The sequence below is a fragment of the Schistocerca cancellata genome, chromosome 2 (genome assembly GCF_023864275.1).
Source record: "Schistocerca cancellata isolate TAMUIC-IGC-003103 chromosome 2, iqSchCanc2.1, whole genome shotgun sequence".
Lineage (NCBI taxonomy): Eukaryota > Metazoa > Arthropoda > Insecta > Orthoptera > Acrididae > Schistocerca > Schistocerca cancellata.
In genome coordinates this window covers 786,227,989-786,372,167 of record NC_064627.1, presented here as the reverse complement: position 1 = coordinate 786,372,167, position 144,179 = coordinate 786,227,989, and the positions used below count along the sequence as shown (strand labels likewise).

At 41.1% G+C, this 144,179-nt stretch overlaps 2 protein-coding genes and 2 non-coding genes across 4 annotated transcripts; 2 read left to right on the top strand and 2 right to left on the bottom strand.

Annotated features, from left to right (window-relative positions):
• Positions 1 to 3,441: 3,441 nt before the first annotated feature.
• Trnap-cgg (transfer RNA proline (anticodon CGG)) lies at positions 3,442 to 3,513 on the bottom strand. Its single transcript has one exon. It is a non-coding gene; the product is annotated as a tRNA-Pro (tRNA).
• Positions 3,514 to 3,747: 234 nt separating this feature from the next.
• Positions 3,748 to 3,820, top strand: Trnav-uac (transfer RNA valine (anticodon UAC)). The gene has a single exon. It is a non-coding gene; the product is annotated as a tRNA-Val (tRNA).
• A 24,033-nt stretch (positions 3,821 to 27,853) lies between these two features.
• LOC126162644 (dihydrolipoyllysine-residue acetyltransferase component of pyruvate dehydrogenase complex, mitochondrial) lies at positions 27,854 to 101,628 on the top strand. The gene is made up of 9 exons (XM_049919281.1): positions 27,854 to 28,144; positions 28,778 to 28,944; positions 36,703 to 36,839; positions 48,962 to 49,219; positions 57,945 to 58,118; positions 74,817 to 75,010; positions 88,530 to 88,692; positions 100,544 to 100,683; positions 101,017 to 101,628. The coding sequence occupies exons 1-9, from the start codon at positions 28,026 to 28,028 to the stop codon at positions 101,144 to 101,146; spliced, it is 1,482 nt and encodes a 493-aa protein (XP_049775238.1). The 5' UTR covers positions 27,854 to 28,025; the 3' UTR covers positions 101,147 to 101,628.
• A 23,953-nt stretch (positions 101,629 to 125,581) lies between these two features.
• LOC126148402 (uncharacterized) lies at positions 125,582 to 130,410 on the bottom strand. Its single transcript, XM_049915756.1, has 2 exons — positions 130,334 to 130,410; positions 125,582 to 127,707 (listed from the first exon to the last, which is right to left on the bottom strand). Exon 2 carries the CDS (start codon positions 127,248 to 127,250, stop codon positions 126,453 to 126,455), a length of 798 nt encoding a protein of 265 aa, XP_049771713.1. The 5' UTR covers positions 127,251 to 127,707; positions 130,334 to 130,410; the 3' UTR covers positions 125,582 to 126,452.
• Positions 130,411 to 144,179: the final 13,769 nt, after the last annotated feature.

Sequence of the window (144,179 nt, the reverse complement as noted above, 5' to 3'; positions counted from 1 at the left end):
AGCAATGCCAGATAACAAAAACATGTATTGACAGTCACTTTAAAGGCAGAGTTAAAAATATTCTCCGTTTCAAAAGGGATCAGCCGTGCGTTCTTTTTGCGCGGTAGGTTCTGTCGAGGCGTTATCTTTCTCATTAACATCGTCGTCTTTGGAGACTGAAGTTATGGCTGTCACCGTTTCTGACGTATCCATACTGTCTACTGCGGCATTGGGTTCTGTATCGTCTGCCCAAATAGTTGGCGGTGGCTGGGTCGAGGTCGTTACCGACTCTTCAACAGGATAGAGTTTGACCATGCGGACATCACAGTCGGCTCGGAGTTTAGCTGACTGTTCGGGGTTCAGAGGTAGAGCATCTGAGACATTGTCAAGGACTGATGGTAAACTGGCTGATGGATGATCATGGTTTGTGCTATCAGATGCTTGTTCACTGAGTTGTTCACCTATCTGTTTAGCCTTTTTCGCGCAGAACCGGTGCAATCTGTTCTGCACCCTGGCGGGCAACTCTCCGTTTTTTAGTTTTTCTGGGAGACGTACGATTTTGTGGGCTTTGATCGTAACCTGCTGGAAATGCCCTCCGTGGAGTAGCAGCGGCCGATGGGGACGTAGCCGTTTGCATGTCGGATGCCTGTTCTTCTGTGACTACGACGGACGGCGATATTTCTACGGGTTTAGGTGGGGTCTCTTCCGGCGTTGCAACAATCTCCATTCGCGTCATTGTCGCAGGCACTACAGTATTCTCACTGACTTCGGTGACCGTGGATGTAGCCGAAAGCCCACGCGCTACGGCGACGTACGTCACAGGCAGTGTTGTCATCGCGGGGGGCCTGGCAGCCTCGCCGGCAGGCAGCTGCGCCACTCGCCTCTGCATGCATTCGGCACGCACGTGACCTGTCGAGTTGCATGCGGCACACGTTCGAGGCTGATCATCGTACATTACTATCGCACGATACTCGCATACATTAACATAAGACGGGATGTGCTACTGCAGCTCGATTTTCAATTGCCGCACCCCATTAAGAACCGGGAATTTATGTGCACTAGACCAACGTTCCGCAATATTGCTTATGATTTTACCGTACGGACAGAGCACTGCGTTGATCTGTTCACTGGTTATTTCAAATGGAAGTTCAAAACTTCGAACAGTCCGTATTCCTAGGCCGGCATGCGAAACAGCAACTTCTCCCACATTTCCATCGCTATGTTTAAACTTTAGGATACCACCACAAGATTCAACTATTTTCTCACACATGTCTGATCTATCTAATTTAACGAAAACGGTGCTACTGACAATCCATAGATGTATCCCGATGATATCCTCAAGTCCTATCTTCACTTCATCTTCTAACCATTGCTCAACTTCAAAAGATTTAGGTCGGACAAAGTTCCTGTCAAAAGAAAACTTCAGTGTATCTTTCCTACTCGGTTGAGACATCAGGAAACCGAGTTCATTTTCAGATCACGCCAAAACACTGGTAGACACTGAAGCAAGCGCAGCGACTCACCACACGTAAACAGCGACGGCGCGGCGCGCAGCACAGCACGTCCGACCTCGACCGCGTCCGCCGGCTGACTGTGCCATCCATTAGGTCACCTCCCCTAGACCAACGAGCCACCTGCCAGTGGCAATGAAGCTAATCCCAAGCAGACCAGCTCCGAGGAACACAAACTTCCATGTAAATCAGAAACAAAAGCCCTTTCTGAAGGCAGCGCTCACCATTGATGGGAAGAATATGAAAGGTAATGAATATAGAGTGAATCATTTCATCGCGCTCTGTAGATGAACAGACGGTGGTGTTTCACTTTCGTCATGTGCTTTCTCAGTGTCAAGGGAAGGCAAATGCACTAAGCAAAAGAACATCGGGAATCCGAAACACCAACTCATAACGAAAAGATTGCGGAATATACTGCAAGCAAAACTTCCAGAAGACCACTCCTGAAGGCGTCGGTGCCTTAAGAATTATTCCGTGCAGCTATGATCATCTAGGAAGAGCCAACTGTACGTGTCGCTCCACCACACAACTTTTTTTGACATTGTTTTACCTACATTTCCATTACCTCTTCGTTACATGAATACTGTATGGTTTTCACCTAATCTGCTTCGTCCAGCAGCGATAGTAGTAAGTAAATCGACGACAGTTTCATTAAAAGTAGGTCAGACACAGAAATCGGAGTTACGTGTAGCTCATGTTATTCTGCTTTCAAATGCAGTTCTCCGGCTCGGAGTAGTGGCGTACTCCTGTAATCCAAGCGTCCGGGAGGCCGTTGTTGTGGGAGAGATCTGGGAACAACTACAGATTCGGCCGTTTCATCAGCTCAAGAACGACCGCGATGCCCTCATCGAGCTCTGCAGATTGACCAGATAGCAGTGCGGAATTTTCGGCTAGTGGTGGCTCGGGGTTAAGAGAAGTCGAGAGCAGTGAGCAAAACTGCATCGGGAAACCGAAACAGACGACTCATAACGAAAAGATTGCGGAATGTACTGCAAAAGCAAAACTTCGAGAAGACGAACTCTGAAGCCGTCGGTGCCTTAACAATCATTCCGTGCAGCACCGATAATCTGGGAAGAGCGAGGCGTGGGTGTCGCTCGTCCACACAATACATTTTATATAATGTTCTACTTATTCTAAACTTGCGTTCCCAGATCATCAGTAAAATACTGTGTGATTTACACCTGGTTTCCTTCTTCCAAAAGCGATATTAAGAAGTACATCGACTGCAGCGTCATTGAGGGTCGTGGGTCCGGGCGCCGGCGCGCCAGCGGTGGCCCGTCGGAGCTGCTGGTGCCTCCATGTAGAGCTACCGCTGAGCCCAGCCTCCTCGCCGCTAGCGAAGTGATTGCTTTTGGTGACATCATTTGCAATAACCGCTAACGAAGTGATTGCTTTTGGTGGCACCATTTGCAATAGCGACTGCGCGAATTGACGGTAACTCGTACGGAAAGAAAGAGTACCGTACCTGATGCTACTGAGGACTCGGCCGCGAGCATTTCCGACGACTTCTTGGGCTCTCATTCGTAATGGCATTCAGACAGGCAAGGTTGCTGTCGATTGTTGCATACGAATGCGAAATACTTGCATTGCGCGTTTCCGCAAAGTGATTTTTACGCCAAAGTTGCGATCGTCCTACAAGTTGTGTCAGATGTGGAGCACAGAGCGTAGCAGTTTCCGTGGTGAAGCGGTTGTCACGTCTGCCTAACTCGCAGAAGGTCTCCGGTTCGGTTCCGGGCGGAAACACTTTTTCGTCGCACTCAACAAGACACTTGCTACAATCTCTACTGTGACCATTTAAATCAATTTCAAACGGCCCACCACCAGGGCTCAAATGATACATGAAACTCTTTCACAACCGGCTACTTGGTTTTTGTGCTTACCTGGAGGGCTGGAAATGCGCGGAACAGCCGCCGGCTTGACGGTAGTTGCCACACGTGTGCACAAAACGCAAGGGCTCGTCCGGGATTTGAACCCTGGACCTCCTGCACCCGAAGCAGGAATCATACCCCTAGACCAACGAGCCTGTTCGTAGCGTCTAAGCGCTGCACATGACTGACGTCTCCTTTCTTGGTATCACCATGCAGAGCTGCTGCTCACCCAGCGTTCTCCCTGGCTGTTGCGGTTTGATTGTTTTCATCGATGTCTTTTACAATAGCAACTTCTAGAATCGGAGGGAGCTCGTAGCCGATGCCCTTGCTTACGCAGGAAAAATCTGTTGCCACTACGGGTTTCCAGGTAGAACATCCGCAGAGCCGTCGTTTCCGTGGTGTAGCGGTTATCACGTCTGCTTTACACGCAGAAGGTCCCCGGTTCGATCCCGGGCGGAAACATGACTTCTTTTTAAACCCCTTTTCGGATTCCATTTCCGAGATAACGTCACGTCTGCGTATGCAGGGATAATAAATGTCGTGTGCTACACGGATATCGCGTCATTTTACTGTCAAATGCTCTTGCTCCCATAGTGCACCGTATTCAGTAACTCAGAACGCTCGTAGCTCCATTCTGGCCGGCAAAATTTATAATCCATTTCTTCAGGACTACTTCAAGTGCGCTTCATTCTGGCTTTCCTGAGCTCACTGCACTCGCCTTGTCACAGCTCTGTTGAAGTGTGAACGTAACTAATAGTGAGAAACTCTTAACTACGCGCCTTTGTCGTCGTCGCTAATCAGATGACGGTAGACTGCTCCACGATTGAGGTTCATCTCCACTCACGGTGCACATGTTCTGCAAAGACAACCTTTGTCTTCCGTTGCATGCAAGATTACTGTCGGCTCTTCTACAGCAATCGACCCATGTAATTTACTGGTGTCAGATTCTTGCCATATCAAACGGTCCCTTCATCACCGTAGTGCTACACAAAGCGTGCTGCGGCAGGCATCTATTCTTCATTGCAGAGCTGCAAACGTGGGTGAGCTCCACCTACTCTTCAGCACGGTCAAAATGGTAGGGCTCGTCCGGGATTTGAACCCGGGACCTTCTGCACCCAAAGCAGGAATCATACCGCTTTTTTTTTTTTTTTTAGTGCGGTTCCAGACTGAAACGCCTTTAACCGCTTTTTTTTTTTTTTTTAATTGAACAAACGGAGGTTACATATATATATATACACAAAGCAAAAGTTCTTCAAGGTACCAGTTAAACATATACAAATGAGTGTTAGGTAAACAAATTATTAGAATAACATGAAAGACAACAAAATAGAACATATCCTGTTTTCCTTTTTTTTTTTTGTTTGTTTAAAAATTTGTATTGAACAAAAGAAAAGTACATACATATTCACTATGCAAGAGTTCTTCAAGGTACCATTTAAAAACATACAAATGACTGTTAGTTAAACAAAAAAAATATTAAAAAAGAAAAACATTAAATACAACAAAATATAACATATTCTGTCTTCTTCCTTTTTTTTATTGTGTTTGTTTTTGGTCGATGCATGAGAACGTGGATAAGGGTGTTGCATCATGTGACAGGTAGGCATGGTACACCCCAACTTTGAGGCGGGTCAAGGAAGACGCTGCGGAGATAACCGGCAAAAGTGTGTCGGTAAGATGGTTTTCGGGTGAGGGTGCTATGCGCGGTCACAACTTTGTACCGGAAGTCAAGGACTGTATGCGGACCACTCTGAAAGAGATATTCTAAAGCCTGTCCTCGAAACCAGATTAGGGTATGGTGCTTAGCAAGAGGGTAGTGAAATGTCTGGGGCAACAACAGGAAATCCGGGGTTACCGTCGTTGGCGGGGCACGGAGGTAAAAGCCCACGATTCTTTGGATGAGGAGCCATACGTTTTGTTTCAGGGGGCACGTAAGACGGTGCTCGTCGGTGTCTTCGAGCTGACAGTCAGGGCAGAGTGGGGAGGTGGCCAGTCCTATGCGATAAAGTCGACTATTAGTCGGGAATTTTCCATAGACTAAAACATACCAGAGTGCAGACACAGACGACGGTAAAAAGGGTGCATGCACACACCCCCAAACCGTGCGCCAGTTAATGTCAGGATGCTGTAGCACCATGGGGTCGCAAGGGTTGGACAGCATAAACAAACGATAGTAATCTTTTGTACGGGGAGGACGGGTGACTGGAAGATCGGCCCGAACGTAGCTGAGATCTATGAAACAATTGGCGACGTAGTACAATAATGGAGAAATAGGTGCCACATTGATCTGCGTGTTAAGGACGGGACCGACCCCTGCCAATGCCGCAACAGAGTGTGGACAAAGAGTGCAGAAGATCGTGCCCGCACGTTGACGAGTCCGAGGCCACCTTTTGCAGGAGGCAGTGTTAGAGTGTTGTAGCGGACTTTGAAAAGTGCCCCTGCTGACACGAAATATCCAAAGGCTGATTGGATGCGGCGGCCAAGGAGTAACGGCATTGGGAGGATCTGGGCGACGTGTACCAGTTTAGGGGCGACATAGATGTTGAGATAGGACACACGTTGGAGTTGGTTTAAGTTACGGTGCACTTGACCGCGGACATGGTGCCGAATCGACTGCAAAAGCCGCTGGTAAGCCAGGGCCACTGTGCGGCGTGTGGAGCTCGTAAATTCGATACCCAAGTAACGAAGGGTGGCACTGACTGGGAGTGGGGTCGGCACCATAGCCGGGAGGCCGCGCCCAATGTGCATCATAGTCGATTTACGGACATTAAGAATGCTACCAGAAAGACGTCCATACTGGTGGATCCATTGGATGGCGTCATTGAGTTCCGTGGAGGAGCAGGTGAGAAAGAGGAGATCGTCCGCATAAGCCCTACAGTAAAGGTGTGGTCACGCAAAGTGAGGCCCTGCAGTCTAGAGGTAAGTCCAGTGATGAGGGGCTCAAGTGCAATGGCATATAGTAAAGTAGATATAGGGCATCCTTGACGCACAGAGCGGCGTATGGGAATCGGTCCTACAAGCCTCCCATTGACTTGTACCATCGAGACCGCGGGAAGTAGTAACCGGCGAATGGCATCGACAAAAAGCAATGGGAACCCCATACGTGTCGCCACCATGAGGAGGAATGGGTGTCGAACGCGATCAAAGGCACTCGCGAAATCGACGGATACCAGTGCTGCACGAAGGCGACAAACCGACGCCAGTGCAATGAGATCACGGCATTCCCCTAGGGCTGTTTGTAAGGTGGCCCCACAACCACGTGCAGTCTGCTCAGGTGAAAGGACCGTAGGTAAGACGGTGCGTATGCGCGCTGCTAAGAGGCGTGCATAGATTTTATAGTCTGCATTCAGTAGTGTAAGGGGGCGATATGCAGAGACATGAGACCCTCCCTTCGGTTTAGGCACAGGTAGAAGAATGCCAGTGACGAATTCAGGCGGAATTGGGAAGGACGGAGTAAAGAGTTCCTGAATCATTTCCGTCCAGCGAGGAAGCATTAACGTGGTGAACGCCCGGTAAAACTCCACTGGGAGACCATCTGGTCCGGGTGATTTGTTCTTGGCCCCTTTGTTGATCGCATCTACCACCTCTTCTGCGGTGATTGCACACATCATGGACGTTGACTCCGCTATGGTGAGGGTCCGAGCAGGGGAAGGACGGAGATCATCAGGAATGGGCGTCGCCATCGGTTCATCGTCATAAAATTGGCGATAATGTTCAGCAAAGGCGGACACGACTGCCGCCTGTGTTGTGTGGTGAACACCATCGGAGGTCGTGATGTTGGGGACGAAAAGCCGACGTCGACGACTATGGTCGAATGCGGCATGGATTGTGGATGGGGTTTCGTCGTGGAGGAGGTCTTGTCGTCGGGAACGTACCACGACACCATGCAGTCGTGCACGCTGAAGAGAGAGGAGACGAGCTTTAGTACGTTGTCGTTCCCTGTGGGTGTCAAGTGATGGAGGGAGCGCATCGAGCTCACGGAGGACGGCGTAGTGAAAATTTGTGGTATCTCGATGCCATGCTGCTGCTTCCTTGCCACATTGTATGAAGGCCTTTCTGATCGCAGGTTTGGCACATTTGAGCCACCAATGGAACGTGGATGTGTACTGCGGAAGGCGTCTTTCGCAAAACGCCCATGTAGTGGCAATACATTGTCGGCATTGTGGATCATTAAGGAGGGAGGTATTAAGCTTCCAGTAACCTCTGCTGCGCCACACTGACTGAGGTGGCAGAGCCAGGGAGCAAATGACGGCGCAATGGTCCGAAAATGCAAGGGGCCATCGTTCAGCTTGGGCGACTTCATTGCCGAGGTGAGCAGAGACATAAAACCGGTCCAGTCTGCTCGCAGAATGTGCTGTGTAATGGGTAAAACAGGGGGTAATGCCATGAATTTTCTCCCAAACGTCCACTAGATGAAATTCTTCGATTAAGGTGAGCAGCGCCGGGCATGGCGAATAACCAGGCACTTGGTCCTGCGGATGGAGGACACAGTTGAAATCGCCTCCCATGATAAGGCGATCATAGCGTCCAGAAAACAGGGGCGCCACGTCATGTCCGAAGAAAGTGGACCGCTGCCGACGGTTCGTGGAGCCAGACGGAGCGTAGATATTGATGACGCGCGTGTCGAAGATGGTAACAGCCATGCCTCTTCCACAGGGAAGGATTGTCGTGTCCGTGAGTGGGATTCCTTCGCGTATGTAGAAAGCCACTCCACGCCCTGATTGATCACATGTAGACGTGTATGAGTCGTAGCCGTAGACTGGTGGTAGTGTGGCAACGCGTACTTCCTGAAGAAGGGCGACGTCGACGTCGGAGGCCCGAAGCATGTCACATAGGAGTTGCAGCTTGGGTGCAGTGCCGATCATGTTGATGTTCAGTGTGGCAAACCGGTATGTTTGTTTCAGTGGTGGTGGACGCGCATCTACCATCACCAAGGGAAGTAAGAGGAGGGCACCGACCGGAAGTCCCGTCCCATCAGCTGCAATGCCTCGCTTTTGATGTTAACAGGCAGCCTCGTCCGGCGGAGGTAACTCATCCGGAGGAGGGGGCGTACCTTCCTCAATGTCGTCGGCCCATGCTCCTGTGCCGTGGGTCTGTCCAATGTCCATGGGAATTGCGTCGTGGTGAGAGAGATCTGGAGTTGTCGGCGGGGAGACAGGCGTCTCAACCGGCGCACCGACCGTTACATTGTGCGTGGCGACCTCCATGGTGGTCCCGTCCTGCGAAACGTCTTGTTCATCGTGAAAGTTGTCCGCCGACCTCTGCGTGGAAATGTCGGCTGCTTGGGTGTCGTCTTCGTCGTCGCGGGTGGCAACGCTCTGAGAGCCCGTGGGTGAACGGCGACGGCGTTTGCGCCTACGTGGCGAGCGTTGTTTACGCACGTGTTCCTCAGTGTCGGACGACGGCAAGGAGGAGCGTCGACCTGGTTCGAAGGCGTCGGTGGGTACAATGAAATTGTCAAACAGGTGTTGTGAAGATGTACTGGTCTCCTCAGCGTCCGGTGCGGGAGCCTGTTCGGCGGCAAGGGTGTCAGGTGGGACGTCTGCATCGTCCGTTGGTGACTGGGACGGTGGGACGTGCCGATCGGAAGGACCGGGCGACGGACTGGACGAAACTGTAGACGTGGCGAGAGCCGCTGCGTAAGTGACCGGTAGGGCGGTCATCGTGGGTGTGACGGACGCTTCCGACAACGGGAGCTGCGCGACACGTCGTTGAATGCATTCGGACCGTAGGTGACCTTCTTTCCCGCAACCGGAACAGGTCCGAGGTTGGCCGTCGTACATTATAATGGCACGGCAGCCTCCGATACGTAGATAGGAAGGCACGTGTTTCTGCAACTCGATGCGGACCTGTCTAACACCGTTTAAAACTGGATAGGTCTGAAATTGGACCCATCGTTCGGCAACATGTTCCAGAACGTTGCCATAGGGACGGAGCGCCTCGATGACGACGTCTGCAGGTAGTTCGAACGGCAGTTCGAAGATCCTTATCGTCCGTGTGCCGAGACCTGCGTGATCGACGGTAACGGGTCCGACGTTGCCGTCGGAATGACAGAAGCGCAGTCCACGTTTTGCCTCTCGAAGCACCTTGTCGCACGCCGCATCGTTGATCAGTTTGACATAGACGGTACTGCTAACTATGGACAAGTGGATACCAATTAGATCCGTTGGTGGTATTTTAACTTCATCGCGTATAAATCGTTCTACCTCCAGGGCCTTGGGTCGGGCGAAGTCGGAACAAAAGTTGAAACGTAATGTCTTCTTCCGATAGTTGTGCGCCATGGTGGTCTAGAAGGAAAACGGCACTTACAGCGGCCGAAGTAAACACAAACACACCGTGCGCGCCTCGCCCGCAGCGCTCTGGCGCGTGACCGCCTCGCAGCACTGCCGGCGGCAGACTGCACCGCTAGACCAACGAGTCATCTACCAGTAGCAATGAAGCTAATCCCAAGCAGAACAGCTCCGAGGAACACAAACTTCCATGTAAATCAGAAACAAAAGTGCTTTCTGAAGGCAGCGCTCGCCACTGATGGGAAGAATATTAATGGCAATGAATATAGAGTGAATAATTTCATCGCGCTCTGCAGATGAACAGACGGTGGTGTTTCACTTTCGTCATGTGCTTTCTCAGTGTCAAGGGAAGGCAAATGCACTAAACAAAAGAACATCGGGAATCCGAAGCACCAACTCATAACGAAAAGATTGCGGAATATACTGCAAGCAAAACTTCCTGAAGGTGTCGGTGCCTTAAGAATTATTCCGTGCAGCAACTATCATCTAGGAAGAGCCAACTGTACGTGTCGCTCCACCTCACAACTTTTTTTGATATTGTTTTACCTACATTTCCATTACCTCTTCGTTACATGAATACTGTGTGGTTTTCACCTGATCTGCTTCGTCCAGCAGTGATAGTAGTAAGTAAATCGACGACAGTTTCATTAAAAGTAGGTCAGACACAGAAATCGGATTACGTGTAGCTCATGTTATTCTGCTTTCAAATGCAGTTCTCCGGCTCGGAGTAGTGGCGTACTCCTGTAATCCAAGCGTCCGGGAGGCCGTTGTTGTGGGAGAGATCTGAGAACAACTATAGATTCGGCCGTTTCATCAGCTCAGGAACGACCGCGATGTCCTCATCGATTACTCCTACTACATTTCTTGAATATTAGTGTGACCTGTGCAGCTTTCCAGTCTTTGGGTACGGATCTTTCGTCGAGCGAACGGTTGTATATGATTGTTCAGTATGGAGCTAAGGCATCACAATTCTCGGAAAGGAACGTAATCGGCACACAGTCTGGGACAGAAGACTTGCTTTTGTAAAGTGATTTGAGTTGCTTCGCTACTCCGAGGATATTTACTTCTACATTACTCATGTTAGCAGCTGTTCTCGATTCGAATTCTGAAATATTTACTTCGTCTTCTTTTGTGAAGGCATTTCCGAAAGGCTGTGTTTAGTAACTTTGCTTTGGCAGCAATGTCTTCAATAGTACCTCCATTGCTATCGTGCAGAGAAGGCATTGATTGTTTCTTGCCGCTAACATACTTCACATACGACCAGAATCTCTTTGGATTTTCTTCCACGTTTCGAGACAACGTTTCGTTGTGGAAACTGTTATAAGCATCTCGCATTGAACTCCGCGCTAAATTTCGAGCTTCTGTAAAGAATCGCCAATCTTGGGGATTTTGCTTCTGTTTAAATTTAGCATGTTTGTTTCGTTGTTTCTGCAACTGTGTTCTAACCCGTTTTGTGTACCAAGTAGGATCAGCTCTGTCGTTTGTTAATTTATTTGGTATTACTCTTTCGATTGCTGCCGATACTATTTCTTTGAATTTAAGCCACATCTGGTCTACACTTATATTATTAATTTGGAATGAGTGGAGATTGTCTCTCAGGAAGGCGTCAAGTGAATTTTTATCCGCTTTTTTGAATAGGTATACTTTTCGCTTATTTGGGGATTACAATATTCAATCTCGCTACGACAACCCTGTGTTCACTAATCCCTATATCGGTTTTGATGCTCATTATTAACTCAGGATTATTTGTTGCTAACAGGTCAAGTGTGTTTTCATAACCGTTTACTATTCGCGTTGGCTCATGAACAAACTGCTCGAAATAATTTTCAGAGAATGCGTTTAGCACAATTTCGGATGATATTTTATGCGTACTTCCGGAATGAAATATGTATTTTTGCCAATATATCGAGGGTAATTTAAAGTCACCACCAACTACACTCCTGGAAATTGAAATAAGAACACCGTGAATTCATTGTCCCAGGAAGGGGAAACTTTATTGACACATTCCTGGGGTCGGATACATCACATGATCACACTGACAGAACCACAGGCACATAGACACAGGCAACAGAGCATGCACAATGTCGGCATTAGTACAGTGTATATCCACCTTTCGCAGCAATGCAGGCTGCTATTCTCCCACGGAGACGATCGTAGAGATGCTGGATGTAGTCCTGTGGAACGGCGTGCCATGCCATTTCCACCTGGCGCCTCAGTTGGACCAGCGTTCGTGCTGGACGTGCAGACCGCGTGAGACGACGCTTCATCCAGTCCCAAACATGCTCAATGGGGGACACATCCGGAGATCTTGCTGGCCAGGGTAGTTGACTAACACCTTCTAGAGCACGTTGGGTGGCACGGGATACATGCGGACGTGCATTGTCCTGTTGGAACAGCAAGTTCCCTTGCCGGTCTAGGAATGGTAGAACGATGGGTTTGATGACGGTTTGGATGTACCGTGCACTATTCAGTGTCCCCTCGACGATCACCAGTGGTGTACGGCCAGTGTAGGAGATCGCTCCCCACACCATGATGCCGGGTGTTGGCCCTGTGTGCCTCGGTCGTATGCAGTCCTGATTGTGGCGCTCACCTGCACGGCGCCAAACACGCATACGACCATCATTGGCACCAAGGCAGAAGCGACTCTCATCGCTGAAGACGACACGTCTCCATTCGTCCCTCCATTCACGCCTGTCGCGACACCACTGGAGGCGGGCTGCACGATGTTGGGGCGTGAGCGGAAGACGGACTAACGGTGTGCGGGACCGTAGCCCAGCTTCATGGAGACGGTTGCGAATGGTCCTCGCCGATACCCCAGGAGCAACAGTGTCCCTAATTTGCTGGGAAGTGGCGGTGCGGTCCCCTACGGCACTGCGTAGGATCCTACGGTCTTGGCGTGCATCCGTGCGTCGCTGCGGTCGGGTCCCAGGTCGACGGGCACGTGCACCTTCCGCCGACCACTGGCGACAACATCGATGTACTGTGGAGACCTCACGCCCCACGTGTTGAGCAATTCGGCGGTACGTCCACCCAGTCTCCCGCATGCCCACTATACGCCCTCGCTCAAACTCCGTCAACTGCACATACGGTTCACGTCCACGCTGTCGCGGCATGCTACCAGTGTTAAAGACTGCGATGGAGCTCCGTATGCCACGGCAAACTGGCTGACACTGACGGCGGCGGTGCACAAATGCTGCGCAGCTAGCGCCATTCGATGGCCAACACCGCGGTTCCTGGTGTGTCCGCTGTGCCGTGCGTGTGATCATTGCTTGTACAGCCCTCTCGCAGTGTCCGGAGCAAGTATGGTGGGTCTGACACACCGGTGTCAATGTGTTCTTTTTTCCATTTCCAGGAGTGTATTATCGTATGAGTCGGGTACGAGTTTGAAATCAAACTCAAGTTTTCTTTGAACCTTTCAGCAGCTGTATCATCTGAACTGGGAGGTCGGTAAAAGTATCAAATTATTATTTTATTCCTGTTGCCAACAATGACCTCTGCCCATACTAACTCACAGGAAGTATCTACTTCAATTTCGCGACAAGTTAAACTACTTATGACAGCAACAAAGACGCCACCGCCAACCATGTTTAGCCTATCTTTTCGGAACACGGTTAGGCTCTTCGCAAAAATTTCGGCTGAGCTTGTATCCGGCTTTAGCCAGCTTTCAGTGCCTATGACGATTTGAGCATCAGTGTTTTCTATTAGCGCTTTGAGCTCTGGTACTTTCCCAACACAGCTACGACAATTTACAACTGTTATACCAATTGTTCCTGTATCTACGTTCTTCCTGTGTTCAGCCTGTACCCTTTGTGACTGAAGCTCTTATTGTGTTTTCCCGAGACTCTCTAACCTAAAAAACCGCCCAGTCCACGCCACACAGACTCTGCTACCCGTGTAGCCGCCTCCTGCGTATAGTGGCCACCTGACCTATTCAGCGGAACCCGAAACCCAACCACCCTTTGGTGCAAGTCGAGGAATCTGCAGCCTACACGGTCGCAGAACCGTCTGAGCCTCTGATTCAGACCCTCCACTCGGCTCTGTACCAGAGGTCCGCAATCGTTCCTGTCGACTATGCTGCAAATGGTCAGCTCTGCTTTCATCTTGCAAACAAGACTGGCAGCCTTTACCACTTCTCTTAGCCGCCCGAAACCAGTGAGAATCCCTTCTGATCCAAAGTGGCACACATCATTGGTACCGACGTGGGCAACCACCTGCTGTTGGCTGCACCCTGTGCTCTTCATGGCATCCGGGAGGACCCTTTCCACATCTGAAATGACTCCACCCGGTATGCACACAGAGTGCACATTAGTTTTCTTACCCTCCTTGTCAGCCAAGTCCCTAAGGGGCCCCATAACGCGCCTAACGTTGGAGCTCCCAACTACCAATAATCCCACCCTCTGCGATTGCCCAGATGTTGCAGGCTGAGTGCTTTCCTCTGAAACAGGACAGGAGACAGCATCTGGCTCAGCGACAGGGTCAACCACAGACAGCACCTGGAACTTGTTTGTCAGACAAAGCGGGGAGGCCTTATGTGCGGCCGCCTGGGAAGTCTCTCGCCACCTCCTTCGCCCCGGGGCTACCTCCCACTCGACCACAGGTGAGGGGTCGGCCTCAGTTCGAGTAGTAACTGGGTTTGCCACCGGTGAGGACCGATCGGAGGACTCTGACGTGCTGGACGTCCGTTGGATCCCCACGGCCGGCCCACAACAGTTTCGCCCATCCACTGCAGCCTCAAGTTGTGTAACTGAAGCCATCACAGCCCAAAGCTGAGAGAGGCTCCCATCTGCACACAGCAATCGCAGTCCTTGTCCATACTAAAGACAGTGGAAAACTAAGCTATTCAGATCAACGGACTATCGGCACGTACTGCGCAGCTCTACTGTAGACCATGGCGAAAATGCACAAACTGTGTCCAGTAATACGCAGATATTCAAAAACCTAACTACCGAAGCGATCATGTGAAAATAATTTTCCCCTGATTAGGAACTTTTAATATGTCACAAAATCAGTTTAGTTTCTGACGCAAACGAAAACGCAAGAACTGTCGCTATTAGATGTTAAATTTACACGCAGAAACACAAGAAACTAAACTATTAAAGCACATCTTGAAGATTTATATCATTGATGCATTATTAACTGGCATTTAACGATAAAGGTGACATATTTGTGATACATTTTCAATGGGCTGTTGCCTTGAAGCGACATACTGCAAGTTATAATACCGCTAAATATGACAAAACCGCTAAATATGACAAAAATGGATGCTGTCAGATAGTGAGTTGGGACCCTTGCTGTTCTTGTTGCCTTGACCTTGTGAACAATGTTAATGGCAACCTCAGAATTTCTGGCAGATGATGCATTTATCTGTAATAAAGTATGGCTCAAAAGAAACTGTATTGATATTCAATCAGCTCTTGGTAAGATTTCAAAGTGGTGTGTAGACTAACAAATTGCTTTAAATGCTCAGAAATGTAAAACTGTGCACTTCACAAAACGAAAAAACATTGTATCCTACGACTATAATATCAACAAGTCACAATTGGAATTGGCCTCCTCGTGCAAATACCTGGGTGTATTGATTTGTAGGGATATAAAATTAGAATGATCACATAGGCTCAGTCATGGATAAATCAGAAGGTATACTTGGTTTGTTGGTAGAATACTAGGAAAATGCAGTCAGTCTACAAAGGATATTGCTAACAAATTACACATGTGACCCATTCTAGAATATGTTTCAAGTATATTGGGGCCTGTATCAAATAAGACTAACAGGGATATTAAACGTATTCAGAAAAGGCAGACGAGTGGTCACAAGATTGTGTGACTCATGGGAGAGAGTGGCATAGATGCTGAGTAACTGAACTTCCAGACTCTTAAAGATAGATGTAAATTATCACAAGAAAGCCTATTTACAAAGTTTCAATAAGCAGCTTTAAATTATGACTCCAAGAATATACCACAACCACCTGGGCATCGTTCAAAAGGGATCACAAGGAGAACATTAGATTAATTACAACATGTAAAGAGGCATTTAAACTATCATTCTCCTCACTCTCTATACGTGAATGAGGTGGGAAGAAATCCTAGTAACTGGTGCAATGGAACAAACCCTCTGCCAAGCATTTCACTTTGGTTTGCTGAGTGTAGTTGTAGATGTGAGGCGCCTGTCACGTCGAATGGCGTCACGTTTGCAGGAAGTCTTATAAAATGAGTGTTATTAAAAAATAATAAAAAAGTCTGATGGTTAACTCATGAGCGAGCAGCCCTCTTGGTAGAGGAAGTAGCTCTTCCCAGAGGTACCCTAATCTGCTCTGCAGGAACACTGTAAATCAGTTGTCCCTTTCCACCTAACATTATAAGCAGCATGCGATGATTTGAGTTGGTTTTGTTCACGTAATTTTTAATTACCAGTGACAGTCAATATACTTAATTATTCAGAAGTGATAGATAAGCATAATACATTGCAAGAAAACGAGCACAATACAAAGAAGCGTTATTTTTTGAGTAAATAGCGTTCTGTCGTTTATAACGGACTTTTACAACTTGTCTTAAAAATGAAGAATAAAATAATAGAACAGTTGGTTAACATTGGCAGTTGGAATTCATTCAAAACTCAGTCCTGCCAAAATAGGATGCATTAGGAGGAAAGGCGGAAATAAACCACATGGCTCACAGAAATCTCCAAGAAGTAGCACTAAAATTTTTTGCAACGAAATGCATCATAGAAAACTTTAAAGAATCAGTAATTTGAGGAACGATGGAGGAATTCTACGTAAATCGAAAAACAGTGCCGATGTTATAGGCATTATTCATTGCTATAAATGCAAAAATCGATTTTGCTTAACAGAAAGGCGGTTTGCACAAGATACTGCATGAAAAGCTATTTACCTGTGAGAGATCACTAAGTAAAAGAAAGATCTGGTAGCGAAAACTGATGTAATTGACTGACGATACAAATATTTGATACAAGTAAGGAAATTAAGGGAGTTGGCTGACTGCCCCATCACATGACATTGGAACACGACATCATCAAGGTTTCTCTGCAGGAAAGTTTTGACAGCTGACAACTTCACTTCATATATTGACGAAACTTCGGTGGACAACAACGTTACTTTTAGAAAATGTTGTCTAGGCCCTGACACCGCCAGCATCATGTACAATGTTAGTGGAAGTAACACTATAATTGTGGTGAATATTGTATCTAATTCTGAGTTTATTCATTATTAGTCTAAATCAATGTTATTCTCTTCAAAATAGTCCCCATTACACATTTCCAGCCTTTTTTCCAATTTCCAAAATACTTCTGGAACTGTATCTTTGGAATAACTTTTAGCTCTCTCAGTGATGCGTTTTTAATCTCACAAAAGCTTGTGAAAGGAAACCCTTTAAAATTTTCTTTGTTGTTGGGAACATAAAAAGCTACATGAAAGCTATGGCATAACTGCAGTATTGTTTAAGGCCAAAAATTCACTAACACACAACAAAGTGTGAGCAGATACATTATCGTAGTTCAAAAGCCATAAACTGTTCTGAAACAAATCCAAACTTTTCTTTGTTGAGGTTTTTTAATTATTTTGTGTTCACAATAAGACACACAACATAGATTAGAAACTATGTATGTTATTACATTGTAATAACAATCAACTACACAATATTTTTTTCAAGGCCAATTCACATTGGTCGTCATGTCCTGTTATATCACTCATGGCATGTCCCATCAAAAGATTCTGACTGTTCCATCACAGCACTTTGGATCATGACACCATCAAGGTTCCCCTACAGGAAAGTTTGGACAGCTGACATCTTCACTTCATTCATTCCATTTCTTGTTTTGTGTTGTTTCAAAACGAGTATTTTTATCTTTATCGATTTGAACAGAATATTTAGTAAAGATAATTGTATAATCATTTTCAGTAACAGCGTTCACAAACATAAGATTTCTATTCAGTTGAAGAACTTATGTAGCATCTTTGAGAACACAGTTATCACTTACAAAGTCTATTTTCATTTACCCACCTTGTTTGGTGACTCACAACACTATCACAGTCTTTCACATTTGTCAATTTGTCCATTTCATTAGACATATGTCCTGTACATGTATTGTCAACAACCATGAGCATACCTCCTTTCTCATTGGCTTCTTGTGAAACCCTTTTCTTTGTTATATTCATGTGCAATAAATACACTGCCTTTATTGATGTCCTGTTTGTTGTTTTCTTGAGTGACTAGACTTTCCTTAATGCCTTCCAAAGTGAACAATGATATTTTTGTGTTGTCTTTGTTCTTAAAATAGCGATATTCATCTTTGCGGTTTGTCCTTTTACTGTGGGGACAGAGCTTGAAGGATCTTGGTTTTGGTTCTTGAATTTTATTTTTATTTTTAAAATAGCACTCTTATTCTTTGTGATCATTTTTCTTGCAAATAAAACAGTGTCTTTATTCTTATGTTTCTTATATTCTCTAGAAAAAGTTCATTTCCACCACAATTGTTACAAGTTATATATTTTCTTTTATATTTGTTAAAATGAACATCAAAGACAATACTCTCTTCTTGATTATTATTTTGCTGTCATTCTTCTCTTATGGTCATAGCAATTAGATTTTCCATATTATTCTCACCACTGGACGATGAGTCCCATGCTGGAGAAAAGTGTTTTAATTCACCTGGTAAAATAGTGTCTTAGTTATGATCACAGTATCTGTCATATTTTCTGACTGGAGATTATTCAGTGCAAATGCTATATTCTACAATACACTTATATTACTAGCTATGTCTCTAGTTTCATTATACTTCCAACTATAAAATTCTTGAAGCCACTGCTGAGTTCTTTGAGCTTTAGAAGCTACTCAAAACAGTATATGTAGCTTTACCTTTTTATCAATTGTTTTCATTATATAATGTTTTGTCTTGCCGTCCAATTGCTACCATTTCTTCTTCTTTTCTACAGTTTCACAGTTTTCTTGTGTTTCAGTTCCATCCACAATAGCACAGGAATCTTGAGTATCAAATAAGATTCCAGTTTCAACATCCCACAGGCTGAATGTACTGCTGTCTTTAAGCGGTTCTACATCATGAAGTGCTTTGTTTTCTTGAAACATCTTTTAAGAGGATTTTATTTTGTTTTTGTGGTATTTGATTTTATTTATTTATTTTGAGAGCACTGGGCCCAGAACCTGTTGAATTTTTTATTATTTTTTGTTAACTTTATTGGAAATATAATAAGACACACAACACAGATTAGAAACTACACAAGTTACTACATTGCTATAACAACCAACCATATAGACATGAGAACATACACAGCCTCTTAGATAATTAACATTGTACTTTTTATCACTGCTAACTCTTAAAAACACACACTGCAAATATTATTTTTGCCTTTTCTTCAATACTTTCAACATCCACCCTTAAAGTACAATATTTGTTTTCAATAAATCTAAATCATAAGTTTCACAATTTCAGTTAATCACACAGTAAACAGTTGTCACTTAATATTTTTCTAAAGTAATACACCTCATTGATCATTTCATTGTGGCAAGAACTCATAGTGCTCTGTAATGTTGAAATCTAAGACGTTTGTAAGCATAACCATCGCATTTGACTACATCACTCTAGATTTTTTCGACGTTGGCGATCAAAAACGCTTCCTTCAGGACGACTGAGTCTTAGTGGGCCTACATCAGGCCCGGCAAAGTGTGGTTCTAAAAACATTCCCACCCAGCAAGTGCTTCCTCCTCCAATTCAACTCAAATGGTGACATCATGGTCCCAATGTAGCCATGTCAGATGACTGTCAGTCGCTATGTGTCGTAAGCTCTATAATACCAACTCCATATAAGCAAATGCCAAAAGGCATACACTACTAAAGTGTTGATTTTCATTTAGTTATATGTCTTAGACACTTATTTTAATGAGATATATAAATATTTAGGTTGCATTTATTTAATTTGGTCTTGACAAGTTCGGCAATTCGATTTCAATTTGTGTTGTGAAACAAAGTTGAAATTCCAATGACACATTCAACAAGCCATTATGTTGAGCAGATTTAATGTACATTATTGAACAAAACGAACTTCCACAAATGTATGTTCACCCAAAAAATATTTTATTTTAAGAGCAAATTCTGTGATGTTTGGGTACCGATCCTGTGGTATATTTCAAAATTTCGGCATATAATTTTATACTGAACAGCATGAATGGAACTTCTCCTTGAAGATATTTCCTACATTTCCATGACTTATTTTCATTGCGTTATTAAACAAAATTATATCTAGCTGTGTACATTTAAAAATCTTTAAAACAACTATGAAACTCACTGGAGCCTTCACCAGTAATGGAAGCTAATCCTAAATTTTACTTTTGTGTATTCTTGTTTCCCCAACGGCCTTGTCACAGTGGTAACACTAGTTCTCATCAGATCACCGAAGTAAAGTGCTGACAGGTTTGGCTAGCACTTGAATGGTCACTATATGGGTCTGCCAAGTCCTGTTGGCAAGCAGGGTGCACTCAGCTCTTGTGAGGCCAATTGAGGAGCTACTTGACTGAGAAGTAGCGACACAAGTTGCGAAAACTGACAATGGCTGGGAGAGCGATGTGCTGACAACATGCTCCTCCATATCGACATCCAGTGATGCTTACAGGCTGAGGATGACACGGCGGTTGATCGATACCATTGGTCCTCCAATGCCTGTTCCAACAGTGTTTGTTCGTTTGTTTTTGTATTCTTGTTTCAATTCATAGCAGCTGGGGTAATAACGAAAGTTTCGCTTATTTAGTTGCAATTCAAAAAACCTAACTTTACGCATTCGTAAATGCGTCACAAATACAGCGTTCCTTTCCCTGTAAATGTAAATTCAAATTATTTATATGATTTGTAAAATCTGTTAGAAATCTAATTCCGATTTTTTAAAAAGTGAATCTTTCAGCTTCTCTTCAGATTCTGTATTATCTGATTTTATTTCTCTGTTCAAAAACTTGAAAAGTTATGTTCTAAGTGCCAAATAACAAGTTAAAAATTTTCCTTCACTTAACCAACGAATTTCGCAATGAAAATGTGATTGATTCCTCAGCATATTATATTCGTAATTTTCGTAACATCTTTCGTCATGGACAATAGTCTGACTTTTGCCCACAAGATACTTCCTGACAAATAATGCAATAAAAAATTAAACTATTCCGTCTTCTGTTAATTGACCAACGGAACCATTTTCGCTACCGACCACAGCTTTTGCACCATCTGTACAAACAGCAGAGCGTTTTTGAAACCACTCGTTTTGTCAGCACACGGTCAAATGCCATGCAAAATATCCGAATTAATACTTCTTAGGATCGGAAGTCAAGTGAGTAGCGCTTCATGTACTGAAAAGTCCTACTTTATTACGCAAAAACAAAAACTAAGATCTATTCGAACAGTACTCTCGTCCACACACAGAAAATGTTACCATCAGTTTTCAATTCTGGAAGTCTTTTCCCATAACAGCATTCTCAGTGTTATATGGCAAAGCAGCTGTTTTAAAATGTGCAGCGGTATCATCAAAACCAAATTCTTTTGTCACTTCCATTGCACATTACTCCATGAGTAAACCTTCTCTGAAGCATTTTTGAGAGCTTTTGCTAATTTTAAACGTACAACATATGAAGCAGTTAAACTCTTTTGTTGAACATTTGATGCTTCAGGTGACTCTTATGCCTCCTTTTTAAGTTATCGACAAAAGGGCACAGTTCTTCATGTAAGTAACGCCTTTGTATTGCTTCATGGAGCGAAGACAAATGCCAAGCAACATTACTATCTTTGTTTTGATTTAAGCACTCTTTACATATTAAGCATAGAGGTTCTTCCTCAGAACTGTGCACAAAAAAGTACTTAATCTGCCACTCCTCATAAAAAACACGCTTCTCAGCATGCTTTCTTTTCCACATTCCTAAGAACTGTAATAGAAAAAAGCCACAGAAATAACCAGAATCAAAACTAGAATAATAGGCAAAAAATAAAGACAATGACAACTTGAACGATAGCGAAATATTAAGGAGAGTAAATTTGAACAAAACGCCTAGAGTAGGCGCACTCTTTGAAGAGACGCTGCCCCACTCGATTGTTGGTAAACAAACGGACCGAAGACTGCAGCCAGGCCTTGATGACACCTCCCGAGTAGAGTTGGAGAGGAAAGGACTCACAGGAGGGGAATACCTCGCTAGTCGCCCTTTGCCAGCCCTGGCCTACATCATTAGCGACTGATTCGATTGTGATTTCGCGATTGTTCGTTAACGTTTATTTCACTTTTTCCACGATTTCATCGGCTGATGTGCTGGAGCATCCAGGAACCTCGTCATCTTCAACGTCTTCACGACATTCTTCGACAAGCTTAAACCGATCGAAAACCACTGGTTTACTCCTAGCAGATTCACCAGAACAATAACTAACATTTTTAACACTTTAATGCAATTTATTCTGTTCTTATAGCTTAACTCTACACAAATTCTGTGTTGCATATTTACACAAAATAAATAATCGTCGATACTACCAAAACATCTGTAACCTTCTTTGACAGCTGACAATAGACTAAATATCCGATAAACCTAACACTGTATACATACCTTGCAGACATGTTTACCAACATGATGGCGAAAAAGTTGTGTGAATCAGACTAATACAACACAAGAAATTACGAGTTCACCGTTGCTTTTTGTACAATCCTGGCATAGCAAGAATTATTGCATTTCAGAGGAGCCCATCAAAGAAAACTTCTACTTCTTAGCTGAATGATAACGTAAGAAAAGGCTTAATTTCCACAGAATAATTGCACTGTTTCGTGTTCAAAATCCTATGGGGATACATTCATCGATTTAGGATGACAGAAGACGAACATGCATTCAGATGAACAGGGATCTGGTTCTGTATTTGTAATAGATATGTGAATCAGGGCTTATGACTTCCATTCCTTCGTTAATGTAAATTATTTAGTCTATAATGTTGAGTTTCGGAAGAAGGCAGTCGTCCTGTGTATTTCGTATAGTGTTAACACATTGTTCTAAAAAATAAACGCTGCCAGACCTACCTGCACACTACGTCGCCACTGAATAACGCGCTCAGTGGCAGCGCCGCCACAACTTTGTGAAACAGCCTATAGAAGCACTTTGTGACAAAGCAGGGTAGGCAGAGTAAGGACTCGCTCGCTCATATATAGGGCCCGGATTTTAATTACCTAAAAAACAGTGAAATATACAGGCATTTAGCCGGCCGGTGTGGCCGTACGGTTCTTGGCGCTTCAGTCTGGAACCGCGTGACCGCTCCGGTCGCAGACTCGAATCCTGCCTCGGGCATGGATGTGTGTGATGTCCTTAGGTTAGTTAGGTTTAAGTAGTTCTGAGTTCTAGGTGACTGATGACCACAGATGTTAAGTCCCATAGTGCTCAGAGTCATTTTGCATTCATTTATGACCTAAAACTTACATAAATATGACCTTAAAAAATAAAATATGACTTAACAGAAGTTTATTTAAAGCATTCTTGTTTGTTTATTTAATTTTTTATTCACCATAAAGGAATACAAAATTCACTTCTCAGAATACTGTAAGTATAGTTCTACCTTTCTGTAGGGTTTGTGGATAATTTGCACCTATTTTTTAAATGTCGTAGATTAAAACTGAAGAAACTGCAAAAAGGTGGGAATTTAAGGAGATGGGACCTGGATAAACTGAAAGAACCAGAGGTTGTACAGAGTTTCAGGGAGAGCATAAGGGAACAATTGACAGGAATGGGGGAAAGAAATACAGTAGAAGAAGAATGGGTAGCTTTGAGGGATGAAGTAGTGAAGGCAGCAGAGGATCAAGTAGGTAAAAAGACGAGGGCTAGTAGAAATCCTTGGGTAACAGAAGAAATATTGAATTTAATTGATGAAAGGAGAAAATATAAAAATGCAGTAAATGAAGCAGGCAAAAAGGAATACAAACGTCTCAAAAATGAGATCGACAGGAAGTGCAAAACGGCTAAGCAGGGATGGCTAGAGGACAAATGTAAGGATGTAGAGGCGTATCTCACTAGGGGTAAGATAGATACTGCCTACAGGAAAATTAAAGAGACTTTTGGAGATAAGAGAACCACTTGTATGAACATCAAGAGCTCAGATGGAAACCCAGTTCTAAGCAAAGAAGGGAAATCAGAAAGGTGGAAGGAGTATATAGAGGGTCTATACAAGGGCGATGCACTTGAGGACAATATTATGGAAATGGAAGAGGATGTAGATGAAGATGAAATGGGAGATACGATACTGCGTGAAGAGTTTGACAGAGCACTGAAAGACCTGAGTCGAAACAAGGCCCCCGGAGTAGACAACATTCCATTGGAACTACTGACGGCCTTGGGAGAGCCAGTCCTGACAAAACTCTATCATCTGGTGAGCAAGATGTATGAAACAGGCGAAATACCCTCAGACTTCAAGAAGAATATAATAATTCCAATCCCAAAGAAAGCAGGTGTTGACGGATGTGAAATTACCAAACTATCAGTTTAATAAGCCACAGCTGCAAAATACTAACACGAATTCTTTACAGACGAATGGAAAAACTAGTAGAAGCCGACCTCGGGGAAGATCAGTTTGGATTCCGTAGAAATACTGGAACACGTGAGGCAATACTGACCTTACGACTTATCTTAGAAGAAAGATTAAGGAAAGGCAAACGTACGTTTCTAGCATTTGTAGACTTAGAGAAAGCTTTTGACAATGTTGACTGGAATATTCTCTTTCAAATTCTAAAGGTGGCAGGGGTAAAATACAGGGAGCGAAAGGCTATTTACAATTTGTACAGAAAGCAGATGGCAGTTATAAGAGTCGAGGGACATGAAAGGGAAGCAGTGGTTGGGAAGGGAGTGAGACAGGGTTGTAGCCTCTCCCCGATGTTATTCAATCTGTATATTGAGCAAGCAGTAAAGAAAACAAAAGAAAAATTCTGGGTAGGTATTAAAATCCATGGAGAAGAAATAAAAACTTTGAGGTTCGCCGATGACATTGTAATTCTTTCAGAGACAGCAAAGGACTTGGAAGAGCAGTTGAATGGAATGGATGGTGTCTTGAAGGGGCGATATAAGATGAACATCAACAAAAACAAAACGAGAATAATGGAATGTAGTCGAATTAAGTCGGGTGATGTTGAGGGTATTAGATTAGGAAATGAGACACTTAAAGTAGTAAAGGAGTTTTGCTATTTGGGGAGCAAAATAACTGATCATGGTCGAAGTAGAGAGGATATAAAATGTAGACTGGCAATGGCAAGGAAAGCGTTTCTGAAGAAGAGAAATTTGTTAACATCGAGTATAGATTTAAGTGTCAGAAAGTCATTTCTGAAAGTATTTGTATGGAGTGTAGCCATGTATGGAAGTAAAGCATGGACGATAAATAGTTTGGACAAGAAGAGAATAGAAGCTTTCGAAATGTGGTGCTACAGAAGAATGCTGAAGATTAGATGGGTAGATCACATAATTAATGAGGAAGTATTGAATAAGATTGGGGAGAAGAGAAGTTTGTGGCACAACTTGACCAGAAGAAGGGATTGGTTGGTAGGACATGTTCTGAGGCATCAAGGGATCACCAATTTAGTATTGGAGGGCAGCGTGGAGGGTAAAAATCGTAGGGGGAGACCAAGAGATGAATACACTAAGCAGATTCAGAAGGATGTAGGTTGTAGTAGGTACTGGGAGATGAAGAAGCTTGCACAGGATAGAGTAGCATGGAGAGCTGCATCAAACCAGTCTCAGGACTGAAGACCACAACAACAACAACAACTTTAAATGTCTGAATATTTTACACAAAGTACAGTGAAAAGATCATCTATCGAAACAGTAAAACAATGTTTTTATTTCTACATAGTATTTAAAGCGTTTCACATTATTTAAGACCGTATGTCAATCTTCAGTATCTGCAAAGTTGCACTGGATCACAAGGTGCATTTTCAGGTTTTCCATTGTCAGAGATCTACGGTTGTCGCTTAGGATAGTTTTGTACCTGTAAAAGCTCCTCTCCACTTCACAAGACGTCACTGGAGCGTATTTGAAGGCAGCCAGGTCACTAGAGTTCAGCTTCGTTTCAGTATCTTCAAATGTTTCCCTGAAATACTGTCACTAATTTTGCGCAGTGTAGAATCTCCACGATTCCGTTGGAGAACACTTTGCAATTTGGTTTTCACTTTGTCAGCTACGTGACCACGAGCTCGACCCCACTCACTCTGCACATGTTGCACAATACTCAGTGCCTCACATAGATGAGTGCCAACAGCTTCCAGTCGTTCGATGGCTTTCGATATCACTGAAAAATTGGCATTGATGTACGCCAAGTTTCTAGACAATGTATCTGTAAAAACTTCTTTCACAGTTTTGATAGCGCTTGATTCATCATTATCAAGCTCACAGAATATTGTCTTTATTTGGGTGTAGTTGGCGCTGTAATACTCAGCAACATTAAGCCAAGAATCCTATCATGTAACAACAGGTTTAGGTGGGAGGGGCGTTGAAGGTGCTTGTTCCTTGAATTTCTGCACCCGTAGTGGGGCCTTGACATAGATTTTCTTGCCACAGGAAATTAATTTGTCCATGTCAGGGTAATTTTATCGCACCTTTTCGGCAACTCTGTGCAACGCATGTGCAAGGCAAGTGGCGTACACCATACTGGGGTAGAGAATATATAGCCCTTTGGCTGCTGTAGCCATATATGAAGCACCAAAACGTTGTCTCTTTTCACACCATCCAGCCACAGTAGCTTCAGAGAGTTGTCAAATAAAATAGCAATCGTCGAATTGTTTACTTTATCAAGAGCTTCACAAGTTAGTAGGAGCATATCTCCAGAGTCATCAACTTTTAGAACACTAACAACAACATTTGCAATATATCGCCCACTAATATCCCTAGTTTCATCTATCAACAGCCAGATCTTTTGCTCAGCAATAGTAATTCGTATTTTGTTGAGCATACGGATAAATAGTTCTTTCTCAGTGTAGATTCATCTGGAACTGGATGTGTTGTGTAATTCTTCAAGAACCGTCTGAAGTGTGGATTCTTCAGCTTTTCCAATGGGATGTTGCAGGACACCATCATCTCATACAAATCCTTGCAGAATAATTGCACGGTTGAAGATTGACCTGTCTGTTCAAAAAACAGCGTTTGCCTGCTGTTATTTTCAGCACTTCGTTTCACACAGCTGCTGTGTTTAGCGGTATTACAGTGTTGTTGCACATTAAAGTGCTTTTCTGCACTAACTTTAACTTCACACAGTTTACAAAATAATATTTTCCCATCAGTACTAAAGAATTTCTCTCCAAATTCTCGAACATATCCTCGCATCTTCATACTGTCAGAGCACTTTGCTTTAGGCATGTTGAACAAGGCAAAGGCTGTATTCAAACTGGTTATTGGGAACACCTGTGCGACTGCAATGATTATTACGGCAGAAGCCGCCTTTGTTGGCTCTGAGAGCGTATTGTCGACTCTGCGCAACAATGTTTTATGTTCGCGAAACGACTGTTGTGGTACACCGATTTTCTGCTACAGTCGTGAGAAATAAAGCTGTGTACTAATTTATCTGTTTATCTTTCATAATAGCACGTTAAATATTGTCTCATGAGCAACATATTCATTTTCTTATTCGTGTGTCCCGTATTTTTGGCAAAAGTTGACGGAAATATGGCCTATTACATTAAAAGAGAGCTGCAATATGATCTATTACTAAAATTTGTTGAAATATGACTTATATGCACAATCAAAATACATTTTTCGACACTAAAATGCCTAGATTTGTGTATAAGTTGTTCTAAAATTCACTCTATAGTTCAGAAAAAAATATGACTTGTCATTAAAATCCGGGCCCTACTCATATATTTACCGACAGAGCCAGCGAATTAACATGATATCGAGTATGAATGCACCCTAACGCGGCGGGATTGTCCGTTGACGGGTAGTGAGAATCGATATTGTAGTTCACTCTTCGCTTAAGGGTATAAAATGCCGCAAAAACAGTTCCGCATCTCCACACTGCCACTGACGTAAATTGTTGAAGATTATACTCATATAAAAAACACACCCAACGTTGGGAGCAAGTGTTAATATTTATGAAATCAAAAAATCATGCCTAATTCTTGAATTTATAGAATTCACCTTTTGTTAATTGAATCCCAATTAAGGTCATTGGCGACAGGAGCTGTAGCATAGCCAGCTCAAGTAGGCTATGGCAGTACGCTCACGATAGATTTTCATGTTCTATGTTTTGTAAAATACTCGTAGGAACATCTGTCTTGTATTTCATCCAATCTTTGGTAGTAGCTCTCTGTTCGGTGTTCAGCTGGAAGATCTCCGATAAATAATAGTAGTGCAGAAGTAGAAACAGGAATACGATTATGTTTCGAACGACAGTGGTTCGTGTTGAGTTACTGAGAAATTCCTTTAAGCGAGTTGCCAGAAGCAATGTGATAAGGTGCCTTAGCGTGCAGTGCTCCAAAAACAAGCATATATTGAGGTATGTTTCGTAAGAGAAATAAAGTGTACGGCGCTGTTTCGTAATTTTTGACAGAACATATATTATTCATGGTATCCATGGTTGCAGTTTTAGTTTATGAACCCCAAGTGCGTCTATAAACGGCACAGTCGTGTTGAAGGGAACGTGGTTTTTCAATTATCAGCAAGTACATTTGAAGGACATAGTCCCTAGGTCATGAGACGTTCACGCCGCCACCGAATGAACAACGAGATTTAGTTTTAGAATGTATCCTTTCCTCTCATATTTTCTTGTTTACCATCTAGCCTTCGTGTGACATTGTTTGGGACTAATTTTTTGTTAATTATTTGTTCCCATGGATCAAAACATTGTATCCTGCCAGCCTGTTGTGATAATTTCCGGTGCTATGTGTCACAAATTTAGTTTGAACTTTTCATTTGCCATATGTTCAGAGTTTAATTTATTTCCATCTAACAAGTGTCATGTCCAATTTTTAGTGTGTACCGAACTACACAAACATGCATTGAGATGCTGTATCAGTATAATTTTTTGTGACTCAAAACTGTGTGACGTCAAATAATTGTTGCGAAGGTGGTTTTTCTGTTATAATTAGCCAAGTGAAAACGTTAAAAGTAAAGCAGTTTCTTGTTACAGGTTTGGAAATACTTCCTTTACAAGACACGCTATACTAGTATGGGACAAACCACAAGGATGCTTGCGTTACTTCAGCTCAGATCTTCCACCTCACAACAAAGTTCTTCTGCCTGCACTGTCTCCCACAATGGAGATGGGAACAATAATCAGTTGGGAAAAAAAGGAAGGTTTGTGTCTGCCAGTATTCTGTGTTTTGTGCATATTACAGTGATTGAATATGGATCTTATGCTGAAATTGTTACTCTACAAAGTGCTTGTCCTAAATGGCAGATTCATTTAAGAAAAGTCAGATACATATTCAAACATTAGAGTGTTCAGGGTTATGTCTTCCTGGTGCCCAGGAGACAATACGAGCAATGCATCATTTTAGATAAAATTCTTGTACATGTGAATGCACCAGGTTATGAAATGCACGAATGTTTCCTCATGACAGGGTGTATACTACTAGTCTTCTGCCTGTAAAGTATGTTATAGAACATGACTTCTATCCCTGTCTCAGGATGGGGAAGGGGGGTCGACAGAAGCGTCCGATCCCACGCGTCTGCTTTGACCCTTGATGTAAGGGTGTTGTGTGTGACGTCATGACGGCACGGAGTTTGGTTTGAGTGTAGTTGTCTCCAGTTCTGTTTTATCTTATTTTATTTACTTTTCTGATCTGTTTGTTCTATCCCGTGAGATTTTTTTAAAAAAAAGACAAAAAACACTAATCGGCTACTGAAGCATCTTTATCTTCTATGGGTTGCAGGGTTTACGACCCCTGGGGAGGTGGGTGGGTATTCATGCATGGCTGTCTTCACTTACATGTTGTAGCTACGCAAGGCGTCTAAATTTATTTATATTTAGTTTTTCCCCCCACCCAAAACACCCCATTTCCCGCGCTTGTCCCGTTAGTGTCATTAGGCTTCTTGTGGAAAGTGTGTGTTTTTGTTTCCGCCATATTTGTGACGTCATACGTCAAAGCAGACGGGCGGGATCGGACGCTTCCGTATTTCCGGGAAGGGGAACGGCTTTTTTTTTAAAGCCAAATAAAAAATTGGTCATTAAAACAGCTCTAGGCATGTTTTACGGTGCGCATGTCACATGTCTACAGAGAGGGTAGATTTGCTGTACTGTACATGCATTCATGTCAAAATGGCCCACTGTTCTTTTTTACTGAAAACCCTTCCCTAGTTTTCTCAAGACTGCCATTGGGATGGAATGTCCACAAACAATATAAATTTGTCTTGATGTTATAGTTTACATTATAGAGCTTTAGTCTTTCTGCCAGCTGAATAATCACATGGCAAAACACCTAAAGTCTTCATACAGGTTAAAAGTCATTAGAGAACAACACTGATTATTAGTTGATTGGTTCATTTGGGGAAGGGGACCAAACAGCTAGGGAAATACAGAAGTGTCCGATTCCACCCGTCTGCTTTGACCCATGACATCACAAATATTGTGGAAACGACCATACACTAAGACTCCAATATGGCGCCTATGATGTCATTGTTTAAACTTGACCACAAACACGAAAATACATTGAAAAACCAACACACACACTTTCCACAAAAACCCCAATGAAACTAACGGGACAAGTGTGGGAAGTTGGGGGTTTTTGGCTGGGGACAAAGTAAATATAAACAAATTTAGACACATACCACCATACCAAACAACACACACACAAAGAACAAGAAAGACAACACAAAAACCCCCCAAATTCCACTGAACGCAATATTCTCTGAAATCGGACACTCCTCTTGACCTACATAGCTCAACAGCAGCTCCTGATCCCACAAATTGGAAATGAACACTTCCCTTGACCTATATAGGTCAAACGAAACTACCGATACCAAATCATAAAACCCAAAACTACAACCACGTTCACAATCATCACTACCTCAAAAAAACACAACAAACCAACAAAATTGGAATTGAACACTTCCCTTGACCTGTTATCCTTACGACATCTCCACATCAGCCGTCCCTGGTCTGAGACACCGGAACTTTAGGAAGCCTCCTTTCTTCACGACATACTGATCATTTTACAACTTCGTCCAAAAATATGAATAGTTGAAGAAATTTTATTATAAACAACGTACTGTCCCCCATCATTGCCGACAACCGAAATCTGTTGACCTTGTCAGTCACATCCGTACCTACCAAAGACACAAAAAAAAAGCAATTTACCAAAATTCACACACGACAAACAGAAAAAAACTACAATAATGTTCAGTAATTTGCAGGTACTTTTGTATTCTGGCAGCAGATTTCTTCAGGATTTTCTTAGTGCAAGATAAAAATTCATTCACATAAGAGTATTCCTCTTTTGATAACTCTGAATGTCAATAAATAGTGTGCACAATTCAGTTTGTGTGTTCTAAATTACAGAACGTAGGTGTGTGATTGGAAAATTAAAGTAATGAGTAAAAAGCTTGATCTGTAAATACTGGCTGTACTTGATCATATTTGACTCCATGAGGCCAGAACACAAAACATGAGATATTAAAACTTAGCATGACAGTGGCATTGTCTATTTTCTCAAGAGATGAAATTAAAAAAAGCGTGGGTTTCATTTGTTCCCCATTCAGGAGGTCCACTAGAATATTCAATAGAAATGTTTTGTCTGCCAGTGCTATCATCTAGAACAAAACACACTTGATCAGCTACTACTCATCTTATTTTTTACACATTTTCTTCATACAGAGGTGTTCTTAAATTGCTTTGTTTGGGAACAGACTTTCCATTATACTTCTCCAGCTAAGGTTTCATGATGGGATTGTTGATCACGGAGAGGGTAATATCTACAGGTGGCACTATTGTAAATGTGTAAAAAGAATTCGCTTCAACTTGAACTAGAAAGATGCCAGTATTTTACATGAATGTAGGTTCTCCGAAGTATACTGTTGGTGGAAGGCTCTTGGGTTTCTAGCTGGGTGGCTCTGTTAAAATACCGCAACATAATTTTACACTGTCACCCAGCTGGAAACCTGAGAGCTTTTCGCTAACAGTGTATTAAGGGAGCCCACATTCACATAAACGGCACCTGTATGGGTAGGAGATGCCATGCTGCTTCAAAGAACTGCAGAAGGAATGCACCAGGAAAGCGAAATTGCTAAGCACACTCACTTTCCTTCAGTGACATTAAGATGACATCCTGTCACAGTTTGCATAACTATGACACCCAGTGAAATTGCAGAAGACTAACTGCATTTTATGATGCACAGGCATGGCCACAGTGAGGGAGTGCATTTGCTTTACTCGGAAAGAGCTGGACAAGAATGCATGTACTCTGTTCGCAAGCCACCTGCATATGGCAACGACGCTTCTGGCACATACCTGGGAGTGGGTGGACTGAAGCTCTTAACACAGACAGCAAAGTACAGAAACTACATGCTGCCACAAAACAGCTTAGCAACTTTGACAGACTGTCTGGTGCTTAGACAACCAACAAGGAGGCAAATAACATCAAAGCTATTGTAATAATGAAAACAATCAGTTATTGACAAAATTATTTAATTGGATAGATAGAAAATCTTCCTTCTCATTCTGTACGGTATGTCTCTTCTGGCCCACAATTCTTGGTGACTTTCCTGAAGTCTACCCTTTTTCCTAGACGTCTCCTGTACTTTTCCTTCATCTCTCTTTATTCCCCTTCAACCTTCTGCCTGAAGAAGGAGCCACTGGCCATGAAAGCTTGCCAATTACAACAGTCTTTTATGTGTGTGTTCCGCTGCCCCTTGGTGAGTACAGAGTTATTGTAAATTTGACAAATGAAGTACTGGACTCAGCTAAAATTTCGGCTTCTTGCAAAAGGGCTGAATTTTGCACCCATCCCAAGGACCATACCAAAACAGGACATTATTAGCGGTATGTAGGAAATCTCAGGAAGAAGCAGAGGAGAACTGGCAGGAAACCTGCAGGGTCATCAACAAGTTCAGACTTCAAAAAGTGAACAGAGCGGCAGCAGAATGGGAGGCTAACTAATCACTGACAGATGATGCTGGCTCTGTCCTCCTTCCAGCAAACAAAGGAATTGTAACAGTGCTTATACACACCAACAATTACTGTCATAAAATTGGCTTACTGCTACAGGACTCGGCTAACAGGAGTGATGACCAGGAAAACAGAGGCTCTGCTGAAGAATTCAGATCGACCAGAGGCAGTGAAGAACTGACTGTACCCCAGGCTGCCATTGACAGCACATATGTATGGACTGTCGAAAATCCACAGGGAAGAGGTGCCTCTGCAGCCGATACTAGACACCATCAGTTCACACAATTACAGACTGACCAAACATTTGATGATGTTTCTAAAACCCCTTGTGGCACACTGTTCTCATCACGTTAAGAACTTGGCCAATTTTGTGAAAATACTTCAGGCTATGCGATTACTAAGAGATGACCTCCTTTGAGTTTCAACATTACATCACTGTTCACAAAAGTACCTCTATAAGACTCATTGGTACTGCTATCTCAACATTTCGAGCTGCAAATAGTTTCTCTTTGAACGTGTACTGATGACCACCTACTAGAAGTGCAGTGGAGAGTTTTATGAATAGATGAATGGAATGGCTGAGAGATCCTTGCTGGCTCCAGGGATTGCAAACCTCTGCATGAAATGCTGTGAGGAGATGGCTCTTCAACCTGCTAGCTAGAAACCCAAGCACTTCTTCTGCTATGTCGATATTACTTTTGTGGTATGGGAATGTGGCAGACAGGCAGTGGACAAGTTTCTGGACCCCCTTAAAAGCACCTGTTGTGACATTGCTTCCACTGTGGAAATAGAGGAGAATTGTTTCTTTCTTTCTTTCCTCGACATACTAATAAGGAAGAAGCAGGTGGTACACTAGACCATTCAGTATATGGAAAGAAGACACACACCCCTGTACCTGCACGCAATAAGCTGCCACCATGCATCGTAACAGCAGTCAGTTTCGACTGCATGTCATCAGGTGAACTAAAATACCTGAAGGAAGTATTCTGCAAAAATGGCACAATGAAGCACAAATTAGTTTGGCATTCAAGAAGAGACAAGACAACAGGAAGAGGAAGACGAAAAAGGAAAGCAGTTGCTTTGCTCCCATACCTGGGACTGACCTCAGCCAAAATTGCAAGGCTGCCCATGAAATTGAACATAAATACCACCTTCTGACCACCACTTGAGATGAAAGAATGACCTGGCTCTGCATAAGGCCCAGTGAATATGGACAAACCGGGAATATACGGCATCGTCTGCAAATGTGGCCAGTAGTACATTGGGCAAACTGTATTTTGAAATGCCGCCTGGAGCACATCAGATATGTGGAACTGGGACAGACAGAAAAATCAGCAATAGCAGAAATAGCCTCAAGGAAGATCACAGCTTTGACTTGCAGAACATCAAGGTGCTTTACTAGCAACCGGCTGTTGGGATTGTGTTGTAGGGGAAACCATCGAAATACAGGTTTGCGACAATCTTGTCATCAGAAAGAAAGAATACCAGCTAAGTGCAGTAGGGAATCTGGTATTAGCAGCAATAGGACAAGAGCATGACCAGCACCATCCTGCTCATGAGATGCAGCCAGAATGCCCATACAAAGACGTGAACAGAGCACCCACTACCCCCACCAACGTTGCCTCAGCTCCCTCCCTACCTGCCAGCTGGACAATGCACTTCACCAGTGGATGATGAGTATGGTGCAACAATGAAATTACAAATGGTGCACCATAACTACAAAGCTGTTTTACAGTGTCATGCATTCTTGGAACACTTGTTTCAAATGTTGGTGTCTTGGATGCAGGTTAAAAGCAAAAATTAACTAAGCAAAAGAGAACCAAATGTTGTACAGTGACACTTAACACTGTGTGAATGATGTACTGAATCTGACTTTCATGCTTGTGGAGTGCCCGCATGACAGGTGCTCTGCGGTCATTCAGCATGACAGCTGTTGTTAGCACTGACTTACCAAATGTTGCTGCCTTCCAGAAATTTTCATAATTGTCAAAATTAATAGAGATAAATAATAATTATGGGTGTACTGTATTTCATTTTATTTTTGTTTTGTGATTGGTTTATTTGTAGTTTTTTAGCATTTCATCGATTTTCTTTCACATATCATATTTTAACGACTATAAGACACACTTTAATTTTTAAACAGTTTTTTTTAAGAGATAACATTTTTACCATTTTTATTTTCTCCTCCTCCTCCTCCTCCTCTTTATTGTCATTGTTATCCTCTTCACATATAAGATGCTCTTCACAGCCATCGAGAGTGTTAAGTATGCTACACTTCTTGGAAGATTAACAATTATGTCTTCTCTCACTGTAGACCACGACTACTTCATTCACTGACACCTTTGTTTGATTGTAGGTCGTTGCATATCTCCCTTTGGTGTGGATTCGTGGTGGGTTTCATCCATTTGTTCCATTCCTCTCCCATATACACTTGAAACCGTTTATTTATTGCTACATCAAGAGGTTGCAGTTGTGAATTAAGTCCTCCCAGAATAACAGCAAGCTCTGTATTTCCATGTCGCAATTTATCTTTCACAGAATTTTCCAAATGATTACCAAAGTGATCTAGCACAAGAAGGTATCTCTTATCCAATATAGTATCTCTCCCACACCCATAATCTGTAATTTCATACCAGCCTTGTACATTCAACCCTTGACATGTAAGTGAACACCACCACATGGTGTTATTTCAGAAAGTTTTGGCGTTGTTGTGCCCTTGAAAATGATCATTGGTTAAAGTTTAGTACTGTCAGCACAACATGAAAAAACAACAATGTAGTGCATTTTTTCATGTCCTCCTTGTTTTTATAGTTACAGTTTTAGTGCCTGTCATGGCAACAGTTCTGTTACATGGTGCATTGTCAGAGTAGTTTTCTCCATATTCACTATTTTGCTTAGTGCATCACTGGTTTTCTTTAGATGTTGAATAATAAAACAATGGAAAGATATTTTCTCTTCATACTCTTGTGGCATTTTCTGAAATATTTTGGTTTTGGTTCGCTTACTAAGTCCACGATGCTTCATAAACCTGTAGCAGCTACCAACTCCACCATTAGTCTTATTAAGTTCCACTGTAGCTTACTTGGGAGTATGTAATTGGATCATTTTTGTATTAATTCCATTGTCATTTTGATGGTATCCTTGAATCCATTTCAATATATCATTTTCTAGTTTTGGTCATTTTGCATTCAGTCGTCTGTTTGCTAATTTAGTCTTCTTTTTTGTCAGTTCTGTACTATCCCACCAATTGCAAATGGTTTTTTTTTTCTTTTGTTGGAGGGCTGAAATGCTGCTGTTTCCATGTTCTTCTGCATATGCAGTTTCTATCAGTTTATAGCCCGCATCATATGAATACTTTTTTTTTCTTTTTTGCATTATGAAACTAGCTACTAACAAAAATATTATATTGTTACCAATAACACAAATCACTTCCAGTTCAAGTTCACTGGCACCATGGACTGCAATGACAGGACATTGTCTAGACAGAGTTCTGGGTTTGTGATGATGGAGTGGGAGAGAGACATTGTTAGCAAACTTATGAATCCCTCCAACTCACGTTCATCGCATGGGTTCACTGCTGCTGCCAGTTGAATCCAGTGTTGCCAGATAGAGAGAGGTTTTCCGCAGTGTTGAATAAATGGCCATTTTTAAGACTGGCGGGAATTTTAAATCAAACACTGCACATTTTTATATTAATTTGGAGTATAATATGCACCTGAATTTTGGAGGCAAATTTTTTAAGAAAAAAGGGCATCTTATATTTTGTAAAATATAATATCAGCTTGAATAATAGCATATTACCGAATGATTGGTTGTATAATGGGTGTTAGTGGGAGAGTAGTAATCATAGGAACTGAACTTGCAATAATTAACTGCGGGACATTATTTTCATAACTTTGCTCTGTAGGTTTACTTTGCTTCATTTGTTCTTTGGCTTCATTATATTCCAGGTGACAAGCTGAATGAAGGAGATTTGCTGGCAGAAATAGAAACCGATAAGGCTACAATGGGATTTGAAACACCAGAGGAAGGCTATCTTGCGAAGATACTTGTACCAGCAGGGACAAAAGATGTTCCTATTGGAAAGGTGATACAGCTGTTTCATATAATTTTGGCTCTGAATCAGTACTAATAGGTGTCATCACTCTCCGTAGGATACACAGACTCAGTCATAACGTTTCATTTTACTGTCGTCAATGGGGAAGAATGGAGTGGAAGTGTGTCTAGCAGTTAAGTTTTGTGCCACAACTAGGTTATTTTAAATTGTGGGCCCTCATATGCCTGAGATTATTGATGTTTACAATATGAAGTTTAGAAAAAGTGTCTGTAATTTCATTGACTTTTGGCATAAAAGGGAGGAGGATAGCAGATCTGTTCTCTAATTTAAATATTATGCCTTCATTGGGTAACTGGCAGAGGATGTACTAATAAAACTGGGAAACTTTCAGCAAAGGGTGCTAGGAACGTATAAGTGTGGTTACACCATGCATAAACAGTGAGATAGGCAATTGATGTTTCGAAACTCATAAAGTGTAACAGTTAACAAGCCAAAACAGAGAACTTACGAAATTTTCCACATTTTTTACACAGAAAGGTTCTGTGCAGCTTCTTGATACTAAAATGTATAGTCAGTCTTATTTGAAACCCTCATACCTGTTATTAATAACTTTGCTTATATCTTGACCACACTTTTATTTTTTAATAACGTTACACGTTTCAATATGCCGTCATTTTCAAAGGCGGCATTAGATACATTGTATCACATCAGCATTCTCAATCATGAGACAAGTGCAAAGTAAAGTTATTAAAAGGGCATCCAAATGGCCACATCATCTCACAGCATATCGTGCAAATTGCACCTCATGTTTCTGTAGGTGCATGGTTGGTTTCTTAGTATACAGCAGCTTGGATGATTTTCAGGAAGATATCAAAATTAGAAAAACGAAGACCTTAGACTTCCTTACTCCATTATGTTACAAACAACTAAATTTGCTACATCTGTTGATGCTAACATTGTAATTTTGAGAACTAAAGGAACATGCGAGACATTGTTTAGTTGTACACAAACTGAGAACTCAATACACATTTTGTCATGGTGGTCTCAAGAAATAGCTGAGACCAACAGAAACATTTGAGGAGCTTTATGGAACAGAAGGGGGTTTCTTGGGAACAGTGCATTGCTTCAATGAATGCACATGCAACAGACAACTTTTGACACAATGGACATTCTTTTCTAGCTGGAATACTTGGAGTTTCAGACCGAGGAGGACTTCAAATCAATCCTTTTACACAAGTAGAATTACTCATGGCATACCATGCCAAAGTATCAGCTTCAAAAAAATAATTACTTCAAATCGAAATTTAACAGAAAGTACATTCTGTTTTTTTAACACCTGACAGAGACCAATAAAAGACCTTTCACAGACGGATTGAAACAGTGCCCTAACACAGTATAAAGATATCTCCCAAACCCAGGTACCATACACAACAAATGCTTCACCACCTCGGTGGTTAAAGCAAACAAAGTATCCTGATGACGTTTAACAAAATTTGATTAGACAGAATATGATCAGCATAATATAATCAAGTGACAATTGAGAAGACATGGACACGCTCCCAGGATCATGGATATAGTTTTTCACCTACGAAATTCTGGGGCATGCCCACCCATACTCTGAATTCAATCTGTCAGAACTGGTAGAATAATTTAGCTTTTTAGGCCTGCTGCTTCACCATGTGCAGCAGTTCAAAACTAAGTGCTCTGCACCTCCTTGAAAACACTGCTTGGGGAGCAAATTGGCAAACTATATTAAAATTTTACCAGCCATTGATTTCCTTATGTGTCAGTAACTCCGTCTGTTTTAGGCCTACTAGACCTTGTGCATCCCATTGGAGAATCCTTGCAACCGGAGCTTTCTGCACAAGACATGGTCGTTGTAATTTAATCCAACCCAAAAAAAAGTCTGTTAAAAAAACTATTCTTAATTATGAACATTACCATACAAAATGTTTCATAGTTAGCTTTACAAAAATTACAGAGTCACCATATTTATTGAAGGCAACTACTTACCACCACAAGAATTTATTTTGTCAGTATTGTGTTTTAACTTTTCGCACAATATAAGAAACACTGTTAAATAACATGTTTGCTTCCAGAAAAAAAACTTTAACTTGATATGGAATCATAATTTCTGTAAAGTGCAATTTAGTTAAGTGCAGAAATTTATCAATCTTCACTATTTTCTCAGATCGTTTCTCTCCTAAATTAATCCTTAATTTGGGCCACATATCTGTGTAGGTGCAAATGATTTTGTCAGTGGATGCAGTGCTGGCAGTGTAAGAGATGAGGCGCAGATATAGTAGTTGTAAGAAGGGGTTATTGTTTTCAATAAATAATTCATATGAATTTAAATTGAACTATTTAATCATCAGCACAGAAAGAAACCCAAAAATCTCACTGAAACCCATAAAAATTTGCTGGGGTGGGATTTTAAAAAATACTGTTTTTTTTTTTTCTCAGCCATGGCACAAGTGTCTCCCTGTTGAAGTATGTATTCTATCTTTAAAGATATGCTGTTAACATTTACTATAGATCAAAACATCTGTGTTAAGCAATGTGTTTCCAGATCCCCAATGTCCGCCTTCGTATGTATGTTTTAACCATAGAGAACAACAGTGGTTAGGCTAAAAGACATTCACCAAGAAAAGTTTCTTTTTCTCCCCCTGTAACTTATCTGCCTGTTCCACAGATGATCTCCCCCCCCCCCCCAAACTGCCTCCCTTGCTGCCCCCCCCCCCTCTCTCTCTCTCTCTCTCTCTCTCTCTCTCTCTCTCTCTCTCTCTCTCTCTCTCTCTCTGTGTGTGTGTGTGTGTGTGTGTGTGTGTGTGTGTGTGAGAGAGAGAGAGAGAGAGAGAGAGAGAGAGAGAGAGAAGTGGTATTCACTTGACCTACCCACTTGACCTACCTACAGCATAGATTACTTCATGACATACCATTGCCATAGTTTCTAGATGATGACACACTGAAAGCACTTCACGTTTTCTGTTGTAATAGTTGACTAATGAGGTGGAATTGGAAGGGAGGGAACACCCGCCATTTGTTTTGCCCCATAGAAATGGGAGTCCAAGCTAGGCTCCATTCCAGTCGAGACATCAATCCACAAATCTTACCTCCTTGCACTTGAAATAAATGTAAATAGCCCTTATCACCCACAATACATTGAATGACTTTTCAGTTTTTTCAATGTCAATGCAGAGGGAGGAAAAAAGGAAATTGGAGGATACATCTTTCACACTAGCACTTATTGTGGAAGATATTTTGGGTGCACACTTCTTCTGCTGCTATCTCTTCATCGGCACATTTTCTCCATCTTATTTTATCAATACTCTCAGTTCACTGATCTCTGTAAGTCAGGTCTTGTGACATAACACCTCCTCTTGATCAGACTGTCTACATTACATGCAAAACTGTGGCTCATTAAGAAGACAGAGAGATAAAAAACCACACTGTTGTGTTTTTCCGAAACCTCATTTGTTGTCATTTAGGCACATTATTTTTGTTCATTCAGGCATGTAGTTCATGGTAACAAGAAGTCTTTGCCCCCCCCCCCCCCTTTGCAAGGGTCAGAAATTTAGCAGCTGCTGGAATATAAAATTGTGCAATCAATAATTGATGAATATTCTGATACAGGTATAGGGCAGTGATGGGATAGTAGAAACTTGCTCTGATAAAAGTACCTGCAAACTTTGGCACACTTATTTTCGTGATTCGTCTTTTTGGTATATGTGAAGTTGTAGGCAAATAAAACGGCAGCTATAAAGACTCAGTACTGTTTGGGAAAATTTGTATCTTCTGTTAGCTTTTCCACGTGATCTCGTCAGTACCAATTAAGTTGTTCTTTGGTTTCCTGACAGCTGTGAAGGTTCGTTTAACTATGGCATATTTTTTGCCTCCATTTTTGTTCAACTGAGCAAGTGCTTTCTCACTCTGACATTCAGAAGATAGTCAATAGAGGTGATATTCATACCTCAGTAAGGACAGCACTTAAAACAGTGGTTTCTTCCCAGCCTATGGAACAAACTTGATAGGCTGCCACAAACTATTCTTTGACAATATATCTTGAAGACATGTTTAAAAATCCTTCGTATTGGTCACATGCATGTTACATCATTACTTGTTCATCTTCAGAGTAACTGTTCTACCACTGTCCATTAACAACAAAGCTATTATGCATTAGAGTTCAGTACTACCTTAGATGCATATAATGTCACGCAGTTGTTTCCTGTTTCTTAATACACTGTAAACTGCCACATCTCCAACCAGTCTACAGCAGTTGTTGCATTCAGCTATTTGTGAATGTTAGAATTTCTGAACTTAATGGTCATTTTTGTGTAATTTGTGAACACAAAACTCACGTGGTTATACTGATGGTTCCCCATTTCTCCTGAATTGGTAGATAATTCTTCATCGTCGTCATGGTCTTCAGTGCTGAGACTGGTTTGATGCAGCTCTCCGTGCTACTCTATCCTGTGCAAGCTTCATCTCCCAGTACCTACTGCAGCCTACATCCTTCTGAATCTGCTTAGTGTATTCATCTCTTGATCTCCCTCTACAATTTTTACCCTCCACGCTGCCCTCCAGTGCTAAATTGGTGATCCCTTGATGCCTCAGAACATGTCCTACCAACCGATCCCTTCTTCTAGTCAAGTTGTGCCAAAAACTCCTCTTCTCCCCAATTCTATTCAATACCTCCCCATTAGTTATGTGATCTACCCATCTAATCTTCAGCATTCTTCTGTAGCACCACATTTCGAAAGCTTCTATTCTCTTCTTGTCCAAACTATTTATCGTCCATGCTTTACTTCCATACATGGATACACTCCATACAAATACTTTCAGAAATGACTTCCTGACACTTAAATCAATACTTGATGATAACAAATTTCTATTCTTCAGAAAAGCTTTCCTTGCCATTGCCAATCTACATTTTATATCCTCTCTACTTCGACCATCATCAGTTATTTTGCTCCCCAAATAGCAAAACTCCTTTACTACTTTAAGTGTCTCATTTCCTAATATAATTTCCTCAGCATCACCCAACTTAATTCGACTACATTCCATTATCCTCGTTTTGCTTTTGTTGATGTTCATCTTATACCCTCCTTTCAAGACACTGTCCATTCCGTTCAACTGCTCTTCCAAGTCCTTTGCTGTCTCTGACAGAATTACAATGTCGTCGGCGAACCTCAAAGTTTTTATTTCTTCTCCATGGATTTTAATACCTACTCCTAATTTTTCTTTTGTTTCCTTTACTGCTTGCTCAATATACAGATTGAATAGCATCGGGGAGAGGCTACAACCCTGTCTCACTCCCTTCCCAACCACTGCTTCCCTTTCATGCCCCTCAACTCTTATAACTGCCATCTGCTTTCTGTACAAATTGTAAATAGCCTTTCGCTCTTTGTATTTTACGCCTGCCACCTTCAGAATTTGAAAGAGAGTATTCCAGTCAACATTGTCAAAAGCTTTCTCTAAGTCTACAAATGCTAGAAACATAGGTTTGCCTTTCCTTAATCTCTCTTCTAAGATAAGTCGTAGTGTCAGTATTGCCTCAAGAGTTCCAACTTTTCTACGGAATCCAAACTGATCTTCCCCAAGGTCGGCTTCTACCAGTTTTTCCATTCATCTGTAAAGAATTTGCGTTAGTATTTTGCAGCTGTGACTTATTAAACTGATAGTTTTAAATAGCAAACATTGGCAATAATGGTAATCTGTGTGAATATTTCTAACTTTTACCATGGTATAATAATCAGAACTACACTGAAAAAGATTCTTTATTGCAATTGTCCAGATATTACACAGAATTCCCTTTTATTTCCATAAATTGATTTCATTATATATCTCTAAATCTCTAGTTTCACTGTTGCAACTTAATTAGTCATAAGATAACAGAGCAGCACATCTGATGGATTGGTTGGTTATTAGAATGAGACACTTGAGCGGTTTAGGTATAGTATAGTATGGGTGGTATTGTTAAGTACAGGAAGGACCAATAAGAGAGTAGCATTGTGTGGTGGGAGTTTCAGATTGAAAATATTCCATTTATCACAACTTTGCAGAAGATAAATTAATCAATTAATTTTTACCGGTCATGTGATAGGTGCTCAGTTCTTGTCACATTGATACTTGCTTTGAGCTGCATGCAGCTTGTGGGTCACAGGTTGGACACCCCTGCTCTAAACCATGATTAGAAACATGAGGGCCTCCTTACAACACATTGGCGATTTGAAATTTCTGCGAGACAAGTGATGGAGCCAGACACTAGCAAATCATTATTATTTAAAAAGTGTTATGCTTGCTGCGATGCATAGGTACATGCAGGGCCTTGCCAGATGTAGGTGGCTGTATACTGGAAACATTGCTTCCTCCCACTGCAATAAAATTATTATATTAGAGCTGTAGTTAACCCAAATTCCAGAGATGGGAATTATTCTCCTACATACAGTATCTTTTCATCCTGTCCTGGACTTAGCCTGCATTAGCATAGCCCTTCCTCCGTAGATGTTGTATGTAAGAACTGTGCATGTCAGGATGGTATCAGGTGGGCATCCAGGGTGTTTTTCCTACATATAAAATGAGAAATGTCAGGATTCAGGGAAAAAATGGGTTTTATTCCCAAGACCCACCGCTAAGGGATACAAACTGGCTACGGCCACAGAGTGAACCACATGTGGTATGGAAAGAGAATTTCACCCTCAATAGGAAGGATTTGTGGATACATCCAGAGGGTAAGAAAGCTGGCAGGCAAGAGAGACACACACTGTTCTGGCCGTTACCTCGCCAACCCTCTTGCGAACCTCACGTGACGGCACCCAGTTGTCCCCATTGGTGGGTTTGTGGCAGAAAGCTGGCGAGTCTCTCAGCAGTACCATGACAGCGTCCCTGGCACAACGTAATAGCGTGGGAGCCAGTCAGAAGTACTGCAGAGTAGTTTACATAACTGCTCACAGCACTGCCTAAGGCCAAGTTAAAATGATGGGAGTAGAATACAATAAAAAAAATTTACCATTATTACCCATTACCATGTAAAATTCCTTCCCCTTTCCAAGAGAGCTGGTTATGGGTCTGTGGTCATTATAATTTCTGATACTGATCACTCTTAATGACCACTTCAAAAAACAGTGTTTTTCTTTTGATATACCTGGAAGGCGACAAACATTTAGTGTTTTTTACTTAAAAAGGGTCTTAAAACTAATGGAGGCTTAACTTCTCATTTTAAAAAATTGATCATGAAATATGCAATAGGGGCAGGGGGTACAAAGTTTGTGTTTCTACTTTACAGTTTCATTATCCATTGGTGTCACTTGAGTCCTTCATAATTGGACATATCTGGTAATATAATGTCTTTTTCTGCACACTTTGCGAAGTCATCAGAGTCAGTGCAACAGCCGGTAGTCGACCGTGTACATGGAGCCAAGGTGGTGGTGGGTGCAGTGGCAGCGACCACCTGGGCTGTAGCTGAGCTGAAGTTCATTGTCACCTGGGCACCATAATACGGACCTGGAGTCGAGATGATTAGAGGACTGGCTGGCCGTATGGGAGTGTATCGAGCTCCAGCGACTGCAACACTCGCAGGCGGGAATAGCATCAATGGAGGCTCAAGTGACTCACAATAAACAGGGGTAAACTAACAGTAAGTGATAGGAACGAATACAGAATGACCCTGTTAGAGACATAATTGGCAGTTGATCAAACCAGGTATCAAGCATTTTAATTACAAATAGATAGTTTGTTTTTACTCCTGGTATCGGAAAACTACTTTTCCATAAAGTGTTTTTAACAGATTTGCATAAAATTTGAGTAGACAGTTACATGAAACACTATATCTTAACTTATTGGTAGGGCCGTTTCTGTGAAGTAGTGTGACTCATCTGACATTATCCACGGTATTCACTGTCTGAATGGGAATGTAGTACAACCTGTATTGGTGGCTCGCGGGGTTTACAGTAGCCATATGTATACCAAATCCATGCAAAGAAGCCATTGACTAGTAGAACTACACATACAGATGTAACATTGGAAATGACCACTCGTTTGGAATAATTCTGAGTGTGCCATTCAGCAATTTGTACGGTAGTAAACTTAGTGACGAAGGAACACAATTTCGTGACAACCAACAAGCAGTGAAGTTGTATTCCTATCCCTTGAGGTTAGGCATGCATTACTGAAATGCGAAGCACTCGACATCTTTGTAAGGCATTTCTTTTATTAGGACACTGTTGGTGCCTTATGGCAAGACCTGAGTAAGCGAGATGGATTACTGCAAAAAGAGAGGAGTGATACCTCGGTATAATGTGGCTGGAAAAGAATGCATTAGTCTTGGTACTGTTGGAGAAATTAGCCCCAATCACTCCAGCTAGATCCTCATTTACAGAAGAAAGCAATTGAGAATAAGCTTGACAGCATGGCAATAGGGTAAGCAATGAAAGTGAGAGGGTCAAAAAAATTAACTGCAGCAGCATGCAATTGTGGGTGCCGACTGGCAATTCCAGGAGAACAGATGCATATGCACTGTGCCCCATCAGTAGCATAAATAAACATGTCATCAGAATCAATCAAAGCTTACTCGATCTACCGCAGAAATCAATAGGTGTATAATTTTCACGTCAATCGATAGACTATGTGTTTCGGCATTTCTGTTTGCCTAAAGTCACAGTAGTATGGCCACTAAGCAAGTTCTTCGCAAGTCGGTGTGCCATATTTTGACATATGTGACAGAGCTTGTGGCATCACCAAGACAATGATTCTGAATGTATTTTTGTGCAGGTAACTGCTAGTGGTTCTCATGGGCTAATCTTTTGCTATCTCCCATTTTACTGGGGATTACTACTGTACCTTAATTATTGAAGTAACATGCATTATGGCACCCACACTGTGCTTGGATTCAGCATCAAAAGTATATTTTGTGTAAAGTGCACTGCATGCATGTCTCAGTGAAAGCAAATAAATTTACAGTATTTAGATAAGGAGGCGCGCGCGCACACACACACACATATCCATCCGCACATACACAGACACAAGCAGACATTTGTAAAGGCCTGTACTCTTTATTACTGCAGGTCATCATTGATGGCCTTTGCAGTGATGTATTCAACCTACCTGCGATATCTTATGAATTGTTGTGCTGCACTGGATATTCTTGCAGGTGGTGGCAGTTGTTTTTCCAGAGACGAACTTACCTTGAAGTCTGAAAACTGCAAGTTGACATTGTAAATCATAAAAAGTAGCTTGAAGTGTTGTTTTTTGTGTATTTTTTGAGGACACGTATAACTGTGTTTGGTAAAATCAATAAGCTGTTTTGATGTGCAAAGGGGAGATTGTGGCTGTATTCCAAAGTTTTCTAACTGTGTTATGTAAAGGTGCTGGATGTTGCAGCTAAGTGAGGCTCGGCATGGTTTCTGTGGCACAATACCAGTGGTATGTGCCGTAATCAGCAGGATCCAGTGTCGTGGTGGTGGCAAGCATACTTCTGGAGTGTGAGCTGCTTGTCCAGTGTCTTCATGATGAAACAATACTCACACAGCTGAAACACGTTCGAAAATGTACCTGGCTCGTTGGCACAGTGGTAGAATCAATATCAGATTGTAATACTCAGTAGTTTTATGTTATAGTTACATAAACAAAGCACATAATTCACTTCAATTAAGTTTTGTGATGTAAGGAGGCTACTGGAAGTACTGCAGATTGATAATCTGGTTACGCATAGTCACTTTCAGATGCTGAAGTCCTCATACATTATTTGCAGCTACAAAATAAATGGCAATTCTTGCCCTAATTTGAGTGAAGCATTATTGAACACGATCGGTAATTGGTATTACTTGCATGGTATCCTAAGTAGAACTTCATGATATTTGTATCTTAATATGCAATTTTTGCTTTGTTTGAAATCTCTATTAGGAGTACATTTACTCGGGTAGGATTTGACTATATTGGCTATATTGGTGTGTTATAATCAATCAGTCAATCTCTCTCTCTCTCTCTCTCTCTCTCTCTCTCTCCCACTCTCACACACACACACACACACACACACACACACACACACACACACACACCTTAGCGGGCGCCCTTGCTATAAAATGTAGACTTCCGTTAATAACTCCTGCTACAGTGACAGAAAAGAGAGCCAAATCTGTCAGGAAGTGTTAACTGAAATTTGTAATGGGGCTGGTAGGCTTGTGTTTACTCAGAACTATGTCCATTATGGTTCTGCTTCTTCAATCACACAACAGTGTCAGGTCGTGTGAGAAACTAGAAATATTTTGCTTTATCCAAAGAAAGCTATTAGGTTTAGCTTACATGGTAGGATTGGTATGGTGGATTGTGCAGAATGGTTTCTTGTGAGCTCTGAGCAGTCTAATATTGGACTTTGTTTAACCATTAGGAAAGTGCATAACTGTTTATTTGATAACAGATTTTATGTTTTAACTTTACATTTCAATAATTGTTTGCCAAGTGGGGATATAGTGAGTGTTTTATGAAGGAAACTAATCTTCTGGTGTACTCTAGTTAGTACAAAATGCATGTGTGTAGGTCATAAACGTTGCCGGACAGCTGCCCACCATATTACGTCAGAGCGATGGCCGCCGCTTGTTGCTATAAGTGGTGGGGAGCTGGTGCATACTCGTACCTCAGCCCACGGGCAACAGTGTGGTGTCACTCGCTGTAGTGGCTAAGCTTTTCCAATTGTAACTTGTGAATATTTCCTATCAGGAGGAAGCAAAAATGTTTACCAGGCAATCGGTGAATGATCATATGGTGTAGAAATCTTTAGTGGCATGCCTGTGGCCCTGTTGCATCTAAGGTGTCGAGAGTAAGCTTATCTATTAGTTTCTTGTTTTATAATAAATTTTCTTTACTATTAGATAGTAATTAACAATCTTGAACCTGAGTCAGATTGAATTGCTGTCTCAGTGTGTAAAATTTGAGTGTAAAATAACAGTCATGGCTTTGTTTTAAAAGTGGACTTCTATTTCAACTCGTATAAGAGTCAAGTACTGCATATAAGTTAGCTGTGTTAGTGAACCATTTCGTCGTTGTGTAAGTAACATTGTGTGACACCAAAAGTAATGGCAGTGGGTAACGTATTACATTTGTATTACACTCTTTGTAGACATACATAGCATTTTGCTCATGACAATATAAATAATTGACTGAGAAAACATCTCATAATACTTGTTAAGAAATAGAATTTCACTATACATGAGGAAGAAATGAAACAGTCGTGTACCAGTAACAGCTGTTTCTTGCAAGTGCAGAATTTTATCTACTCTTCTATTTTTACTTTAACTGCCCTCTTCCCCCACCCCATTTTATTTTTGTTCCTAGCACTCTTTCTTTGTAGTCTTTAGCTGCATTATACTTTATAATTTTTATTTTCCTTTCTTCTGTCATTTTTGATCTGATGTACTTATACCTCTTCCTTTTTCTGATGTCTTTTCATTTACTTTTGTCTCCCTTTCTTTGCACAGCAACTTGGGTTCTTTCAACATCCTGTTGAGTGACTTTCACCTTTTTTCTGTCTTGACAAATCAATCATCCTTTCCTCTCGAATGAAGGGAAATATAGTTCCAAAAGTTAGGAGTATTTTCTGTTTTAAGTATTTTCATCGGTAGTACTGGGAGTTAACTTCTAAAGGGATGTTCTGGGTAGACTTTGACTCTTTACAGTTGTGTTAAAGACTTGGGGCAAGAAACAGGGGAACACGGAGGTAGGAGGGTGGGGGAGGAAGTTCTCCTCCTCCTCCTCCTCCTCCTCCTCCTCCTCCCTTGTCCTACCCAGAGTATTTTATGTCAATAACATATAGTGAAATTTTTGATAGATCTCCCAGGGCTACATGCAAGATTGCCTGCAGAAATCTATGGAATGCCTTTGTAAACCCTGACATCGATATTTGAAGTACTTCTGTTCAGTTATTCATTGAAGTTGTACAGAAATATTAGTGTTGGAAAACTTTGGTAATTGCTATATTGTTCACAACGTAGGTGTAAAATTGTTTCTATCACATACATAATGCTATGTCATTAGAGATGTTTATTCCGTTGTGCTCTTTGTTTTCTGTTAAAGAATATTTAGACTTTTACTTTTATAGGAAAAAGCAGTTTTTTTTTAATTTATGTACTACATGATGTGAATTTGTTTCTATGCCTTAGCTTGTCTGCATAATAGTGGCGAATGAGGCAGATGTGGCAGCTTTTAAAGATTTTGTGGATACTGGTGCACCAGCACCAAAACCAGCTGCTCCATCCCCAGAAGCAGCTGCTCCACCACCACCATCAGCAGCAGCAGCGCCACCACCACCGCCACCACAACCTGTGGCACCACCTGCCCAAGCACCACCAGCAGGAGAGAGGGTCTATGCTAGCCCCTTGGCGAGGAGAATTGCAACAGAAAAAGGTGTTCAACTGACTGTGAGTTGATTGTTAGTTTCTTTTTAATTTCTGCTTCATCATGACACTTCATGTTTTTATTACTCATAGACCATATGTAGTGCACTACTGATGGAAATGGAAAATACACAATGAATACCTTGATCGAACACCACTAAGGTGATACTCCAGTATTTCCATTCCTAAGGGATATGTCAATTAAAATTTCATCCTCATGTGAGCATATTTTCAGTACAGAAAAGAGCCATTCCTGCAACTGAATGTTGAGAGAACATTGTGGCTTTTGGGTGTGTTTAATGTTACTGTAACTTTTTGCATGGAGATTGCAACACAGCATGTCCAGAGAATGTTTACATGCAAATTATTGCAATCTGTTGGACTTAGAGAATGGTTAAATCATTGGCACGAGGGACATGAGAACATCGTACCAACAGTTTGCACAGACAATTGACTGCAGAATGACGGCTGACAAGATCGACTGAGGAAAAGTGTGGCAAGAAAAGTGTGCACAGATCCTTACAGCAGGGCTACAACATGAGAAGATACGAGTGTTCAAGGGCCCTGACAGATAGCCAGATAACAGCTGAAATTCTGACTGAGGTTACAGGCAGAATCACCACAACCTGTCAGGAACAATTATTGGAAGCTGGATTGAGATCTAGTTGCCACATGTTTTGTAACTGCTGACACAACGCCAAACAAAATAGACCTATGTGGTGCAGAGTTAGTCAGTTGGGATATAGACTAGCATTCTGTGGTAAAAATGAAATAAGCATTTGGCATCATTGGCCGGGTCCGGCAGTGAGTCTCATTTCTGCTTGTGGCAGTCAGAGTGACCCCATTACGTCTGACAGGTCAGGTCCTCTACAAAGCAAGCAGCAATTATCAAGACCCATATATCCCAACTCCTGGAAACGTGGGATGAGTTATTGGATATGACAACCTAAATGTTGAAGGGTGGCTGAGTGTTTGCCAGTATGCGGCAACATGGATAAACCCTGTTGTCATACCCTTTATGACCAGAATACTGCACAGTTGCTGGTGGGCTGGGATGTAGTCAGAATTGGAAAGTGGTGCGAGCTTCAAATTAACATAAGATAATCATGTTTAGAAAAAAGAAATGTATTGGTTTATTTCAACATATGTATTACATGGTGAGGATTGCCAAAGGGACAAGAGATGATAACTTAAGTAGCCTCAGGCCCATCTTGGAGGAGAAGGAAAGTGCAGAGGTAAAGAGAACTAAGTCATTTAACATCTGCTCTGGCAATGACCCAGAACAGAAGAGAGTAATTTTGCATCTGAAGGTCCGAGAGCCCTCAGTCTTGTGAGATGATCCTCTGGTGTGATTTGTCAGGATGGTTTTGCAGGCAATGATTCGGACTATTCCAGCATGGTGGTAGGCTGTTGTCTCTTCAGCAGAAACGAGACAGACCTCCGAAAAAGACAGCCTCTTTTTAAAATTTAAATAATTAAAAAAAGTTCACATTTGGGGCCCAGAGCACATTTCACATCTCCTGTCTTGCCCCTCACAGTGAAGGACATCAATTTTTAATGGAATTAAAGTTTAATCACTCAATACCTGTTACATGATGGACATATTCACAAATTTTGGTAAATATTGAACTGGTGCTTCATGGTGTAAAATTTTCCATTGCCATCATTGTACACTCCTGGAAATGGAAAAATGAACACATTGACACCGGTGTGTCAGACCCACCATACTTGCTCCGGACACTGCGAGAGAGCTGTACAAGCAATGATCACACGCACGGCACAGCGGACACACCAGGAACCGCGGTGTTGGCCGTCGAATGGCACTAGCTGCGCAGCATTTGTGCACCGCCGCCGTCAGTGTCAGCCAGTTTCCCGTGGCATACGGAGCTCCATCGCAGTCTTTAACACTGGTAGCATGCCGCGACAGCGTGGACGTGAACCGTATGTGCAGTTGACGGACTTTGAGCGAGGGCGTATAGTGGGCATGCGGGAGGCCGGGTGGACGTACCGCCGAATTGCTCAACACGTGGGGCGTGAGGTCTCCACAGTACATCGATGTTGTCGCCAGTGGTCGGCGGAAGGTGCACGTGCCCGTCGACCTGGGACCGGACCGCAGCGACGCATGGATACACGCCAAGACCGTAGGATCCTACGCAGTGCCGTAGGGGACCGCACCGCCACTTCCCAGCAAATTAGGGACACTGTTGCTCCTGGGGTATCGGCGAGGACCATTCGCAACCGTCTCCATAAAGCTGGGCTACGGTCCCGCACACCGTTAGACCGTCTTCCGCTCACGCCCCAGCATCGTGCAGCCCGCCTCCAGTGGTGTCGCGACAGGCGTGAATGGAGGGACAAATGGAGACGTGTCGTCTTCAGCGATGAGAGTCGCTTCTGCCTTGGTGCCAATGATGGTCGTATGCGTGTTTGGCGCCGTGCAGGTGAGCGCCACAATCAGGACTGCATACGACAGAGGCACACAGGGCCAACACCCAGCATCATGGTGTGGGGAGCGATCTCCTACACTGGCCGTACACCACTGGTGATTGTCGAGGGGACACTGAATAGTGCACGGTACATCCAAACCGTCATCAAACCCATCGTTCTACCATTCCTAGACCGGCAAGGGAACTTGCTGTTCCAACAGGACAATGCACGTCCGCATGTATCCCGTGCCACCCAACGTGCTCTAGAAGGTGTAAGTCAACTACCCTGGCCAGCAAGATCTCCGGATCTGTCCCCCATTGAGCATGTTTGGGACTGGATGAAGCGTCGTCTCACGCGGTCTGCACGTCCAGCACGAACGCTGGTCCAACTGAGGCGCCAGGTGGAAATGGCATGGCAAGCCGTTCCACAGGACTACATCCAGCATCTCTACGATCGTCTCCATGGGAGAATAGCAGCCTGCATTGCTGCGAAAGGTGGATATACACTGTACTAGTGCCGACATTGTGCATGCTCTGTTGCCTGTGTCTATGTGCCTGTGGTTCTGTCAGTGTGATCATGTGATGTATCTGACCCCAGGAATGTGTCAATAAAGTTTCCCCTTCCTGGGACAATGAATTCACGGTGTTCTTATTTCAATTTCCGGGAGTGTAGTTTATTGGCTTTATGCGCTCACCTATGGTACAATTAAAATTTGCAGTATTGACAATTAGCATCCTGTTCTATCAGAAGCATTGGTCACTATTGCCAGAATATTTCAGTGCTATATGTATACTAGGGTGCAGTTTTTTTTCAGGCTGGCACAAAATTTGCTGGAATATTGGCTATTGCCAGAGGTCTCACTGCACCACACAAACACCATTCCATGCTCAGATTTATGAAGGGTAGTATACAAATTCCTTCACTGCAGTACTGTAGTGTGAAACTAGAGTAGGAAAGCAAACAGATCTCAAATTCATTAGTGGGCTGCATCATTTTATTTAGGCTCCTGCAGTGGCTTGCTTTGGTGCAGTGATGTAGCAGTTTGTGTGCTCCAGGACTGTAGACATGTATCTGCAAACAAACCAAAAAAAGTTAATTACATGGCTTTATTTTGTTGAGGTGATGGTTAAATTTTGATGTTTATCCCTCATAAAACATGCTTGAGTTGGTAGCTATAGGGAAGAATGTAAAGATGAATCAATGGAGAATCCAGAATGGAATGTGACAATATTATGAGAAGGGAAGTTGCTAGTCACCATATAGCGGAGATGCTGAGTCGCAGATAGGCACAACAAAAACCTGTGAAACCAGTCAGGTGGTCTACAAGCTAAGCTGCAACCACTGTGCTGCATTGTATGTAGGCATGACAACCAACAAGCTGTCTGTCTGCATGAATGGCCAAGAAACAAGTGGACCACCCTGTTGCTGAACATTCTGCCAAATATTTCAATCACTGCTTCACAGCCTGTGCCAATAGGAATCTTCCCACCAACACCAGCTTTTCTGAACTGCGCACCTGGGAACTTTGCCTGCAATACACCCTATGTTCCTGTAACCGTCCTGGCCTCAACCTTCGGTAGTCACTTTCCTCACCCATCCAGTCCCTTCCCTGTTCCCATTCCAGTACTACACAGCCGTCATTCCACCACCACACCCAGTCCTTTTCCGCTACCTCCCCCAACCCCCTGCCTTCCACCATCCTCCATCTAACCTGCAGCACTTCACTGTCCGCCACTCCCACCATACATCCCTCCCCCTCCCCACCCTAGCCTCCTTACCCCCACCCAGTCGCCACTCCCATTATGCACTGGTGCTGCATCTTGCAGTGTGGTTTCAGTTGCCTGAGATCGCAGTCGTGTGTGTGAGTAGCAACTTTCCTTCTCATAATATTGAAGAATACATACTTCAATCGAATCTGTACCAAAGTTCAACTTGGCCTTTTTCACAAAGCTTTGACAGGGATGAAAGTAATGTAAACTGGCAGGGGAAAAGAAATCCCAAGTTCCGAATTTGTAATAAAACACCATTGGCCAACTACATCTTAAATAAATAAATTTCTCAAGTTACCTTGTACATTCCCTTTATCATATTTCAATGACACTCTGACCAGATTGCCATGCAGATTGTATAAAAATAAATGAAAACTTTTTAACATTAATCATCCTCTACAATGCAACAAATGAATGAGATTTCATCTTCTTAACAACATTAATAGCTACAAAAGAAAGTGACACGTGGGGGAAGGGGCATGGAGGGAAACAGAAAAGTGCAGATTCTATCATACAGTTTGGAGTAGGGCCTGGGTGCTTTTGACTTTCTTAAATACTTCTTTCCTTCACCTCTTGTTAGAGATAGAGCAAGGTGGCACAGTCAGTAAGGCACTGGACTTCGATTCAAGAGTAGTGATGTGCAAACCCCCATCCAGATACTGATTTTCCATTGTTTATCTATATTAAGAAAAATGCCTGGAGGATTCCTTTGGAAAAAAAGGCTGGTTCCCATTCACATCTTTACCCAACTAGTGATGTATGTTAAATCTTGTCTTTTTTTCATGTTGACACTTGAAAAGAAAACATTGGTTGGGATACTGACTGTCATTAATTTCTCAGTTGTCATACTTAAGAATCTGCTGCATCAATGAAAATGAATACAATCTCTCTGTTGGACATTCTGCAATAAAAATTTGATTGTAGTAGCAAGGAAAGTAAACTTCATTGTGTGATTAACTGAAAACTGTAAGAGAAGGAAACCTTTTCTTACAAGGGAACCTCCCCATCGCACCCCCCTCATATTTAGTTATAAGTTGGCACAGTGGATAGGCCTTGAAAAACTGAACACAGATCAATCGAGAAAACAGGAAGAAGTTGTGTGGAACTATGAAAAAAAATAAGCAGAATATACAAACTGAGTAGTCCATGCGCATGATAAGCAACTTCATGGACAGCATAGGCTCAGGAGCGCCGTGGTTAGCGTGAGCAGCTGCGGAACGAGAGGTCCTAGGTTCAAGTCTTCCGTCAAGTGAAAAATTTACTTCTTTTTTTTCGCAAAGGTACGATCTGTCCGTTCGTTCATTGACGTCTTTGTTCATTGTAATAAGTTTAGTGTCTGTGTTTTGCGACCGCACCGCAAAACTGTGCGATTAGTAGACGAAAGGACGTGCCTCTCTAACGGGAACCGATAACATTTGATAGCAAGGTCATAAGTCAACCGATTCCTCCTCAGGAAAACACGTCTGATATATTCTATACGACACTGGTGATGGCATGTGCATCACATAATTGTCTGAAAATTAAAATTTTCACTCGAGGGAAGATTTGAACCAAGGACGTTTCGTTCTGCAGCTGCTCACGCTAACCACGAGACCACGGCGCTCCTGAACTCAGGTTGTCCTTCATGTTGCCTATCTTGCACATGGACTTCTCAGTTTGTATATTTTGCTTATTTTTTTCATAGTTCCACACAACTTCTTCCTGTTTTCTCGATTGGTCTATGTTCAGTTTTTCAAGGTCTATCCACTGTGCCAACTTATAACTAAATCTGAGGGGGGTGCTATGGGGAGGTTCCCTTGTTAGGACAGATCATCCCAAACTTCTTAATGATGGTAATCTTGTATTTATTTATTGCAGACTTATGTGGCTTTTTAATGAATATTAATCAGATAATAATTTTTTTAGTGTGTAAATCAAATAACTACATAAAGGTGCAAAACTATGAAGCTATTCATTATAAATGCGGAAGTAAAGGCCAGAGAATTTTCTTTTTAGTGGAGGTTAACTGTTAGTCTTTTATTAATTTTTTACAAGTATTCCTATATTCGTAACAAATATTTAAATGTGCAGTGGTAAAACATAAGCTTTGATTTAAAGCCAAGATCAAATAGTCACCACAGAAAATCGTATTATGGAACCTGCCTCTGTAGCCAACATTTATAATTGTTAATGGGCTCTACTCAGAAGTAGGCTGTGCGAATTGTGGTGGTGAAAATGTTTCTAGTGATTGTATTTATGCAGCAATAGAAAGAGACGTGGTTACGAAAAATTTCTGATCATAATAGTGCCAATGCTGTCTGTAAAATTCTAAAACTCTCTGCAGTCTCCAGTGAAATAAGGGTCTGTGATATTGTCAGTAGTGATCCATCTGTCAGTTGAGGATGTTAAACTTGATGGTCCCTTTACTGCTGTACAAGAAGAGTAGGCTGTCAACACCAGATTTCTCTCTCTTCCCTCCGTATCATCATCGTTGTAAACAAAACCGCATTACACTCCAGAAATTTTAACCAGTTATCTAAAAGAAACCTTTACTCTTAGACATGTTGAAATTAGCATCACAAATGGCATAGATCGACAACATTGAGTGTATATTTCATTGTTGAAACACAGTTAATTTTGTTATTTGTATCTAGTACGCCACCACACCTCAATGACTGACCTTACTTTTAATTTTCTTTAACTTTGAATTGTTCTTTCAATCTTTCTTTTTGTCGTCTCTTGTACTGATATTTCATAAATTCATATTTTCCATCTTTCTTACCCTTAAGCATATTTCCCACCACTTGATATATGACCAGTAGTGATACCCTTGTTAAGGTGTTTGTTTTTATAGTAGCCTCTTTTTTTGTTTTTATAGTAGCCTCTCTGACAGTTTTATAATGGATCTGTTTATTTCCCTATTATAAAAAGTGGTCACTATTCTCCTTCTGCCGGTACGTTTCATTATGAACTGAAAATTCTGCATACCTTTACTTCTTTCCCAACAATGTACACATAGCCTTCTGTAAACTTTAACTCTTTGTCAAAGTTCCTTAGTTCCTGACCATTTTTGCCATCCTAAATTAATAATTGTACATATGATTGTTGATTGCTGTCATTTATGCTGTATGTATTTCAGAATTCATTCAGACCATAGGATAGACATTACCACATTTCATTTTTACATTCACAAAAGTTTTCAAATGAGATCTTGTAGCCATTCCTAAGTTTAGCCAGTTCTTAGTTTCAGTATTTGAAATGGTCAGCTTATTGTGCACCTAAGCGCTTTTATAAGAGCAGAAGAAACATCCTTTGAAGAGAAAACACCCTTATCTTCTTCCAAGTTGCTTCCATTTCAACAGTCATCAGTTATACACAAAAATAGATGTAACACCACATCATTTGCAAAAATTCAGTCTAGTCATACCTTCATCTCTTGAATAGTTTGTCTTGTGCCACAAACACTTATAGAAGAGACAAAACATACTGGAAGTTCAGTTGATAAGTCACAGAAATTATTCAAAGTCCTACATTACTACATTATTCAGTCGTGAACTGTACAGAATTCCACCTCAAAACAGTGTGTGTCTAATTGTCTGGATTTATAACCTCATTGAACGTTAACAGATCTGGCCAATCAGCTTGAGTCTATATGATGCAGAGCTCTTTCGCCACTCCATATTGAGCAAAAGGTTTCTATGGAATTGTGTACTGTCTCTTGAGTTGGATATCTGCTGTATACAAAACTCCAACTTGGCACTGTATTGGGCTACAAAGCTTCATCTCGCATTAAAAAGTATTTGTGGTACCATTAAAATTTTTAGTGATTAATGTAAAACATTTAGTTTTAGTTGGTAACTGCAAAATTTTGTATCTGTGACTAATAACATGAAGGCCCAAAAAAGATTAAGAAATTACTAATTTTGGCAAAAAGCTTATCCAAATATCGTGTTACTGTGTAGTCTTCTTTCATACATTTGCAGTTTCTTGCTGAGATTTAAGTTTTGTGGTGTGGCGATGCCCCACAATAAGAATTCATATGAATTAAAAGTTAATGTTAGACCAAGGAAAATCATGTTTCTGATTTCATTGCCACAACACTATATTCAGGCTTTTAACTACAGCAGAACTCTGCTGTTGTCTCGCCATCAAGACAAAAAAAGTAATATGAAATGTTGGCAGCCATTGAAAGAGTGAGCCTATCAATTTGAAGCCACTAACTTCAATTCTTAGTAAAATATTTTGTCCATAACCCTCAGGTTATTGAGAGCTGTGACTGATAATACACAAATAACATCAGATTCTCTGCTTCAGTGTTAGTTGCACATTCTACGTAATCAGATATGGCATCATTCCACGAATATATAGTTGTACTATGGTTGTAGTTAACTTCTTCTTACACTTGGAATAATGGCACAGGTGAATATTTTCGACTTATTTTTAAGAGATGCAGTGGATTCTGTGCTATTGTAGTATATCATTAGGCACCTGAATTTCACTGTAGTCACGCTGTTGCATTGTATATTGGCATTATGGGAAATACTTGTTAACAATTTCTGCATTATAATGTGTTACAGGGTCAAGGGAGTGGTTTGTATGGCTCCATTAAGGCACAGGATATTGCTGCTATGCCGGCAGGTGCTGCAGCAGCAGCTCATGTTCCATCCGGTGCACCTGGTGCGGCTTACACAGATATCGCAGTCTCCAATATGAGATCTGTCATAGCAAAGAGATTACTGTTGTCTAAACAGGTGAGTCTGCCTGCCCCCCCCCCCCTCTCTCTCTCTCTCTCTCTCTCTCTCTCTCTCTCTCTCTCTCTCTCTCTCTCTCTCTCTCTCTCTGTCTGTGTGTGTGTGTGTGTGTGTGTGTGTGTGTGTGTGTGTGTGTGTGTGTGTGTGTGTGTGTGTGTGTTTTCGTATATTACCAATCTTTCGTAAGAGCTTATTCCTATTTTACTCAGAATTTTGAACATCTTGTACCATTTTACATTGTCAAATGCTTTCTCTAGTTTTGTGCCAATATGGTCCCCATTGAAATAATCACAGTGCCTGCTCTGTTGTGGAAAAATGCTTAATATGTTTTCACTCTCTCAGCACAATGCTGTAACTGTTGCAGAAGGTATTATGATTTTCTGAAGCATCTAGTGGATATTATTGAGGACATTATCAAAACACTTTTGTTGACAGTTCACAGCTTTCATGCGATATCTTTTGGATAACTTTGTATTATCCACTAAATAACATTATCAGTATTCAAAACTGGGCTGGGAACCAGTGTAATCTTTACAAGTATCCTTCTGTAAAAACATTAAGCCTGCAATGATTTTTTTTCCAATTATTTCTAACAAATCATTTTTTTTCATTAGTGAAAAACATCCTGTAATGAATGACATTCATATAGACATATAAAGGCGGCTTTTAAAATTCGATATCCCATAGTGCTTAGAGCCATGTTATCTGAAACATCTTGAAACTTGAAGTCATTTGTTAGTTTCTGTGTAGAGATGAAATCTAACCATGCATTTCACAATTGTTTCCTGTGAACATAAATATTAGAGGAGCTGACTGGAGCACAGTAGATGTATTTATCTCGTATCACTGGTGAGCACTGTAATATCGCATTCTTGTTCACTTTCTGAGCTGCAAAATTTAGTGTCAAAACATAGGATCACTTTATTAATCCCTTTTTGAAAACATTGCTTAAACAAAACTACAGGAGAAAGTCTGAAAGCACACATTTAGTGGTCAAATCTCCAAAGCTGCACACAGTAAAGATGATACCTAGTAGCAACCACCTCAACAAAACATGACAGCCAGGCTAAAAATGTAGTGCCAGATGCTCTCTAGTGGCCTAACAAGTGACTATCAGTGCTGAAACAGATATAAGCAAGGTCTTTCCTTAAGGTGCCCAAGTACACAGGGGATTTTAAGTTTCTGTCAGAATAAAAAAACTAAATAACTCGGCATTTCATGTTATGGGGCTAAATAATGAAGAAAATGTTGGATAATAATGCAGCCAGCCACAAATGCTTTTGTTTTAGAGGCATAACTGGTTTCAGGCATATATGCCCATCTTCAGCTGACATTTATGTTAACCGTTTGGAAAACAAATTTTTCAGTGTCATTACCCATTTAAAATATAGAATAAAAAAGTTGAATCAGAACATGCTTTTGAAATTCATAGAAAACCCACCACCACAGATGTCATAAATAATTCTTCATGCCATCGTACAGAGCACAAAATGGCTTATTTCAGATCCATTTTAAACTGTACAAAAACCCTTCCCTTAGTGCATCTGCCAGAGAGAACTGAAATTAATATTATTAAAACCATAGCTAATAATAACGGATATGTCACAAGTAAATGACCATCTTCATAGTAAAATTATAGGTATAAAAATCAGCTTTTGTAAATAAACAATCTCCAGCAGCAAAGAAAATACTTGCATGCATTCCTTTCCTAGGCACAATCTCATATCAGGTTGCAAATCTTTTCCTAAGGACACAAACAGGGACACTGTTTCCAAGAATGAAGATACTTACAGATACTACATACCACCAACAAAGGCAAGAAAATGGATCTCCTAGAAGTAATAAGTTCCAGATGAGCAACTGGAACCAGGTAGTAAATGTACATAATTTCCTTGAGCTGTTCACACAAATTAGGCATAATATGGACCCCCAACTGTAAGAAATGTGAACAAGAATATCCTCACCACAATAGAAAAACACCTATACCACATAGGCTCATAACTACTATAAAAGTAGAGACCTAAATCAGTACTTTGAATAGTCACTCAGAATATCCTAATAACAAATGTTTTCAATTTTTAACATCTCATAAAACTTGTTCTATTTATAACTTTCATATATTTATATTTGAAATAACCAGTTTGTGATGTCAGTATGAAATTAATTAAATCTGCATGGTATTCAATGTACTGTATCAATGAAGATAATCAGTTTTTGCAAATGTAATTGGATGGATAAGAAATCTACTCCCTCGAGTGGGTGCAGGAGCAAACACACATAAGTTATGTTAATGTCAAGCTTTCAGAGCCTGTGGCTTCTTCTGGCAGAAGGGTCAAGAAAAAGGAAGGGTGATGAAAGAATAGGGCTAACGAGGTTTATCACATAGGGAAAGTAATGGAAAAGTTGCCCACAACCCCGGGTCAGGGAGACTTACCATCTGGTGATAGATTCTTGGCGACTTATCCGTAACTTTCCCCGTTTCCGAAACCTTGCGGGTCCTTTGCCTTCATCCCTCTCCTTTCCCTCCAATGGTTCTGCCATAAGGAGGCGGCACTGGCTCCAAAAGCTTGCATATTTCCATAACTTTTGTGTGTGCTCTCCTGCTGCCGCTAGTTTAGTAGATTTTTTTTTTTTTTTTTTTTTTTTTTAAATCTACACATTGATATTATAGTATACAATCTTGATCATTGTCTGCTGCCAGGTGTTAAAAAAGTCATGTAAACTAAATAAGTTGATTCTTAGAGTAAAAGCTTTTTCTTTTTTGTAAGGCTTTGCACTTTCCCCATATTTTCTTTACTTAGATTATACCTTTGCTTAATAAAAAATCAATGATAGTTTTGCTTAGTGGATGCTCTTTGCTTTGTGAATAAAAACATTAATTGTAAAGCACTTGTATGAAGCCCAGCCTGAGATGATGAGGATTTTGAAGAGTGTTTTACTTGCAGCAGCAGTTTACTAAATTGTGTGTGCTGCTTTCGTTGCAACATCATGTAAGTTGTCGTGGAAGGGTATCGGGACCATGGCAAGACGAAGTGCCTTCCACTGGAACATATATATACCGGGTGATCAAAAAGTCAGTATAAATTTGAAAACTCAATAAACCACAGAATAATGTAGATAGAGAGGTAAAAATTGACACACATGCTTGGAATGACATGGGGTTTTATTAGAACCAAAAAAATCTAAGTTCACAAAATGCTCGACAGATGGTGCTGGACAGCAAAACGTCAGTGAATGCGCATGACAATCTTGTATAAAAGGAGCTGTAATGAAAGAGAGAATCGGATGCATCGGCAGTCGCAGCATGTTGACATTACCTGGAAACGCGCTTTTAGTGAAGCTGTATTATCAGAATGGGGAATGTGCTAGTTCAGCGTTACGATCCTATCGCCATAGGAAGGGAATTTGAATGGGTAAAGGTACGTTGACAAATGCAGCTGTGGTGATAATGATTTCGAAGTTCGAAGCCACGGGTTGTTTAGATGATAGACCCTGTAGTGGCCGACCGAGCACGAGGCATAATGCTGCTGAGACCATTAAGAAATGGAAACTGTAGCGGGTTCGTCTATGCACGGGGAAGTCAGCGCTCGTGCAGTCGCATGTCGCACCGGCATTCCATACACTACTGTTTGGTTGGCACTTAGGCGTACCCTCCAATGCTATCCATACAGAATCCATTGGCATCATGAAATGTTACTTGGCGATTTAGTGCAGTGGAGGGCATTTGCGGTGTGGGTGTTTCAAAAGATGGCAGAAGATGACGATTGGTTGAGTAACGTGTTGTGGACCGCCGAAGCTCATTTCACGCTCCAAGGGTCTGTCAACGCCCACAACTGCAGAATTTGGGCTACCAAAAATCCTAAAACTGTCATAGAAACTCCATTGCATGACGAGAAAGTCAGGGTATGGGTTGGATTTACCACATCTGCCATTATCGGGCCTTTTTTCTTCGAGAAAATGCATGATTCTGGTTTTGTAACTCCTACCGTGACGGGTGAGAGGCACCCCGATATGTTACAGAATCACATCATCACCAGCGTGGATGATAAACACCTGATGAAATGTACGATGTTTATGCAGGATGGCGCTCTACCCCATATTGCTAGACGCGTGAAAGATCTCTTGCACGCATCGTTTGGTGATGGTGTGCTCAGCCGCCACTTCAGTCATGCTTGGCCTCCCAGGTCCCCAGACCGCAGTCTGTGCAATTATTGGCTTTGGGGTTATCTGAAGTCGCAAGTGTATTGTCATCAACTGACATCTCTAGGGATGCTGAAAGACAACTTCCTACGCCAATGCCTTACCATAACTCCGGACATGCTTTACAGTGCTGTTCACAACATTATTCCTCGACTACAGCTATTGTTGAGGAATGATTGTGGAAATATTGAGCATTTCCTGTAAGGAACATCATCTTTGCTTTGTCATACTTTGTTATGCGAATTATTGCTATTCCGATCAGATGAAGCGCCATCTGTCAGACACTTTTTGAACTTTTGTATTTTTTTGGTTCTAATAAAACCCCATGTCATTCCAAGCATGTGTGTCAATTTGTACCTCTCTATCTACATTATTCCGTGATTTATTCAGTTTCCAAATTTGTACTGACTTTTTGACCACCCGGTGTGTGTGTGTGTGTGTGTGTGTGTGTGTGTGTGTGTGTGTGTGTGTGTGTAAAAAAACAAAGATGATGTGACTTACTAAATGAAAGTGCTGGCAGGTCGACAGGCACACAAACATACACACAAAATTCAAGCTTTCGCAACAAACTGTTGCCTCATCAGGAAAGAGGGAAGGAGAGGGAAAGACGAAAGGATGTGGGTTTTAAGGGAGAGGGTAAGGAGTCATTCCAGTCCCGGGAGCGGAAAGACTTACCTTAGGGGGAAAAAAGGACGGGTATACACTCGCGCACACACACACACATATCCATCCACACATATACAGACACAAGCAGACATATTTAAAGACAAAGAGTTTGGGCAGAGATGTCAGTTGAGGCAGAAGTGCAGAGGCAAAGATGTTGTTGAATGACAGGTGAGGTATGAGTGGCGGCAACTTGAAATTAGCGGAGATTGAGGCCTGGTGGATAACGGGAAGAGAGGATATATTGAAGAGCAAGTTCCCATCTCCAGAGTTCGGATAGGTTGGTGTTAGTGGGAAGTATTCATTTCAATGAGATGAGATCCATTCTTCATGAAATCCTCCCCACTCCACCAAGAGTGTCTTTCCGCCGTCCACCTAACCTTTGTAACCTCTTAGTTCATCCCTATGAAATCCCCAAACCACCTTCCCTACCCTCTGGCTCCTACCCTTGTAACCGCCCCCGGTGTAAAACCTGTCCCATGCACCCTCCAACCACCACCTACTCCAGTTCTGTAACCCGGAAGGTGTACACGATCAAAGGCAGAGCCACGTGTGAAAGCACCCACGTGATTTACCAACTGACCTGCCTACACTGTGACGCTTTCTATGTGGGAATGACCAGCAACAAACTGTCCCTTCACATGAATGGACACAGGCAGACAGTGTTTGTTGGTAATGAGGATCACCCTGTGGCTAAACATGCCTTGGTGCACGGCCAGCACATCTTGGCACAGTGTTACACCGTCCGGGTTATCTGGATACTTCCCACTACCACCACCCTATCCGAACTCCGGAGATGGGAACTTGCTCTTCAATATATCCTGTCTTCCCGTTATCCACCAGGCCTCAATCTCCGCTAATTTCAAGTTGCTGCCACTCATACCACACCTGTCATTCAACAACATCTTTGCCTCTACACTTCCGCCTCGACTGACATCTCTGCCCAAACTCTTTGCCTTTAAATATGTCTGCTTGTGTCTGTATATGTGTGGATGGATATATGTGTGTGTGTGCGCGCGCGAGTGTATACCTGTCCTTTTTCCCCCTAAGGTAAGTCTTTCCGCTCCCGGGATTGGAATGACTGCTTACCCTCTCCCTTAAAACCCACATCCTTTCATGTTTCCCTCTCCTTCCCTCTTTCCTGACGAAGCAACCGTGGGTTGCGAAAGCTCAAATTTTGTATGTATGTTTGTGTTTGTGTGTCTATCGACCTGCCAGCGCTTTTGTTTGGTAAGTCTCATCATCTTTGTTTTTAGATATATTTTTCCCGCGTGGAATGTTTCCCTCTATTATATTCATATATACTCTCTCTCTCTCTCTCTCTCTCACTCACACAATTTGAAGTAATCAAATATTTTTAATCAGTAGATTTCCTGCAATAGTTTGAGAACAACTGGATAACGAAAAAGTGTGAATCCAAAACATGTGCTTTTTATTTTTATGCTTCAAGTAAAACCCTATCTAAAAAACTATTTCAGACATTTTTCTCCGTTTAAATGCAGTATGTTCTTTCAGCAGTGCAGGAGATGAACTTTCAGCTTTCCATGAATCAAACCTAGATGGGGGCACCATTCTTTGCATGGTACAATGAAACAGTCTGCCATAAAGAGTCCATGACAAAGAATTGTGGCAATGAGTCACAGTGCATACTAAGTGTCACAATAAATATGCCATAACATGATATAAACATCGTACATCGTATGTGTTTTTATGTGTAGCATCTCAGCCAGCCTCTGATACATATTGAATATTTCTCTCTCTCTCTCTCTCTCTCTCTCTCTCTCTCTCTCTCTCTCTCTCTCACACACACTCACACACACACACACACACACACACACACACACACACACACACACAAAAAAGATTTGCATACAATATTTACATTGGTTATAAACACATTACTTAAATCACAATGTGCTCACCACTTAGAACACCAGATCTGTGTGGAACCCAGAACATTCATGCCTCAGGCAGCTTTCCTGCCATGCACTGCTTACATTGCATAAATTATATGAAAATGAAAATATTCACTTACTTAACATTGTTGTCTGAATAGTTTTATTTGTGGCACATGAACAGAATATGCTGTGCCAGTCAAGTCATGTGGCCATAGATTTTTAATGTTACCCATGCGAAGCCGGGCCAGTTTGCAAGTATATAAATAAATGCAGGTGTAGCAGTGTGTTTGTACCATTATTTGGCACTAGATATTAAAGTATTATTGTGCAGTGCTGGAGCTAACAACATACTGCTGCTGAATACATTAATGTTGCTGGAAACATAAGCCAGTAACAGATGGACATGAATGCCTGAAACCAGTTACAGCTCTAAAATAAAAGCTTTTTTTAAATGAGTTTGTGGCTTGATCCCTTATTCACCCATGTTTACTAATAGCTGTGGAGTTCACGGGATCCAGCATTGATAAAATAACAATGAAGAAAATGTTCACTAGTTCTGAATGGACAGGTAAAATATTTTTAGATTCCCACTACAATCATTTGCTGAATCTGGTATGAGACTTCAGATATTTACATTGGTGAGGGCAAAGATAATTGAACCAAGCGAAATTTCAAGAATTTTTTGCCTTTAGAATTATTAATCTTTTCATAATAAAATGTAAGCAGATATAAATATTTAACTGTTTACAGAGGCTATTCCAAGACATTAAAAAACCAAGTAACCATAAACTTTAACATCGTGATCACTCTTCCTAAGGAAGCAAATCTGGTAAGTGTACTTTCAATTAGGTACCACCTGTCAGCTTTGAACAATGATCTTATATTGAGCCCAAGATGTTACACAAACATGGTTTCAAAATGGCAACTGAAAACACTAAAATATAGATCTGAACATTGAATTGTACAAATTTTTGATGATAAATATTGGACAGCCATGGCAGACTGGATTTCGGGTGGGGAGATACTAAAATCTAAAATAATATCCTCAAAATCACAGTAATAGTCAAATACACAAAACAAAAATAGCAAAGAAACAAAATGCATCATTAATTTTTTTCAAAAAAAAGAAGGCACAAACAACTTTTAACTACTATCAAAACATCATTTGAAATATACAGTGTGTTATGGAAATATTTGTTCAAATTAACAGAGGAGGTAGAGAACATCAGAATTGCAATAATAAACATATGGTCTCTGAAGTCAATTTGTAATGTTAGGGAATGTTTAGTCAGTGGTGCTGATGTAAGCTGATGTCAGTGGTACTGACTGGGAATGTGTACAGACATTCAAAACTGCTCTGTGTACAGATAGTTGGCTCATAGATCTGCTTGGAAACACACCATTTCATTCACAATCACCAACACTTGTAACAACACTGACTTCCTTGTAGACACACAGATTGTCACCATCAATACTGCCTTGTGACAAAAACAGTGAGCATAGAATGGCTTACGTGTGCTGAAATGGCTGACATGCATCTGGTATATAGGTCTTTGAATGTAAATGGACAAGCTGGAGTGGGAGACTATTGACAGCACTTTCCCAACAGACAGATTCCACAACACCAAATGTCTGGACATCTGCATCACCTGCCATGCGAAACAGGCATTTTCCATGATACAGGCCGGAATCAAATAGTGTGAACTCCTAAAATGGAAGAAGAGATTCTGGGACATGTTGAAGACACTCCATCTACAAGTACATGACACATTGTACACGTCCTTAGCGTCAGACATAGCATTGTATGGAATGTCTTAACATGACCAACAGCTTCATCCTTTCCATCTTCAGTGTGTGGCAGCTTTAGCACCTGAAGTTTTTCCCCAATGTGTGTGTTCCGCACAATGGGTTTTACAACAGACTGCCCTGCACCCCTTATTTCCCCATCAAGATCCCATATACTGACGAAGCATTGTTTACTTGTGAATGCTTTTTCAATATCTGCGATTCGCATGTTTGGGCACATGTGAATCCATGACATACTTAACTTCATGCTTATCAAGAGCAATTCAGTGTTAATGTGTGGGCCAACGTTCTTGGTGATCATTCCACCTCAGTTGTACCTTTGTGGAACATGTGTTGCTAGAACTGATAGAGGATGTACCTCTGAATGTTTGACAAAGTGTGTACTTCCAGCACAATGGGGCACCAGCCCATTTTAGCATTTCTGTAAGGAATCGTATGACTGAGCGAGGTGGCACAGTGGTTAGCACAGCAGACTTGCATTCGGGAGGACAGTGGTTCAAACCCGCATCCAGCCATCCTGATTTGAGTCTTCTTTGATTTCCCCAAATCGCTTAAAGCAAATGCCATGATGGTTCCTTTGAAAGGGTATGGTCAATTTCCTTTATCATCATTTCCCAATCCAAGCTTGTGCTCCTTTGCTCGTTCTCTAATTACATTTTTGTCAATGGGATGTTAAACACTAATCTCCTCCTACTCCTCGAAATCATCCAAGAGTCACCTTCGGTAATTGATGGATCGACCAAGGTGGTCCTGTGGCCTGGCTGTCAAGGTCACGTTACCTGATGTGTCTGGATTTCTTCCTCTGGGGGCATATGCATATGAAATCATTGTGAAAACAGAACAAGACCTCATTGCTATAATTCCCGTCACTGCTGATACCATTGCAGAGCCCGCATCTCGTGGTCGTGCGGTAGCGTTCTCGCTTCCCACGCCCGGGTTCCCGGGTTCGATTCCCGGCGGGGTCAGGGATTTTCTCTGCCTCGTGATGGCTGGGTGTTGTGTGCTGTCCTTAGGTTAGTTAGGTTTAAGTAGTTCTAAGTTCTAGGGGACTTATGACCACAGCAGTTGAGTCCCATAGTGCTCAGAGCCACCATTGCAGACGTGCCAGTAATCTTCGAATAGATGTGACCCTCAATTGTCCAATAATATATTGCATGCCAAAGGTCGCGCATTCGAGCACTTTCCATGAATGCCACTGCTGTAATAAGCTTGCTAAATGACGTTCTGTGTAGATCATCCCTGTCCTCAGGGCCATATATACCGTAACTAAATATATTTGTTTCCCTGTTCTCTACCTCCTGTATTAATTTAAGCAAATAGTTTTGGGACACACTGTATAACTCAAGTAAAAAGACCAATACCAATACAGAAAGCCAGAAATCGATACTAATAGAAAAATCCAGAATGCGGTATCAAAAGCAACAAGTGAGTTGTATAGCACAAATTAAGGTGCTGATACTAGTACTAGGAAGCCAGAAGCCAAAATGAATAAAGCAAGCCACACACTTTATAAAGGCTGATACCAATGCAGAGAACCAAAATCTTTGAATCAGAATTCCAGAAATAGAAAGAAGTCTGTGTTGCAAGTGTTTTATTAACAATTATGTGGTTCGCGCAGTTAGCGCATTTTTCAGATTATCTGTAAGTAGTAACAACTATTTTGTTACATAAGTTAATACAAAAACCTTTCTAGCACTGATTGATTGGATAGCTAAGCTGAAGCCGAAAGGTAAAGTGATTCACTTGCTTTGAACAGTGAAGGCTGCATTAGTCGTATTTAGGAGCCATTGGTCTGATGGCATTAAAGTGAAAACCTCAATTGTCAAATATCGATTGAGGAAAGCCTATGTGAGTGTGGGATTAGGAACAAAGAATGAAACTCACTGAACCATGGCGATATACAGTGCGAAGATAGTTTAGCAATCACAGCCAGGTATCACAGTGGTAAACAAATGCAGCTCCAGACAACTTATATGCTGAAGTGACTGGATCACACAGTAGACAGACGTCAAAACAAAACTTAGTGAAGGCACCGAGTGGCGGCCCTGATAGAAAAATTGGGTTGAAATAAAGTAAATGCTGATCAAAGTCAATTAAAAATTATGGAATAGAATAAAAATACTCTTAAATTTTTAAAGTAGGTGAACTAGTGGCAACATAGAGAATAAGTGTTTCAATGAACTGCTAACAATGGACCAAAATATCAATCTAAATGAACAGGAGTAGGGGAGGGGTAAGAGGGGAAATGATAGGAGATAGTAAATACATGGAGGGGGGGAGGAAGTAAAAAAAAAAAAAAGTCTTTAAAAATTTTGGGGTAATGGGAAAACTAAACACTAAGCCACAGTGGTAGAGACAAAGGCAGCAAAGTCAGGAGCAGACCGACCACTCACAAAAAAAGAAGAAAGAAAACTACCTAAATTTTGACAAGGCGGACATTATGGTAACATAAAAAATTTAGTTTACCGAGACTCAAACTCAGGACCAATCGCGGGCAAGTACTCTACGCTCTGAGCTACCCAAGCACGACTAACACCCCATCCTCACAGCTTTACTTCCACCAGTACCTCGTCTCTCCAAACTTCACAGCAGCTCTCCTGCAAACCTTGCAGAACTAGCACTCTGGAAGAAAGGATATTGCAGAGAGGTACTGGCAGAAGTAAAGCTGTGAGGACGGGGCGTAAGTCGTGCTTGGGTAGCTCAGATGGTAGAGCACTTGCCCGCGAAAGGCAGAGGTCTCAAGTTCGAGTCTCGGTCCAACACACAGTTTTAATCTGCCAGGAAGTTTCATATCAGCGCACACTCCGCTGCAGAGTGACACTTTTCAAGGGACTTTAAAAAAAAACGTAAAATGTGGGAAATAATGTTTTAAGCTTTTAAAGTTACCTATTGGATACCCCCTTGCATTTTCGCACTTCATATATGATATATGTACAGAAAAGTCATCAAAAGACTTGAGGGACATGTTTACTGTCTAATAAAGATTTATTACCCAACAATAAACGCTGATGTAACTATAACTGATAACTGTCTGGGAAGTAGGGATGTTTGGCTCAATTTCATACATTAAGATCGATGTTTTTGAAAGCCTGCAACTGTCATTCATTATTTAAATAATGAAATACTGCACAAGTTACATATTTTTTAATGCGTGATGTGTTTAGAGAATTTTTTCTCGTTGTCAAGTGCAAATATGTACATAAGTATTTTGAGTGGTGTTTGAACATGTTATTCTGCGTCTCATGCACTGTAGTCGTCTGTTTGAGGTTATCAGGTATCCTGCCTCCTCAGTTATGTTGAAAACCACACAAATAGGAACTATCATTCACATTGTTTGTTTGTGTAACATCACAAAAAATACAAATGTAAATATTGCACTCGACAACAAGAATAAACTCTCGAAACATGTTTTGCTCAGCATGAAAAAAATATGTTATTGGCACTGTGTTTACACTAAAAACATTTGAGCGATGCAAAATGAATGACAGTGGCAACTAGTGCTACAAGTGGCCAAACGCCAAAAGGCGCTAAGTATGGTTCAACAAAGGTTTCAAAATGAAATGGTTTACATTAATTTTTATCTTCTCTGACTGTTTTCTTTGCTGTTGTCTGTGGTGTCATCACTGTTGTCATCCTAATAAGAGAGCTGTGAAAATTATATCTTCATTGTCGCATATATTTGGCTATGTCATGTGAATGTGTTGTGATTTCTGAGCTTGTGGCTACAGTGGGACCTGAGAATACAGCTGTTTTTTATTCCTGAACACTTAGTGGATTTTTCTTGTATAGTGATGTGAAAATGTTACAATTTCTCATGCTTCCAAAAAAAAATCGTCGACCCACTGCTCTCTCATTAACTGTGTAGAACCAGCAGCTGACACACCTCTATCGTTCCTGTCATATCTCGTGGTGAACATTCACAACAATCCAACACAAAATTTGTAAGTACACCACTGGTACCTATCGGTAGACTTTTAACATCTCCTGCAGAAATGTATGATATTGTTGAGTATTTGTCCAATTTTAAAGTCAGTTTGATTCAGAATGCAAATGGATTCAGTCAGACTGCAGTTTAAGCATGTTAGATGTTAATAAAAGCCAAAGTATGCAGTATACATTCAATGGTTGGCAGCACGACAAATTTACTGCCCGCTCACCACTCCCCTCCCCACACTCACCATAGTTCGCAGCCTAGATGTTTCACTGTTTCCCCTTCATCCCTCCATACTGCTTTGCTTGAACAACAGTGAAACATGGATCGCAATATCTTCTAGAGTGTAGGTCATATGCAACAACATCAAATAATACATAAATAAAAGATAGCAATCATGATTCAGTCCAATTCTCGAAATTTCGCTTGTCCTGCAATTGAGTGACGCCTGTTGGTACTACATCCACAATAGGTCTTTCTGCTCTAATTTATTCCTGCAATAACAATTGCAGTCAGTTTAATGTGATTTATTTCATTTGTAAGACATCTAATTGTCGATTAATTTTTTTTCTCATTTCATCTGACTGTCACTATCTTGTTCTAGAGTGGGTTGAAAAAGTTGGTGACGTTTTTTCCTGGAATTCTAATATGTGAACAGTGACTGAAATAGTCATTTGCATACTACTTGAGAAATCATTACAGTTTCTCATAACCAAACAAATATTGACTTGGATTCAGAATCAAATAATGGTTTTCGAAGGAACTGATTTTCGCCTTTGAATGTTGCCTTTACATAAAAAGCTACATAAATGTGTGTGTATATGGTGTCCATATACCATAGGAGATTTTAAAACTATTGCCTTTTAGGACGTTGGAAAGTCTGTAAGATATGTCACTGACAGAAGATAAGGTGATATAAATGCTTTCAGAAGGTTTACTCAGAATACCAGCTGTGTTACTTATAATGATTGACTTCAAATTCAATATATTATATACTAAATTAGGATTGTAACCATTGAATTTCATGATATTTCAAATTAATTAATTCGGGCTCTAAAGAATTAGGGCTTAAATGGATATAAAGTGCTCTGTCAGTCAGAAAAAACTATGTTTATCCACAACAGAATGACAAGACAAAATGTGTGATGATGTCGCTTGTTGTAGGTTTTTGGAAAATGTTACATCATATATGATGTGCCCCTCTACAGGGTGTATACAACCCGGGAGATCAGGGAAAAACCTGGGAATTTTTTATAATTCGGAGAATTTTTTCATTGTTTTTGTTTTCAGTTAAATTTTTGTAATTTTGGCTCGTAAGAACCGATACTCTAACAATGGATATTACTGTAGCCCCCTACTGCAGAATAATACTGTAGCAATAAGACATGAACAAGAGAAAAAATGAAAATAAAACTTAAATTGCAAAGGAAATGCGCCATATACAGCAACAAAACATGGTGCCCATTCAAGTGTATACCCACAGCAAAATGTGTCAAAGGCTTTAGGAAGACTATGCAATGCTTCGTAACAACAGATTGACTCCAATGAGCGTGAGGTCACAACTGTTTACATCAGATTAGTTTTAGCAGTTAAAAGTGGGATCATGCGCATGCGCAGTTGAGTAGTACCTTCTACTACTTCTGGCTACAGAAATGTGGCTGTTGGGGCTGTGTAAGCAGTCTCAGCAAGCAGTTAGATGCTACAGGTAAAAATTTTACTGGAGCGCCCAAGCTGCCAGATTCATGCTTGCGCAGCAGGCGGAAATCTAGGAGGAAGTGGGACGCAAACCTTCTGGAACTGTAGGTTTTCAAATTTTGATTTCATTCGTTCTTCCAAATGCTCAACATCACATATCTTGACAGAGTAAATCTCATTTTTTAATGTACCTCAGACAGAAAAATTTATGGATGTGATACCTGGGGCTCGTGGATGCCACTCAATAGTACCTCATCTGCCAATACATTCATCAAAGCTTTCATTTAGAATTTCTCTCACAATTAACTCCAAAATGTGAGGTTGCTGCCATATCAGATTTCCCTTAACTGTCTGCAGATGTTCAAAAAGTGGCCTATTGTCCTGTTCTAATAACATTTCTTGAAGCATATGTAGGTAATTTACAGAACTGACATTACTGTTTAAAAAAATAAAGCCCAATTAGCCCTACACTGAAAATCGTTGCCAAACACATACACCAGGAGAACTGAATTCTGTTGCCAACGCGACTTGGGAATTTGTATAATCTCACTTGATACAGAAATGTGAATTTCCTTTTCCATTCACTTCAAAAGTCACTTTGTTGCTCCAATGCTTTTGTAAAATTTGGGATAGGCTTTTTGTCGGATTGTGTAAAAGTCATCGAATTCCATATGCTCGTTCATGTCATCTTCATTTGGGTCTTTAAGTGAAGTAACTTATATGGTTTAAATTTCAACTTTTTTTGAATCCTTAGGTTGGTTCGTGCAATTCCGTGCTCCTAGGGCAATTTTCTTTGTGGTTTAGTGAGTGGTTACAAAAAAGAAAAAAAAAGCGTGGTAATATTACAATCTGTTCTGAAGTAACAGACTTTGGCCTACCTGACTCAGGAAGCTTTGCTACTGACCCAGTCTCTTCAAATCTCAAATTTAATTTGTGAATACTGTGTGAAGATAGAGGTTGCACAATTCCAAACACCACTGTAATTAAGGGCATATTTCCACAATGTGTGCAAAACAAATACACGTTGTTCTGTAGTTACTTTTGTATTCATCATTTTTCTGCTAACAAACAACATAACATCACACTGCTACTGTCAACTGACCTACAGGCACAAGACGCTAATAAATTTCACAGCTGACTACCAATATGCTAGGAAAAACAAAGTCTTAAGGATTACAAGTGACAGCTGACCTACAGACTATTCCATGTAGACAGAACAGATGTGTGTGCAAATTGTTATAAAGCATGTACACTGTAAAGCTAGTACTTCCTCTCCACTCCTCCAAACCCCACAGCTAGTTAACTGTTGTGAGGCTTTGAAGAGGAGCAGAAAATAGCTGTCCACAAACAAAGTCATTACTTGCTGTTATTGTAGCACTTAAAACTGATTCCTGATGTACCCCAGTCTTTTGACTGATAAGGTGTCATTTACTTGTTACCCGCAAAGCCATCTCGAAAGTAAGCTCTACCTGAGAAGCTGTAAGGATGTTATGCTCCCATGTAGTATTATAGGCATACAGTCTAAAAATGTTGCTTTAAATGTTGTCTGTGTAGAAAAGAGTTTTGAATTCTCATCCACGGCAGGAGTTAGTGATCAAACACAGAACTTTAAAGGATTCTGTGATAGAAGTGAGGTGTCGGTTAGCTATATTGCAGTAGGGTATTTCTTTTACAGATAGTAGGGACAAAGTATTATAACAACTGGTCATTGTTCAGTCCTTTTCTTGTTGTAGGAGGGCAATTAAGGTTTCCTACTTTCACAAGTCTTGTCTGCCTGGTGATGGAACAGCCACGTACATTAACTATGCCTGAGTGGATATGGGTCATGAGCAAAGCCTCTTACTGACTGAGCAAAATAGTCATTCCTCAGAACAAGTCTTTCCTATTTTAATTCTGCAAGGTTGCAGATTTGAATACTGATCCAATACATAGCTTTAATCTGTCAAGGTGTTTCAAGTTCATTCGTGTTAAATGGGAAGGTAGAACTTTCTAGAATGTCATCCGTATGTATTCGATTCTCAATTTGTAGAATTTTGTTAAGAGGCTGTCGAGAATCAGCATGTGAAATTACAGGTGTGGAGAAAACCACAGATATTCCATAAAAGAGAGAATTGGGAGGGCATGACAAGCAGTCTCTTCATATCAGGGTAGCATTGTTATTAGTGTTGCTGTTTTGTGCTGCAAAGAAAATAGACTGGTTGTGTCAATCTACCAGTGTCAGGTGTGGCTCTGAGGTTGGTATCTTTCCATCTTTGACAATTTTTACTCTGCTGAGATTTCAGTGGTTTTGAATTAACAATAGTGAATGGCTTTGGACAAAATAATTTGTATTGGTTCCAACAATTACTTAGAACCAAATATTATTTGTACAATCATAATATTGCTTTTGAATACTGTTTCATTCATTATGTGGTAGCTTGTATTTTGTGCAAAAATCATTATGAACCTTAGTTTCAGACAAGTGATCCAGTTTGATTAACCGAGTTCTTTGTTTCTTTCTTTTAGACAATTCCTCATTATTACCTGTCCCTGGATGTTGAATTGGACCAAGTCCTTAAGCTTCGTAAGCAGTTCAACGCGTTACTAGAAAAGGATAAAATTAAACTAAGTATAAATGATTTTGTAATCAAAGCAGCTGCACTGGCTTGCAAAAAGGTTCCAGAAGCAAACTCTTCATGGATGGACACAGTCATCAGAGAGTAAGTTTAACATTGAGTACAATTTTTTATCTTGTGGGATACACAGTTCAGGCACTTTTGAAACATAGATAAATTAAATAGTTATTGCACCTATTCTTGGAGTTATTAGGAGTTACTTGGTTTCCTCGCAGTCTAATTTAGGCATCTGTGTTACTAAATGATTAGCCCAGTACCAGGTACCGGTTGCAAATTGCCTATCTAACAGCCATGGGCGCTAAAATTTGATTTTCAATATTTCATGTAAAAATTGACCGAATTTAAAAATTTAAAATTCTATCATAATTTACACATTACAAGGCACACTCCTATATTAAAAATTTAACACAACAACTCAAGTATTACAGTTAGAAACTGTATTGTTGATCTTGAGATTACGTAACAGGGAAAAAGTTCATCGCTTACTACATTTTCAGTGTTCATGCAGTAAGACTTCAGTAGCAGACATTGTGTTTTAGATTATTACTTTCTTTGCTACCAACTCTATTTGCAACACACTTTGTAGACAGTATCCCCATATACCACTGATTGTACCTGCAAAATTATATCATTGTGTGACTTAAAGTTCAGGAGATGTGACATCATAAACATTTAAATGCTGGAAAAACTAGCTTTCATTTAAAATGGAGTGCAAATTATCCCGACTATATTCATCCACCATTTCATGAAGAGAACGCTTAACCAACTGCCAGCAAAGTTTAAGGATAATTTGAAACCTTTTCCAAACTTTTTTTCACTTAAATGCATAATGTCATGTATTTAACACATTAACTCAGTTGTAAAGTAAACAAGCACTTCAAGCTGTTTTATACGTAGGAGTTCAGTTCTTTAAAAGTTCGAGGGTTTACTAATATACACTAATTGTCCAGTTCTCTAAAATATGTTTCTTTCTTGACAATGACCACCTAATTTGAGCAGAATTTTTTACCTACAAGCCATTTATTCAGAGTTGGAAACAAGGAGGAATTGGATGGAGACATATAGGCAGATACAAGAGATGCAGAAGCAATATCTAACACAATTCATGCAATTTTGCAGCAAAAACTCCAGATCAATGTGCTGACCATTGTCGAGATGAAATAATAATTTCTTCTTCACCGGATGTGATGTTTCATTCATACCTTGTCAAAGTGGGCTTAATCTTACTGTGACAACATTAAAAAAAAGTCTGAAGGAAAAGTAAATTCTGTTTTAACTTCCTGTTTATGATGAGGTGATACATGATTAGAGACAGAGCACAAGCTCAGATTGAGGAAGGAAATTGGCAGTGCCCACTTGGAAGGGGAATACTTGAATCCATTTCTAACGCCTTCACTGCTCTAAGAAGGCTGCGTATAACCCCTTCATGTCCCCAAAAATTTTTTGCCCTAGCTTTGTGGCCAGTGGAACTGCCGTCACCTTTTCTGAAGCAGATTCATGAGAGAGTGTTCAAGTATCACTTACATGGCCCCAACTCCCAACTCATCTCTAAATTTTAAAGCTGCGCCCATTGTGCTAAAAACTGTCTATCGGTAACTTTACACACAAGAAACTGTCATTTCTGTTGATACACCTAGCCTTTGCTACTTCGTGCATGTGGGATTGATTGTGGGAATCGTGTAGCAGACTTTTATCATTGCTTTCTTTGGTAAGCATATCTGCTGGGAATCCTGAATGATTGTTATTAAAAGTGAATGTTCAGTTATGTTTAAATGTGTAATTGTTGTCATTTATGATGAAGGGCCTGTGCAAACAGCATCAAATTTTACTTTTACCTTGTCATGCATTTTCCTATTCACAAGCAATAATTGATTTGCTGAACACAATTGCACTTTTCTTACCTCATTATTAACCAAGCAGCACAACATATTGAAAGGGCTGACAGATCCAAACTGTCCTACGAATCAGGGTTGTTTGTGTTTGTGTCATCAAGCAGATGTTGACACATGATGGTAACAGCAACTGCTGTTAGCAACCGCTTTCTTTAAGCACAGTTCTTTATTTGCTTGCCCTCTTACATGTAATACAGTAAGTGGGATATCAGATGTGCGACCCCTCTGTATCCCTGTCTCCCCTCACTCCCTTTTTCCCCCGGATTCTCTTCCAGTAAAAGCTGAATTACAATCAGTTTCTTATTTATGTACCTATCTCTGCTTTGTGTATCCACTAAATACTATATGGTTTTCTTTGGTCATTCCATTGTTGTTCTCAAGCATTTATTTTCTGTTAGCATACAGTTTCATTCAGATATAAATTTGTAAATTGTATACATTTATTTATTGGATACTGCGGGCAGTTTCCAGAAATCTGACATTGATTTGTGATGGATATCTTCATAATCTTGTTGGCAGAAAAGTTGTGGAAATTCCAGTCTTTCAAATTAACATGGTGTAAATGATGTAAGAAACATATTTTATATTTTGGTGCTAGAACTGTACTTTTCATCATTGTCAGTTCACTGATATATTTTTGACAGTTTGCCGTCAATTCACTGTACAAGGTGTGTGAGAAAAGTAAAGGGACTGACAACATACAACGGATCTGGCAATGCTATATTGTTCTACTTGTGTAGATCGGTGTGTTCATCCCTTCCAGATACTCAGCATTTCGGCTTCAAACAGCCATCACGTTGTACTTGAGGGCAGTGAAGTTGTGTTTTTGCTGTGTGTTGTGAAAATGGAACATCGGAATTTAGAGCAACATTGTATCATCAAGTTTTCCAGATTTCCATAAAGCATTTGACACGGTTCCACACTGCCAACTGTTACTGAAGATAAAAGCATACAGATCTCAGGGAGGTCAAGAACAGAACTGGTCTTATCTAAGCTTCAGATTATGCTATATGGCCTTTGTAGAGAAAAAAAGGAAAAAAATCTAATACTGCATATTTTAATATGGATATCACTTTTGATAGTCACTGTGCTTAAAGATTAACTGACGTGGTAAAGAAACATGGTTTCAAATTGAATTTCTTTGCATCTACCAGGGACAATTGTTAGTGAGCAATCTGTATTAGCAGTGTTCTAACTGATTATTTATATGAAGATGTGTGTAAATTTTGTCTCGAATCATGTATTTGAGTTCATTGTGCATTGTTCATTGAGTTGCCACATACAGACAGAGACATTTCAAGTGTAAAAACCCTATGATAAGGACCTTTAGCAAAGGAAACAGGCTAATATTTAGTAAAAAGCTAAAAGAGAAAAAATGGTCATTTGATCCTTGTAACTCAAGTGATGAAAACTTTGAGAAATTCCTAAATAGTTTCCTTGGTGTTTTTAATGAAACATCTTCACTTAGACTCTGCAGCAATAAAGTGAAAATAAATTAAAGTGGGATTCTCAGAACAGGAAAAGGCAACTGCACAGAGAATTAAAATATAATAAAGATATTGATTTCATTGAATATTTTATATGCTAAAAACTACAGGGTGATTCAAAAAGAATACCACAACTTTAGGAATTTAAAACTCTGCAACGACAAAAGGCAGAGCTAAGCACTATCTGTCGGCGAATTAAGGGAGCTATAAAGTTTCATTTTGTTGTACATTTGTTCGCTTGAGGCACTGTTGACTAGGCGTCAGCGTCAGTTGATGCTAAGATGGCGACCGCTCAACAGAAAGCTTTTTGTGTTATTGAGTACGGCAGAAGTGAATCGACGACAGTTGTTCAGCGTGCATTTCGAACGAAGTATGGTGTTAAACCTCCTGATAGGTGGTGTATTAAACGTTGGTATAAACAGTTTACAGAGAATGGGTGTATGTGCAAAGGGAAAAGTTCTGGACGGCCGAGAACGAGTGATGAAAATGTAGCACGCATCCAGCAAGCATTTGTTCGCAGCCCAGGAAAATCGACTCGCAGAGCTAGCAGAGAGCTGCAAATTCCACAATCAACTGTATCTGTCCGTAACTACCTGAACGTCAACTACCCGAGGCGATGGATTGGCCGCCAGGTAGCCCGTGACAGAGCACTTCATCACTGGCCTCCAAGAAGCCCTGATCTTATCCCCTGCGATTTTTTGTTATGGGGGTATGTTAAGGATATGGTGTTTCGGCCACCTCTCCCAGCCACCATTGATGATTTGAAACGAGAAATAACAGCAGCTATCCAAACTGTTACGCCTGATATGCTACAGAGAGTGTGGAACAAGTTGGAGTATCGGGTTGATATTGCTCGAGTGTCTGGAGGGGGCCATATTGAACATCTCTGAACTTGTTTTTGAGTGAAAAAAAACCTTTTTAAATACTCTTTGTAATGATGTATAACAGAAGGTTATATTATGTTTCTTTCATTAAATACACATTTTTAAAGTTGTGGTATTCTTTTTGAATCACCCTGTATATTGAAAAGAGTTGTCAAGGCAGCAAAATAATTGAGAAGTAACAGGATAATGTTAAACCATAAAAATAAAACAAAGGGTGTATGGTCTGTCATTGCATCTGAGTTGGGTGTTAAAGCTTATAACCAAGAAATTTCAAAAAATAACATTGAAGGAAACACTACTGTTAGTCCGACTCAAATACCACAGTAATTTAATGGATTCTTTATAAATTTAGCAAAGTCTGATGTAAATGTAACAGATCATCACAACAAAATAAATCCCTTTGGCCTAAATGAAACCTCTGAACTCTTCAGAAAAATTGTAAAAGTTTCTGTGAAGGATGTAGAAAGTGCAATCCTAGTATTAAAAGAAAATCGGAAGGTGGGAATGGGATACCCACAAAGTTATTAAAGCAGTATACAACAGGATTGCAAAGCCACTAGCTCAAATAATAAATCGGTGTTTTGAAGAGGTACTGAAATATGCTGAAGTCAAACCACTCTTAAAAAATGGATCAAGAGAGATCATAGGAAATTGTCATGTCTCGATTCTCCCAGTCATATCTAAAATATTTGAAAAGGTTGCTGGTACCCAAATCCAAAACTTCATTGCAAAATATTCTGTAATTCTAAACAATCAGTTTGGTTTTCAACAAGGGAAAAACATCATAGATGCAGTGAACAGTGTCATTGAGAAAATAAATCATTACACAATTTTCTGCAGCCTTACAAAGGTGTTTAATACTGTAAATCATGCACTGCTTGTTTACAAACTTGAAAAGTATGGCATTAGGGACAGCGCTTAAATCCTGCTTATCAAACAGAAAGCAAAGAGTTATCATCTTTTTAAATATGGGGCAAATTATTATTCTGGCTGGAAAAAAAATCTCAGTTCCAGTCATATTTCTCATATATGTAAATGACTGACCATTAAATATCAGCTCCCTGTTTGCCCAGAGACATCAATACATGGGAATGAAAATTTATAACAAATTAGAAGGGAACAGGTTAATGCAGATGAATTTTGGTCCACATAAAAGAAAGCTATATGAGAGGTTGTTGTTGTTGTCTTCTTCAGTCCTGAGACTGGTTTGATGCAGCTCTCCATGCTACTTTATCCTGTGCAAGCTTCTTCATCTCCCAGTACTTACTGCAACCTACAATCTTCTGAATCTGCTTAGTGTATTCATCTCTTGATCTCCCTCTACGATTTTTACCCTCTACGCTGCCCTCCAATGCTAAATTTGTGATCCCTTGATGCCTCAGAACATGTCCTACCAACCGATCCCTTATTCTTGTCAAGTTGTGCCACAAGCTCCTCTTCTCCCCAATCCTATTCAATACCTCCTCATTAGTTACGTGATCTACCCATTTAATCTTCAGCATTCTTCTGTAGCACCACATTTCAAAAGCTTCTATTCTCTTCTTGTCCAAACTATTTATCATCCTTGTCTCACTTCCATACATGGCTACACTCCATACAAATACTTTCAGAAACGACTTCCTGACAATTAAATCTATACTTGATGTTAACAAATTTCTCTTCTTCAGAAACGCTTTCCTTTCCACTGCCAGTCTACATTTTATATCCTCTCTACTTCGACCATCATCAGTTATTTTGCTCCCCAAATAGCAAAACTCCTTTACTACTTTAAGTGTCTCATTTCCTAATCTAATTCCCTCAGCATCACCCGACTTAATTTGACTACATTCCATTGTCCTCGTCTTGCTTTTGTTGATGCTCATCTTATATCCTCCTTTCAAGACACTGTCCATTCCGTTCAACTGCTCTTCCAGGTCCTTTGCTGTCTCTGACACAATTACAATGTCATCGGCGAACCTCAAAGTTTTTATTTCTTCTCCATGGATTTTAATACCTATTCCTAATTTTTCTTTTGTTTCCTTTACTGCTTGCTCGATATACAGATTGAATAACATCGGGGAGAGGCTACAACCCTGTCTCACTCCCTTCCCAACCACTGCTTCCCTTTCATGTCCCTCGACTCATAACTGCCATCTGGTTTCTGTACAAATTGTAAATAGCCTTTCGCTCCCTGTATTTTACCCCTGCCACCTTCAAGTTTGCCTTTCCTTAATCTTTCTTCTAAGATAAGTCGTAAGGTGATTATTGCCTCACGTGTTCCAATATTTCTACGGAATCCAAACTGATCTTCCCCGAGGTCGGCTTCTACCAGTTTTCCTCTTGTCTGAAAAGAACTCGTGTTAGTATTTCGCATCCGTGGCTTATTAAACTGATAGTTTGGTAATTTTCACATCTGTCAACACCTGCTTTCTTTGGGATTGGAATTATTATATTCTTCTTGCAATCTGAGGGTATTTCGCCTGTCTCATAAATCTTGCACACCAGATGGTAGAGTTTTGTCAGGACTGGCTCTCCCAAGGCTGTCAGTAGTTCTAATGGAATGTTGTCTACTCCGGGGGCCTTGTTTTGACTCAGGTCTTTCAGTGCTCTGTCAAACTCTTCACGCAGTATCATATCTCCCATTTCATCTTCATCTACATCCTCTTCCATTTCCATAATATTGTCCTCAACAACATCGCCCCTGTATAGGCCCTCTATATACTCATTCCACCTTTGTGCTTTCTCTTCTTTGCTTAGAACTGGGTTTCCATCTGAGCTCTTGAAATTCATACAAGTGGTTCTCTTTTCTCCAAAGGTCTCTTTAATTTTCCTGTAGGCAGTATCTATCTTACCCCCTAGTGAGATAAGCCTCTACATCCTTACATTTGTCCTCTAGCCATCCCTGCTTAGCCATTTTGCACTTCCTGACGATCTCATTTTCCAGACGTTTGTATTCCTTTTTGCCTGCTTCGTTTACTGCATTTTTATATTTTCTCCTTTCATCAATTAAATTCAATATTTCTACTGTTACCCAAGGGTTTCTACTAGCCCTTGTCTTTTTACCTACTTGATCCTCTGCTGCCTTCACTATTTCATCCCTCAGAGCTACCCATTCTTCTTCTACTGTATTTCTGTCCCCAATTCGTGTCAATTGTTCCCTTATGCTCTCCCTGAAACTCTGTACAACCTCTGGTTTCTTCAGTTTATCCAGGTCCCACCTCCTTAAATTCCCACCTTTTTTCAGTTTCTTCAGTTTTAATCTACAGTTCATAACCAATAGATTGTGGTCAGAGTCCACATCTGCCCTTGAAAATGTATTACAATTTAAAACCTGGTTCCTAAATCTCTGTTTTACCACTATATAATCTATCTGAAATCTGTCAGTATCTCCAGGCTTCTTCCATGTATACAACCTTCTTTTATGATTCTTGAACCAAGTGTTAGCTATGATTAAGTTGTGCTCTGTGCAAAATTCTACCAGGCGGCTTCCTCTTTCATTTCTTACCCCCAATCCATATTCACCTACTACGTTTCCTTCTCTCCCTTTTCCTACTACCGAATTCCAGTCACCCATGACTATTAAATTTTCGTCTCCCTTCACTACCTGAATAATTTCTTTTCTCATCATACTTTTCGTCAATTTCTTCTTCATCTGCAGAGCTAGTTTGCATATAAACTTGTACTACTGTAGTAGGCGTGGGCTTTGTGTCTATCGTGGCCACAATAATGCATTCATTATGCTGTTTGTAGTAGTTTACCCGCACTCCTATTTTTTATTCGTTATTAAACCTACTCCTGCATTACCCCTATTTGCTTTTGTATTTATAACCCTGTATTCACCTGACCAAAAATCTTGTTCCTCCTGCCACCGAACTTCACGAATTCCCACTATATCTAACTTTACCCTGTCCATTTCCGTTTTTAAATTTTCTAACCTACCTGCCCGATTAAGGGATCTGACATTCCAGACTCCAATCCATAGAACGCTAGTTTTCTTTCTCCTGATAACAACGTCCTCTTGAGTAGTCCCTGCTCGGAGATCCAAATGGGGGCCTATTTTACCTCCGGAATATTTTACCCAAGAGGACGCCATCATCATTTAACCATACAGTAAAGCTGCATGCCCTCGGGAAAGAGAGGCCCGTGGTGCCGCATGATGGGTGGCACACTGCGGGCAGGCTGTCACAGTGCACGTGATCTCATTGTCAATACCTGTCCGAAACACATGATGGTGGGCCAGCAATTTTGTATGAGAAACACCACAATTACCAAGTTGGAAAAGGTGCATGATATCTTGCTGCAGCACAGATGGTATCACAGTCCTGGGCACCAATGCTGCAGTAGCTAATACTAACATACCATCAAGAACTGAGAGGTGATGGAAGATAGCATAATAATTACACAAAGGATCTGCTGCTCAGCCAACCGTGATAGACAAATTGAACAACCTGACACAAGACAGGATCGGCAGCCAAAATCTGAGAACTGATAATGGCAAAAACTATCCATGATGTTTTGGGCTTTGACATCTAAATGGAAATGCAACTGTTCATTCTGATTAAATGCTGGACCATGGCCACTCGAAAAAGAGTATCCACATTAGCATGTTGTGTTGTGGGTCAGAAATGAATCTCATAGCTACAGCATGACAAAAGCAGAGTCCAACGTTGCAGGTGATGGGCCACTTTCTGATAAAGATGCCAAAGTATTGGAAAGAGGAACTAGAGGTATATGATGAGTAACCAGATTAAACTTACAACCATATAGGAAAAAAATCATTTTTTAGTTTGTACACCATAGAAAAGCTTCTCTTTCTATCCACAAGTAGCACTGTTGCGCCTGACTCAGAATTTTGGAAGTGTATACAGTAGGGAATTCCGAACTGTCCATATATTTGCGCACAAGAATGGCCCTAAGGCCGTATTGGGAGGCTTCTGTGGCCAAAACAAAGTGCTGGCATGTTTGGAAGATAGCCAAGCAAGGTTCCAAGTGTAAGTTCGACTTTCAGAGAGTAAAAGAACGCTTGCAGGCAGGTGACTAGTGAAAAGAAACATCTTTATTTAAGAGAGCATGAAGTGGCTGTGCCAATGTGGTTGCAGCAGGAAGTAGTTTATGGTAGTAAGCAATCTTTCCAAGAAATGCTTGCAACTCAACATTGATAGGACATGGAAAAGCCATAATGTCACTGATATGCTGACATAAAGGCTTGACACTGGCATTTGAGGCTGCAAAAGCGATATTGATGATAGACGAATGAAAAAATTGTGATTTGTCCAAGTACATTTCAAACCAGCAGCCTTTAGCATTGTGAACAAGACACAAAGGTTCTGCAAATGTTGATCTGTTGAGGAATTGTAGACCACAATATCATCCAACTAGTTAATGCACCCTGGCATGGAGGCTGTGAGTTTCTCCAAAAATCGTTGGAAAATGGCAGGGGTGCTAGCCACACCAAGTGGCGTGTGCTGGTGTTGGTGTAACCTAAGGGGGTTTTCTCTGTGATGATATGTTTGTAATCATCCAGAAGCAGATGTAAGTAGGCTTATGATAAGTATATTTTGAAAAACTATTTTCCCTCAGAAAGCTGTGCCCCCAAAAGTTTTGAAGGCGTCTAACCCAAATGAGTTTCCACTGTTGGCATAATCCACAAAGAAAAAGGTCAAAAGCCAAACAGCTGCACTATGGCAGTAGATAACTGTCCCAGTATAGGTATTTGTTGTTGGTTGAGACTCGCCAAACATTGATATACAGGGGACAATGCCAGTGATCAAAGATCCACATAGGTTTGGGAATTTAACAAAGTCACTGCTGCACCCTTGTCCACTTGCATTTTTAGCATCTTGTCCATTGCGTGTATGTTATTGTAGAGTTTGTTTGCAGCTACCATCACTTGGGAAACAGTATTTACATCCATGTTCATGTCTGGTGAAGCAGGATAAGAGTTGTGGTGGTTTTTTTTAAAACCAGTTGAATGTCGCCAACAAATGCTTTGTGCAGGTGGCCTACTCAAAACAATAAGGGCACGATGGAAGGGGAGCACATAACTGCTTTTGTGATGCAGACTGCTGCTGCTACTGCTTAGCACAGTGCTTCCCCATGTGGTATGGAGGATGCAATTGCAGGGGTACGATATAGTCTTCTCCCCGTGAGCAAACCAACGACAGCTGAGGGAAGAGAAACCAACAGCGGCTGCTTCACACTGTGCTTCTATCTGATTTTCTACTGCCCTAGACTGAGCAATGTTCAGAACATCTCTGAGAGATGGGTTTTCACATTGTAAACCACATTCACAAACTTCTCTATCACGGGCCAGGCATATTATAGCAGCACGAGCCATCGAACCAGAGCTTGAATCCCTGTGGGCCTCGGTAACAAACTAGCAGTGACAGCTAAGCCCACGAAGTTTCACTGCCCAAGCTCTGTAAATGGTAGAACTCAACACTATCAGCAATAACATGAGTATATTTGCAATGATAAGTACAGAACAAGAGAGAGATTGTTAGATTCCTGAAGAGGAACAGGCTGACACAAAAGGTGATAAACATGAGGAGAAGTCTTTGACAGAAATAAAGACTTACAAAAATTAGGTTTTGCTACTCCAGAAGCTTGAAAATGTTGCTGAAGGTGTTTTTCACGTGTGTCCCAATCTTTCGCAGAATCATCATGCGGAGGAAATGGTGGAGGTTGTGTCAGTGATAGTGGAACCTGGCGCGTCAATGAGGCTGGCAAATTGTTCAGTGCCACAGAGAGAGCCTGCTGCTTCTGCTGCTGCTGCTCAATGAAAGCTCACTACTCTTCAAGAAGAGATTGATGAACTTCTTCCACTGACATGTTGGCTGTATACCAAACTAAAGAAACAAAACATGCAGAGTAGAATACTGCACTCATCTCAAAGTACGTTATAACATTATACAGACACAATGTCAGAAGTAAAAGAACCAAGTTTTATTATGCTTCCACATAAAGAGATCCACAATAACACTGAATAAAGTATAGAAAAGTAAGAAGTCTCCATAATGGTAGAATATTTCATATGCAGTCTCATATGTGAGCATACAACAAAAGCAAGTAACATAAGTGAAGCTGAGGGTCCAATGCACTGGGTTTACATGGGATGGTACATGGTAAATTGCCTTTTTAGAATTCACATTCTGGTGGCACTTTTGGTCAAATAGAGGGTAGAGTGGGTGTGGTTTATAGTGACCGATGGGAGGTTTGTATTCAATTTTTGTTAAATTGCAATGATCCAGTGGACACGTGAGGAGTGCTCATTTTGTGTTGAAGTGTGTTTCTCGAACTCTCACTCGATCATTGAAGTGCAGCGTGCTTTTTGTTTGTGATTTGCAGTACCCCCACGCAGACGTATTCCTGAATGGCAATCCCTTTTAAATTGGGTAAACGCATTCTGAACAACAGAGAATATGTCATCTGTATGGAGAGGACCTGAGAGAAGTGTTACAACACGACAAAATGTTGAACAAGTTAGAGCAGCAGAACTGCAATCTCCAAAACACTCAGCACGGAAACATGCACTTGCTCTAGGCATTTCAGGATGTTCTCTCCATTGGATTCTTCACAATGAACTGAATTTTCACCCGAATAAAATGTGCGTTGTCAATCAGTTGTCAGTACAGGATTGTGTAACACGAAGAACATTTGTGAAGACATGCTTGCAACCATATCCCGTGATGCAGATATGTTCTTTTCTGATGAGGCAATTTTTCCCTTCAGTGGGTGTGCAAACAAACAGAATATGCAGTACTGGAGCAACACGAACCCCAAGCAAATGCACCAGAGTTCCCTGTTCTCAGACTGCATCACTATGTGGTGCGCCATATCACAAGTAGGGATCATTGGCCCTTACCTTTGCCAGGAAAATTATCGTGCTGTAACTGTGAATTCGGATCATTACTTAACTATGCTGCAAGAGTTTTTCCAGCCAGCACTCGAGGCAATGCAATTACAGGATAGCTGGTTTCAATGAGACGGTGCCACTGCACACACAGTGAGCATTACCCTGAATTTTTTGAGGCAAACGTTTGCTTATATCTCTTGTATGGGGGATCTCGACTGGCCCGCACAATCACCGGGCATAGTCCTATGCAGTTTTTTTCTTTGGGTTTACCTGAAGTCAGATGGGTATTGCAACCGTCCCAATACCCTGGAAGACCTACAGAACAATATTGAGGCTGAAATTGCAAGAATACCAGAAGATATGCTTGAAAGAGTGCATGAGAATTTCAGAAAAAGACTGCAGCAGTGTGAGGATTGTGAATATAGATATTTCCCAAATATACTGTGTTTGAACCATATAATTAAAAACTTCCATTATTGTCCAGTATGAGAAAAATAAAAATGTAAGTTTCTAAGTGATCATTATTTTTTTATTTCATTCCCATATCAGCAATTTACTGCATTCCACCCTGTTTTGGGCCATTGTGTACACGGTGCAGCACTTTCCATTCCATCTGTCCCATTTGCGAGGCAACTGCTCTAGGCCAACTGAAAAGATTCTTGTATCGTGTGTTGTTTAAGCGCTCTCACATTATAGGGTTACAGCAATGACAGACCTATGGGGATCATTCCTTATCAAGAGCACAAGGTTTTTGCTGGCACAAATCATTTTTGGAAGGCCAAGAACACATTGAGGAAGCACCTCTCAGGGAAACCTTGTTTCAAAAATTGATGAAAACATCGAACATGTGCATGCTCTTTTGAGATCTGACCTTATTTGTTCTTGCAGGACAAACTGTCAACCATGTGTTTTACAAAGATGTACTTGAAAGACTCAGGAAAAGGGTGATTCGAGTGAGACCAGACGTTGCAGACAAGAGGATGCTGCATCCTGACAATGCCCTACATCACAAGGCCACTTTCACCACAAAATGTTTGAGCTAAAAAGGCATTCCTGTTGTTCCATACCCTCCCACATATTCACTGATTTGATGCTTTTTGAAGCTTTTCTCTTCTTGAAATTGAAAAATTTGTTAAAAGCACGTCATTTTGGGACCCTGGAGAACACTCAAAAGAATGTGACCGACATGTCAAAGTTTCTACCAGTTGAAGCGTTTCAGTGCTGCTGCTACTACAACTGTGGACGATGACTCTGCCAGTGTGTAGCTGTCAAAGGGAATTAATTTGAAAGGGACAGTATTGTTGTTTGAAAAAAAAAATTAAAGCTTTGGTAGATAAAAAATTAGTCTCATTACTTTTCTTACACATGTCATATGTGTACAGTTGACTTTTGTGACTGTGTAGCTCATTGTCTGTTCCTCCCACATCTAAAATTGATATTTATCTTGTCAAGCATTCTGCACCAGTTACATAAAAAATATAAAAAGGAGTATATTTAATGTTACAGATTTCATTCTGTGGACATAAGTGTAGCAGTAGCCACAGACAAAGGATTGATAACACCAATTGTATTTGAAGCAGATAAGAAAGGCTTGATTCTTATAAGTCAGGATGTGAAGACACTTGCAGCAAAAGCCAGGGAAGGGAAATTGCAGCCTCATGAATTTCAGGTATGTATATGATCTTAGTGAAAAACATTGCAGCTGTGTGATCTGTGTGCGAATTTCATTATTTAATCTTAGACTTGCAGTTGTCAAGATTCAGAATAGGAAGGGGAATGTATGCAGGCAGTCTTTGTAGTAATAGGAAAATACTGAATGACGTGAGACAGCATTACTTATCAAAACACAATGCAGTTCGTGGACAATCTTTGAAAGATTATTGAAGAGTGGAGTAAAGGGAACGCAGTAAAATGGTGAATTAACAAAGGATAATAGTTTGTGAATTGGTAGTCTGATGTAAATTGAGAATTCTGGATGAAATACAAATATTTAACCTAAGTTGTACGTAGGCACAACAAAAAGACTGTCAGTAAGTAAGCTTTTGACTAAAAAGACCATTGGGAAAAAAAACACACACACACACACACACACACACACACACACACACACACACGCACACACAGTGTCTGGCTGCTGAGGTCAGCTGTCAGCGGCGTGTGTGTGTGTGTGTGTGTGTGTGTGTGTGTGTGTGTGTGTGTGTGTGTGTGGGCGCGCGCGCATGTTTTTTATTTCCAAAAAAGGGGCCTTTTTTAGCTGAATGCTTACTTGCTAACAGTCTTTCTGTTCTGCCTATCTGCAACTCAGCATCTCTGCTATATGATGAGCACCAGTTATTTGTTTCATAATATTGTCATTATTCCATCCTGGGTTTCCATTGTTTAATACTTAACCTGAATAGTTATTGGGCTGCCACATCACAGGGTGGAAAAGAAGACTGACCATGACGAAGCCAAAGTCATATAAAGATTACAAAAATTGAATAAGTAAATTGCAGCAAGTATACAAAAACCAGAGGGGGTGTAACCTTAGTCAGGAGTCTGCAGTGGGGCACCAAGTCAAACGCTTTCCGGAAGTCAAGGAATATGGCATCCGTCTGATACCCTTCATCCATGGTTCGCAAGATATCATGTGAAAAAAGGGCGAGTTGCGTTTCCCAGGAACGATGCTTTCTAAAGCCGTGCTGATGCATGGACAGCTAAGTGCTACATTTGAGGTGTCACAAAAAGAGAGAGAAAAGATGGAGACGATGAGACTATTCTGGTACTAAAAAGGAGTTTCAGATTCTTGCTGACTCAGGAAACTGGGGTGGACACTAATGACTTAACTTCATTAAATCAGCAAAATGCTAATTCGGTTTTGAAGTGATGAATTCAACAAATTTCTTATGTATGGGGACCTGGACCTGAAAAATTCACATTTGCAATGAGTATAAATACAAGTTCTGTTGCAAAATGAGATTTTAGGTAATAAATGTCATTTCATGCAGATTTGTATTCAGATGAACGATTTTATCACAAATAGTTTGTAAATAGCTTTGTTTTCTGCTTATAAATATTCAAAAGTAACAATTTTTTTGCTACTGATAGCAAAAGAACATGTTTGCAGAATAAAAGGCACACTCGTGCACAAATACAGTGACAAGTATGCTCATAAGGTATGCTCTGGTCCCACATCAAACATTCAGTGGTTGAATGCTCACTGTAAGATGCACACTGCATATGATAACGTAGGACTCAGCCATGGGCCTAACATCTTTTAACAAAGAAACTCATGTATATTTGCCAGCTAAAGTTGATACTCTGCAAAACTATGGACACTTTAATGTGGCTGGTTTAGATGCAGGGGTGTTGCGTAATATGGGTCCATAAGATACCAGTGGATGTTGGGCCTCAGCTAAGTTCTTTACAGTGCTGCCAACATTAGCAAGCAGTTGCATAGTAGCTGTTAACAAATGCTTTGTGCACTCCTCTTTGCTTTTCTTTGTGTGTTATTCATTGCATCCCTTTTTATATATAAAAAAAAAAAAAAAAAAAAAAACCACACAGAACATGGATATCTGCTGGCTGCCCTATGAGAGGAAGGCAGTGTTTGTTCCCCCGCTCAGCAGTTCCACCTCTCAAGCTACTGGTTTTCTCATTTGTTTATACTCATGACTATTTGGTATGTTTTTGTGTCTGCAATATAGCAACCATGCTGAGCATCCCTGTACAGCAAGGATGGTATTATTTTCGATTGTACTTCCAGCCTTCAGTACGTCATTGCTGCTATATGTTCTGTTGTCAAGTATGGGTTGCATGGTCCATGAGAGGGCTCTGTGGTAATCTGGGCTTCTATGCTACAAATTCAAAATCGGTGTTCTGTATATTTTGTAATTATTGTAGTGGGTGGGAAAAGAAAGATAGCGTTGAGAAAAACCTCGTATCAGAGCAGCATTTTGTTCACTGGTGAGAGAATGCTGCTGCTGCTTCTCAACATGAACAGTCATTTGTTGGAAACTCAAATAGAGCAAAAAGAAAGTAAGTAAAATCTATGTTGGAAAAGATGTTGAAATTTTACCAAAAGAAAAAAGTCCACCTTAAAGGTCTTGTTATAGAGAATGCAGGCTCCCCCTCCATGATCAGTTGTGTCTTCAGGCATGTAGCGTGCCATACTTTTAAATTTATACATATAATTTATACACATAATACAAGAAATTCTTATTTCACTAGAAACAATTGTTACATTTTGAGGTCCACACTTGGTCATCTTCTGATGAAGTTTCTGGGTCCTGTTCGATGGTACTATGTATCTACTGTGGACCATACCTTTTATCTTCTAGAAATGTACGATGGAGGGGTGTGGCAGCAGCAGTCGAGAACACTCAGAAGTGGGAGTTCCAGGTTGCAGGTTGTGTGGGTAAGGTAGTGGGGGAGTGACCAAGCATTGAGTCTTGAGGCCACAGTCCATCCTGTTTGTTGCTGGCAGTCCTGTCAGGGAATGCTAACAAAGTAGTGACAGTACTTCATCCCAGTCAGAACTGAGATGGAAGTTGCTGTCTCTGTTCACTGCATTCTCATGCACTCTTTCATTATACCTTCTCAGAACACTGTTGCATGACCTTTGCGTCCTTCAAGAAAATAACCAACGTAGCTAAATAGAAGTGTTAATATGTAACACTTCTATTATTAACCCAAGTATAAGATGCCCCTTTTTTTAGAGGCTCCATGAGAAAATTGTATGTTTAATATATTTTGACTAATCAAAATTACAAACTGTTTCATTGATATAAAGTATCTGCCTAAAAAGTTTAACATTATGCGTAATCTAAACTTATGGCATGTATTAATTGTGTACATTTTTATAATACAATGATAAATAAAATAAAAAAGAAATGGTTTACATTAATTTTTATCTTCATTGCCCTTTTGGCTGAAGCCAGTCTTGTATCACTGTTTTTAGTCATCATTGTCACATTCGTCATTACTGCTATATTGATCTGGGATGACAGTTCCATGTAATCAATGATAGGAAGAAATGGGGCAATGTGTCTCTGTATATGAGTAGTGATGAAGTTTATCCTCTTGGTTGACACATATATTCCGCTGTTTCTTTTGAAAATGATGATATTTCCGAGCTTGTGGGATCTGAGAACACTGTTCTTTATTCCAAATACACTCCTGGAAATGGAAAAAAGAACACATTGACACTGGTGTGTCAGACCCACCATACTTGCTCCGGACACTGCGAGAGGGCTGTACAAGCAATGATCACACGCACGGCACAGCGGACACACCAGGAACCGCGGTGTTGGCCGTCGAATGGCGCTAGCTGCGCAGCATTTGTGCACCGCCGCCGTCAGTGTCAGCCAGTTTGCCGTGGCATACGGAGCTCCATCGCAGTCTTTAACACTGGTAGCATGCCGCGACAGCGTGGACGTGAACCGTATGCGCAGTTGACGGACTTTGAGCGAGGGCGTATAGTGGGCATGCGGGAGGCCGGGTGGACGTACCGCCGAATTGCTCAACACGTGGGGCATGAGGTCTCCACAGTACATCGATGTTGTCGCCAGTGGTCAGCGGAAGGTGCACGTGCCCGTCGACCTGGGACCGGACCGCAGTGACGCACGGATGCACGCCAAGACCGTAGGATCCTACGCAGTGCCGTAGGGGACCGCACCGCCACTTCCCAGCAAATTAGGGACACTGTTGCTCCTGGGGTATCGGCGAGGACCATTCGCAACCGTCTCCATGAAGCTGGGCTACGGTCCCGCACACCGTTAGGCCGTCTTCCGCTCACGCCCCAACATCGTGCAGCCCTCCTCCAGTGGTGTCGCGAAAGGCGTGAATGGAGGGACGAATGGAGACGTGTCGTCTTCAGCGATGAGAGTCGCTTCTGCCTTGGTGCCAATGATGGTCGTATGCGTGTTTGGCGCCATGCAGGTGAGCGCCACAATCAGGACTGCATACGACCAAGGCACACAGGGCCAACACCAGCATCATGGTGTGGGGAGCGATCTCCTACACTGGCCGTACACCACTGGTGATCGTCGAGGGGACACTGAATAGTGCACGGTACATCCAAACCGTCATCGAACCCATCGTTCTACCATTCCTAGACCGGCAAGGGAACTTGCTGTTCCAACAGGACAATGCACGTCCGCATGTATCCCGTGCCACCCAACGTGCTCTAGAAGGTGTAAGTCAACTACCCTGGCCAGCAAGATCTCTGGATCTGTCCCCCATTGAGCATGTTTGGGACTGGATGAAGCGTCGTCTCACGCGGTCTGCACGTCCAGCACGAACGCTGGTCCAACTGAGGCGCCAGGTGGAAATGGCATGGCAAGCCGTTCCACAGGACTACATCCAGCATCTCTACGATCGTCTCCATGGGAGAATAGCAGCCTGCATTGCTGCGAAAGGTGGATATACACTGTACTAGTGCCGACATTGTGCATGCTCTGTTGCCTGTGTCTATGTGCCTGTGTTTCTGTCAGTGTGATCATGTGATGTATCTGACCCCAGGAATGTGTCAATAAAGTTTCCCCTTCCTGGGACAATGAATTCACGGTGTTCTTATTTCAATTTCCAGGAGTGTACATAGTAGATCTCATATCTATATTTATGTGAGAATATGGCAGTATTCCTTTGTCTCTTCCGTCCATACGTAATGTTCACTGCTGCTATCTCATTGTCTGTGCAGAACCAGCAGCTGACACACCCATTTTTATTCTCATCATACCTCACAGCAAACATTGACAGCATTGCAGAATGAAACACTCAAGTATGGCACTGGGCCCTATCTAGATTGTTGCCATCTCCTGCAGAAATGTATACTTTTCTTGACTGTTTGTCCAATTTTAATAACTTCAATTCCTATTACAAATGGATTCAGCCAAACTGCAATTTAATTCTGGTAGACGTCCATAAAAAGCCAAAGCATGCTTCTTACATTTCCATAGTTGACAGCTCGATGTAATATGCTGCCCACTCGCCGCTCCCCTCCTCACACTCATCATAGGACTCAGAAAAGCATAGCTGCAGTCTTTTTTCCCGTTTTACTCTTCCAAGTTCTTCAAATTAAATATATGCCGAAGCTTTGTCTGTAAATGCAAGGTGATTCATGTATGAATCTATTACACAATGTAACAATGTTGAACTCGACAGAAAAAGTTTAATCTGTCTTAAAATTGAATAATAATGGAAAGATAGTCAGCAGTCTCCTGAGGAAGATAGAAGGATAAGGTATCAGATAAATGGTGAGAATGTCTCCTCACAGAGGAATCAAATATTTTTGGGAGTTGTACAGAGATTCATTCCCCCCTCCCCCCAATCGAAGATTGAAATCTGATCATAAATTTTTGATCCACTTAATGTTTAGGAGGAAATCAATGATTATGAGACAGCTATAACGTAAATGGCTACAATTATAAAAAGAATCTAAAAATGTAAGAAAAACATTTACACTTAGCAAATGCAACAACAAGCAGTATGCAGTTTATTTGAGCAATCAACTGCGTGGAGTATTGGTGGATACAGTTGTAGATGGCTGTACAGTACTCTTCAGACCAGCGTGTCCTGAGCAAAGTTGTGGTTCAAAAGCCATGTTACAATGTAGCTACAGAAGCGAAGACACATGCATCTCAGATTAAATGAAAACCAAAGTCTTGTCGATTAACAATCTGATCAAGTCCTAAGTGAATATAATGAGAGCAGTACAAGATACGTTTAATGAAACATTGAAGTAAAATTGTACGTAACAGTATGACCAAAAATAAATTTTATGTAGTGTTGATATCATGTTATGTTAATTAATACATCAGTCATCTATTATACCCTCAGTCGCTGATCATATAGCCACCAAAGTGGAGGCTGACACAATGAAGGAAACATTAAATTCTGTCTTGTGAAGTTATTTCACTGAGGAATATTGTTCTGCACCTACATCTGTACCATGCAAACTACTGTGAGGAACATGGTGAAATATACATCCCATTGTATCAGTTACTAGGACTTTCTCCAGTTCCATTCACGTATGGACCATGGGAAGAATGACCGCTTAAATGCCCAATTAGACTATTCTTGTCTTCACAATCCCAATGAGAATGAAGCTTGAGTGGGTGGGGATTTGTCATATATTCAGGGTGTATACGCCCCGGGAGATCCAGGAAAAACCCGGGAATTTTTTAGAGCTCTGGGAATTTTTCAGAGTTATAGTTCTCAATTAAATTTTTCTAATTTTCACTGCTAATAGCTGATAGTCTAACCAAGAATACTACTCTACCTCGCTACTGCAGAATTATATTGCATCAATAAAACATAAACGAGAGAAGAAAATTAAGTAAAACTTAAGTTGCAAAGGAAATAACAAAACAAATCACACACACACACACACAAATGTCTGCCAACAACAAAGCGTGTTAAAGGCAATAGGATGAAAGACTATGCAGTACTTCATAACAGCAAACTGCTTGCGATGGGTGTGACGTCACAACTGTTTATGTTAGCTTCATTAGAGAAGATGCCAGTCGCATATGAACAGTACATTCTACCGCTTCTGGCCACTTGGAAGTGTGGCTGTAGCAAGCAGCCAGATGCTACCCGGAAATTTTTTTCTAGCACACAGTGTTTACATTTAGTTATTTTGCTGTTTCCTCTTCATTTACAGATCTAAAGTCATAAAAACAAAATGGATTTCTGTGGCTGGGAGCCATCAATTCGCCTTGCAGAACAATGAAGTTATTTTCGTCGGTTAGCTAAAGAAATTTGGTTGTTGTTAATCTTTTCCGCTGAGACAGTCAATTTATTTGAAACGAAGTGTTACGTTCCATACTATTGGCTATTTTCAACTGTTTGCTGGATTTCAAGTGTATGTTTTCATCTTCTGGCACGTATGGAATTATCGATAAAATGAATTGAGTGTATGGCATCGTTGGCCGGGAGGCTCCTATTCGGGGAAGTTCAGCCGCCAGGTGCAAGTCTTTATTTCATTCGACGCCACGATAATAAAGAACCAGACACGAGATAATGCAGTATTGGTACTCCAAGAAAATTTACATCCAGAAAACCGCACTGAAAAGCTAATATCAGGTTGGGGCCTACTTCATTGTGAATCTGGACATACAAATGTACACTTTAAGCGGAATAGGGTATTTTAGTATGGTTTACAAAATTCCGATGCTCTTGGATTATCATGTGGTGTTCTGTTTCTTTTATTACGTTATGTAAGTTCTCTTAATGCGTTAAACGTACTTACATAAAGCGTGCGCAGGGGCAGTAACAACTGTTTTCTGGCTGCCAATGGCAGCTGATAGTTTGAAACTGTTAGTGTAAATATCCTTTTACAAAAGATGAATTATGTTGCATATGAGAATGTGCGATGAGTTTCTTAAACCATAGACCGTTTGACTGTCGTTTTAAACTTAAAATTTTACTGGCAAATTTGTGTGATGTATCTTAAAGTGTAACACATGTAAAAAAAGACCAATTGAAACCTTAGCTTTTCTGGTGGCTAATTGATCTTCGAGAGCAGTATTATATGTGAAAGCGTACCTTCCCTTGCAGCCACACTTTTATATTAATTTAAATAATTAACTTTTCCTACTCATGTGTTTGTGCTATTTAACAGCGATGTTGTTGTTGACTGACTACATCGCGTGTTCTATGCTCTGAATACCTGCTTTCATTAGCTGGCAAGATCACGTGGCATGACCTATGACTGACTTACAAAAGCTCATCGCAATCTCGATTTCAATGCTTCGGAAACTAACTTGCCGAGTTTGGTGGAAATTCGAATTTATACTTTTGTAATATGAAAATATGCAGCATACTTGTGGCTGCATATAATTTTTTTTCACCCCACTCGTGGTCGTTTACTGATGTGCCGGGAATTTCAGGCCAGTGCATGAAACCTTACCCCTTCAAAGGGTTGATAACTTTAACGGCCCCGAGGGAACATGTCCTGTCATTTAACATGGAGAAAGTGTATTTTCGTTTGGGAGAAAGTGTGTTTTTAACCGGGAAATTTGGGAATTTTTTTTTTACTTGTCCATGTATACACCCTGTATATTGCTTAATTCATCACTTGAGTTGGTTTTTGAAACTTTGTAAGTACATTTTCACAGGATAATTTACATCCGTCTTCAAATGTCAGCGAGTTCAGTCCTTTCAGCACCTTCAGGACATGCTCTCTTGGGTTGAACATTCATGCTGCCCCTTTTTGTGTCCATTCAGTATCCACTGTTATTCCTGGTTGGTATGGGTCCCACACGCTTGAGCAATATTCTAGGGTGGGTCAAATGAGTGTTTTGCATGCAGTCTCCTTTGTAGACCAACTGCACATCAGTAGTAATCTACCAATGAACTGCAGTCTGCCTTCCTCCTGCTTTACTTACAACTTAGACTATGTGATAGTTGTTTTTCATATTCCTACAAATTGTTAATCCTAGGTATTTTTATGAGTTGCCCAATTACAACAGCGACTCACAGGTACTACAGTCAGAGGACAGTAGGTATCTTCATTCCATGAAGTGCATCATATTACATTACTGAACATATAAAGAAAGTTGCCAATCTTTGCACCACTTTGCTGGTTGAATATTTGCACAGCTCTTTCAGAAAGTGCTGCGTTATAGATAACTGTGTTCTTGAAAAGTCTGAGGTTACTATTAATATGTGACTCTCCATCCAAGATAATTTACTGTATCCTCCCTACCAAAAATTGCTCAGTCCAGTCACAAGTTTCACATGATACCCTGTATGATAATAATGTTGGTAATAAGCATGGATGTGGTACTGAGTCATATGCATTTTGAAAATCGAGGACTACTGTGTCTGCCTGACTGCACTGCTTTCATCAATGGCTTTCTGTATGTGATGTGAGAAAAGTGCGAGATGGATTTCACATGTGATGTTTTTGGAATCCACGCTGGTGGTTTGGTGGCCATTCTGTTAGAGATACCTCATTACATTTGAACTATTCTACAACAAATATACGTCATGGATATTGGGCAGCAGTTTCGTGGATCCCTTGCTACCGTTCTTATAGATGAGTGTGGCCTGTGCTTTTTCCTAACTGATGGACAATATTTTTTATGAGAGGGATCTAAGGTAAATTATGCTTAAGAGGAGGCTAACTCAGCCAAAAATTCAGTATAGAATCTGATAGGGGTTGCCAAAGGCCCTGAACCTTCATTCAGTTTTAACAATTTCAGATGTGTCTCAGTGCCACTGACATTAATATCTATTTCTCATCTTTTCAGTAATATGAGGAATAAATGGAGGAAATACTCCTGGGCTTTCCTTTGTAAAAGAACATTTGAAAGTGGAGTTGAATTCTACAGTTCCTCCTCTCAATAAATGTATGAACACAAAAATGATATATATTCAGATAAGTTAACATAGATCAGAAAATTAACTGCTTGACAGTGAAAAGCAGACTGGGTCTGATTGGAGTACCTTCAACCAAAAAGAAAAAGAAAAGTTGTGGAATGCAGTTTATGCCCATGTAAACAGAAACATCTCTGTAGGAATGAATTTTCTTTTCTGAAGAAAGCTTATATGTAACTGTCTTTACAGTGAATAGCTCTCTACTCTTTTCATACTATGTTGATATTCCATCCTGGACTTTCCTTTGTGAGCTTTCATCCAAATATTTAACACAGCTACATTGTTGGAACACACAGTCTGGATACTCACACACACACACACACACACACACACACACACACACACACACACACACACACAGTTTAAAGAGTGATATAAAATACCAAACACTTTGATGTACTGCTGATTAAGTGAATGGATCTGTGGTTAAACGTGGATTAACAGCACATAAAACAGAATTCCCTGGTATATATTCACCAAAGTGCATTAACTGCCAAGGTGACCAGAACTTTCCTACAAAATTGATATAGAATTCAAACAACAGAAAGTCAGAGTTGGAATATCAACAATGTTCTGAAAGGATAGATTACTGCCACGTTGAATTGCAGGTTCTTGAGAAAACAATATGCGCACACCTCTCTCTCTCTCTCTCTCTCTCTCTCTCTCTCTCTCTCTCTCTCACACACACACACACACACACACACACACACACACACACACAACTTAGTAGAAGTCAGTGCAAATTGTAAAACCAACAGATGGTCTTCACAGAGGTTGAGAGAAAGGGATCAGAAAATCCTCAACAGTAAATGAATCTCATCCTACATCAGAGCATACAGTTTAAGAATTGACATAGAGCAGGTACAACTCTTAGCTTAGGAAAGGCCATTTGGTACACACATTTCAAGGATTCTGGCACTCCCATCCTAAGAGAGTATGCCCTGCACAAGAAATATTAGCTTTGTGATTAGAGAGCAAAGTGCAGTATGACCATATTCACAAATGATATTAATCACTACAGATTTACTAACTCACCGCCAACTTGTAAGTAGCAATTGTGATATTTCCCCAAGATTGTATGTTCAGTGTATCTCCCAACATATGGCCCACTTATCAGAGAGGCTCTCAGGGAAATAATTCAATTTATTTCATCTATTGTTGCTCCCTAGGGATGTTAATGCTCATCATACTCCCTGGAATTTCACAAAAACTTGCTCCAGAGGCCAAGAACTAGTCTCATGTCACAAAATTGGTATCTGAAGCAGGAACCACGCAATGAACATCAGCTCAGAAACGGGGGACTCCAACTAAATATCCCTTCCACAATTAAACGAAATATATGCTTGACATCACTCAGGTATGGGAGTGATCTAGTGGATTATGTAATATAGAAGTAAAAACTTCAGCAGCCAAGGCCACTAATTATAACTTTATTTGTACTGACTGGTTTTGGCAGGTCTGAGGTGCTATCATTGGATCTGTAACTCGTGTAGATCAAAAATTGCAAGCATAATCAGGTCAGATATTATAAGGCGGGGTACATATTTTCACAAAATGTATATGTACAACATACTTTATACAAATACACCTCAATAATTGACCATCATATGCGCAATTTATAATGTTAAGCACAACAGATGAGACAAGACTGAGGATCACAAGTTAAAGCAAAAATGTCAATGTGCCTCCTGCTGGTAGTTCACGCCTTAAGACATTAAATTTGTACAAGCAGCACACCATAATGTAGTAATCTATATATGTGTCAGTTGGATTAGGAGGTGACAAAGTAAGTGTTCAAAACACTAATACCTTTGGATAAAGTATTAATATTCTGTATGTGTGTCTTCTCATCATTAAAGGCCAATAACTATGAAACTACAAAATCACACTTCTTTGGACACTGAAATGAAGAGTATCCTTTTGCCAGTAGCAGTTAAATTTAGGTAGTGAATGGGACTGCTTTGGGATGCTGCGAAATATTTAAAGAAGATAGCTTTACAATTTTGTTGTTTCTAAAGCTCCAAAAATAAAAGTGAATAAGGTATCTCAGTTTTACTGTCTAATAACATTTAAAACTCCACTGTTGAAATCATTTTGTGAAAGATTTCAATTTGTAGTTTATTTATTGTTAATTTCTTTTTTTTGCTGTTGTCCAGGGTGGTACATTTTCCATATCAAATCTTGGAATGTATGGAATAAAGAATTTCTCAGCAATTATCAACCCACCACAGGCTTGCATTTTAGCAGTAGGAGGAACTGAAGTGAGGCTTATCCCTGATGACAAAGCTGAAAATGGGTAAGGACATTACTTTCACACATTAGATTGCCTGAATAGTCCAAATGTGTGCGCGCTCATTTTGTTGAGTAGCTTACAATTAATTGCCTGCATAAGACATAAGTGGTAGTTATGTAAGCTCCATTCAAATTGGTACTAAAGAAATCATTTTGCTGTGTATATAAGAAAATACTCTTGTTCTCATGATAGTTAATTAATAATAAAGTAAAATTGCTGGATTGTGTCAAAATGTAAGTGTCTTCTGTTACTACAGCTTCCGTTTTTAATATGAATGTGGTCAACCATAGATACAGGAAAATGTAGCTCATATTGTCTCCATTTTGGATTTCACAGGTATAAACCAGCCAGTTTCCTCTCTGTGACATTGAGTTGTGATCATCGTGTGGTGGATGGCGCAGTTGGTGCAATGTGGTTATCAGCATTTAGGCAGCTAATAGAGAAGCCCCATACAATGCTGCTGTAACCTCTTCCATTCCTGGCAATTTGTCTAGTCTGTGGATTTAAAACCTGTGTATTTTACACTGCCGATATTATAAGACTCGTCAACAATTAACTTTGTGAAAGGTACCTCAGTTACGGAGTCTCAGTGAATTGTGTGTGTCCTTTGTGTGTAATAGTTGGATGCATACTTCTGAAATATGCATTTGTTAGAAAGTGTATTGATTATGCATTTTACTGTGTATCATGTGCACCTTTTATTTGCAGAATACGATCTTTAATGATCGTAATGCATATAACTTGTCATAACTGGGAACAGTTGTCATAATATGCTGTCAAACAGTATATAATCCCAGTTTTTTTGTTGATGATGATCCTCTGGATTTGTATATAATTGTTGAAATACAGAAATAATTTATTGTGTTCCAGAATCGTCTATCAGTCTCTGAAAATCTAGGCATCTCATTTTTTATGTGTAAAAATTGTCAATAACAAATTTGAAAATCAGTACTGTGGTTGTGTAATTCATGGATGAAATCTGTTAGCTATAATCCCCATACCATAACATACCACCTCTTTGTGGTTTACTTTTATGCCTAGTGCACTGAATCTGAATGCTTGAGCTGACCCTGCCCTATGGTATGTATACATCATACATTCAGTTATTTGCACATTAACTGCTTAATCTCAATTTAGTTCATTTTATACTTCTAATGCAGTTCCAAACTGAGCCTTCAATGACAGTTTGAAAATCAATTGGCCACAGTTAGAGAACAGAATGTGGAAGGGACCTCTTAGACGGCATTAGATATAGTCAGTAATTCATGTGAATGCCATGTTCTTTCACGAATGTTGTGGCAAATATCTTTGATATTTCAACAACAGATACGTCATTATCAGGTATGCAGGCTGGCTGTCAATCACCTTTTATACTTTTTGGTGATCATCACTCCTTCCACTCACCTGGAGACAGTGCAGGTATTATGTTCTTGGTTCACACACTAATAACACTATCTGTGCACTGTCACTTTGTATGCACCACCAGTGTATCTATTGTCCATCATATTGGATTTATGTTTGTCAGTACCCTTTGCATTACTCAGGTTTCTATGATTTCAATTTCAATGGATTATTTAATTATGCAATTCCATAGTTTCAGGGCTATGTCTGAATCATTCATTATAACCATTGAAGTAAAATAAAAAAATGGAAAATCCAGGATGGAATGTAACAATACCAGAGAAGGAAATTCAGGGAGTGTCTAGACTGTTGACTTCCCTGGCTGTTTTAAATGTATTCAGCACAGTATTCTTCCACAGTGCTGACCATGTGGTCTACATATGACAGGGAAAGGATATGGTAAACTACTCACTTTCAATGAACCAAACTGACTTTATGCTGCTTAGGAACTATCTAATTGTAGGTGGAACATAAATCACACCGTTTGCTTTTCCGTACTTGGTTGATATTGCCACAGTCAAACAGTAACACGTAGAAGAAAGGAGGTGGCTTGTACCTTCTGTCTCCTGAGTTGCCCCACAGTCCACTGTTAAAGATGGGAAAAAATGATGAATTTGCTATTCATTGTAACCATTGAAGTAAAATCAAACAATGGAAAATCCAGGATGGAATGTAACAATACCAGAGAAGGAAAGTTGCTACTCACCATATAGCGGAGATGCTGAGTCGCGATAGGCACAACAAAAAGTTTCACACAATTGTAGCTTTTGGCTATTAAGGCCTTTGTCAGCAGTAAAACACACACACACACACACACACACACACACACACACACACACAACTTGCACACACGTCTACAGTCTCAGAGAGCTGAAACCACACTGCGAGCAGCAGCACCAGTGCATGATGGGAGTGGCGACTAGGTGGGGGTAAGGAGGAGGCTGGTGGGGGGAAGGGGAGGGATAGTATGGTGGGAGTGGCGGACAGTGAAGTGTTGCAGTTTAGACAGGGGCAGGAGAGAAGGTGCGAAGGGTGAGGGGTAAGTAGCAGAAAGGAGAGAAATAAAAAGAAATTAAAAGACTGGGTGTGGCGGTGAAATGACGGCTGTGTAGTGCTGGGATGGGAACAGGGAGGGGGCTGGATGGGTGAGGACAGTGACTAACAGGAGGGTTATGGGAACGTAGGATGTATTACAGGGAAAGTTCCCTCCTGCGCAATTCAGAAAAGCTAGTGTTGGTGGGAAGGATCCATATGGCACAGGCTGTGAAGCAGTCATTGAAATGAGGGCTATCATGTTTGGCAGCGTGTTCAGCAGCAGGATGGTCCAATCGTTTTTTGGCCACAGTTTGTCAGTGGCCGTTCATGCAGACAGACAACTTGTTGGTTCTCATGCCTACGTAGAATGCAGTACAGTGGTTGCAGCTTAGCTTGTAAATCATGACTGGTTTCACAGGCAGCCCTGCCTTTGATGGGATACTATTACAGGGGTATGAGCCATGAGGTAAGGGATTGTGAGCAGGGGTTGTGTAAGGAAGGACGAGTATATTGTGTTGGTCCGGTGGATGGCGGAATACCACTGTAGGAGGGGTGGAAAGGATAGTGGGCAGGACATTACTCATTTCAGGGCATGACAAGAGGTAATCGAAACCCTAGCGGAGAATGTAATTCAGTTGCTCCAGTCCCAGATGGTACTGAGTTATGAGGGGAATGCACCTCTGTGGCCGGATTGTGGGACTTTGGGAGTTGGTGGGGGACTGTAAAGATAAGACACAGGAGATTTGTTTTTGTACAAGGATGGGAGGATAATCACGGTCAGTGAAGGCTTCAGCGAGACCCTCAGTATATTTTGAGAGGGACTGCTCATCACTGCAGATGCGACGACCTTGGGTGGCTAGGCTGTACGGAAGGGACTTTGTGGTATGGAATGGGTGGAAGCTGTCGAAGTGGAGGTATTGCTGATGGTTAGTAGGTTTGATATGGGCGGAGGTACTGATGTAGCCATCTCTGAGGTGAAGGTCATCTAGGAAGGTGGCTTGTTGGGTTGAGTAGGACCAGGTGAAGCAAATGGGGGAGAAGTTGTTGAGGTTCTTTTGTGTGTGTGTGTGTGTGTGTGTGTGTGTGTGTGTGTGTGTGTGTGTGTGTGTGTGTGTATGTGTGTGTGTGTCTACTGCTGACAAAGGCCTTAATGGCCGAAAGCTATAATTGTGTGAATCTTTTTGTTGTGCCTATCGCGACTCAGCATCTCCGCTGTATGGTGATTAGCAACTTTCCTTCTCTGGTATTGTTACATTGGAGTAAAATATCATTTCAAAATCTAGTTCAGCTGTTAAGCTTTCGGCATCCAATGGGTTACTAACATTTTATATCAATGTTTGATAACACTTCATCTACGATGGTGATCCGTCGATCATCTCGAACGAGTGTGTTCGCATGCTGCGCCATTGCAGGAGTCACAGCTGTGCACGGCCGGCCCGCACGCGGGAGATCAGACAGTCTTGCTTGACCTTGCGGCGATGATGACACACGCTTTGCCCAACGACTCACCGTGCTTTTGTCCACTGCCAGATCACCGTAGACATTCTGCAAGCGCCTATGAATATCTGAGATGCCCTGGTTTTCCGCCAAAAGAAACTCGATCACTGCCAGTTGTTTGCAATGCACATCCGTTACAGACGCTATTTTAACAGCTCCGTACAGCGCTGCCGCCTGTCGGAAGTCAATGAAACTATACGAGATGAAGCGGGAATGTTTGAAAATATTCCACAAGAAATTTCCGGTTTTTTCAACCAAAATTGGCCGAGAAAAAAAATGTGTTGCATTACTTATTGAACTGCCCTCGTATACTGAATGGTTGTGACTGTCTGCTTGCAGAAACAGGTTCATATGTGTGAATTTGCAGTGAACACTATGCCTAAGTGTGGAATCCACTGTTTTCCCAATTAACATATCTAGAAATGGCATTTTTCCTTCTGATTCCCCTTACCTTCAACAGTGAAGGTTTGGAGGTTCTGAATTTAGCCTTTGTAGGAAACTATCAGGATTTTTTTGCCACTTATGACTTCTTTCAGCTCTGGCAGTTCTTGCTAATCTGAAAAATGCCGAATTGCACCATGATTCGGAGTCCACATTAACACGTTCCCTGTGGCTCAGCCCACCATGTTTCACGATGCAATTCTTCCCACCTGATAGGTGTGAATTTTGGTGACTTCCCGAAATTGCGGAAGCAATTATTATGTCAAATTTTAAGCTGCAAAGGGCTCAAAGTTATATATTTAGTTACCAGGAGATAAATAATTCAAATATGTTATTGCTTCCATTCAGCCACCGGTGGCCTGATAACTTTTTCGTGCTGGATTTCAATTGTTGGGGTAATCTGTGTTCCTTTTGTGTTGTGCTCTTTTAGTGCCAAATGCTACAGAAAACAAGTCACTTATTTTTGTATATTGAAACACACATCCTTACTTAATTGGATAGAAAAAAATCTACTCAACAAGTGGCAGCAGAAGACACACACTTCTCAGGCTGGAACAACCGAGTGTGCCGATGATGTTCCACACATGGAATTGATGCTTTGAATCGCTTTTTAGATCATTTTAATTGTCTACACCCTAGTATTCAATTTACTATGGAAGTTGAAAGTGATTGTTAACTTCCATTTCTTGATGTTTTAGTTCAAAGAAAGGACGATGGGACTTTTAGACACATGGGACTTTTGGACAAAGTGTGTATCGGAAACCTACTCATACTGACCGCTATCTTCATGTGACCAGCTGTCATCCACCACACCAACGTAGTGGAGTTTTGCAGACTCTGGTGAGAATAGCTTATGCTCTTTCTGACGAGGAACATTTGAAATAAGAACTTGATCATTTGAAGATTGTTTTTAAACTGAATGGATATACAGAACAACAAATATGCCGTGCTCTTCAGTTTGGTCCGTCACGCGAGCCAATAGAAGATACTTTTGAAGCTGTTGCTTATTTACCCTTTGCAGGAAGTATATCATCCAAAATTTCAAGAATTTTAAGAAAATATGATATTAAAAGTGTTTTTATACCGGTGGCCAATACTAGAGCACTTCTTGGCTCAGTTAAAGATAATTTGGGCTTAAGGAAGCCTGGGGTTTATGGAATTCCATGTTACTGTGGATAGAAGTATATTGGTCAATTCAGGACGAGTGTGTGGAACATCGTCGGCACACTCTGTTGTTCCAGCCTGAGAAGTCGGCAGTGGCAGAACACTGCCTCAACAAAGGACACAGGATGATGTATGACAGGACACAATTGATCTCTCCTGCTTCTCCCTATTGGGAATGTGTTCTTAAAGAATCCATTGAAATTAGATTATCAGGTAATATTATTAACAGGAATAAAGGTTTTCCTGTAAGTGAGATATGGAATCCGATTTTGTCCAACATTAAACAACGACGGTCTTCTTTTCAATCATTGGATTCTTCCAACTAGTGCTGTTGCGATTTGTCGTTCTTGCTGTCTTCTCCAACCAGCACGCTGCGTGTCTGCTTGCCGCCAGGAGGCACTGTCCATCATCTCGCGCATGTGTGGTGCTCTGTCCGTAGTGTATAAAGGTTTCCATCGTTGTGGCTGGAATTGAGTTCTGGCGAGGCAGTGCACGAGCATTAAGTCACCTGAAGATGGCGGCCAGCTGGTCCACCGAAATATTATGTCTGGACGACATTATTTGGCTGCAAACCTGTGATGAGTATCATCTGCAGAGTAACTTTCAAAATGCTCTAACCTCTGGAAGAGATGCAATTGATGACTCTGTGATTACTCAGTGAGGAAGATTGGTTTTTAGGCAGTATATCCCCAACAAGTCTCACAAGTATGGTGTAAAACTGTACAAACTTTCTACTGAGGAAGGCTACACTTTTGCCTTATGTATCTATCAATAGAAAGACAACAAACTGAAAGGTGCAGGTCATGCTGAGGCTATCTCTATGGAAATGTATGAGCGTCTTTTTGGAAAAGGTCACATTTTTTATACTGACAGTTTCTATACAGGCATTTCTCTAACACATTAGTTGTTAGATAAAACTACACTTCCCTGTGGAATAATTCGTCCAAATAGAGCAGGACTCCCCAAGGATGTTGTCAAGAAGCAGCATAAAAAGGGGGAAATATGTGGAGCAGAGAACAATAATGGAGTCAAAATTTTTTTACTGGATGGATAAAAGGAGATTTTATGATTTCGTCGGTTTCTGAACATACTGATTTTTTAGGGAGCCCCGGGAAAAAACAACAGACTGAGAGAAGTCGTAATGAAACCAAAGGCTGTGGTGGGTAAATGACAAAAAAGGCATTGATATTAGTGACCAGATGTCTTCGTATTATTCACCATTGGGGGACGGGGTGAAATGGTGAAGAAAAGTTGCAACGGAACTTTTACTAGGGACCTCTGTAGTAAACACTTAGACTCTGCATTGTGAAAGGAGAACAAAATCATTGCAAAATTTTAAAGAGTGCATTGCCTTGTATTTATGTGGATATGCTACCTGTGCCACTCGTCCATCAAGAAAGTAAGCCTATGCTTTGGGAAAAATGGAGGGACTAGTAAGAAAATTTTGGCGTCCCAGCACATTGTGCTACAAAAGGATTTTTGCTTAGGAAGGCAAAAAACGAAGCAGACAACAAAACAAAGAGAGTTAAAATCTTCTGCAATGACTGCCCAGGACAACCTAAAATGTGCATCAGTTTTTTCACTGAAAACCACATCCAGGAATGACTTTTAGACTGCAGTGTTCAAACAGTGCAAAGGTTGTGTTCATAAGTATTTTTTGTATTGTTTGTATATGTTGTTTATGTGTTTTGCAAATAAATTAGTAGGGTAAAATGCCCTTCAAAAATGAACAGGAGACAATAAAACCAAGAATGACTTTTTAAGACTGCTGTTATTAAAGAGTGCAAAGTTTACATGAAAACAATTTTTTCTATTGTTTCCTGATTTACCAAATAAAGCAGTATGGTAAAAAAATGTCCAACAAAACCACATTATTTGAGGTTCATTTCAGGGCCTACCTGGCCACTACTGCAGCAGTATATGCAGCAATATGTCCCCTTTATTATAGACAACCCAGCAAGCACTTACATGGTGAAGTGATGTCGTACACAGGTATAATTAAACTTGCGACATTCAGGACACCAGTGACCCGAGCCACATTTCAGCGAAGTTTTCATCAGGTCACCATTGGGTCAGTACACAATACAGGTTAAACATCAAATCTTCCTCCACATGGAACGTGTCAAATTATCAGTCATACGTAAATGCCTAAGTCAGGTCAAAGAGAAGAGGAAGGCGACGGCACACTGTCTCCAATAGGACCAAGCCAAATATAGTACTATGCCGTTCAAACCAACTTTTGTGTTGGACAGCTTTATTTTACTGTTAGTTGGAAAGCCCTGACATCTGATGTCACTGGCTTCCCAAGTTCAATGATTGTTTAGCATCGGATTCATGTATCTGTTGCTGAGATACAAGTACAATACGGTAATGTCTTCTTGTTCTCCAAATTCACAATGTGGTGAGTCCACCCTCCATATTCGGTGTGTGTGTGTGTTGTTTGAAGTACTAATAACTGACGTTTAGGCATTTAAAGCACTTACGACAACTTTAGATGTCCTGCAGTTACATGAAATCTTAATGATACAATCTATTTGTACAAGGGGGCTTTCAATAAATACTGCAACATTCTTTTTCTCTTTTCTGAAAGCAGGTTGGTGGTGTTTTTCGGGCTGTTGGGAGGGCGAGAAAGAACAGTCCAATGAAGTTTTATGAGCTCCTCTTAGGTGTGCAGACATCCGTGAGCCCTTGCGTTTTCATGGAGGAGGAGACTTTTATTTGAATTTTTGTCGTGACGAACATGCTGAAGTCATTTTTTCAATTTCCAGAGGGTAACACAATATACTTCAGAGTTGACCATTGCACCATGAGGGAGGACATCAAACGGAATAAATCCCAGAAGTCCATCACCATGACTCTACCTGCTGAGGGTGTGGCTTTGAACATCTGTGACAAAAAATTTTCGCAATCAGTCTCTTAACAAGTGAGCAGTTTCACACAGATGGTCCTTCATTGCTCTTTATGGTCTTCTGTTATGCAGTGAGAAACCCAGTGGGCACAAACGTTTTACCTCAACTGGTAAGCAAGTCCGTCAACCCTGCAGAGATGTCCAGTTGTGCAATCAGGTGTTTGATTGTGATCTGTCAATCGCCTTTATGAATATGTCCACAAGTTCCAACATTGAAGTAGTCGCAAGCAAGTGCCTATGGATATCTAAGATGCTCTGGTTTTCCACCAAAATAACTCAATGCCAGCTCTCTATTGGAACGCACCTCAGTTACAAATGCAATTTTGAAGGTTACGTATAGGTCGCCATGTATTGGAACTTCATGAAATTATAGGGACGGATGCAAGAATATTCCCCTGTGTTTTACAAAAAGTCAACTTTTTTTCAATCGAAATTGGCCGAGAGGAAAAAAAAGTGTTGCATTACTTACTGAACGCGTTTCATACACCAGTGAAACGCAGATATACATCTGTGTTCTTCACTATAATAATGATCTGATGCTCTGTGGTAGCACTAGACGTTTTGTATTCTGTCCCATTTTTCTTTTACATTAAAAAATCTGGTATGAAATCTATCATATTGCTGACTTCCCATGGTAACCACTTCTTTTGCTAACATATCAACCACTTCATTCTGATGAAGTCAACAATGGCCTGTTCCCCATACAAAAATAACTTGGTTATCTTTCTGGTTATCTTTCTCCAATTACTCTACATGTTATGTGGGAATATATTGTACAGCAGAGAGGTGTTATGACATTCTGTGTGGTGGTTTTTAAATACTTTTAGTGTCTGACAGTATGAGAGTCTTCTGGTCAATATTCTGTTAAGCATACTCCAGTGCCAACAAAGTTGCTGTTGCTTCTGATTTTGTAAAAAGTGTTCCTTGGTGTGTGTGTGTGTGTGTGTGTGTGTGTGTGTGTAGGAAGGGAGTTGTACCTCTGCATCTGTATTAGGGTTTTCTTATCCTCAACCTCCAGATAATCTAAGATGAGAAGAAGTGTACCCGTCCCATTTTTTCGTGTCATATTTATCTAAAAAGCTCTTCCCCCATGCTGTCTATTGCTCTTGCTGTTTTAAATTGGCAAGTTTTCATTACGAACTTAACAACTACGAACCATTGGTGAAAATGGAATGGAGAGTCCAGTACTTTGATCAGCAGGCTGTATTTTGTCAGAATTTACACACTTCTTGGTTTGGAAAGAGTGTCTCGTGCGAGACTTGAAGTTAAATGAAACCAAGCTGTGCAGTGACATATTACTTGAAACTACAGAAAATACGTGTAAATAGCACTAGTGTCAGGCAGCAAATGGTCAGTCTTGAATAAGCACACTAATGTTATATTCCCTTTCTTTTTCTGACCTAATATTTTCTGATAACTCATTATACACACATTTAAGTGCTACAATATAAACAAATTCTTTGTGATTTCAATTAATGTATGTTGGCTTCACTTGGCTAACAATTCAATGAAAGAATTATTTTATTAAATTATTATTCAGAATTCTTTCAAGTATGTGAGAGATTGGTTTATTACAATATGTACTTATTTCAGAGCCAAAGCTCCCTCTTTAGGGAACTAATTGAAATATTCATAGTGACCGTAGTCTCCATAAGACTTCAGTTTGAAGAAACAAAATTTTAAAGGTACCTCATATAATGGAAATTGCAAGAATCATCCTGCCTGGAGTTTATCATGAATCCTCACACAAGGCTCAGCAATCTCATCAGCTACATTCCACTGTCTGTAAAGTAAGTAAAACCATTACCAGTGGCCACGACTATGACTCAACATAAGTGATTTCAAAGTTTCCTAGTTAAAACAAGTTTATTTTGCCCTGCAAATCAGTCCTACCTATGAGGTGACTGGAACATTGGCCTAGGTGCTCAAAACTCCCACAGTAATTCTATAACAACACACACTGAAGTCCCCTTATAGCAGTTCAAAACCATATATTGTATCCAGTTAAAAGTTTCCCGATCTTACGTAGCCAATTCACTGTTCATCGAGCACTTACACCTTCCACAGTGACTTCTGGACAGGTACACGTGCAATGCTTCCTCACTCCCCAAAAAATGCCACCCTCTTCCAACTGCTAACTATATTTCACTCATTCATGTAAGCTACCACCTAGAGGCTGTAGTACTACAAAACTGTACTTAAAGAAATATCAAATAGTTCAGTTAGTTACTAGTTCTGCTATGTTAGAAGAAAAATAAAATATACTTTAAATTTTTTTAAATGCAATGCATAGCCTTTTCAGTAATGAAGATGATGTAAGTTTTGCTGTCGCTTTAATTTGCCTCTAATATGGCTTCAATAGGAAAACAAAAAATTCCAGTTAAAATGAAATTTAATACACTGCGCGACAAGACATCCACTTATGACACATGTAGTTGTGCCGTTGGATGTCCAAACTTACGTGGGTGACAGCAGAATTTCTGAAAATGTCATCGTAGAACTTGATTACAATACTTTCATCAACTCTATAAACTTGAGATAAGTTTGAATATTGAAATGCAATGGCAGTGGTCTTACAAACTTGGCTACAGAAACTAAGTAAATTGTTTCAAGAATCAGATGAAGTATATAAATCTCTTTAAATTTCCTGTTACTGAATTTGCTTCATTCAGACATGAAATGACATTCCTGGATGTTCTGTAGACTTTACACTGCATAGGAATTAACATACACTGAATACAATATACTTCTATTCAAGCCTTCTCAGTTGCCCCATTCAAAAGCTTATTATGTATAACTGCTTTAGAGCTTTTTTCAACTTTTGTCATGACTAAAAAAAAAATTTGCTTCCTCAGCCAGTCCTGTTTAGAGCCTTTCTTGTAGCTCCTTCTCTTGCCCCATATAGAAATTAAGCAGTGCGTTTTATGTCTTAAACACACTGGACTTGCATTCAGGAAAATGATGGATCAAACCCACATCTGGCCATCCTGGTTTAGGTTTTCCATAATTTCCCCAGATTGTTTGACGCAAATGCCAGGATGGTTCCTTTGAAAGGGCTTGACCAACTTCCCTCCCCATCCTTCCCAAATCTGAGCTTCAGCTCCATCTCTAAAGACCTCACTGCCCATGGGATGTTAAACACTAATCTCCCTCTCATGTCTTCATTTTGAGAAAATAAATACTTGCTGATTAAAAGAGACCACTCACAGTAAAGCAGGGGCATTAGTTGCTGAAAGGCTCACACAATAGAAAGAAAACTTTATAGCTTTCAACCCCTGGATGAACAGTGCCAGTTCTGGTCTTAACAGTCTGCCACCATATTTGTTGATCGAAGAGTCCTGTTCATAGTGTGTACTGCACTTCAGCATGTGGACTAGGTTGTGGGGTTGGGGTGGTGTCGGGGAGAAGGATTGGGATTGGGTGGCTAGCAGCTTGTAGGGAGGCAGCTGGTTTGTTAGCTAGGAATTTGGGACGGGGGGGGCCAGAACCAGTGGAGAGCGGCACATGCTGAAGGTGATGTCATTACGGGAACTGGTAGGGGGTGACAGGACAAAGGAAAGGAAAACAGTTGGATGGAGAGTATGAGGACAGTGGGTTACTGTAGACTGAGGACAGGGTGATTATGGGAGCAGAGGATGTGTTTTAAGAATAACTCCCATCTGCAGAGTTCAGAAAAGCTGGTGGTGGAGGGAAAGATCAACATGGCTTGGGTTGTGAAGCAGCCATTGAAATTGAGCATGTGCTCAGTTGCATGTTGTGCTGCTGGGTGGTCAGCTTTGTTCTTGCAACAGTTTGACAGTGGCCATTCATAATGTTGGGCAGCTGGGTGGTGGTGATACCAATATAAGAAGCTGTGCAGAGTTTGCAGCAAAGTTGGTATATAACATAGCTGCTCTCTCAGGTGGCCCAGCCTGTGAGAGGATCGGGTGGGTGGTTTGGACAGGTCTTCCACCTTGGTCTACCACTGATATGATTCTGTGGCAAGGGACTGGGAGTGAGAGTGGCATATGGATGGACTAAGATGATGTGTAGATTGGATGGGCAATGGAACGCCATTATAGTAGTGGTGGGAAGGATCTTGATTAAGTTCCAGTCCTGGTTGGGGTGGGGGGGGGGGGGGGTGCTCCTTTGTAGCCAATTCTTGGGAGAGTGTTAGGATATTGACAATGTAAGTATAGACCAGATATGGCTTGAATTCAGAGAAATAGTATCAACAGCATTTGTGAGATTTATACTAAATAAATTAACAAACAATGGAGCTGATAACCCACAGTACACAAAACAGGTCAGAAAGCTGTTGCAGAAACAATGAAGAATGCAAAACTGTTGCAGAAACAATGAAGAATGCATGCCAAATTATAACAAATTCAAAATCCCCAACACTGGTGATCTTTTACAGAAGCTCGAAATTTAGTGTGGACTTCAGTGTAAGATGCTTATTACAGTTTCCACAATGAAACTTTGTCACAAAACCTGGCAAAAGATCCAGAGAGATTCTGGTCATAAAGTATGCTAGCAGCAAGATGCAATCAGTACCTTCTCTGCGTGACAGAAATGGAAATATTATAAGTAACAGTGATGCTAAAGCAGAGTTACTAAACACAGCTTTCTGACATTCCTTTACCATAGAAGATAAAGTAAATATTCCAAAAACTGAATTGAGAACACCAGCCAACATGAGTAACTTGAAAGTAAATATGCTTGGAGCAGTGAAGCAGCTGAAGAAAAGCAAGTCATCCCATCAAGACTGTATATCAATTAGGTTCCTTTCAGAGTATGCTGATACAATAGCTCCATACTTAACAATCTTATACATCAAAAGATATGTACCCAAAGTCTGGAAAGTTGCACAGGTCACACCAGTATTCAAGAAGGGCAATAGGACTGATCCACTAAATAACAGGCCCATATTTCTGGTGTTCCTCAAGGTAGTATTATAGGCCTAGGCTTTCTGCTGTTCCTGAGCTACATAAACAAGTCAGGAGACAATCTGAGCAGCCGTTTTACGTTGTTTGCTGATGGTGCTGTCGTTTATGTGTAGTGAAGTCATCAGAAGATCAAAACAAATTGCAAAACGATGTAGATAAGAAATCTGTATGCTGCAAAAATCGGCAGTTGACCCTAAATAATGAAAAGTGTGAGGTTATCCACATGAGTGCTAAAAGGAACCCGTTAAACTTAGGTTACACGATAAATCAGTTAAATCCAAAGGCCATAAATTCAACTAAATACCTAGGAATTACAATTACAAACAACTTCAATTGGAAAGAACACACAAAATGTTGGAGGGGAGGCAAACCAAAGACTGTGTGTTATTGGCAGAACAATTAGAAAAATGTAACAGATCTACTAAAAAGACTGCCTACACTATGCTTGTCTGTCCTCTTTTGGAGTACTGCTGCACGGTCTGGGATCCTTACCAGTGAGGATTAACAGAGTACATCGAGAAAGCTCAAAGAAGGGCAGCACATTTTGTGTTATCAATAAATAGGGAGTGAGTGTTGTGGACATCATTAGGACCAAGACATTTCTTGTTGGGGTAGGAACTTCTCACGTAGGATCTTCTCACAAAATTTCAATCACCAACTTTCTCCTCCAAATGTGAAAATAGTTTGTTGATGCTCACCTACATAAGAGAGAAACAATCATCATAATAAAATAAGGGAAATCAGAGCTCGCACAGGAAGATATAGGTGTTCATTTTTTCTGCATGCTGTTAGAGTGTGAAATAATGTAGAATTAGTGTGAAGGTGGTCCGATGACCCCTTCTGCCAGGCAATTAAGTGTGATTTGCCCAGCAGCCGCGTAGATATGGCAAGAAAAACCTGTTTGTGGACTTTGTTTGAAGGGTAGTGCCTGTCTATTAAGGTGATTGTGAGACCTTCAGCATACAGGGCAAGGTAGTTCTCGTCACTGCAGTGGTTATGATGTATAGGAGGAATTTTTTGGTCTACTCCAGTCCTACCCCAACATAGGGTGGGCCACCTGTAAAAGCAGCATTTTCACACTCCAAAACACTGCATGGCTTTTTATGTCAATATGACTACCAACCAGCTGTCCACCAGGATGAATAGCCACTGCCAGCAACACAGGATCATTGACTCCCCATTTCTGACTATTTATACACACAGCGATATTCTGGGTTACTCAAGTGTCCAAATCAGATTATTGTGCCCACACAGAAGTTTTTCGGGTCAAGGTAAGTGATTGATTCCAGTGGATTTTTGGGTGTAATGGAATTTGGGAAGGTTGTGGGGGCTAGTTATTTTAGAGTTTTTTGTCGTATGGTGTAGTGGCGTGTGTTTATGTTTGGTGGTTTTCCGATCTATTTACGTTTGTTTTCATGTTTACATGATGACGTCATAGGAGCGGTATGGGAGTTGTTGTGAATGGTCGTTTCCGCCATATTGGTCAAAGCAGAGGGGTGGAATCGGACGCTTCCGTTATCCCCACTTTTCGAGCTAATCTGGGTGAGCTAAGCTCTATCAGTTGGCGTAATGGCTTCGATAACGGGAACAGAATTATTCTTGTGTTCAAAATACGTTCGTGAAACTGCAGACATCCAGAGTTCACACCAATAATTGAGGTCCAGGCAAGCAAACTGAATGTGCTGGTTTCCCATCATTTGAGAGATTGCAGAAGTATGTGGCTGAGGCTGCTTTTTTCATACATTCTAAATCATTTGTTGTTTCTGATGCCCGTTCCACAACACTTCTCAACTTCATTCATTGTATTTTCAAGCAATTGACCCCTCAGTGGTACTTCATGTGGCAGTTTGGTGGTGCACAGAGTTTGCTTCAATTTTCATACGAAATTAAGCAAAGTGACAGACACATCATAAACAGCAGGGTAGCTACTAGCTAATGTTGAGTGCAATGCATCTTATAGCAACAGGCGAAGACCGCAGCCTTCTATATGGAATACTGTCGGAGATACCGGGTGATCAAAAAGTCAGTATAAATTTGAAAACTTAATAAACCACGAAATAATGTAGATAGAGAGGCAAAAATTGGTGCACATGCTTGGAATGACATGGGGTTTTATTAGAACAAAAAAAAAAAAAACTAAGTTCACGAAATGTCTCACAGACGGCGCTGGAAAGCAAAACGTCAGTGAACGCGCATGACAATCTTGTATAAAAGGAGCTGTAATGAGAGAAAGAATCAGATGCACCAGCAGTCGCAGCAATTTGACGTTACCTGAAAAGGCACTTTTAGTGAAGCTGTATTATCAGAATGGGGAATGTGTTAGTTCAGCGTTACGATCCTATCGCCATAGGAAGGGGATTCGAATGGGTAAAGGTCCGTTGACAAATGCAGCTGTGGGGAGAAAGATTTCGAAGTTCGAAGCCACAGGTTGTTTAGACGATAGCCCCCGTAGTGGCCGACCGAGCACAAGGCGTAATGCTGCTGAGACCATTCAGGAAGAAATGGAGACTGTAGCAGGTTCGTCTATGCACGGGGAAGTCAGCACTCGTGCAGTTGCATGTCGCACCGGCATTCCACACACTACTGTTTGGTTGGCACTTAGGCGTACGCTCCGATGCTGTCCGTACAAAATCCATCGGCATCATGAACTGTTACCTGGTGATTTAGTGAAGCGGAGGGCACTTACGGTGTGTGTGTTTCAAAAGATGTCGGAAGATGACGATTGGTTCAGTAACGTGTTGTGGACCGACGAAGCTCATTTCACACTCCGAGGGTCTGCCAACGCCCGACGAGAAAGTCAGGGTATGGGTTGGATTTTACCACATCTGCCATTATCGGGCCTTTTATCTTCAAGAAAATGCGTGATTTTTGGTTTTGTAACTGCTACTGTGACGGGTGAGAGGTACGCCAATATGTTACAGAATTGCATCATCCCCTGCCTGGCTGATAAACACCTGCTGGAATGTACGATGTTTATGCAGGATGGCGCTCCACCCCATATTGCTAGACCCGCGAAAGATCTCTTGCGCGCGTCGTTTGGTGATGATCGTGTGCTCAGCCGCCACTTTCATCATGCTTGGCCTCCCAGGTCCCCAGACCTCAGTCCATGCGATTATTGGCTTTGGAGTTACCTGAAGTCGCAAGTGTATCGCGATCGACCGACATCTCTAGGGATGCTGAAAGGCAACATTCAACGCCAATGTCTCACCATAACTCCGGACATGCTTTACAGTGCTGTTTACAACATTATTCCTTGACTACAGCTATTGTTGAGTAATGATGGTGGACATATTGAGCATTTCCTGTAAAGAACATCATCTTTGCTTTGTCTTACTTTGTTATGCTAATTATTGCTATTCAGATCACATGAAGCACCAAAATCTGTCGGACATTTTTTGAACTTTTGTATTTTTTTGGTTCTAATAAAACCCCGTATAATTCCAAGCATATGTGTCATTTTGTACCTCTCTATCTACATTATTCTGTGATTTATTCAGTTTTCAAATTTATACTGACTTTTTGATCACCCGGTATATAGATAATAGAGATGCGTGCCCGAAGACAGGTAGCTTCACAGATGCACAAGTAATGTGATAAAATTAAAAATTAGATACGAGGGTGGTGCAGATATAAATTTTAGGCAGGAAAAATAATCTTAATTGCAAGTTGCATATATTTGTTCACAGTCCTCCCTTAAATGTGGACGTAAAACCTCCAACAAATGATGTGATACGAAAATTCCACATTAATCTTGCAGAAGTAATTTTGGAAGTACATTGCAAAGAAGTAAAGGATAGGTATTATCACAAAAACATCACTTAATGTGCCTGTCAGTTAAAACAATGGCACTTTTCAAGTTCAGTATACGGGGGCTGTTCAAAAAGTAAGGTGACTTTTCAAATTGAGTGGGCAACGTGCATTCGATTATCGATCTCTTTTTTGTTGTATTGGTACATATGTCCCAAATGTATGCTCACAGTTTCAAGTCTACACTGTACAGGATATCCCGTTTCTTTTTGACAGATAGAGATATTATACAAGATTTAGTGTGCTTGGTGATTTTCCATTATTATACAAAGTGGAGCAAAGAATTTGCATCAAATTTTGTGTGAAAAATGGAATCAAGGGCTGCAAAACACTTGATGTGTTGAGTGGTAAACCGTGAAAGTGCTAAAAATAAATAAATAAATAAATTAAAAAAAAAAAAGTTTACAAGTGGTACAAGCTCTTCCGAGATGGCCAAGAAGGCGCCAATGACGAATCTCGCGCCCCAGCACATCAAGAACTGATTATAACATTGAAGCTGTGAAGAAAATGGTTTTGGAAAATCGTTGAATTACCGTTAGAGAAGTTGCTGAGGATGTTGGCATGTCGGTCGGCTCGTGTGATGTAATTTTTTTCACATGTTTAAGGCATGAGACAGGTGTCAAGGAAGTTTGATCGAAAACTTCTCAATTTTTATCAGAAGAACCGTCACATGAGCATCGCTCAGGAGCAATGACGTCAATGATGATCCAGATTAGCTCAAAAGGGTAATAACTGGTAACAAAACATGGGTTTACGGTTATGACATTGAAATCAAAGCCTAATCGTCCCAATGGAAGCATCTCAGAGGGCCAAGACCATCAAAAGCACGCGAAGTTCGATCAATCGGCATAGCTCCCCCCCACCCCCCCTTTTTTTTTTTTGTTTCCCCCAATTATCGTGGCGTAGTGTATCATGAATTTTTGCCTCAAGATCGTATGGTCAATAAGGAGTAGTACCTTGACCTTATGTGCCGTTTGCGAGAAGCAATATGCAAAAATCATCCGGAATTGTGGAAAAAAAATTCATGGCTTTTGCATCATAATAACGCTTGTGACACGATGTTTTGGCCAAAAACAACATGACAATCATGTCTCAGCCACCATATTGACCGAAAATCTGCCCCTGCAACTTTTTCCTGTTCCCAAAACTGAAGAGACCTATGAAAGGGCGAATTTTCAACGATTGAGGAATTAAAACTGCATCTCTGGAAGTACTCAAGGCTGTACCAAAAAGAGCTTATGAGAAGTGCTCCAAGGGTTGGAAGAAGCATTGGCACAAGTGTATTGTATCTGAGGGGGGATTACTTTGAAGGAGACAACATAAATATTGATGAATCAATATTTTTTCGTAAAAATATAAAGTCACCTTACTTTTTGAACACACTTCATATAATGCAAAAATATCGTGTAAGACTGTACTTAGTACTGCTTCAAAATGTATCACATGCAACAATTTTTAAGCTGTTCAGTATTATCATCCTGTTTATAAAATGTAACCCATACAATCAAACCTTCAATTCATTTCTCTTTTATTTATTCATTTGTCAACGATGTCTTGTATGAAGTAATACATAAAAGCACAGTTATTGCAGTGATAACAATGGAAATTCCTGGAAACACTCACCTATAGCAGACTGGCAGGTGGTGCATAGAAACATGCAACAGAATGCTAACTGTATTCACGCTAGCTTTCTGCAGCGAGTAAAATGCATACATCTTTAAAAGTAGCAACAATCTACTCTCCATCTGAGTTAATAGTATGGTGTATTCTTGCAGCAGCTTTTTCTGTTTTGAGGGAGAATATCTTTAAGGTGCCCTTCAAAATACAGCAATGGCACTTTTTATAAAGAGGACCTGAATATATGGCTCAGTGGCACATATGATTCTCAAGGCAACAGAACGCACTGTCATGCAGATTTCCTCTAATGCAGCCATAAAACATGGCCTTTCCCAGCAATATGTCGCATTGATTTACTGAGTTTGATTATGTTCATATTACTCACAAGAGAGTTACATCATTTCATATATTTATTAGATATTAACAGCTGCTCTTCGGCAAGCAGAGCAAGGAACTGTCAATGTTTAAGGCGTATACACCAATCAGCAAGGACATTACGACCATCTACATAGTAACCAGTACGTCCATCTTTGGCACAGATAACAGCAGCAACACTTTGTGACATGGAAGCAATGAATGAGGCCTTAGGTTCAGATCCTAGATGTGTTCAATTGGGCTCAGATCTGGCGAGTCAGGGGACCAGCCCATCAATTGGAACTCACCACTGTGTCCTTCAAACTGCTCCATCCCACACCTGGCCTTTGACATGGCACGTTATCTTGTTGAAAAATGCCACTGCTGTAAGAAAACGTGATAGTCATGAAGGGGTGTACAAGGTCTGCAACCAGTGTACAATATTCTTTGGCTGTCATGATACCTTGCACAAGCTACACTGGACCCATGGATGCTCATGTGAGTGTTCCCCAGAGCATAAGGGAGCCACCACCAGCATATCTCCATCCTACAGTACAGGTGTCATGGAGCTGTCCCCTGAAAGACAACAGTTTTCTGCCCTCCCATCAGCATGGTGAAGAATATATCAGGATTCATCAAACCATGTAACACTGCCACTGCACCAAGTCCAGTGCTGATGGTCACATACCCACGTCAGACATAGTTCTGATGTCATGGTGTTAACATTGGCACATGTGGAGGCCCATCATTAGGAGAGTTCAGTACAAGTGTGTTCAGACACACTTGTACTCTGCCTAGCATTAAAGTCTGATCGTAGTTCCCCACAGTTTGCCGCCTGCCTGTTTTGTCAGTCTGCCCAGCCTATGACATCCAACATCTGTAATGAGGGTTGGCCGCCCAACCCTACGGCATCTGGACGTGGTTTCACCATGTGTTGAAGACACTCACCACAGCACTCCTCCAACACTCGACAAGTCATGCAGTTTCCAAAATGCTCATGCCAAGCCTCCAGGCCATTACAATCTGCCCTCAGACTCAGAGAGATTGTGCGCCTTCCCCATTCTGCACTCTGGTCAGCATGCTCACTGATAACTAGCAGTTGTTCCTTGCCAGATGCTGCTGCTATCACCTGGACAGGTGTCAGGTGACAATAGTCATAATGTTCTGGTTAATCAGTGTACATTTTCAAACACTCACATTGGAGGTACACTGTGATTGGTATAATTTGGTGATAGAATCAGTAACTACAAAGAAGACCATCATATGCTTTGCTATATTCCCATATTGTGACAAGTGACAAGTAATCATCCCACGACACATGAATTTACCTGTCAAGAACAATTCCTGATCTGTAATTGGACAAGGAAAAAGTTAGACGTGATTATCAGTACATTACTGATGTTGTATCAGTATACCCAAGTTGCATTGGTACCTGGCTGGACATATTTCCTGCAGCAAAATATAATATTTGCACATGCATTCCAAACATCTTCGGTTTATGTACAGTTGACAAAACAAAACTTAGCATTTCTTGATAAGCTGTGGTACCTTTGGTTGTGTACTGCTTGCATTCGCAGTTAGGCAACACAAGTGAGTAATGGTGGCAGAGCTACATGTAAAATACATCATTTCCTTCTTATTGTGATGATTGTACTTTTATAGACCTTTTCGATTTTCTGTCATTGCATGTAGTTACCACATATAGTTTCGTACATACAACGCTTTCACCTGTATGAAACACGGAGATGCTTCTGCCTCAAATAATCAAATAAGAGTTAATCTGTATACTTAATAGGTAGCCATGTGGCAGTACTTGAGGCTCTATATTTTCACTGAGGTAAATAGAGTTCTTGTCCTCTCCCCCCCCCCCCCCCTCCTCTTTCCCCTTTTATTTTGTTTACATTGTATTGTTTGCTGACGTATTTTTAGCATAACATGAACATAGTTGAGGTATGCCAGTCATGACACACTGCACTACAGATAGGTATACAACAAGTCATTTGCTGCCAATATGTGTCAATGTAAGAAGGCCCTGGGAGATAGCGTCCTGGCAATTTCCCAGTAAGAAGAAAGTAGCTGCCAGGTGTGGCATTTACTACCATTGTGCACGAAAGAAGATCAAGCAATGATGCGAGAGAGTTATTGGCTGGCTTCAAGGTTGGGCTTAGGTAAAGTGTCAAAGCCTGAGCAAGAGAATGTGTTACTTAACACATGAATGGAACATTGGTTTTTAAATGCTGTCTAATTCAATAATAAGACCAATTTACCTAGGTACTCACAGACTCTTCACAACTGCTTACAGATTGTTAATCAAGAGGCACTCTCTGATGATTACAAACTTTATAGGCCCTGCCTTCTCTGAACTGAATGTAGACCTTGACTGGCACCAAATCACATTTTTAGATGACTCAGTATTTAGCTCAGTGAATGAGAGTCCAGTGGTGGTCTACAGGCCACAGGGAGTACATTTACTTGTTGACCACAGTCTCAGGGGGGTGGATGACATCAGATGGAGCAGGGATAGTTCATTGAATTTATGGTCTTCTTGCTGTGGATCAGTATGTGCTAGTCATGAAGCATACTATGGTGCTGAGTGTGAGACTATGGTATCCATTCACAGGTTCACACACATCGAATTGTTCAGCAATGGTTTTCACAACAAGTTGTTTGAGTGACAGACTTGACTCCCATTGAGAATTTGTTACAATGGCTGACTGTAAGACCTAGTGTTGGATATATGGGAGAGTCTCATGGACGATGAGACATATTTCCAGAGTCTTCATGGCTCATTGGAGGATAAAGGTAATTGGTCACATCTCTGTCTTGAAACTTCCCTCATCTCACATTACTCCATTTTCTGTTACAATATTTGATACAAGTGTATGTTTCTTACTTTGAAATCTATATAAAATTATTTTACTTTAAATTTTATTTATTAAATTCTTGCTACTTAACACTGAATGCCAGCAAATTTGAAAAAGCACAAACAAGTCAATTTGAATGGAAATAGAAATTGTGTCCTAATATGAGACAGTCAAGGAAAATGCTTAATATTGACCATTGTAAGAACAGGTAAACCCTAAAATTATAATATCATCTTGCTCTTACTTGCTGCCTTACCAACATTTTCTTTGTTTATTGTGCAGAAGAAGTGCAATCAGGACATATAAAATTTCTTTTCCAGGTAACATTCTTCGGGACTCCAAGGATAGAATTCCATGCACTATGCCCATTTCTCTATGTTAGTCTTCAGAGAAACAACCCTTGCAGAATATGCATTAAGTGTCTTATTCAGATTGCACATCTGATGCATTGTCCTGAAATTATCAGGCTTTGAATGACTGGAAGAGTGTTTCCTGTGTTTTTTCTCATGTTCTTTTTTGAAGTCAAAACTTTCTCTCTCTTTCCTTTCTTAGAGTTGTTTCTAAAGTTCCCTGTATGGAAATGCTGATGTAACACGAGTTGGTGGCACTTGTGACTTTCTGATTGTGAGGGTTGACCAGATACCATTTGGACTTATTTACGTTGGTGTTTGCATCCTGCATGTCAAGCTCCTAGTACATTGCAAACTCACTGTCTTCAAGTATATGCCTGTTACATAGGGAAAGTCCCATTTTGCAGAGGCCTTTTTAGCATTTCCCATGGTTACTGCTATCAAGTAGGCTGCTCCAAATAATCTTGTAATCTTAAATGGAGCTATTACTTGACCTGGGTTATTTGTCCATCAAATTTCTATTTCTTGTAGATAATGCATCTTAAATCATCTCATGAATTCCACGCAAGAAAGAGGCTGCATTTTATGTGTGGAATAAGGTGATAAACAGATCATGTGGACATAGTTTTGTCTTCCTGTATCCATTACAAAAATGTGATACGATGCCCATCAAGTGTTAGCACATCAGGATAACCACTAGAGGGCCTAACAAAATTATCAAAGCACTTAGCAAAAAATATGAACCTGAATCCAGCTTCTAGGGTGGCGAACTGAAGTCATCCTAATACGAAAGAGTGTGTTCTAATATGCAATGTCTCATGTATTAGAATGTCCAATATATTGGATATCAGGAATAAGCCATCTTGCACTAGAATGTTAGACTCATAGTTACACTGTTTGGTTTAAAGAACAGTTTATTATAGTGGCTAAAAGAGTACTTTGTGATGAGTACAGTCCTATGAATATTGTTGCAACTATCAACTTCATATGTAAAAGCGCTACCAGTACATATACTCAAAAAGCTTGAAATTCAATACTTTTAAAATAAAGGATTATTGACAATGTCCAGCTCTGTACTTGTCCTATTGTCGCTGCTTTGCACCTCAGGCGCTACGAGCACTAAGTTCTGATATTTCCCAACGAGCTGAGTACTTACATTAGTCAGACTGTAGCTGTCTCACATTGGGAACTCTCCCATCAATAGGCAATCCTCTGTATTCAAAATCATTTTCAGTAATGATACTCTCTTATTGGTAAATTAAAAACTATGTCAAATCTGAACATAGTCATTTCCTCAAATTAAATTCTAATTCCAGTAAGTCAAAGGATACCAATAGTACATTCCACCATCTGGCATCTATAGTTTCTTACCTGCAGACCACCAAAGTTAGTGAGTGCCATTTTACTTGAAAAATTGGGGAGAAATAAACCTTTGTTGGAAAGTCATATTCTACTCTTGTCTCGGGCCAGTTGGAAGATTGTGCAATTTTATACCTGCTTCTCTCTTTTGGGTCATTATACACAACCAACTGGATGTTTTAAAATAGTCTAACAGAATTTATTTGATTTCATCTCAATGATTTTTTTCTGCTGCATTTGTGAATACTTTTATGGCCACACACCAAACTTTCTCCTTGGCAACTCAGTTTGTATCTGATTGTGTTCAAAACTGAGAGTGATAGTGAATTTTGGTGTTCATAAATAAGAAGCAAAATAACTGCTGTTGAGCTTGGTTTTTATATTTGAGTGTGTAATCTGAAAAAGTATACCATTACCAGTTTCATTCATGCCACAGAATCAAATTGTTCAAATACAAGCTTTGTAAAAGATAAAATTTTGCTAGACATCTGACTGATCTAAAATCACTTTCTCCTCAAAATAATATTTTATTTTCACTCCTATAAAATGGCTGCCCTTAAAATAACTTGGGTGAAATTTGTTTAAAATTTTGTGATAGTTTTCATTAGCTCATACTGCAATAGTTTTCTTACAGCCTACAAGTAATATCCACTATTGCTATACTCATCATGACAAGAGAAGCTAACGCAGAAAGGCCGTTGGCACCTACCATGACAGGGATGCAAAAAATTGGCCAGGTTGTGGGATCAAACTCTGATTCAGTGAGTTGACAACCTGGTACTGTGCCCAAACCTCAGTTGCCCAGTGGCACTAACCCCACTTTTGAACTGCATCTAGTCCTGTCAGTCTAATCACTACTAATTTCACAATCTCATTAGGGGAAAGTTGTACAAAATGGGGACGCTAACAGTTTTTTAAATATAAAAACATTATTAACAAATATATCACATTCCCTCTTGATCTATTAAGTAGTTACACTACTTAAGTTATTATTTTCATTGCAATTTGTGGAATTTGAGTTTTAATGTAACATGTATAACAACAATTTCAAAATATGTCAAATGTCACCATTTTATGCAACTAGTCGGGTAAAACAGGGTAAAACATAAGAAACAATGTAAAAATTTTCATTTTCCCAAAAGCTGCCATTTTATTGACAAAAAAATATATGTGTTAGGCCTTGAATGGCCCATTTGAAAAAGAAAAAAGTAGAATATGTTTTTATGAAGCATTACCAAGTCCACAATAAGTCACACACAAAGGTTTCATCTTCTTCGCCTACATTTGAGCACGCTTCATGAGCCCAGCCACTACATCCGGAACACTGGAGCCACCCTTCCTTCCCTTTGGAATGTATGTAAAGTTCATTGCAGAAAATACATGCAGCATCACTTTCATCATCATCCGATGATGACGTTATTTCTTCTTCTAATTTTCTCTTCTTTCCTTTAGAAGGTTTTGCTTTTTCATTAATTGTGGGCTTAGTATTTTTTTTTCTTTGATACTGTTGTTCTTACTTTTGTTTCATTTTGTGATTTGTCTTCTGGACCAAATAACATCTTCCTTTCTTTATTCTTCTTTTCTTCTCTCTCTTTGATTTTAGCCTCTAATTCAATTTTATATGGCGAAGAAGTTACAATAGTTGTTTTTCCTCTTCTTTTGTCATCATCAGCCTTCTTCTTCTTTCATTCAGATTCTTGAGGTGTAGGCATGAGCATTTTAGGAGAAACATTGAAAGAGGAATTCAGAACAGACTGATATCCACATGTTGATGGTTCAGTGTCAGTGGTTGTTGACGTAGGCCTAGGCACACACTTGGAAGAAACTGAAATTGAAGTTGAAGACCTCGCCATTGTTGGGGATACCAATGTTGAATCAGCTGTTAGCAAAGAAACCGTTGTATGCCTAGGTGTAGACGGTGAATGCCCAGCATTTGGCGAAAAAACTAGTGAAGTTGTAGATAGTCCTGGTCGAGTGCCCATAGATGATATGACATCAGAAGTTGAACTGGACATTGCCATACGGAGAGGAGTTTCATGTGACATTTCTAAAGGCCTCTCTGTGGTCTCAGATGGTGCAAAAAGATGGTCTGGGAAAATATTCCTGTTAAATGGGCACATTCCTGACTTTTTTTAAACCCTTTCAATGCAGTTTCTACACAAGCAGCTCTACTGAAAGCAGCATTGAACAGTTTTCCGACTTGATATATTGTCACAACATGGCCAGGATGGTTCACTAGCCACTTCCTGACTTCTTGCTCATAGAAGGCACTCAGAGGGTCCATAAATGTCACGTCGATTGGCTGCAACCTGTGTGTGGTGCGGGGAGGAAAGCAAAGTAAAATGACGTGTTTCTCTTGTGCTAGGTTAATCATCATTTCTAGGCTCTTCACATGCGAGTTGTGTCCATCAATAATCAACAGCACAGGCTTTTCACGCATTGGATTTGAGAACTCGACAAACTTTTTGAACCATATTAAAAAGGAATCTTTATTAATCCACCCACTCTCATGGTATACAGCAAAAGAACCAGGAGCATCATCCATTAACAAAGAGTTCTCCCTCTTCCTAGGAAAAACAAACATGACAGGCATGAAGTTGCCTGCCGCATTTATGCAAGTCTCAGTAGTTACTAGTATACCTCTGTCAGCTGAAGAAAACACATCGACTTGCTTCTGACCACGAAGGGCAAGTACTTTAGACGGCTTGTTTGGCACAGTCATGATTCCTGTCTCATTGACATTATAGATCTGATCTGGAGAGAACTTGTGTTCCTTAAATACAGACTCCAGTAAATCGAAGAATTTATCAACTGCATCTCGGTTAAATCCCTTGGCTCTTGCCATAGATATGGGCTCTGGATTACGTAGATCAAGGTTTGGATGCCTTTGCAGAAAAGCATATAACCAATCTTTCCCTGCAGGCTGCTTTTCTTAATTTAAAAGGATGATTAACATTGTTTGCTTCAGCTAGTTCAAATGCTAGTTTTCTTAAATCAGTTAGTGTGAGACCAAAAAGTCTTTGCTCCAGGGTGAGTACATGTTGCATTAGCTTGTTTTCTTGATCTTTAGAAAATGCAGTTTGGTATCTTCCAAGATTTTTTTCAGCAGCTTTTTCTGACGATATGTTTTGTTCCCTAGCTTGTTTTACCTTCCTCTCGAGGGTTTTGAGGAACATTGCAGACCTTACACGCTTTTCTATACCCCAACTCACCCTTTAAAACAGCCTGTATAGCATTGGCCATCCTCTCTTTGGACCACCTCTGCCTGTCAGTCTTCCTCACATACCAGCTCATCTTGATACCTGAAAAGAAAAAACGTATAAGATTTTATTACAATATTATTAATAAAATATTTTTAAAAAACATAAAGATGTATTTTATAACAGGTGGGCCTGAAATAAGATGAGACTAATGAAAAATAAAAATTAATATATAACATTAGCCTACTAATGTTAAAATAATTATACGTTGTACAAAACAGGGACGTCCCCGTTTTGTACAATCTCCTATGTCTCCATTTGACCTGAACGTACAATGAATAATGAAATATGACATCTCTAAGGTAGGAATTCAGATAACCTCAGTGTTAAAATCTTAAAATAATGTCTTAATACTACTTAACAGAAATGGTAACTTACCGTTGATCCTTCTATGTTTATTTTTGTATATCGGCACAACTAAAGACGTGAGAAAGTCGGAAGAAAAACAGTGAAGAATTTTGAAACTTTGTACTGACGCAAGAGACAGTCTTCCGCGGCTACAAACCAAGTCAAACTGCTGTTGCCATGCCGAGAGTCACTACTATCATATTTTTCCGCTTACAGCAGCACCAATCGAGCACATACACACTGTCCCCATTTTAACCGCTGTCCCCATTTTGTACAACTCTCCCCTACGTCTGCCTATACTATTTAAATGGTATTAATTTCCAATGCTGCATACAATATGTCTCACTGGAATGTTATAGTTGCCACTATAACCCAATGTGCGCATTAAGAGGGTGAAAATGTTGCCACAGTTTGTAGTGTGGCTGTACATGTCAAGAATGCCTGATGTGGAACTTAGCCATGTCCTTTTTCTTTCGTTGACTGCACAACAAACTAATACATGGAAGACAGGTTTTATGTCCTACCCTGATTACAGTGGATTGTGCAAAATAAATTCAGCCGCCAGAAATATGAGAAGAGCTTTCACAGTTTGCAGCATAATCAGCACTCCATTACACGAGGCCTAGGTAGCTTTGTTTAAAAAATAACAATTTTCAAAACATTCTAGTTTAATGAAGATTTTTTGATGTCCAAGAAGGTTTGTTTCTCAAGAGGATTTTAGTTCTGAAGAAGAGAATCATTATTTCATTTTCTGATCCTTTCATACATGTAGAACCTGGGTAGATGTCATTACTCCCATTACAAAAAGGAAAAATTAGAAATGCTGTTTTACCCAAGATTTAATGCTAAGAAAGATGACAAAGTGGAAAAATTGTTAAAGTCAACCAGTAGAGAAATTTTGGAGATTTAGTCTCAAACGTGTCTCGAAAAGAGTTTTGAATGGTGAAATTGTAATCAAATTATCATTGTATTTCTGATGGAAATACCGAAGTGACCCATAACTTTTCTCACAGTTCTTACAGGCTGACTAAAACTGTTGCAAGTCCAAAAACTTTATTCATCACATACTTTATGAACAATATGTTATCTACCATAAAATTTACAGTAACTTCATGAACCTCTACCTACTTAGGCCATGTGTACATGGAAACTGACCAACTGACAAGATTGTTCTTACACTGGTTTCCACTGAATGGGAATAATAATGTGACTGCTGTGTCATGTTTTTACCATTTCTGAAATTACTGGCTAGCAGAGCACACACCTACCCGCCATTTCAGATGTCAGCCTGTACAGACTGTCTCAAAATTATTCAAGTTCATATTGAAAAGTAAAGTACTGGATAGTACACTTCTGTGACCCTCTCCATAGTTCAGTGGTATATATTAAAACATCACAAAACACCTTTCAGGAGAGCATATTCTAAGTTGCGCTTAGTAGTGAAAGCTGAAAATATGAAACCGCAGTAGTGAAGCATGGCACTGGCATATCTAAATGGGTAAAACAATGCAGCATGGTAGAAACTTTATAGATTTTTGTTAAAACATGATGGACAAACAAGCATAACAGTACCTAGTGCACTAGATTGTTTTTAACCTTAATTCAAATGATCAGATGTCAGGCTCGGGAAATACTGGCTGTCAGACTGCTTCTCGTAGCAACCTATGATGTTTGGCACAAGGTTATATCAACAAATGATTTTAGGTGAGCCTTATTAAAAGACTAAAGCAAACAATCTCCCTCAGGAGTATTGTAGCATAATTTCATTATAATACATAACTGACCAAGGTGAAATAGAACATATAAATAAATTTCTTGTTCCAATGTGGAATGTGGTTTAAAGAACAGAATTATGACTAATGAATTTTCCAAAAGCACTGTTCCCTGTCAACGATCTGTTATTTCCAGCAATGTAAAAGTACTGCACTGGTTAATTTTCCCTAAGAAAAAGGGGGGGGGGGGGGAGGGAGGGAGCAGTGTGGCAGTGAGCCCTGTAGCATGTGCTATATGGATAACTGCTCTGATTCAGATGTAATATACAGCAAACCTACATTAATTTCAAATGACAAGCTTACATTGACATCTATCTGCTGTCATTAGACAGCAGAGGCCCTCCTTGCACAGACCAGTGACATGTAATCTCAAATATATTGTATGACTAATTATAAAAACGTAAACAATGAAGGAAAACATAGATTGCTACTTAACGGAAAGATGACACATTAAGTTGCAGACAGGCACATTTAAAAGGCACTTACATGTAAGCTTTCAGGAAAGGACACACACACACACACACACACACACACACAAGCAAACATACCTTATGCATACATGACTGCCAACTCCAGCTACTTGGGCCAGAAAGTAACTGTAACAATTGTACTACTCCAGTGTACATTTATTTAATAAGAAACATTGGACCAACAATTGACTACATCAATATAATTTGTATTGTCCTATGGATGAATAAATGTCAATTAATCAGTCACTGAGTCAACAGTTGTACCTCTAAGAACAAAACCTAGGATGTTGTTGAGGTCCCAAGACACAAGCCAACATCAACAAACTATTATGTGGACTAGCCCATTTAGCAAATGTTTCAATTATAGCGGGGATTACTTACCCTCATCCAACCACCCCCCTCCCCCTCCTCATTCCACGTAAGCAGTAAGTACAAGATTATGTTTCTGCTGGTATGATTTCAAATTAGGACAATGCAGATTTTTCTCTTTGATGATAAAATGAGGGGAGAGGTTAGAAGATGTGGGGAAGCAAGCAAACACTGAGAGGTGTGTGAAGTACTGATTTTTCCTCATGCAGCCAAAGGCAAAACAACCTACCCTAGCATACGCCTTGCGATATTAACCAGGAGACTGCACAATATACTTACATAAAATTAAATATTTAAATATTGTTTGGTCAGGTAATGTGAAACTATGAAAAGATTAAATATTGTGAATCTCAACATGGGCCGCTAATTAGTTCCTTCGAAAGTCCCCTTTGTGTAAGATTCTAAAAGATGCATAACATTAAGCTAGAAAGTTCTACTTTTGGAGTTGCATGTTGTTTATCATAAAAACACATGGTAGAATTTTTCAGGAAGCTACCTCTTTTACTTTTAGAATTATTCCACTTTGTTTCAAAATTTTAGAAGTGCATAATGTTAAAATTAGAGAGTTCTACTTCTGGAATTAGATTCAGTTTATCATCAAAATATATGGTAGAAGTTTACATGAAGATGCCCTCATCTAATTTTTTCAATTATTAAAGAAAACCAATTTTCATACCTAAAATTTGCTAAATGAGATATATAATGTAACTTTTGTTATTAAGCTACAAAACCAACATGACGGCACTATATTTATTATGTGTAATAATAAGGTTGTAACAAGTTTCAAGATAATATCAGAATTTTACAAGGGTATAGAAAAATTCTAGAATTCAAAATTTAAGAGTTACAGAGCTAAGGATTTTATACAACATAAAAAAGTACCCAGACAAATGGTACAGAAAAATTGGGATTGTTGTTAGTCTTCAGCTAACAGTTATAATTTTGTAGCCATTAAGGGAGCTGATGTGGCAATTGCTCCTGATGATGGAAGCAGTTTTGGAACAAGTATTTCTTTTGCTGTCTGCACCGAGCATATACAGGGCTGTCAGAAATAGTTTGGAAAGCTTGTGAGAGTTCTGCTGTGTAGGTTGTGCTGAGAAATAATGATTAAGGAAGGTATCATTACCTTGAGCCATTTCAGAGTTAATCAGCATTGAAGTTAGCCAATCAGGCCATTGCACACACAAATTCAAATGGTGTACCAGAGATGGTGTCCCCAAAAGTGTTCTTCATTTAGTCCCCTAAAACCAAACAAGAGAGCGATACAAAAATTGTACATGGGGTGGTAAGGATCGAACCTGAGACAAAGTCTGAGCAGTTTCATATGCTACCACCTACACTATGATAACAACTGACACTAATTGAATGTGTCAGGCCACTTGAATCTGCATGTGCAACAGCCTGATTGGCTAACTTCAATGCTAAGTAACTCAGAAATGGCACAAAAGTTGATTTTTTTTCTGGGCAATTATTTATCAGCACAACCTATCATGCAAAACGATTATGAACTTTTAAGACTGTTTCTGACCTCCCTGTATAAAGAGTGAGGTTATTCAGCTGTCACCAGTCATATGGAAAAGCGCTACACTCTACTACAGAATGTGCCATGATTTCGTCCGTGACAGTGGTTGCTTAAGCCTTGGATGATAAGTGTGACTGGTATTATCATGTTTTGGTCAAATGATATACTGCTTATATCTTGTGAAACTGTGCAAAAGGGCACTTAATTAGATTAATACACTGAAGTTCCAAAGATAGGCTTGCACATTCAAATACAGAGATATGTAAGCAGGCAGAATACCGCGTGGCAGCCTCAACACCTACATAGGCGGTAGGTGGATCAAAACAAAATGTCCAGACACTCTGTGACCAAAATGGTACTGAAACAGAGGATGACAGACTAAAGGCCGAAATACTAAATGTCTTTTTCCAAAGCTGTTTCACAGAGGAAGACTGCACTGTAGTTCCTTCTCTAGATTGTCACACAGATGACAAAATGGTAGATATCGAAATAGACGACAGAGGGATAGAGAAACAATTAAGATCACTCAAAAGAGAAAAGGCCACTGGACCTGATGGGATACTAGTTCGATTTTACACAGAGTACACAAAGGAACTTGCCCCCCTTCTTGCAGCGGTGTCCATAGGTCTCTAGAAGAGCATAGGGTTCCAAAGGATTGGAAAAGGGGACAGGTCATCCCCGTTTTCAAAAAGGGATGTCGAGCAGATGTGCAGAACTATAGACCTATATCTCTAACGTCAATCAGTTGTAGAATTTTGGAACACATATTATGTTCGAGTATAATGACATTTCTGGAGACTAGAAATCTACTCTGTAGGAATCAACATGGGTTTCGAAAAAGATGATGGTGTGAAATCCAGCTCGCGCTATTCGTCCACGAGACTCAGAGGGCCATAGACACGGGTTCCCAGGTAGATGCCATGTTTCTTGACTTTTGCAAGGTGTTCAATACAGTTCCCCACAGTCGTTTAATGAACAAAGCAAGATCATATGGACTATCAGACCAATTGTGTGATTGGATTGAAGAGTTCCTAGATAACAGAATGTAGCATGTCATTCTCAATGGAGAGAAGTCTTCTGAAGTAAGAGTGATTTCAGGTGTGCCACAGGGGAGTGTCATAGGATCATTGCTGTTCACAATATACATAAATGACCTTGTGGATAACATCAGAAGTTCACTGAGGCTTTTTGCGGATGATGCTGTGGTATATCGAGAGATTGTACCAATGGTAAATTGTACTGAAATGCAGGAGGATCTGCAGTGAACTGGCGCATGGTGCAGGGAATGGCAATTGAATCTCAATGTAGACAAGTGTAATGTGCTGCAGATACATAGAAAGAAAGATCCCTTATCATTTAGCTACAATATAGCAGGTCAGCAACTGGAAGCAGTTAATTCCATAAATTATCTGGGAGTACGCATTAGGAGTGATTTAAAATGTAATGATCATATAAAGTTGATTGTCGGTAAAGCAGATGCCAGACTGAGATTCATTGGAAGAATCCTAAGGAAATGCAATCCGAAAACAAAGGAAGTAAGTTACAGTACACTTGTTCGCCCACTGCTTGAATACTGCTCACCAGTGTGGGATCTGTACCAGATAGGGTTGATAGAAGAGATAGAGAAGATCCAACGGAGAGTAGCGCACTTCGTTACAGGATCATTTAGTAATCGCGAAAGCATTACAGAGATGATAGATAAACTCCAGTGGAAGACTCTGCAGAAGAGACAGTAGCTCAGTACGGGCTTTTGTTGAAGTTTCGAGAACATACCTTCACCGAGGAGTCAAGCAGTATATTGCTCCCTCCTATGTGTATCTCGTGAAGAGACCATGAGGATAAAATCGGAGAGATTAGAGCCCACACAGAGGCATACCAACAATCCTTCTTTCCACAAACAATATGAGACTGGAATAGAAGGGAGAACCGATAGAGGTACTCAAGGTGCCCTCCGCCACATGCCGTCAGGTGGCTTGTTGAGTATTGATGTAGATGTAGATGTAGATGAAGATAACAAGTGTTTGTCAAAGTTGTTAGAATGGTTACTGCTGCTACAATGGCTGATCATGAAGATTTAAGTGAGTTTGAACGTGGTGTTACAGTTAGTGGATGAGCGATGGGACAAAGCATCGCTGAGGTAGCGAGGAAGTGGGAATTTTCCTAAATGACCATTTCACGAGTGTACCGTGAATATTAGGAATCCAGTAAAACATCAAATCTCCGACATTGCTGCGGCAAGAATGGGACCAATGACTACTGAAGAGAATCGTTCAATGTGACAGAAGTGCAGTTGGAGTGATATGGGACTACTGATATGTCCAGATATGAGTCTGACCAGTGACACATACATAAGCATCCTGTCTGATCACCTGCAACCATTCTTGTCTATTGTGCATTCTGATGGACTTGGGTAATTCCAACAGCACAATGTGACATCCCATGCATCCAGAATTGCTACAGAGTTGCTCCAGGAACACTCTTCTGTTTTTAAACACTTCCACTGGCCACCAAACTCCTTAGACATGAACATTATTGAGCAATCTGGGATGCTTTGCAATGTGCTTTGCAGAAGTGATCTCCACCTCCTTGAACTCTTACGAATTCATGGAAAAACCTGCGGCTTCATGGTGTCAGTTCCCTCCAGCACTATTTCAGACATTAATTGAGTCCATGCCACGTCGTGCTGCAGAACTTCTGCATGCTCGCAGGGGCCCTACATGATATTAGGCCATTTGTACCAGTTTCTGTGGCTCTTCAGTGTAATTTATCTGGAAAACCCTGTTTCATTCTTGATGTTCTGTTTTGTGTGCTGCCTAAGATATAATAGAAAATTGTATGGCATGTGTCTGAGATTATTCTCTACTTTTAAGGTGAGCAATCACCTTTACATAAATGAGAACAAAGAGTAGAAATAGGCTCTGAGCTGTTTCAAATGCTAAGAATGATAGAACAAGCTTTCATGATTTTTATACATACTATTTGTGCATGTGCGCTATTATCAGCATATACAGATCTGTTAAACAACAGTAGGCTTTTATTTATCACTGTGGTGCTTGATCCCCTGCATGATTTTTAGTGTGTTAGAACATTTTATTTCAGTTTCGATGAGCTGAACTGTAGACTATGGACTGAAGATTATTGAACATCACCATCTCCGTCGCTTTCTGGCTCTTTGCACTAATAATTTTCAGGCCCATGTAAAAGGTTCTGGTACCCAAAAATTGCACAAGACTACCAAACATTTCGACTTATAAACTAAATATCAAACCTAATAATTTTTACCCACTACCCCACATATGGTGTGAATCGTTCCGGGAAAGTGAATGGTGGAAGTGATTGGTATAAAAAGTGAACTCGGTAGGCACAAACAGGATACAGAAACAGAACATACACAAGCATGATCAAGTGAAACAAACTGTGAGAACAATTTCATGCAGCAGTGTAAATCCTTAACTGTGAATGCTATCAACGGCAACACTGAACATAACTGGAGGGAGGAAAATGGTAATGCGGTGCGGACACCATCGACACTGAGTACAGAGAGTGGTGGTGTGTCATCCACAGACAGTGTATATTTGTGGTTTCATTATGGAGCTGCAAGGGTCTACAAATCACTGCACGTGATTTACCAGTGGCAACCCCCCCCCCCTCCCCCCCCCCAGTGCTACTGCAATAGGCTATATCTGCCACCATAGCTGCCGCTGCTGCTGCCACCTGCATTACATCACGATGTGGCACAACACAATTTGCACTGGCATCATTTGTCAACATCAAGCAATTAAGTTAAGAGTACTTAATATATTTTAAATGCTTCTAATCAATGTTTAAAGATAGAGCCTACTGAAAAAGGAGAAATTAAATTTAAAATAGAACCACTGTCTTATGATTAAGAGGCATAGTAACTCAAACATAGAATCTAATGAAGAGGGAAATATTAAAATAAAATTAGAACTGATTTCAGGTGATGAGTTATCGGGGAGAAAATGCCAAGTTGCAGTACAGAATGGAGAAACTTCTGATGACGATGTAATAGAAGCTGAGGTTAAGAGAGAAAATGTATAGTTGTTGAATGTGTCAGATAGTGAATCAGAGCTTAAGATGTCTGAAATACAGCCAAATCAGATAATGTAAGACACTCCTTCGAAGCCAGTTATAATTCAAAGTGGAAATGTATGGATGCCAGATTGAATCCAGTTGATGTTTGCTGTAAAACAGTCCAGTAATAATGAATTATAGAGCGGTTTAAAGCAGGAACTGGAATCTAATAGTAATGAATTGAAAAGTAATTTAAACCATAAAGTGATTCCAGTATTGGAGAATTGAAAACTGAAACAGAATCTTGTCTTAATGCCCTGAGGGTTGAATTAACATCTGACATAGACAGTTCCAATTTTAAAATTGATTCTAATCATAATGATTTGAAAATCAAATTAGACCAACAGTTAACAAAATTACAAAACATTTTCAAAACAGACATCAGTGAAGGTTGTGATGCATTCAGAAAAGAGGAAAAACAACTAGAAAAGAAATTAACAGAAAGAACAGGCACATCTTTGTCACCCTAACCAGCTCCACAGCAGCCCTGGGAAGGTAGATGTTGCAGGACCTTTATTGAATTTCTACTGGATTTTTGTAACGGCCAAGTTTCTGTATGTGGTGCATTGTCTGTCTACTTCTACAGTGACAACAATTTCGGCTCTGTCAAAGATTTTTGCAGTAGGAGGTCTTCTATATAGATACAAACAACGGCCCCCAGTTCATATCTCAGGAATTTGAAATTTTTCTTGTAAAGAAGTGTGTTCACAATGTCAAGGCCTCTCTTTTCCTCCCTTAATCAAATGGGGAAGCTGAATGACTTGTATGAACATTTAAGAGTGAGAGGGAAAAATGTGTGTGGGATGTGTCACTGGAAGTGGCTCTTGACCAGTTTCTCAGTTCTTATAGGTTTATGCCTGTTGGAGATAAGAGTCTGGCAGAGTTGTTGCTCAAACATCAACTCTGTAACTGACACCACAACATTCAATGACACCAGCGCTACATTTCCAGCTTCGCACAGCTGTTTGGGATTGCGGTTTTGGCCGCTGACTGAAATCGGTGTGGTCATTGGGAATCACCAAAGCCAATACCTCTGCATCGACCACACTGCTAAGGGGAGGGTGTCACGACACTTTGTCCAGCTATGACCTCGCGTGGGCGGCTGCACATAGAGATTGCCTCTGCCACCATCATGTCCTATGTTTGCTCGGTCACCTCCTACACTGCAGCCAGTGCCCTTACCTTCTCTGACACTGCTACCAATGCCTTCACCACAGTCTCCTCAGCTGTGAATCCCAGGGACCCCAGCTCCTGCACTGTCACAGCTGACACCTCCACTACAGCCGGCGCCACCTTCGCTGCAGCCTCCTTCACTGGAGTTGGACTCGGACATGGGGGAACTGTGCCAGCATCGCCTGTCCTACCATATTGTCTCTCACAAGGGAGTGAGCACCACATCCATCCACATTCGTGCTATTCTCAACCCAACACACCAGTGGCAGTGCATCATGTAATTCAACAACGACCACTGATGGCAGAAGAGATGGACGTCAGTACAGTGCTCACTTCTTTGTAAAGGAAGAGGGGTGATGTAACTAACAGATGTGTGTGTGTTGCTTCATAGTTTTAGAACTAATGACTATATAGGCTGGAGCACAAGGCTCCGCTGGCCACTTTTGTGTTGTCTGTCATACGTATTTTGTCATTCATGTGTTTATACTTTTTCATGTAATAAAATTACAGTGCTCTTGGGTTAGAACACATGGATTTAGCTCTTTTTTAATCTTATGAAATTTTTTTTTTTTTTAAATTTTCATACCATACCACACCCGCTTGGGGACTGAATTTCCAAAAACAGTGAAAGTGTCTTTAACAGAGATGCCAAATGCAAATTTTCATAGATATAGCTATGAAAAGAGTTTCATAATGAACAATTTACTAAAACTTTTCATTCCCTATTTCACCCCTTAGGGGACTGAATTTCCAGAAACAATGAAAGGCATAATTTCAAACAATGGAAACTCTAGGTAGGAAAATCAACAAAGTAGGAAAAGACAGATTGCTACTTACCATATGGAAGGCACGTTAAGTTGCAGACAGGCACAATTAAAAGAGAAACACACACCATTAATACACACAAACAAGCACACCTCATGCACACATGACCACCCACTCCAGCATCATGGGTCAGAATGCAACTATCACCTGGGATCCAAACAGCAGTCTGGAGGGGCCAGGGGAGGGGAAGTGGTGGGGGGAGAGAGAGACAAATGCCATCTGGTGGAGTGTGCAGGGATTAGAATGCCAGCAGGCACAATGTCAGGAGGTTGTGGAGTAGAGAGGTGGGGGAGGGGGGGGGGGGGAAGCGAAGAAGGAAAGGAGCAGAGAAAGATGAGCGAGTGCACTGGCAGAGGATGGCAAATGAACAGGGTGGGTGATGAGAATGGGGAGGAGATGATAGGACAGAGGGGATGGAAACTGTTGGTGGAGGATGGAGAGATGGGGAGACAGTATGTTACTGTAGGTTGAGGCCAGGATAGTTACAAGAGTGGAGAATGTGTTGTAATGATAGCTCCCATCTGTGCAGCTCAGAAAAGGTGGTGACGGAGGGAAGGATCCAGATGGCTCAGGTAGTGAAGCAGCCCTTGAAATCAAGTGTGTTATGTTCAGCTGCGTGTTGTGCCACAGGGTGATCTACATTGCTCTTGGTCACAGTTTAATGGTAGCTGTTCATCCTGGTGGACAGCTGATTGGCAGTCATACCAGTATATAAAGTTGTGCAATGATTGCACCAGAGCTGGAAAGTGACATGGCTGCTTTCCTAGGTGGCCTGGCCTCTGGTGGGGTAGGATAAACCTGTGGTAGGACTGGAATAGGCAGTGCTGGGTGTGTAGGTTGGGCAAGTCTTGCACCTGGGTCTTCCACAGGGATATGATACTTGTGGCAAGGGGGTTCGGAGTGGGAGTTGCATAGATATGGACTACGATGTTCTGGAGGTTGGGTGGGCAACAGAACACCACTTTAGGAGGGGTTGGAAGTATCTCAGGCAGGATGTCCCTCATTTCATGACACGATGATAGGTAATCAAAGCTCTGCCAAAGGATGTGGTTCAGTTATCCCAATCTGGGATGGTAGTACACAGGAGATCTGTTTGCAAACTAGTTCTGGCAAGAAGTGCCTGTCTGTGGAAAACCTTGGTAGGACTCTCAGATGCCAAGCAAGGGAGATCTTCCCACAGCAGATATGCTGTCCCCAGATGACGAGGCTGTATGGGAGGGATTTTTTGGTGTGAAGGGGGTGACAGCTGTTGGAATGCAGTTACTGTTGGTGGTTGGTGGGTTTGATATGGACAGAGGTGCAGACGGAGCCTTCAGAGAGGAGGGGGGTCAACATGTAGGAAGATGGCATGCTGGTTTGAGGAGGACCATGTGAAGCAGTTGGGAGAGAAGGTGTTGAGGTTGCGAAGGAACAAAGATAGGTCATCTTTGCCCTGAGTCCAGATCATGAAACCTTCATCAATGAACCCGAACCAGTCTAGGGGTTTGGTGTTTTGGGAGCCTGAGAATGTCTCCTCTAGAAGGCCCATGAAAAGGTTGGCATAGGAGGGTGCCACATGGGTGCCCATGGTTGTGCTGTGGTTCATATGGCTCTGAGCACTATGGGACTTAACATCTGAGGTCATCAGTCCCCTAGAACTTAGAACTACTTAAACCTAACTAACCTAAGGACATCACACACATCCATGCCCAAGGCAGGATTCGAACCTGCGACCGTAGCAGCCGCGCGTTTCCAGACTGAAGCACCTAGAACCGCTCGGCCACAATGGCCGGCTGCTGTGCTGTGGAACTGGGGTTTGCTTATATATCTTCCCTTCAAAGGAGAAGTAGTTGTGGGTTAGGATAAAGTTAGTAAGGTGTATGAAGAATGAGGTACTGTGTTTGGAGTCTGAAGTGCATTGAGAAAGGTATTGTTCAATAGTGATAAGACCATGAGCATGAGGGATGTTGATGTACAAGGCGGTGGTGTCTACAGTGATGAGTAGGGATTCAGGGGGTAAAGGTGAGGGAAGATGGTTGGTATCTTTGATGTGGGAGGCTAGATTTTGGGCAATTGGCTAGAGGTGTTGGTCAATGAGGGCCAAAATTCTTTCAATGGGGTCAATGAAGGAAGTGGTTGGTATCTTTGATGTGGGAGGCTACATTTTGGGCAATTGGCTGGAGGTGTTGGTCAATGAGGGCCAAAATTCTTTCAATGGGGTCACAATAACCAGCAACAATGGGGTACCCACGACTGTTGAGTTTGTAGATTTTGGGGAACATGTAGAAGGTGGGTGTGCAGGGTGTAATAGGGGTGAGGAGGGAAACAGATCCGGGGGAGACGTTCTGGGTAGGGCCTAAGGCTTTAAGCAGGAATTGGGGTTTGTGAAGGATGTTTATAATGGGATCACTCTGACAGAGTTTATATATGGAGGAATCAGATAATTGGTAGAGGCCTTCTCCCAGGCAGTCACTATGATTCATAACAACAGTGATAGAACATTTGTCTGCTGGCAAGATGATTGGCTCAGGATTTCTTTTGAGGTTGTGTATAGCTATTCTTTCTTTTACTGAAAGGTTGGTTTTCTGAGGATGGGACCTGGGGAAGGATGTTGAGGCTTAAGTTGGTGGTATGGAACTTCTGGAAGGTGACCAGTGGCTGGTTAGGTGGGAGGGGGGAGAGGATCACGGCTGGATGGTGGTATGAACTGGAAGGGACAAGGTTTTATGTTGGTATTAGGGTGGTTTTGGTAGGAGGAGTTGGTGGCAAAGAAGTGCTTCCATTGCAGGGATCGGGAAAAGGAGATTAGGTCTTTGACAAGTCCAACACGGTTAAATTTGGGCGTAGGGGTAAAGGTGAAGCCTTTGGGTAGGACTGAAGCTTCTGTGGAGCTGAGGGTTTTGGTGGAAAGGTTAAAAACAGTGTTATAAAAATGTTTTAGCTCTGGATTTGGTGGAGAGTTGGTGGGGAGTCTTGGAGGATGTGGCATGTTGAAAAGATCAGCTAGGCAGGGTTTAGCTGTTATGAGGGGTGAACAAGGAGGAATACTGTGGGTACGATAGGGGGTTGAGTAACGGTGTCCCAAGGTGGCAGTAGGATGTCAGCAGGTTGGATAACTAATGGAGGTGGTGCCTGGAATGCTCCTCCAGGTGCTGGAGTCAAGGGATTCAATTTCAGAGTAGGGATTGCACAATAGTAGTATCTTGCAGAGGGAGCAGAGGTGGTTCTGGGATGCCTGTGCCATGAAGATCTATTTTTGCAGTACCAGGTCTGTGAGGGCCAGTGACTGGCAGAATCTGAAAACATGCCAGTCACTGGAAAAGGAGGAGTGGGATCCAGAGAAAGGAATCTTTAAGGATAGGACATTTGGGGGGATTCTGTGGTTAAGGCAGCATTTGAGAAACAGGATATGGGACTGGGTTTTAGCCAAGGAAAGAGATACTTTTCTGAACTGGTGCAGAATGATGAAGCAGGGGTGCATTGTGGCAGAAATGGTGTAAAGAAAACGTCAACACAGAAATGGGAAAAATAGGTGTTGATTGTTGTGAGAGGAGCTGGATATGCAAAAAAGATGTGTAAAAATGCGTAAAGACTCACAGAAATATGCACAGATACGCAAAAATATGCATAAACACGTCAAAATACGCAAAAATACTTGCAACTTCGTGAAACCACGTAAAAATTCTCACAAATATATTAAAAAGTACAGAAATGTGGAAGGAAAGGAATGATGAGGTGTGGTGTGGTGTGTGTGTGTGTGTGTGTGTGTGTGTGTGTGTGTGTGTGTGTGTGTGTGTTTTTCGTGATAAACGAAGAGAGAAGGAGGGGAGATGGGTTAAGTCATGTATCAAAAACTCCTGTTGCACGGGCTGGTGTGGAAAATAAAAAGCTAACAATGATGAATGAAGTGGTATCAGTACCAATAAATACACTCCTGGAAATGGAAAAAAGAACACATTGACACCGGTGTGTCAGACCCACCATACTTGCTCCGGACACTGCGAGAGGGCTGTACAAGCAATGATCACACGCACGGCACAGCGGACACACCAGGAACCGCGGTGTTGGCCGTCGAATGGCGCTAGCTGCGCAGCATTTGTGCACCGCCGCCGTCAGTGTCAGCCAGTTTGCCGTGGCATACGGAGCTCCATCGCAGTCTTTAACACTGGTAGCATGCCGCGACAGCGTGGACGTGAACCGTATGTGCAGTTGACGGACTTTGAGCGAGGGCGTATAGTGGGCATGCGGGAGGCCGGGTGGACGTACCGCCGAATTGCTCAACACGTGGGGCGTGAGGTCTCCACAGTACATCGATGTTGTCGCCAGTGGTCGGCGGAAGGTGCACGTACCCGTCGACCTGGGACCGGACCGCAGCGACGCACGGATGCACGCCAAGACCGTAGGATCCTACGCAGTGCCGTAGGGGACCGCACCGCCACTTCCCAGCAAATTAGGGACACTGTTGCTCCTGGGGTATCGGCGAGGACCATTCGCAACCGTCTCCATGAAGCTGGGCTACGGTCCCGCACACCGTTAGGCCGTCTTCCGCTCACGCCCCAACATCGTGCAGCCCGCCTCCAGTGGTGTCGCGACAGGCGTGAATGGAGGGACGAATGGAGACGTGTCGTCTTCAGCGATGAGAGTCGCTTCTGCCTTGGTGCCAATGATGGTCGTATGCGTGTTTGGCGCCGTGCAGGTGAGCGCCACAATCAGGACTGCATACGACCGAGGCACACAGGGCCAACACCCGGCATCATGGTGTGGGGAGCGATCTCCTACACTGGCCGTACACCACTGGTGATCGTCGAGGGGACACTGAATAGTGCACGGTACATCCAAACCGTCATCGAACCCATCGTTCTACCATTCCTAGACCAGCAAGGGAACTTGCTGTTCCAACAGGACAATGCACGTCCGCATGTATCCCGTGCCACCCAACGTGCTCTAGAAGGTGTAAGTCAACTACCCTGGCCAGCAAGATCTCCGGATCTGTCCCCCATTGAGCATGTTTGGGACTGGATGAAGCGTCGTCTCACGCGGTCTGCACGTCCAGCACGAACGCTGGTCCAACTGAGGCGCCAGGTGGAAATGGCATGGCAAGCCGTTCCACAGGACTACATCCAGCATCTCTACGATCGTCTCCATGGGAGAATAGCAGCCTGCATTGCTGCGAAAGGTGGATATACACTGTACTAGTGCCGACATTGTGCATGCTCTGTTGCCTGTGTCTATGTGCCTGTGGTTCTGTCAGTGTGATCATGTGATGTATCTGACCCCAGGAATGTGTCAATAAAGTTTCCCCTTCCTGGGACAATGAATTCACGGTGTTCTTATTTCAATTTCCAGGAGTGTATAATTATAACTATTGGAGGAAAGAATTTGGGACTTCAAATGCTGCATCAACAATCTGCATGGCCATGAAGTCTGTGTTGCATGTGGACAATTGTGGACACATTGTGGCTTGGAAGTAGATGCAGTTTCAAAGACGGCAAATACACACAGGAAAGAATGGACATGGAGAAGAATAATGCTGTAGAGAAGAGTACTCATCACTGTTGACACCACACCCCTACACACCATTCTCTCTCATGCCCGTGGTCTTACTGGTATTGAACACTACCTTTCCCAATGTCCTTCAGACTCCAAACACACTACCTCATTCCTCATACACCCTACTAACTTATTCTTAAACCACAACTACTTCTGCTTTCAAGTGAAGTAGTTGTTGTTGTTGTGGTCTTTAGTCCTGAGACTGGTTTGATGCAGCTCTCCATGCTACTCTACCCTGTGCAAGCTTCATCATATCCCAGTACCTACTGCAGCCTACATCCTTCTGAATCTGCTTAGTGTATTCATCTCTTGGTCTCTCTCTACGATTTTTACCCTCCACACTGCCCTCCAGTACTAAATTGGTGATCCCTTGATGCCTCAAACATGTCCTACCAACCGATCCCTTCTTCT

Excerpts from the sequence above, each read along its gene's own strand:
- LOC126162644 (XM_049919281.1), top strand. The coding sequence starts at position 28,026 with ATGTTTCGAACGACAGTGGTTCGTGTTGAGTTACTGAGAAATTCCTTT. Across the intron at positions 28,145-28,777 it reads AAAAACAAGCATATATTGAG|GTTTGGAAATACTTCCTTTA; the intron begins GTATGTTTCGTA and ends TTCTTGTTACAG. Across the intron at positions 75,011-88,529 it reads ATGGACACAGTCATCAGAGA|ATTTCATTCTGTGGACATAA; the intron begins GTAAGTTTAACA and ends TTAATGTTACAG.
- LOC126148402 (XM_049915756.1), bottom strand. The coding sequence starts at position 127,250 with ATGGCAAGAGCCAAGGGATTTAACCGAGATGCAGTTGATAAATTCTTC.